Raw genomic sequence first — 126,096 nt, forward strand, 5'->3', positions numbered from 1 at the left:
AGCCATGGAGCCAATCAGATTCCAGGAGCCCACACAGGAAGAAGAAACTCAATAAAAGGCGCTGCAGAGAAAAACCCATGAATATTTAGTTTTTGAATGCTCTCTACTTGTGGAGTAGCTATCGTCTCTCTCTTCCCCCTTTTCTCTACCTTCAAATAAACTGATTTCTCTTAGTTTAAAATCTGCTTCTTTAATTTGTTTGTTTTGGTACCGGGGATCAAACTCAGGTCCTTGCGCTTTCAAGGCAGGCGGCGGAACCACTGAGCTAAATCCCGGCCCTGCTTCTTTAATTTTTTACTGACACTGGGTTGATGATCGCCAGGAGCTGCTTTTCCAGCAGAGCAACGGTTACAGTCTGATGTAACATAAATTATGCAAATGATCATAAACTCATGCTTCTAGCCTTAACTGACAAGTAGTTCTATCTCTAACCAGTTTTATGAATTTTTCGACAACGCTAAGCCTTCTTTAATCTCTTCAACTCTACCCACCATGTCCTTCATAATTCTTTCTCTTGAGTGACATGAAAAATATAAACCATCAATGAACTTCTCCAACTATAGCACCAAAATTGCAAACCTTCCTGTGTTTGCACCTATCCTACTCTGCTTTCCTCTTCTGAGGATGGAACCATAGGCTGTGTTATTGCTAAAGGCCAGTGATTCCCTGGACTCTCCTGTCATCCACACCCATAAACCCTCAAGCTCCCTTTCCACTGGCTCCTTCTCACCAATATTTAAACATAAATAGATCCCACCTTCAAAGATACCTCTGTATTACAGCTACTTTTTTGATTTTTTTTTTTTTTTTTTTTTTGGTATTAGGGATCGAACTGGGGTCCTTGTGCTTGCAAGGCAGACGGCGGAACCACTGAGCTAAATCCCCAGCCCTGTTGTTTGTTTTTGAGACAGACTGTAGCTACATGGTTTAGGCTGGCCCTGAACTCACAGTGTAACCCAGGCTGGCTTTGAACTCATGGTCATCCTCCTGCCTCAACTCCCCACCCCTTACAGGTGTGTGCTACAGCAGCCACCACCACTGGCTGTTTGTTTTCTGAGTCAGAATCTTGCTATGCAGTTGAGGTTGTCCTTGAACCATATAGCCCAGGCTGGCCTCCAACTCCCTGAAATCCTCCTGCCTCAGCCTCCCCTGTGCTGGGATTGCAGGCATGCACCACCACGGCCTGGCTCTCTATTCCTTTTTCTTGTAAGCAAGCATCCTCAGCTATTCTGAACTTATTCCTAGAACACATGCTTGCAGCCTCAGAGCTTTTCTCTCAGTTGAAATATACTTCTTCCTTCCTTTTCTAAGCAACTTCTCACTAAACCTTACAGTTAAACATAATTTCCAGGCAAGCACTGACACCCCTACAGGCATCTTTACTTATCTAGCAATTAAGAGCCCTTCTCTTTCTGCACTCTTGACCCTAGAGGGCAGAAACCAGAGGCTCTTAAGGTCTTCAACTCCAGAGCCTAAACTGAACGTCTCGTACACAAAATAGCTCAATCAACATTTGTTGGGTTGGGGATTTAGCACAGTGGTTCCGCCACCTACCTTGCAAATGCAAGGACCCGAGTTCGATCCCAGGTACCCCCCCCCCCAAAAAAACCCCCCACATTTGTTAAGTAACTACTTCTCTGGCCTGATGGTCAGGAGAATGTCAGAAAGGCTGAAAGGGTAGAGGGTGAAAACTGAGTAAAGAGTAGTAGGACAGACACAGGGCACGCAGACTTTCCCTATCAACTGTATGGCCAGGCCGGGGACAGCGTTCGGTCCGCAGCCCGAAGACCTGCTCGCGTTTCCGGTGGGGCTTAGTACCCCAACCAGGCCGAGGAAGCGAGGCCGAGACCTCGCCGTGGCCCCGCCCCGCGCCGCCTCGCCTCCCGCGCCGTGACCCCGCCCCGGAAGTGACACATCCCGGTCCGGAACCTCCGCGCCGGCCGCTGCAGCGTCACCAGCCCAGCCGGTGTAGGGCGGGCAAAGCGGCCGATCCGCCGCCAACGAACCGGGGGCCCAGCGGCGCGCCGGCCACGGGAGCTGACCGGGCAGTCGGGCCGAGTGGCGTCCCGGGCTCATGGAGCAGGCCGAGCGGGAGCGGGAGGAAGGCGGGGAGCCTTCGGGGCCGGGCGGGCGTCCGGGACTGGGCCCGCGGGGCTTCGTGCCGCAGAAAGAGATCGTGTACAACAAGCTGCTGCCCTACGCCGAGCAGCTGGACGCCGAGTCCGACGTACAGCTGGCCCAGATCAAAAGCAACCTGGGCCGGGCCGTGCAGCTCCAGGAGCTGTGGCCCGGGGGCCTCTTCTGGACCAGGAAGCTCTCCACGTGAGTGTCCGGCCGCTCCCCGCTGCCTCCGTCCGGGCCTCGCCGCCCCTCGGTCCCCCGCGGCTGCCTTTCCCCAGCCTCCCGCCTGGGCCCCGGGGGAAGGCACGAGCCTGCCCCGAAGGACCTTCGTGGATCTGCGCGGGGGAGAGCGGTGCCGGGAGGATTTGCCTGGGGAAGGCGCTCTCCCCCTTGCTGTCTCCCGCTCCTTCTCCCCCGAGGTCCCCGCCTCCTTCATCTCTCCTCCGGTTCGCGTCTCGTAACTTTGTGAATGGGAAGGAGGCCGGAGGGAGACTTCTGAATTGTGTGGAGGCCTGCTCTTTGTGGATTTGATTGAAAAAGACTGGTTTACAGTCAACCCTCCGAGCGTTCTTGGGCGGTGGAGCAGACGTTAATGCTGAGAGTGTTGTATTAGAATTCCAGGAAGGTGTCTGCTACTCCTCTTGTGACATTTCCTGGGGCGAGACCTGTATGATTCTAAGGAGAGGGGTGAGGAAAGCGCTATCAGGTTGTTCTGGGCTTTATTAGTATCGGGCTTATGTGAGTTTGAGTCCCTCAGATAAGCATTGATTACCTAAGTTTTAGGAGTTCTGTCCTTGTTCCTCTGTGTGAACGAGCCGCAAACTCTAACGGCACTGAAACTTTGGAAGATAAAAGGTTAGACTTTTTTGCTACGTGAGCATCTTCACTGTATCGGAACTTTTAGCAAAGAAATTTTGCTGCATCTTGTTTGGTTAACCGTACATTAAATCTGGTAACATTGTATGTTCGCGCAGGTGGTTACACATGGGTGAGCGTGCAGAACATAAGTCACTTATTCAGTGTTTACCCAAGTCGGCTGAGAGAACTGGGTGATGATGACTCAGGGTTTTGTAATGCAATAGTCCTCTGTATTTCCTCACGGGGTGATTCTTATCTGCCAATTATTAGGGAGTCTGACGAATTTCTCAGCTCCTCTTAAGGGATGGGAATAATTACCTTTGTAATTATAAAGAAGTAAGGCTAAGACCCCAGTTTGCCCTCTTCAAAGAGTGACAAGTGTCAAGGTTAACTGTCTCCCTCTTAAATAGATTATAAAGAAGTTTGGAGCCACAGGAGAATGGGGGGAGGGTGCGCAACAGAGAAAAGAACCGCTTTTAGGCAGTACAGAATGTCTTATAAGGGCCGGGGATTTAGCTCAGTGGTTCTGGCGCCTGCCTCGCAAGCGCAAGGTCCCGAGTTCGATCCCCGGTACCAAAAAAAAAAAAAAGTCAATGTTTTATAAATTATTAAAATTCAAACATTTTTTTATTTTTATTTTTTATTTTTCAAACATTTTTTTTAAATGATCCTCCTTAGGTGTTTGTGTTTCTTAGGCATAGTAATGATAAAGTTACTTTTTCAGTTCTGACAATTTCCTCTTTAAATCACTTGGATTAGATATGCCAGAGACCATTTTAGGGGACACAAACGGATCCTTTTAGACGCGCAGAGTATACAAGTGTGCCAATGTTTGAAGGCATCTCTGCTTTGGATTTATGAACCTAGAATCCACAAAGGCATAATTAAGTATTGTTTTCTGAAGCATTTATTGTTAATTAGTCCTGAGAGTTATGTTTATGTTTTGGATTATTAGGTAAAAGCAGTTCTTACCTAGGAAGGGCTAAACAGTGGAGACAGTGCTGTGTATTGAGAACAGATTGCAGTGATATTGCTTAATACCAGTGAACCCATAACAGTCATATGTAAATAACCAGCAAGAAGTACTACCAGGTAGAATTTTATTTTGGGATGATTGTTAAGTGATGGAAGCTGATTCTTGGGGTTACACTGTGTGACATTTTTGAACTTAATGGAACCTATTATCTTTGGGTATGACTTTAGAGATAAGTCATACTAAAAGTGATCTGATTATAGTTGTGCTTTTTTTTTTTAAACTTGTTTGTTGCATAAATTAACATCTAAAAAAAGTCAAAATGGTGACAATTTTTGAGCAGTGATCATGTTTAGAATGGAAAGAAAAATAAAATAAAATCTAATTTCCCCTATTACCTCTAGGACTGTGGGAAAGTTACTTCATTAAGTCTTTCACAATTCTCATGAGTCAGTTTAGGGGATTGGACTAAATAGTTCCTGGGAACCATTCCTACTTTGGTATTCTATGGTTTTATGATTATTATTTTTTATGCTTTTGAGTTTTATATAAGGTAGTGTGTATCTTTCTATGAATACCGTTAGAGTAGTTTGTGAAGGACTGGAAATAGTTAGAGATTAAGTACATCCCTAAAAATCAGCTCGTGAACGCCATTCAGAGACACTGGAGCTATATCCCCCGCAGAAGGGTGGCCCAGGTGTGTTTGAGGCCAAGTTCTGGCCTGACCTACTCCAGCCGTACTTTTGACCTTTTACTTCATTTATTTATTCGTTTATTTTTTTGGTACCAGGAATTAAATTTACTTCATTTTAGTAGTTTCAATCCATTCTGATACTTGGAAGTCTATTTAGCATCTGTGACAAAAAATTATTTCTGTGTCTTAAATTTTTGCAAAGCAAAGTGGTGGAACCACTGAGCTAAATTCCTAGCCCTGAATTTAATTTTTAAAAAATATTTATCTTTCATTCCTCTTTTTTCTCATATTTTTATTAGTGCATGTTGGTTACACTGATGGGTTTTGTTTTTGCCAGATTTGGACATGCAGGTATAATACTTCAATACTTTCCTCCTCATCCCTCCCTTTATACCACCTTACCCCATAGTTTCACATTTGGGGGGGGAGTTCAGTGTTTATAATGTATTTTGATCATATTCATCCCCACATTATACACCTTCCTCCTTCTTATTCCCTTCCTCTTGTCTTATAGTTCCCTTCTACTTGTCATGTCGATTCCACATATGAATCTGGCTTATTTCACTTAACATAATTTTCAGATCTGTCCAAATGACAAAATTTTGTTATTTTTCATGGCAGATAATAGTACTCCATTGTATATATACCACATTTTCTTTATGCACTCATCTACTGATAGGCACCTAGGCTGGTTCCATATCTTGACTTGTATACAATACTGAAGTATTTATTATTGCTTCAGTAAACATGGGTGTGCAAGAATCCCAGTGGTATGCTGACTTTCATTCCTTTGGATATATACCAAGGATCAGTATTGGTGGATCAAATGACACTTCTATTTTTTATTTTTTTGAGGAACCTCCATACTGATTTCCATAGTGGTTCTGCTAACTTACATTCCCACCAGAGGTGTAGAGGTGTCCCCTCCCCACAAGTTCTTGGTCATTTACTGTTTTTTGGTTTTTTTGGTACTGGGGATGGAATTCGGGACCTTGAGCTTTCAAGGCAGGTCCCAGAACCACTCAGCTAAATCCCTGGCCCATTTTTTGTATTCTTGGTGATAGCCATTCTGACTGGTGTGAGATGGAATTTCTTTCTTTTTTTTTGGTACCAGGGATCAAACTCAGGTTTGTGAGGCATGCGCGGTGTCACTTTGCCAAATCCCTGGCCATTAGTGGAATTTCAATGTAGATATTTTTTGGTTTTATTTTTAAAAATTTATTTATATATTTGTTGACATCAGAAATAGAACTCAGGACCTTGCACTTGCAAAGCAGTCGGCCAAACCACTGAACTAAATCCCCGGCCCCTATTTTTTTTTATTGTTTGGGTTTTTGAGACAAGGTCTCCCTAGGTAGTGCAGGCTGTCCTTGAACTCACCATGTAGCCCAGGCTGGTCTCTTGCAGCAGTCTTCCTGTCTCAGCCTCCTGAGTGCTGGGACTACAGGTGTGTGCCACCACACCCAGCATTGTCCATGATAATTTCTTGCCTCTCATATTTTTTGAAAAGAATTTTGCTTTTAGTGAAGTATGTGAAGCAAATCTAGATCCCTTGTTACAGTGACATTTTATTGTGTGTTGTCTCTTGATTAAATGACTGTGGTACTGTGGGATCATTCATTTTGCTAACCTGTGGCTCCCTTTACCGTGAAGGTGCAGCTGTTAATTATTATTAACATTATGTAGCCTTCCTAGATACATTCCAGTTAAGTCCATATAATGTGTTTAAGAAACAAGTTTGGTCAAGATATGAGCTATCAGATACACTGACCTCTTCTGAAAAGTAGTAAGTGACTACAGGAGCATCCAGATGTGAATAATCTGTTGAGAAGGCAGGAAATGCTAACCGCTGAATCTCTTGTCCATTAACATGAGTTAACTTAATATTTAATGAATATCTAATGTTTTTGTGTAGAAGTTCAAATATTGTACACCATAAATACAGGTACTTTTCATTTGTAAAAGAATCCTGAAATCTTGACAAATTACCACATTCATCAGAGATTTGTGTTGGCTGTTAAGTAATCATGGACAAAATGGGAACCAAAAGTTCTTTGTTGCGCTGGGTGTGGTGACCAGCGCTCACCTATACTCCCAGCACTGGGAGGCTGAGGCAGAAGGATCACAAGTTCAAGGCCAGCCTGACTACTTAGTGAGTTTAAGGCCAGCCTGGACTACATAGCTAGTCCCTCTCTCAAACAAAAGAATCAAGCTGTTGTATTAGGAGTTTATTAGAACAGTTTTAGGTTCACGGCAAAATTGAGTGGAAAAGTACAGAGGTCTCGTATGCCCTCTATTCCCTGCACATATATGATTTTCATACTATTACCAAACATAAACCAGGGTATGGTGGCACACACCTGTAATCCCAGTGCTGAGGAGGCTGAGGCAGAAGGATTGCCTTGAGTTCCCAGGTGGGCCTGGGCTACATAGTGAGTTTAAGGCCAGCCTGAACTACATAGTGAGACCCTGTCTCAAAAAAAACCAAAAACAAACCAAAACACACACACACACACACACACACACACTCTCACACATGTGTGCACACATACATACACTCATATACTTGAAGAAAGGTCTCCTAACCATTTTCCAGGGACCTCTCAATTTTTTTTTTTTTTTGAAATAGGGTCTCACTGTAGTTCTGGCTGGCCTTGAACTCACTGTGAAGCCCAGGCTGGTAATAGGCATGCACCACCACACCAGGCACCTCTCAGTTCTTTAAAAATACCTTGTTAAAAAACAAAATAAAGACACCTCATTAGTTGTGCCTAGTTGACTGTGTCAGAGCCTCATTTACCCCAGTAAGTTTGATTTTAATTTGAACAGTTTTCTCAGAACCAATTTTTTTGCTTTAAACATTTTTAATGGAAAATATCAGATATAAGCAGAAGACAGAATAAAGTAATGGATTTCACCCATCTTTTTTTTGCTTTGTTGTCCATGCTTGCCTCAAACTCCTAGAGACTCATACTTTTGAGGCTTATTTATTCATTTATAAACATTTCCATTATGTATCTCTAAGGAGAAAGGAATTTTTTACAAAAGTAGTGCCAAAAAAATTGTTTATGTTGATCAACTTCTGAAAGTTCTGTTTTTTGCAAAATTTGTGATTTTACTTCTGAGTTTCCACCCATTTGCATTGTTTTGTCCTAGATTTACTACAATCAGACCTCATTGATAGAAAATTTTTTAGGAGCTCATTAATAATAATTAGTTTTGCTTTCTGAGTCAGGGTCTTGCATTGTAGTTTAGGCTGGCCTTGAACCCATGGCAGTTCTCCTGCTCAGCTTCCCACGAGCTGGGATTACAGGTGAGTGCCACGCTGCCTGGCCAATAATTATTTTACCCTCTCTTAACTTTGGAGATTCAGACTCAGCCCTGGGTAGCAGGTGCCCTGTTGAGTTTCTTCCATTTTAAAAATGACCCTGAGGGGCCAGGGATTTAGCTCAGCGGTTCCTCTGCCTGCCTCGCAAGCGGAAGGTCCCGTGTTCAATCCCTGGTTCCAAAAAAAAAAAATGACCCTGAGACTCATAGGTTAATACATTGTTAATATAAGGTAGTACAGGCAGGATTCAGATGTATATATACTGTATGTGACAGAGCACGCCTTAAGTGGGTTGGGAACTATTTTGGTGTTTGGAAAGTCAGTGAAAGATTTCTGCCCTCAGTAAGTTTCAGTGTGTCTTTCTCTCTGGTGTGTTTTTTGAGATATGCTCTCTCTATGTAGTTCATGCTACCCTTGAACTTGCTGAGTTGCCCAGGCTGTCCTTGAACTTGTGATACTCCTGCCTCAGCCTCGGAGGGTGCTGGGAGCCATGGATGCATGGTACAGCCATGCATCATCACACCTGGCTTCCTATGTGTTCCTATTGCAGCATTGTAATGGAAATGCATGTTCTTAATTGAAATAGAATTTTAATTTTTTTCTAAAGGATTTTTGTTAGTAAATCTAACTTCAAAAAGTTTTTCTCTTGTGAAACCTGGAAATTAACTTTCTTTCTATTTTCTACTAACTTTTCTGTAAGTTTCTAAAAGTTTTCTATTAATTGAGATTCATTTCTAGCTCAAAATCCAAATCTGTGTTTATTTCTGACTTTTGTGGAAAATTAGCTCAAAGTCTCACTTTATGAATTGAGAGCATGGAAACAACAAGCAAAAAAAACAAAACAAAACAAAAACCAACCAGCAACAAAAAGAACTCCTAGCCTCTTTGTGACTTCTACTGGAATGTTAAAAGCAGTACTTAGTGTAAATATTCCCATTTGAAATCTTGAGGTTGTCCGCTTCCATATTTGACTTTTTTTTTGGAGACAGGGTTCTTCTCACAATGCGGTTCAGACTGGTCTTGAATTTCCAGGCCTGCACCACCACACCCAGCTGAGAGCACTCTTTAAATCCCTTGTTGCTGCTTTGTATTCTATTTGTGCATACATGTCTATCTTCCTTCTCTCCTGTGAGCTTTTTGAGTCCATACACCAGCCTTTTACTCTCAGCATTTAGTAGTATTGTATACATTCATAGGCATTTATTATTATCAGTTACATTTTTGTAACTTGTATACTAAAACATTAATGCAAGTCAAAGAAGCTAATTTCACATTGAAAATGGAGAAAGTCAGTATGGATAAGATGCTTTTATACTGGGCTCAAAAGACATTACAGTATATGTTTAACCACAGAATTGGAGAAAGTGAGGCTGTTGTTACAGTGTTTCATAACTCAAAACCTTGTACGGTTGCATCCAGAAGTTTGACCGAGAGTTTATTTCTAAATAAATCTATAATGATTGGTATGTTCAACTAAGTATTACAAAATCTAAATTATAATTATAGTTTTTGGGTAGGTGAACCATTGAATTTTGGTAGTCACCTTTTTATACTGATTTTGCTATTTTTCACAATACCTAAGCCCTAAATATGTGAGAGTAAATAGAAAACAAAGCCTTTTTCCTTTCTAAGAAAAAAAAAAAACTAAGACCTTCACAGCTGTGAAATGGATATGAGAATAGTATTACAGTGCAAGAAGGCCAGAGATTGTTTAAGAATTATTAAAAATACTTTATAATCTTCCATGGCAGATAGTCTAAATTGGACTGTGTTACTAATCTTTAGGCTGTTTTGAGTATCACATTTTCTGGTGATTTTTCTTTTTCTTTTCTTTTTGGTACTGGGGATTGAACTCTGGTCCTTGTGCTTCTGCAGCAGGCAGCGAAACCACTGAGCTAAATCCCCGGCCTTGGTGATTTTCTTTTTAAAGCCAGCAATAAAGTAGAAGTTTCTAGAGCAAGAAATTTTATTTTATTTATTTGTTTTTTGAGACAGGGTCTCACCATGTCGTTCAGGCTGGCCTTGGACTCACAATGTAACAGCCCAGGCTGGCCTTGAACGCAAGGCAATCCTCCTGCCTCAGCCTCTTGAGTACTGGGATTACAGGTGTGCACCACCACTCTCAGCACATAGAGCAAGAATTTTTATGAACTTACCCTTTTGCTTGTATTTTGGCAGATGTCTTTTTTTTCCCCTCTACTCAAATGGCTTTTGAATAAAGTGGGGAATTTTTGGCAGATTCCTAAAGAGTTGGGATAGTTTGTGTTCTAAGGGAAGATAGATTACTTCCAGAGACTCTAATACATAAAACATCAAATTTCTGTAAATTGTTTAGTAGATGGAGTTTCCTATTCTCTGTGTTGCAGGAGAAATAAAGTTGGCAGTATAGTTATCTATTCCCCTTTCTAGAGCTGTCCTTTTTGATTTCTCACCTCTCCATAAACACTCACATTGTCTTAACCTTTGGTTGCCTAATTCAGAGTATAAATAAGTGATGACAGCTTCCTAGTCTTTCAAGGTCAGTGAGTGCCTCATAGATGATGAAACTTTGATTTTAAAAAAATGAATCACAAAACTCTTTTAGTACTTCGTTTATCCTACTTCTGTATAGTTTTCCAGATGTCTGGATACTCATAACCTATCTGATTGTCTCCTCACATCTGACTTAGCTCCCTCACCCAAATTAGGAGCTATTTGAGTCATATTCTTGTCCTGAACATATCACTTCTCTATAAATGCCTTTTCAATAAATAGGTAATTGAAGAGAAGAGAGGTAGGTTTATGAGAAAACTTTCCTTTCACTTGTTCACTCATTGTTTCTAACAATGTGAAGCTGTATCTTTTTTTTGTTTTGATTTGTTTTTTGATTTCTAGTGCTGGGGCTTAAACCCATGGGCCCTGTGCTGTACCACTGAGCCTCATCCCGGGCCCTTTTTATTTATTTTTTATTTTGAGATGGGGTCTCATTAACTTTGCCCAACCTGGCCTCAAACTTGTGATTCTCCTGCCTAGGACTCTTGAATAGCTGGGTGTTATCTGTATCTTTAATATTATATGTTATATCAAGGGGCTTTTTCCTTGAAAAAAAATCAAAATAATTTATTCCTGTCTTCTAGTTTTCTATGTGTAGGTATGTCTGTGTCTCTGTCTCATAACCAGGGATTGAACCCAGGGCCTTTCCTTTGAGCTATATCCCAAGTCCCTTTTTAAAAATATTTTTGAGACCAGGTCTCACTGAATCACTGAATTGCTCAGGCTGGCCATGAGCTTGCAGTCCACAGTTTTGGTCCACAGTTTTGGATATTCCAGTGGTTAGGCAGACTCATTGCTTTAGGCCTGGGGTGGAAGCAACATATTGTGGTGGAGTGGAGTATGGCAGACTGTGAACCTGGTGGCTGGGGTTAAGAGAACAGGGAAGAGGACAAGACCAGATCCCACAACCCCCTGTGAGTGTGCATTCCCTGTGACCTAAAACTCACATTAGGTTCCACTCCTTACAATTTTCACCACCCTCCAGTAGTACCAAGCTCGAGAATAAGCCTTTAGAACACATAGACCATTGGGGACATAAATGCCTGTTACCACTTCATCCTCCCACTAGCAACATATGAAAGTTCAGGAGCTCCAGATTCTTAACCCAAACTGAATATTATTAGACTTTTAAAATTTAGTCTATCTGGTAAGTGTGAATTATTGTGGTTTAAGTGTGCTTTTAGTACTTAGTAATGATATTGAATATCTTTTCCTATGAGCAGTGATGCTGAGTAACTGCTTATTAGTTGTTGGGCTATTGTTTTTAGAGAAGAGCTTGCCATCTTTAAATTGGGTTGTTTAAATCTTATTGACTTGTAGGAGTTTTTCTATGTAATTTAAATGTGAATTCTCCAGGTATCTGATTGGACTTTTCACTTGTTTTTGAGACAGTCATGCTGTGTAGTCCAGGCTGGCGTTGAACTCATTATGTAGCCCAGACTGGCCTTGAATTTGGCAGTTCTCCTGGCTCTGCTTTTTTCAAAGTGATGGGATTATAGGTTTTCACCACTCACCTAGACTTTTTTTTCTTTTTTTAAAATTTTGTTGTTTTGTATTTTGAAACGGAGTCTCCTTATGCAGCCCAGGCAGGCCTCAAACTCAGGTGATCCTCCTGCCTCAGCCTCGCAAGTGCTAGATTACAGGTGTGCGCCACCAAGCCGGGCTCAAACTTTTCACTTTTAGTGATGTTCTGTTATGAATAGAAGTTCTTAATTTTGATTAAAACTCATTTATTGGCTTTCTTTTTTATAGTTAGTACTTTTTGTGTTCTTGAAAAAAAAGTCTCGGACTACATTCTGAGAAATGCTGAGAAAAGGATTAGGATTACTTGCTAGTTGGCAAGAAATTAGGGGATATAAAACATGTCTGAGGAACTCCCCTAAAATATTTAGCTTTTTCAACAGCTGTAGATATTCACGGGAAACTCCCTCCGAATTGATCTGTTAATAGTATTAGAATTTGGATTTGTGAATTTTTTGTCTCTAATGTTAAAAAAACCCAGTTGTCTGTCTCCTTCAATAAAAACAGTGGGGCTGTAGCTAAGTCACTTCAGTGGCTTAGTGCCATATTTTTCCAGTTTTTCCCAAATACCCTAACTGCTGGGGGAGCAGGTACATGATTTCAGAGGCATCTGGAGTCTTGGCAGGACCTGCAGAGCCACCGCAAGGAGAGGCTAAATTTTTTTTTTTTGTACTGGAGATCTAACTCGTGACCTTGCGCTTTCGAGGCAGCCGGCAGAACCACTGAGCTAAATCCCCAGCCTGACAGGCTAATATTTTTAACTCTCTTGTTTTGCCTTTATCTTAAAAATGGATGCTAGTTTTTAAGGATAGTTTACTTTCATTCAAAATAACATTTAAATGATTCTAGCTTTTACTCTTAAATATAGAGTGAAACTGAGGGGGATGTTTCAGAAAGCTGCAGCCTTGTTTATTCAGCTACTCCACATTACTGCATCTTTGGCAGTTTAGGGTATTCATATGTTGTCCTTGCTAGTTCATTTGCTTCCAGTCTGGGATGATTAAGAAACTTATACAGTGATCCAGGAAGAGCTAAAATGAGATCTCAGGTCTCCCTGGTCTCCAGCCTGTACTGTCTAGTCTTACGGAACTAGTCTGAAATCAGGAGATCACACCCTGAAATGACAGCAAAGAGCGGATTACATTCAGAACAGACTGAGAAAAAAGTTTTTAAATGCTCTTAATGGACCAAGAATTTTGAAAAATTCTCAGGTATCAGGTACTAACTTTAAAAGTTAAACACAGGGCGGGGGATTTAACTCAGTGGTTCCGCCACCTCCTCCACAAGCGCAAGCACCCGAATTCGATCCCTGGTACCAAAAAAAAAAAAAAAAGCATAAATTTAATTTGTGCCCAAGATCATAAAAGGAATGGTAGTGCTCTGTTTTATGTTAAGTTATGTATTTGTAAATTGACCCTTCTCAAATGATTTATGATTTAGGTATTCAATAATGTGTTCTAAATAAGTTTTGGGTTAGTTACTTCAGACGCAGATATGCTATGATTAAGCCAAGTGTGGTGGTGCCCACCTGTAATTGAAGCTACTCAGGAAGCTGAGACAGGAAAATCATAAGTTTGAGGCCAGCCTCGGCAATTTAGAAGACCCTTTCTCAAACGAGGTCTGGATATATCTCTATCTATATTTAGGATATATATCTATATCTAGGATATATCTATATGTATATCTACATCTACATATCGATATCTGTATGCCCTAGAGCACTTCCCTAGCATGTGTGAAGGTCTGTTCCATCTCCATTGCTAGGGGGAGAAGGCATTTGTTGTTACAATACTTGTTAATATCATGGCTAAAGTACAGCCTAATTCTTGTGATAAGAATAGATACTACTTAATATCAGAAATATTTGAAATTAAGATGTCACCACACCTGTTATTGTATATGTGTGCTTAGAAAAACACATAACAAAAATTTACCCTCTTTTAAATGCACAAGACACAGTATGTATTGTTAATTGCTTGCTGTGTAAAAAAGTCTCTAAAACTTTTTCATCTTGCATAACTGAATCTATACCAATTGAATAATAAGAACTCCCTGTTTCCCCCTCTTTTCAACCCTTGGCAACCACCATTCTGTTTTTTCTTTTTTTTTGAGAAAGGGTTTCACTATGTAATTCAGATTGGCTTTGAATTCGCTATATAGCCCAAGTTGGCCTTGAACTCATGGTGATCCTCCTGTCTCAGCCTCCTGAGTGCTGGGATTATAGGCTGCACCACACCTGTCCTACCATTCTACTTTGTGTTTCTGAGTTTGATTACTTTACATAATCCATAAATGGAACACACACTAGTGTGTGGGTGCACACACACAATTGGCTTATTTTCTTTGAGGTTTACCTATGGTGTAGCATATGATAGGATTTTCTTTTCTTTTCTTTTCTTTTTTTTGGTACTAGGGATCGAACTCAGGTCCTTAGCTTGTGGGGCAGGCGGTGGAACCACTGAGCTAAATCCCCAGCCCAGGATTTTCATATATTTTAACACTGTGAATAGTCCATTATATTACATATACCACTTTTTTTTTTGGTACTGGGGATCGAACTCCAGTCCTTACACTTGAGAGGTAGGCAGTGGATCCACTGAGCTAAATCTCCAGCCCTTTACCACATTTTTTTAATTCATTCTTTCCTCCATGGACATGAGGTTGTTCCTATATCTTGGCTACAGAAAGGAATATGAGTGTGTCACCATACCCATTTTTAAAGGGTTTATCTGTTTTTTTCTTGCAGATACATTCGACTTTATGGGAGAAAATTTAGCAAAGAAGATCATGTTCTTTTTATTAAGTTATTGTATGAGTTGGTGTCAATTCCAAAACTGGAAATCAGTATGATGCAGGGATTTGCCCGACTCTTGATCAACTTGTTAAAGTAAGTCCATTTTTTGTGATTTCTGCTAAGGTGTTTCTTCAGGTTTTAGAGAATTAGAGCCAAGTTGGGAAAAGATCACAAAAAGCACTATTGTAAGCTTAATTGTATATGTTAATTTACCTTTTGATTTAAAAATTCCGTATCTTCCATGAAGCTTTCTCTTTTTTTTTTGTTTTGTTTTGTTTTGGGTACCGGGGATCAAACTCAGGTCCTTGCGGTTGCGCAGTAGGCGATGAAACCACTGAGCTAAATCCCCAGCTCGAAGCTTTCTCTTTTATAGCATTCAACTAGATGTTTGATTTTTCACTTATGCTAATTATTTCCTCTATAGGTTATAACTTCCTTGAGAAGATAGGAATCATACATTCTTTTGCTTTTCCAAAGGATCTAGCACAATATTAAGAGACATTAAGTACTCCTTAAATAATGTGGGGAATTGTGAAATTCATGTACAGTCACGATGGAACAAATTTAACATCCATTTTAATCTAGTGCCCTTTGATGTTCAAGCAACAGCAAGAATCTGATGCATTGTTCTTGCTAAATACTGTGTTCTGCCACTGAGTGGCTGAGAGTGGGAAAAAGCAAATCCCACTGTGATTAAGTGTCCTGTGGTGTGTTTTATACACACACAGACGTGTGAACGCAAATACACAACTCCATATATATGTATGTATTTCCTTTTTTTTTTTTTTAAATCAGGAAAAAGGAACTTCTTTCAAGGGATGATTTGGAGTTACCTTGGAGACCACTTTATGATATGGTGGAAAGAATATTATATTCCAAGACAGAGCACCTGGGACTAAATTGGTTTCCTAAGTAAGTGTTTCTGTTAAAGTACTTCTTTCTTTTTTGCTTGGGCTTTCAGGGGACTGATCTTGACTGAAAAATATTTCTTTGAGCACCCACATCCTAAGAGATGCACAGCACACTCTCAACTAAGAAGCATCCGTTTCCGTGATTGACTGATTTTAGAGCACAGAATATTCCAGTGCTCAGGCTTGGTTTAGGTCATGGCCCGAAAATGTTTAAAACTATAAATGCCTACTGATTATTGGCTTCTTCCATATATATCCTGACCCTTCAAGGCCTAATTTTTGTAGCTTTGTATTTTATTTTGAATGCAGAATACAGTATAATTCAAGTTAATAGTGATTTCAGACATTTGTTGACAGTGGTTTTATCTATTTGTATGCTAGATCTTAATTTTCTCAGTCTTAGCATATTTGGCCTAAAATGCTCTTAAATATATTGAATCAATTTATTTTGAGTAAATTTTCTGTTCAGGCTGGCCTTGAACTCACTGTGTAGTCCTGGCTGGCCTCAAACTCGTGGCAATCCTCTTGCCTTGCCCTCCTGAGTGCTGGGATTATAGGCATACACCACCACACCTGGGTTTGACTAAGCCTTCTTTAAATATCTGGCATCAAAATTTCATAGATTTGAGGGGCCTTTGGACTCTGTTCAAACCAGTTATCTGAGGTCCGGCGATGTAGCTCAGTGGCACCGTGCCTGCCTGGCAAGTGCAAGGTCCTGCGTTTGATTCTCAGTACCAAAAAAAAATTTAATTTGGGCCTGGGATTTAGCTCAGCGGTGCCACACCTGCCTCGAAAGTGCAAGGTCCTAAGCTCGATCCCTGGTACCCTTGCCCCAAACAGAAACCAGTTATCAGAAAATTTTCTGGCTTGGTAGTGGGGCTGCCTCTGAAAGTCCTTGGTGAATAAAGAGAGAGGGAAGGCAATGGCTTGTTTTTCACTGTCTCCCCCCCCCCCCCAATTGGGCCTTCCCACTGAGCTACACCCTCAGCCTATGCTTTTTTTTTTTGCTTTCTTTTAAAATTTTATTTATTTATTTATTTTCTTGGTACTGGGGATTGAACTCAGGACCTTGCACTTGGCAAGCAAGCACAGTGCCTCTGAGATGCATCCTGGGTCCATATGCTTTTTTTTTTTTGGTATTGGGGATTGAACTCGGGACCTTGCACTTGTGAGGCAGGCACCGGAACCACTGAGCTAACTTCTTTTTTTTCTTTTGAGTCAGGGTCTTGCTAAGTTGCCTGGGCTGGTGTGAACTTGCAGTCTTCCTGCTTCAGCTTCCCAGAGCGCTAGAATTATAGGCCTTTGCCACCAGGTCCATCTTGGGTCCTTTTCTCACATCTTCGTAATTAAGCCTCATACAGGTTTACCTTTGCAAAGACAGCCACTTTGCATAAAGTCCTGTGTGGTCAGTGATGTATATCTTTTGCTTTTCTCTTCAATAATACCAGCTATTGGCCTGAAAATTTTTGGTTAATACTGATTGTGTTCTGGCCCTTAATTTTAATATCATGCTTACCATGTCACTTGCAGAAGCATCTCATCATCTTAACTCTTGGTTTAAATCAAGGACTCTGGACTCTGATTTAGCACTCCTTTTTGTATTTTGTAATTGTAAAATAAAATTCACAAATAATATAACTGGTTGGGAGGTGTAACTCAGTGTAGAGTACATGTTTAGCGTGTGTAAGTCCCTTTGTTCAATCTCTAGCATCAAATAATAATAATGATGATGATGATAGTATTAATAATATAACCTACCTGTACTCATTAGCTACGCTGGGTGACCAAAATAAATATAAATAATACCTTAACCTTGAAAGTGAATAGCAAGTTAATTTATTATAAAACAGTATGTTTCAGCTGGGTGTGGTGACCCATGACCACCTGTAATCCCAGCCCTCAGGAGGCTAAAGCAGGAGGATTGCAAGATTTCGAGGCCAGCCTAGACTACATAGCGAGCCTCTGTCCCAAAAAACAAAAACAAACAACAGCCTGTTTTGGGGGTGGGGGTACTGGGGATCGAACTCGGGACCTTGCACTTTCGAGGCAGGAGGCAGAACCACTGAGCTAAATCCCCAGCCCTACAACAGCCTAGTCTTAATACATGCAGAAGCAATAGAGGCAAGAGTTGAATAGGGAAAAGAAATAACATACGAAGTCATAGAGAATTTGTGCAGTAGATTTCTGGAGAGAGAATCAGTAAGATTGAAAACTAGCAAACAATTCCCAAATAAATAATATTCATAAATAATTTTTTGTTGTTGTTTTGATACCAGGGATCGAACTCAGAACCTTGCGCTTTTGAGGCAGGAGGCAGAACCACTGAGCTAAATCCCCAGCCATAAATAATTTTTATAGCCTAAAGTACTTTTTCTGCCTTAGCAACAAAGGATGGCAGTAATATGAAATATTTTAATAATTAACAAAATTCTGTGACATCCTCATGTTTGTGTCTCTGGTAATTGCCAATTTAATGATCCTCGATCCTAAGGCTGTTAACACTTTTCAGTTGTAGTTATGTATTCACACACAGCAAATACATATGCACAAGGATTGTACTGGCAAATGAAGTATAGCAATTTGAATTTTCTTTTTCTTTTTTTTTGGTACTGGGGATCGAACTCAGGACCTTGCACCTACAAGGCAGGCGGCAGAACCACTGAGCTAAATCCTCGGCTGTAACTGGTTTTTAACACTAATAGTCAATGGAGTTCTTCTCAATCGTGACACATAAATAAATAGTTAAATCCATGGGCCAGGGAGGTAGCACACAGGTAGAGTGCATGTTTATATGTGCAAGTCCTGGGTTTGATCCCCAGCACTGCCCCCAAAAAGGATACTTGAGTCATTTGTCAGGACTATGATTCTTTATTCATTTTCCCTAATGTTCTTCAGTTATCTTACAGTTATTTTATATATAGATAGATAGATAGATAGATAGATAGATAGATAGATAGTTTCCTTTTGAAAGGAATACTCCCTACTTTATTTCTATCCACTCTGTATATAAATCACAAAAATTCAGCTTTGAATGATTGTCAGATTTTTTGGTTCTTGAATGTTCTTCATTCCACTTGCTGTGAACTGAAGAATCTAGTAGTCTTGGTTCTTAGGCAGAAATGTTAGAAAAACCAGTTGGGGAGCCTTACAGCACTGCTTTGTTCCTCCCTCAGAGCAATTCTCTGTCCGCTGAATTTCTAAGAGGAAACAGTTTTCAAAGTTTTGGCTTTATTTATTTACTTACTTTTCTATTTAACATTCTATTTAGCACACTAATATAGCAGTGTTGTAAACTTTTACGGTCAGGAGATAAAATTACTACTTTTTAAAAACATTTTATTTCCAAAGCCACTTCACATTAAAGAGCCATTTAATATGGCATGTTTTTAGGATTGGTATTTTGTTTTGAGTGTTTTAATCTTAGATGTATTTTGACATATTTTGAAAGTTTTGTCAGCTGACTGCATGTGTCCATACTATTTTTAGGATACTATTTTTATAGTCAAAAGTATATGTGCTGCCGAAGCAAGCACTTTTATAGTCAAAGTGAAAGATTGCTTCATTTGTTAACTATTTGTCTTTAAAACTTTAAACTTATGTGTTTTTCCATAGTGAAACTTTTGCTCATTTTGTCTTGCATTTCATCATCATTTTGAAAGCTGCTTCTGTTGTTTGGAGCAAAGATTATCAACTTTCTTCTCTTTCCTTCCCTTGGTCCCTTCCTGTCCTCTATTCTTTTTGACTCTTCCTCTTTTTTTCCCCTTCTCCTTCCTCTGTTTTTCTGTATCAAGGGCAAAAGATCCCTTTCATTCTCATGTTTCTATTTTCTACTGGAGAAAAATTTATAGAGTTCTTAATTCAATAGGAAAAGCAAAATTGGAAATTGTGAACTTGACATTCACAGTTGTAAGAGTTAATTATGGTTTACTTCATGAGAATAGCATGTGACTCTTCCAGCATGGTTTTATGTCAGAGAATAATGTCTCATACATTTGGATTAGCATGTTGCAAGTCCCTAGTGCGGAGCACCCTACTAACAAAATGTGGACAATTGTGCCAGTATGAGCTTTTACAGACTGGCCTAGACAACTCATAACTGATTTGCTGAGTATAAATGCTCACTCTGTCACCACTAACTTAGTTTTTGTGGATTATTTGATGCTAAAGACTTATTTTTTGTGTGTGATACTGGGGATTAAACCCAGGGCAGCTACATTGTTTTGTTTTATTTATTTATTTATTTATTTATTTATTTATTTATTTAGGTACCAGGGATCGAACTCAGGACCTTGTGCTTTTGAGGCAGGCGCAGTGCCACTGAGCTAAATCCCCAGCCCTTTTTTTTTTTTTTAAGGTTTTGAGACAGAGCCTTGCTGTGTTGCCTAGGTTGGGTTTGAACTTGGGGTTTTCTTGCCTCGGCCTTCCATAATGTTGGGATTAAAGATGTGCACCACCATTCTCAGTTTAAGGTTTATTTTATTTATTTATTTTTTGGTACTGGGGATCGAACTCGGGTCCTTGTGCTTGCGCAGCGGGCAGCAAAACCACTGAGCTAAATCCCCAGCCCAGTTTAAGGTTTATATAAGTATTTTCATGAAGAGTGATTTGAACCCACATGCCATGTTTCCTTGAAAATATAACCTAGCTGGAAAATAATCAGCCTTGAAAACTAAGAGATCAGAAATGCCAGTCCTGGGCTGAGGATGTAGCTCTGCAGCGCAGTACCTGCCTGGCAAGCACGAAGCCCTGAGTTCAATTCCTGGTACCAAAAAAAAAAAGTGCCAGTCCCAGTCAGCCTATCCTTGCCTTACCACCCTTATGGAGTAGCCATGGAGCAAGAGAATAGTGATGGCAGGTAAGGCAAGGATGGGCTGATAGGGGCTGGGTTTTTGATCTCTAGTGTTCAAGTCTGATTATTTTTCTTGCTAGGTTTTATTTTCAGGGAAAGCGCGTAACTCTTACTGTTTGTTTACAAGACAAGGTCTCACTATGTAGTTCAGGCCAGCCTTTAACTCACTATGTAACCCAGGCTGGCCCTAAACTATGGATTACAGGCATGCACCATCATGTCTAGCTTTTAATTGATTTTTTTTTTGTTTTGTGTTTAATGAAATTGTAATTATATAAATATATTTATAAATAGTTATACAATTATATACTTACACATAAGCACTTACACAGACTTAGAAAAAAATGCAAGAACATTAATTCAAAAGAACTCACTGAATAACAGAATTTTCCATGATTTCCCTGAGGAGATACATAACTCATTCTTCAGGGAGGGTCCCTCAAAATCCAACCATTAAAAACCATGTTCTATAATTATGGACTAGCAACACACAGCATCATTTTTTAAAAATCCCCTGGTTGCCAAGAAAGCTATCTTCTTCAAGTCAACAGCATTCTAAAGGTCTCTGAGCAACAGCAATTTATGTTCCTCCCATGGAAGAATCAGCTAAAGTCCCCAATTGACAAAAAGTAGCGTAAGTTAATTTCTGATTGTTTTGTTTTTTGAGACAGAGTCTGACTGTGTAGCCCAGAGTAGCCTCGAATTTGTGGTGATCCTCCTGCCTTTGCCTACAGAGCACCCCATCACAGGCATGCGTTTCCACGCCCACCAGATTTTTTTTTCTTTTTGTGACAATGTCTCCCTGTGCAGTTTAGGCTGGCCTTGAACTTGTGGGAATCCTCCTGCCTCAACCTCCCAAGTGCTAGGATTACAGGTGTGTACCACCATGAACAGTTTTAATTTATTTTAAAAAATGTTTTTATGTGCATATTCTAAAGGTATTTCATAGGATTATGCTTTTTTATACTAATATTCCTCTAGAGGAATTTATTTTCCTTTTCTAGTCCTTTAAAAAATAGTTTAGTGTATTTTAGTAGTTCACAGAAGCAGCACAGAGGGTAGATAATATTAGAAACATGTACTTGTTAGCTGGGTGTGGTGGCATACACCTGTAATCCTAGCACTGTGGGAGCCTGAGGCAGGAGGATTACAAATCAAGCCCAACCTGTGGCAATTTAGCAATTTAGTGAGACCCTGTCTGTGAAGGCCTAAGGTTCAATCCCCAGGAACTTCCTCCCCACAGATGTGTACTTGCATGCAGGACAACACAGTTAGAAAAGTAGAGTAGATGCATGCAATGTAGTACGTGATTAAAATTCTGCAAATGCCATTTAATTGCCATCAATAAGAAACTGACTTGTTTCTAAACAAATCCAAATGCTAGCATTGTCCAAAAACTTCATCAGGTTTATTTATAATTGTTGCAGAATTGAACTGATGAAAGTTGTTCACTGAAACATTTTGACTTAACATTAATACTTTACATTCCCACATTTATATTAAATTATACACAAATGAAAATGGAAAAATTGCCAGTACCTGATTTCTATCAATTGTTTTTCCATTCACAATGATATGCTTACTTAGGTACTTTAGACCCCATGGAAAAACTATCCAATCCTCAGAAGTACCAGTAACAGGAAGAAAAAAATTGTTTGAGATTGAAATGTTCTTAAGCACATTCTCCACACCTGCTGCATGCTAGCTATTTCAGTATCTTTGGCATAATTGTTATGCACATGGCACAGATAACACATAGGTTTGTGTTTTCAAAAAGACTAACCAGCCGGGATTGGTGGTTTATGCCTGTAATCCCAGCACTCTGGAGGCTGAGGCAGGAAGGATCTCTATGAGTTTGAGGCCAGCCTGGACTACATAGTAGGCTTAAGACCAGCCTGAACTACATAGCAAGGCCCTATCTTTTTTTTTTTTTAAAGGTCAACAGATATGCTTTACTTGGCCCTTGCAGAGTACCAGTAGCTGATCTGGGAGCTCAAATGTGGTTTGAAGTTCTGAGCAATTTCTTACACCAGACGCTGGAAGAGGAGTTTGCAAATCACAATTTCAGTAGACTTCAAATAACATCTGATTTCAGAGTTCCACAGTACCAGGCCTGTAAGATGAGGTTTCTTCACCTCTCCTTTAAAGAGCACATTCTTAGGAGTGGTTTTTGCAGCCAGTGTTTCCTGGGTACTTTATCTCTGGTTGATTTTCGAGCAGTTAGCTTTCTATGAGCCTTGATATAGAGACTTCTTTACCTTACTCCCTTGTCCTCCACATGGAAATGACTCTGCTTTGAGTTTCTTGGTCCCATTTCTGAACTGAAGTTAACTACCAGCAACTCAGTGATTATTGGCTACAAAATGTAGTAGATTAAAAAGTGACTGCCGGGGATTTAGCTCAGCAATTTCACTGCCCTGCTGCGTAAGCACAAGGACCCAAGTTTGATCCCCGGTACCAAAAAAAAAGTGACTGGCAGGGGATTTAGCTCAGTTCCAATGCCTACAGATACAAGGTCTGGAGTTCGAGCCCCGGTTTAAAAAAAAAGTGATTAGTTTCTCTTTTTTTGTTTTTTTGGTACCAGGGATCGAACTCGGGTCCTTGCCGCTTGCAAGGCAAGCGATGGAACCACTGAGCTAAATCCCCAGCCCTAAAAAGTGATTAGTTTCTTCAAGGAATTTAACATTATTAATATGGCATTTTCAATTATTTTAATACAGTATTTGAGGAACATTCTGTTTGCATTTTAAAATACTCTACTTTTACTTAGAAATAGAGAATATTAATTTTTGTTGATGATTTTTTTAGTGTTTCTGCCAAATGTGTGCTATCTTTTAAAAAAATCTTTTTAAAAACTGATTTTTAAAGCAATTAAAAAATACTTAGTTCAGATTGATAAAATTTGTCATTATTTAATGCAGTTATGGGGCCAAGGATTTAGCTCTGGTTCTGGCACCTGCCTCAAAAGTGCAAGGTCCTGAGTTTGATCTCCAGTACCAAAAAAAAAAAGCAGTTACACATTCTTTTTATGGGTAGTCAGGATTTTTAAAGTTTTTTAACATTTGCTATAGTTTCTACCTTTTGGGGGGGGGCATCCTGAGGATTGAACCCAGGGTCTTTGCACTAAGCTGTGTCCCCTAACCCTTTTTTGTTTGAGGATAGTGTCTTACTGTGTTACCCAAGTTGAACTTGAACTTGTGATCCTCTTGCCGCAGTCTCCTAGAGTGCTAGAATTACAGGCGTGTACCACAACATTGAGTTTATTTTTGCTTTAATTTTAATGACATCCCAGTGCTAATGCTGCATTGATGATGTACTTTATTTATACTTTTTTTTTTTTACTATACCTGGGATTGAATCCAGGGATATGCTGTATCACTGAGCTACACCCCTAGCTCTTTTTATTTTTAAAAAAATTTGATACACACCAGCTAGCCAGACTGGCCTTGAACTTGCACTCCTGAGATCCTCCTGCCCTCGCCTCCCAATTTGTAGTAGGTGTGTGCCACCACTTCCAACTGTAGCCTTCTTTTTGGGAGCCCCAAACTCACAGCACCACAGGGATCCTCCTGCCTCAGCCCCCCAAGTACTGGGATTACAGGTGTGCTCCACCACGGCTCCCTGGAGCAATTATCTTGACCATAATTTTGAATGCAGTGGCCATGAAAGATGACTACTTGCTCATTTAACTGAACAATATTAGATTTTGAGAGATTCTAGTAGATCAAAAAAATTTTTTTAAGAGTAGGAAAATTTATTGTGGAATAGGAATGGGGAATAAGAATAGCTCCAGAGAGTCAGGAGGGGTCCCGAAGGGGTTACCAATGAGTCCACTTCTCAAAAGTTTTGGGTGTGGTGGTGCTCGCCTGTAATCCCAGCACTTGGCAGGAGGATGCCTTGAGTTTGAGGCCAGCCTGGGCTAGATAGTGAGTTCAGGGCCAGCCTGAACTACAAAGGGAGACCCTGTCTCAAAAAACCAAACCAAACAAACAAAGTAGGTTTTTCTTTTTTTGGTACAGGGGATCGAACTTGGGTCCTTGTACTTGCACAGCAGGCGAACTTGGGTCCTTGTACTTGCACAGCAGGCGGCAAAACCACTGAGCCAAATCCCCGGCCCACAAAGTAGTTTTATAGAGCAAAGTCATGAGGGGTGGTTACAATGTGGGTTAAAAACTATAATCAACCAATAAGATTACAAGTATAGTCAGTTAGGTAATATTGACCCAGTAGTAACAAGGGTATATGGATGACATCATTAACTTTGGTTGATAATCTGCAGTCTTAAGTTTTCTTAGTCTTAGTAGTAAGTGGGTGGAGGAGGATGGCCCACCCCCAATGAGATAATGGTCTGTATGGGAAAGCCCAGAAGGGTGGAGGCAAAAATCTCAAGCTCCTGTTCATCCCTTAGGGAAGTATGCAGATCTGGCCTTTGTGACTTTAATCTTCAGATGCACCTCCAGCCACAGCTTCCTTACTGTTTATATCATTCCTCCCTCTGGAGAAGTATCCCTAACTGCAGTTGGGAAAAGGGAAGAAGTTTCCATCTAACTGCTTGGAGCTGAGAAGGGCCAAATAGGGGAGACTACAGTCAGGGGTCCTCTCCAGAGAGCTAATCTAAGGGGCCTCAGATAGAAGTCATGTAGGTTAGCAGTTATGAATTTTCTTTACAAGGTCAATCTGGTGGAGTCTGGCACATTTGTCATTGGTTCCACCATCTGCATGATTACTTGGAATTTGGCAGCCTCTAGGACATGGAAATTTTTTGACGATGATAGACTTGTTTAGATTTAGAGAAAGAAGGTAAAATTGACTTCTATATAAAGTATTTGGCACATGCTTAAGGAAAAAATATTGTGTAACAGTCACCATTAAATTATGAGGAGATTACAGCAGGTAGATAACGTGCCATTGTTACAGTTTCCAAGGTCATTTATTAAAAAGCAAATAGGATTAATTGTTCTAAAATCAAATTGTAGTTCAAGTGAATCTACAAGTACTTCTGGCTATGAGTAACCCAGGTTATTCTCAGCTTGACTGTATCATTTACTGAACATTTCTGTGGTTTAGAAGTGAGAATATCATGCTGCTACTTATATAAAACCAAGGAGACTGGAGGCATAAACCCCCAAGCTTCTATGTGTCCACTCTGCCAGTAACTGGAGGCCAAGGCTATGCTGGCTTTAATCAGGTTTATCTGCTACATATGTGGTATTTACTGTATTAGTGTCAATGTAAGGAATGTCCTAAGGAAATGGGAGTTTAGAGAGGAAAGTTCTCACATGGAGTTATTGTTTCAAACTGGAACAAGATCTTAAGAACTGGGAGAACTCACGTAGGTAAAGTGGCAGTTAAAGAGGAACTTCCTATTTTAATGTGATTTCTTAAGTCAATAGTAGCTACTCAGTAGAATCAGTGTTAAAGCAAAAGGAGCACAAAATTTTAATTATTTTGTAAATTGAAAATACAACTTACTTTGGGTAAGTATTAAGTAATAATTGTTACCATTTTTTGTTCTTAATTCTGGGCACTTAATGACTTTCTTTCTTTGTTTTTCTTTCATTACTGGGGATCAATCTCAGGACTTTGTGCTTGCAAGGCAGGTGCGGTGCCACTGAGCTAAATCCCTAGCACTTAATGACTCTCTGTGTGTTATCCTGTTTAATTTTTGTAACAGCTTTATAAGAGGTAGGTATTACTGCTCATACTGATGAAAAAACTGAGCTATTACATTGCACTGCCAGAAGTAAGCAGAATCGGTGTTCAAATTCAGATGTTTGGCTCTAAGCCCAAACTGAAGCAATGTATGTTTTGCTGTTGCTTTCTTTTTTAACTTAGAGAGGAAGTGAGGTATGAGAAAATCTACCCAAAGCTTAGTCACTTAGTTTATCTTTTGTTTAAAAATTTTAAAGAAGTGTTTTGAGTAGTCAGATAACACTTCAGTGTTATAAATTCCTAGCAGTTGGAAGGTATATAATGGTTATTCATTCCCTCTAAAAATTAGTGAAATAGAAGCTGGGCATGATGGTGCATACCTGTAATCTTAGCACTTGGGAGGCTGAGGCAGGAAGATCACAAGTCCAAGGCTAGCCTGGACTGCATAGTGAAACCCTGTCTCAAAACACACACCAAAAAAAGAAAAAAAAAAGTTAGTGAAATATAGACTAGTAGCATCTAGCCTTAACCTTTTATTTTATTTTTAAACAGAAACATTATTCCTTTCATCTTGAGAGATTACAAGAGTCACAAAAGGTCACTATACAGATATCACAGGTTAGAGAGATTGTACCCTTTCCTCTATAAAGAACATAAATCCAGTGGTACAGGCCTTATGTAAAATAAGGGGTGGAAATTGCCTTTATGTAGATTAACTGATCGCATTTGCACATATGCTAGTCCTTGTCCTAAGTGAAATGACACTATCAAGTGTTACAGTTAACTTCTTTGTTTGAAGAAGAGTCAAGAAGAGAGAAAACATGCAGCTATACAGCCTTTTATAAATTGCTTTCTTGAATTGTTTTTGGCTTGATGTGAAAGTTTGTTGGTATAGGGAAGTTAGTAGAAACAGCAGGGTTTGGTGTTTTTTGTTTTTTGCAGTACCAGGGATCAAACTCAGGACCTTGCACTTGTGAGGCAGGCACAACTGAGCTAAATCTCTGGCCCAACAGCAGGTTTTTTGTGTAACACCGTCTCCCAAGTTGCATAAAACCAGTGAAATTAAAGTTAACATGAACAGAAGCTTTAAGAAGTAGTAGAATTATGTATTTTCTGTTCATTTCTTTGGAAAGATAGTTTACCATTTTAGAATAACCCTTTTAAATTGATCCCTTGCTTAGTTTAAAACTAGGTGGCTCTTTAAATTTTGCCTATTAATTCTGTAATTTGTTACCAGATGGTTCTTCAGTCTAAACTAAATGAAGACCCAAAACAGCACAGTGGCTCACACCTGTAATTCCTGTACTCTGGAAGGCTGAGGCTGGAGGATTGCGAGCCACTTAGCAAGACCCTGCCTCAAAATAAAACATTTAAAAAGAGCTGAGAATGTAGCTTAGTGTAAAGGTCCTGGATTCAATCCCCAGTAACCCCCTGCCAAAAGATGACCAAGGATCTGTGTTGTTTTCTTGTTAGAAAATATGTATTGAATATTTTATGTAATAGATTAGTATAAATATGTATAAATGAATGAACAGACAGCCCGATTGTAATATAAGCACTTTAGAAATACTTGAATTGAAAATCACAACCATAACCTTCAGGTTGCTTTAGATATAGATGGAGTTTTCCCTTTTTTCTGGGCAAACTTAGTTGTTCTCTAAACTGTGTTTCTGAATTTGCTTAGCTTTTTTGGGGCGGGGAGGGAACTTCTTTCATGGCCAGGTGTGGTGCACGCCTGTAATCCTAGCACTTGGAGGCTGAGGCAAGAGGATCTCAGCAAGTTCAAGGCCAGCCTGAACTACATGGCAAGACTCTGTCCCCCACCCCAAAGCCTTCATGTTAGCTCTGGCCATGTGACCCCCTCCCCTTTTTTTTAAAATTTAGAAATCATCTCATAAATTGCCTATGGTCCTCTTCAGTTAATTTTTCTCTGAAAATTTCAAATTAAAGATGATTCCTTCTCTTAAATAATGAAAGTATAGCTTTCTCCTTAGTATATATTGGTTACTTATGCTGGGTTTGCTTCAAGTTATTCCTTGGAATTTTTTATAGTTTAGTTCTTAAGCTTTCAGAGAAGCTGAATAGACCTCTGTACTTAAGAATTTCAAGAAGCTTCATGAGAAAGCTTTTAGGGTCAAAATTATGCCTGAAAATCAACCCTCCCCTCATTTTTGAGACTTGAAAACTTGTACATATCATACTGTAAGTAGTCACAATTTATTTTAAAATTTGAGCTCAGAATCACTCAGTGCCCTGTTATTTGTTTTGTTTGTTTGCAGTTGACTTTGTGGTCATTGCGGTCTACTTTGTGAATATCAAAAATGATTTGTCAGCCGGGGATTTAGCTCAGTGGTTCCACCGCCTGCCTCGCAAGTGCAAGGACCCGAGTTCGATCCCTGGTACCAAAACAAAAATGATTTGACCTTTTTTCCCCAGGGTAATGTTTTCTTCCCTTTTGTTCATGGTAGAGAATGAGGCACAATGAGGACAGAGGAAAAGTGGATTAAGGAGTTTAGGTTGTTAATCCTTGCAATTCCATCTCCATGAAAGAGAATGATTAGCTATTACATGTAAACAGATAATATCTGAATATATGAGCATATCCTAGAGATAGTAATAAAAGTAGATGTGCTCTTAAAATACCACAGTCTAATTTATCAAATGGCTCTTCCCCCCTCCAGTTCTGTAGAAAACGTTCTCAAAACACTCGTGAAAAGCTGCCGACCGTAAGTAGTTTCTCAGTTTATAAATACTTTGTTGTTTCTGTGGCCCTTCTCTCTTTATTACCCCTTCAAGAGGAAATTAAAGAAATAAATATTTTTCAACATCATGATGTTAGTCACTGACATTTCATTCTTAGCTCTTGAACTGGATTTTGATGTATCATTTATAAATTTAGAAAATTTTAAACCACACATTAAAAAATAAGAACATTATAATTTATATATAAACATTTTTATTTGAAAGGTTTTCCTGGAGTATTATTGGTTATTCAGATCAAAAGAGCATTGTAGATTGCATTAAAATGTGAGTACTGACAGAAAGGTGGCCTATTTTTCTTGCTGTGTTCTCTCAGTAGGATGTTTAACTGTAAATATTCCCTATGCTTAAGATTAAAAATTAACCTGAGTCAGGCATCGTGGTGCATGCCTGTAATCCCACCATTATGGTATGGTGAGGCAGGAGGATTGCAAGTTCGAGCTCAGCCTGGGTGACTTAGTGAGACCCTGTCTCAAAAAAAAGTAAAAGGAAAGCTGGGGCTGTAGTTCAGTCCAAGTACCCTGAGTTCAGTCTCCAATATAGATAGATTTTAATTCAAGTCTAATTTTATTTTATTTTATTTTTTTGGTACCGGAGATCGAACTCAGGTCCTTGCGCTTGCAAGGCAGGCGGCGAAACCACTGAGCTAAATCCCTGGCCCCCCTCAAGTCTAATTTTGGATACTTGAATTATTTTCTTTTTTTTATTATAGGCTAGTCTAAGTCTTTGAAAGGAAAGCCCTTTTCATCATAATTTTAATGAGTTTTATATATTCAGTATGTTGTGTTTTTTTATACAGTATGTTTTTTAATAAATCAGAGACTTAATTACTGATCCACTCTACTATTTAGTCTTGGAACAATGTGTTTTCAAGATATAAGATGCTCCCTACCAAGGAGCAGTGATCATTTTGCACTAGGCAATTAAATTCTTGGCCTGTTTGCTCCCTGGAAACTTATCACCAGGTACTTCCAGGATCTTAAGTAATCACAAAACTCCCAAGTTTTTGTTTTGGGTGACTAGGCTAACAGTTGATTCAGAAAAATTAGGAAGGGAATTTTGATGTATGAGATCCTTGAAGGTATAACAAAATTTACTGGGTTTTATTTTTAAAATTTTCTGTTTTTAAAATTTATTTTTTATTAGTACATATTTGCCATACATAATGATCACATTCATCAAAGGGAATCTATACCTGTATATATCTTTTTTTTTTTTTTTGGTACTGGGGATCGAATTTGGGTCCTTGCACTTGTGGGGCAGGTGGCTGAACCACTGAGCTAAATCCCCAGGCCACCTATATATATCTTAATTTGTCTTTTTTTCCTACTCCCTGTTTTTTTTTTCCCCTCTTGTTACACATGGAACTGGTACAATAGAAATATTACTAGTAATGTAATTTTATTTTTCACATAAAAGAGTGAATTATTTAAATTAACACGTCTTTAAAAATAAAATAACATTAATAAGATATCATAAAAGCCAAACCTATGAGTGGATTTGAAGGGGTTTCCCAACTTCTTTGGGAACAGTCTACATTTCTCAGATGCCACCGTTCCTTATTTTAAGTGTATTTAACCTGAATACATGTATCCTCTTCAGCCCTTTATCTTTATTTTGTGAGTGTGTACACACTTAACCTTTTAATTTTGTAACTTGCTCTCTACCCTAGGGACGCTCCTGGCTCTTTCCCAAGATTGCAGAGTATGACCCCATAGGGCCTGCCCTTGTCTCATCTGCAGGAGGACTCTGTGGTCCAGGAAGAGTAAATGGTGCCCAGAGAGTCCTGGGTTCATGCTCCCTTCCTCAATCACTGACTGTCCATTTCTTATACAGAATGGATTCTTCATTTTTTTTTTTTATTTTTTGGTACCAGGGATCGAACTCGGGACCTTGTACTTGCGAGGCAGGCAGCGGAACCACTGAGCTAAATCCCTGGCCCTCTTTGTTTATTTTTTTGTAGTATTGGCCGTGGAACCCAGGGCCTTGCACATGCTAGGCAAGTGCTCTAGCACTGATCTACATCCCAGTCCTTTTTACAATTTTATTTTGAGACTCTTACTAAGTTGCTTTGGCTGGCCTTGAACTTACTTACAGTCTTCATGCCTCACCCTCCTGGGACTGCAGCCATATCCCACCATGCCTGGCTGGCTGGATTTTTATGGTTTTTTTCTCTTTCAGTTTCTACTATGAAGCAGAAAGGAAGCAAAAACAACCACTGTATTTAACTTTGTAGGTGATTTAAGTGACTTTGTATTTTATCTTAGTTTTATCAACTTTACTTTCATATTGTAAAGTCTCTTAGGCAAGGAAACTGACTTTATCCCAAGTTTAACAAGTTTTTAGTTTTTTGAGGCACGGCCTTGTTAAGTAGTCCAGGCTGCTCTTGAACTTGTTATGAGGCCCAGGGTGGCCTCGAACTTGGGATTCTTCTGTCTCAGCCTGCTGAGTGCTGGGATTACAGGCATTGCTACCATATGTGGTCTATTTGTTTTATTTTTGTAAATGTGTTTATTATAGGTAGAGTTGATGTTTGTAGTATGTGCTATATCTTACAAAAAACTCCTGCCTTGTGGTGCAAGGATTTGAACCCTGGGCCTCATGCATGTTAGGCAAATAAGGGCCCTACCTTTTGAGGTAAGCTTATGGCCCACTTCTTCCCCCGTTGTCAGCCTTACGTTGGTGTCATAGAACTTTTATACTACAATCAGATACATGAAAATCCTTTTTTTTTTTTAAATTAGATACTTTCCAGCAGATGCAACAGCAGAAATGTTAGAAGAATGGCGGCCTTTAATGTGCCCTTTTGATGTAACAATGCAAAAGGCCATCACTTATTTTGAAATATTTCTTCCTACCTCCCTTCCTCCAGAACTTCATCATAAAGGTTTTAAGTAAGTACATATGTATATTGACAAATGCTAGACTGTAGCAGGAAATACAGCTATGATGACAACTGGTAAAGCAAGATTTTTTTTTTTTTTGTACCTGGGATCAAACTCGGGACCTTGCCCTTGCGAGGCAGGCGACGGAACCACTGAGCTAAATCCCCAGCCCTGTTTTTTTTTTTTTAATTTGCTAATTTACACTTATTATACTTGAAGTTATGAAGGCTGTAACAGTTGAACATAAGATTGTAAACAAAGAGAATAATGCTTGTATAACAAGCTAAATAAGAATGAGGGCTTTAGGAGAGAAAGGGAGACTATGAGGACAGGTAGTGACAGGAAAACATTCAAGATAAAAGAAAGGAGGGGACAGGAATGAAATTTTAAACAGGCATTAGATTGATGTGGACAGTAATAATTGAACAGTGCAATAGATGTTTACTAGGACACATTTTATAGCATAAATAATTGAAAAGGGGATATTCAGACAGGAAATACTTTTGTCCCACTAAGTTTGTAACTGTCAGTATTGTTTTTTCTAGGTTTGTGTAGTTATCAGTAAGAATGATAGATTAAAAAAGTGCAAAAGACACCTGGCTTTGAACCACTTTCTGTAGTCACTTGCTATTCATAACAACATTTCTCTTCTTCAGACTTTGGTTTGATGAATTAATTGGCCTTTGGGTTTCAGTGCAAAATCTCCCACAATGGGAGGGGGTGAGTATACCATTTTTTTCTCCTATACTTTTAAATTTGGAGATGAGTAGATCATTTGATAAGTAACCACAGTTACTCAGGATTGCTGTTGACAGTGCTACAGTTAATTCTTTTTCATTTTATTTACTGTTTTCTAACAGTAATATTTTGGTTTTATCAATGTCTGAATTCAGGCATGTATTGTGAAATGCATGAAATATAAGATATATTTGGTACCCAAGGCTACATAGTACAAGACATAACAGTTGTTTTTTACATATTTATTGGATTAAAATTTCCTTTTGTGTTTTGTGTCGTGGATGTCTTGTCATTCTCAGTTTTAGCAGCATTTCAGGTTTGATTCATTTTAAATTTGTAACATGAATCAGAAGTTTGGAGGGTCTTAAAAATCTAAGCCATAAATTATATATTAACATTAAATTGTGCTAATGAATCCTGAAAACAAATAAATAAAGGGCATGACCACGACATTGAAAAATAACAGACATATTGCTGGATGTGGTGGCACACACCTATCATCCCAGCACTCAGGAAGCTGAAGCAGGAGGATCTCCATGAGTTTGAGACCAGCCTGGACTACACAGTGAGTTCAAGGCCAGCCTGAACTACATAACGAGACCCTGTCTCAAAAACAGAAAAACAAAAAACCAAATATATCTACTTAACTTTGTCTCTCTTTTTTATTTTTTACTTTCAGCAACTTGTAAATCTCTTTGCTCGATTGGCTACAGATAATATAGGGTACATAGATTGGGATCCATATGTACCAAAGGTAATTTAAAACATTTGAACATGATATACAACAGTACTGACATCAACATCAACTTTATATCATATTGTTTTTTGTATGCTAATGCCAGGTGCCAGAAAAATTTTTTTGGTTATTAGTAAAAACATGTATAAATAATTTGTAGAGATGGATCAGTTAGTTTTAGAAGGTAAATGGACCCACAAAGTGTCATAAATATGATTTTTTTCTTATCTAGGACATACAATATAAGTTTAAGTATGTAAATTAAAGTACCAAGTATATCATTGTCTTGGTTACTTTTCTTTCTCTCATAGCTGAGACAAAATACCCAACACCCAAAGTTACAGGGAAGAGGTTTAATTTAGCTCACAGTTTGTAGAGGTTTCAGTTAGGCCCCAAGGCAGGGTAGCAGAGGGGCAACAGTTCATGGCAGCGGAAGACAGCAAAAGCAACAAGGGACTTCAGCAGTCTCTTTCTGCACCTTTTATCTACCTTTAATTCTAGTGCCTTCATGCTAGCCCAACCATGAATCAATCAAACACTGTAGATTCAGCCACCTCTGGAAAAGCATAAGGCTTTGGGAAGACATCTAAAAACAAGCCATACCGATCATTAAGGGTGGCATACATACATTCATACCTCTCAGTAAATTTTTGTGTATTATATTTATTTATTTATTTATTTATTTTGGTACCGGGGATCGAACTCTGGTCCTTCCGCTTGCGAAGCAGGTGGCGGAACCACTGAGCTAAATCCCCAGCCCTGTGTATTATATTTGATTGCTACTCTAGAGTGGCATCCACTTTTTATATCACAAAATGTATTTTTCCAGAGTAAATAAAGCCATATTGTTTTCAGTATTATTTCACCTGGAGTAGAATTACTCATGGAGCTTTACTAAGATGTGGAGACATCCGTCACTGACATTACAGCAGGGCTGGGAGCAGCCTGCTTGCCTTGCTTGTGCTGTGCTCCTCTGTTGTTGGCTATTAGAAACTAATTAAGGAGGAGAGTAGTTTTTTCACATTTTTGGACCTCTTGGTAATGATAAATAGAAAATAATTTAAGTACATTAAGTACAATTATGGACTGACTAAACAATGACACATTACGTAGGGGAAAAATGACATTGAGATGTTTGAGAGGGAAAGTAATGTAAAGATACTTCCATTTTGGCTGTTGTGCATCCTTGGCCTGGAATAAGAACACAGGAAAATCATTTATGTGGGTTTTTAAAGAATTAAGCAAATAGGTGACTTTTAAAGAATTGTAATTCTTATATATGTAATATAAAATTTTATATATGTAATATTTAAAGAATTAAGCAAATTACTAAACAGTGATAATTTTGCTGAAAATCTTCCATGATAAAATGAGAATGTATTAAAAATACTAATATATGACACTTAAAAGTGAATTTTTTTTTCCTTCTTTCTAAAGATATTTACGAGAATTCTGAGAAGTCTGAACCTCCCAGTGGGAAGCAGTCAAGTTTTAGTTCCAAGATTTTTAACAAATGCTTATGATATAGGGCATGCTGTAATATGGGTCACCGCCATGATGGTTTGTAATAAATTATATTTATTTTATATAGCTCATCTTTGTTTTGCCCTAACTGCACAAAAATCCAAGACTACCCTATTGGCTAGTTTAGTTACTTGATTCGTGGAGTTTTTCTTTCTTTGTACCCCCTTCCTCTTTTTTTGGTGCTAGAGATTGAACTCAGGGCCTCTCTCATGTTAAAATTCTTGGATATTTTCTGATATAGTATGTTCATGTTTATTGATTACAGAATGTAATTGTAATCTATCATTTATAAATCTTACTAACCAATGAACCTTAAAATACAGTTAAGTGTTTATAATTTTGAGCATGTTAGAATATCTGACATTTTTACAGACCAGAAACAAGACTGATAGATGAAAGAATTTTCCAAAGGTAGGATTGGGAGTCAGGTTTTGGATATGCTCAGAAGCTCCATAAAACATTGTACCAAACATAGTACTTCTCAGTGGAGTTATCTGCAATGAAGGAGGAAGTATGAAGGGTTGATTTATGTTATTGAAGGAAAGAAAAAAATGTGTAAGTTTAGATTTTGATATCTTTCAAGTGTAATATTAAAACTTTGTATTATAATTTTCTGGCTTATTTTTACATTGCTTCTTGGTTTTTGCCTTGAATTACTCTGATGTTGTTTCTATGGAAAAGGCTGAATGATTTTTATGTTTATGGCAAGAAATTCAAAGCTCCCTGTGTTTTTGCCATTTCGTTATTAAGTACCAGGGGCAATCCCATTTCTTTCTAATATCCAGTAAGAGTAAAAAAAAAATTAGGTATTTACTGTCTTGTATAGGCAATAAGTTAAAATTCATTTTTGGGGGCCATACAATTGAATAGTAACCAGCATAGTAGTTGAAAGCTAGCCTTTTTCCCCCCAGGATACATTGTTTGGTTGTTTTGTGTTTGTTTTGGCAATAGATTAAAAAATAAAAATTTTTTGAGTCAAAATATGGCTGAACATAACAAGATTTTTGTTGTTTTTGTTTTTGTTTTTGCTTTTTGAGACAGGATCTCACTGTGTAGTTCAGGCTGTCTTTGAACCCGCTATATAGCCCAGGCTGGCCTTGAATCTGTGGCAATCCTCCTGCCTCAGCCTCCCAAGTGCTGGGATTACAGGTGTGCACCACCATGCCCAGCAATATAACAAGTTTGATCATTTAAAACATTAAGAAATAATCACATACACAAATTTATTTATGTAAATTTCCATTTTCATGAAATAATAAATTTATTAAGTCATTTAAGGAATGCTTGTGTGCCTTATATTACCATTCTTGGTTATTTTAAGATAATAATCTTAGTGATAAATTTTAGTATCCATGATATTTGACTTCAGAGTAGTAAAATACTGTTGTCCTGAGTTGAAAGATAACTTTTTAATTTTATAATTTGACCCATGTAAGTTGCTCTTTTTTTTTTTTTTTTGGTACTGAGGAATCAAACTCGCGACCTTGCACTTGTGAGGCAGGTGCCGGAACCACTGAGCTAAATCCCCAACTAGTTGCTCTTTTTTTTTTTTTAGTTACTCTTATTTTTAATAGAATGTCTTAAATTGATTTGCATGAAGTTCATTGGAGAGTTATTTTTGACTCTTGGCGGTACAATCGAGTTGTCAGCAGGATGAAAGTAAAACATGTTAGAGGTTTATGTATAGGCATGGGTCTGTTGACCCCTTCATTTTTATAGTATAATCTAGGAACTGACATTTTTACTCTTTTATCTGGACAGGGTGGACCAAGTAAGCTAGTGCAAAAACATTTATCTGGTTTGTTTAACAGCATCACGTCATTTTACCATCCTTCAAATAATGGGCGCTGGCTGGTGAGTTATGTTCATTTTGCACTATGCTTGAAAATTTACAGATATGGTCGTGCTTAACTGTTGCCTATTGTGTAATGTGTAATAACACTTTCAGTGTATCAGAAGTTTTGGCTTTATGTAAGTGATTAAGTTGAAATTAAGTTACCATTTGTAGGACATATAGAAATAAGACAATGATGCTCTGGTAACTAGTGACAAAATGCTGCACTTGGCAACAAAACACTAACAGAAATGCCACATCACTGGCCATGGTGGGGCACACCTGTAATCCCAGCACTCTGGAGGCTGAGGCCAGAAGATCCCCAAGAGTTCAAGACCAGCCTTGGCTACATAATGAGTTCAAAGCCAGCCTGAACTACAGCGTGAGCTCCTATCTCAAAAAAATAAAAACAAAACCAAAAAAAAAGACCACAAAAACATAGGATAGTGTTTTCAATTTTATAATGTCAGTTCTTTTTCTTGTCAGTTAAAATTATTTTCATGTAATGGAAAATTTATGTGGTGCTAGAAACTTTTAAAACTGAAATTTGAAACTCATGTTCATGCATTATCATCAATAATTAATTGGTAGGGCCGGGGATTTAGCTCAGTGGTTCTGGCGCCTGCCTTGCAAGCGCAAGGTCCCGAGTTCGATCCCTGGTACCAAAAAATAAAACAAAAATTAATTGGTAAGAGCATTGTATTCTGTCTAGTGCTGTGTAGACTTTGTATGTAGAGTTCTTATTTTTTGAAAATCGTCTCATTTTATTTTATATTTTTTAAGAAAGGGTATTGCTCTCTAGTCCAGGCTGCCTTTTGAACTAGTCATGTGTCCCACATAGCAAGCTATATCCTCCTGCCTTAGCCTCGTAAGTGGTGGCATTATCGGCATGTGCCACTACACCCAAACTAATAATCATTCATTGAGTGGAGAGGAGTCATGAATATCGATATGGGAGTGCTGGAACTACCTAGAACTTTTTGTTTCTGTGTCCCCAGAGCAAGTTAATGAAACTTCTTCAGAGGTTGCCAAACAGTGTTATTAGAAGATTACATCGTGAAAGATATAAGAAGCCGTCTTGGTTAACTCCTGTGCCTGACAGCCATAAGCTTACTGATCAAGATGTTACAGACTTTGTACAATGCATTATTCAGCCTGTCCTCTTGGCTATGTTTAGCAAAACTGGTAGTCTAGAAGCAGCCCAGGCTCTGCAGAATCTTGCACTCATGAGGCCTGAGTTAGTAATACCTCCTGTACTTGAAAGGTAAGTGCAGCTTTATGTGTTCTATAGAAGGTTGTTCCTGTTATGTGTTCTCTCTCTCCTGCTCTGCGTGGTTCTTTTTTCTTCTCTGTGGCATCTGTTCTACCTTTTCAGTGCTTAAGCCTGTTTTTAGAGGAGAAGCAGCAAGACATTTTAACTTGATTGGGAACTTGATTAAGATTTATTAGAAAATAAAATATAGTGGATAACAAACGTTTTGGATTGTTTGGCTCTAACAATTACCCAAGATTTTGCTCATAAATTAAATTTTATGAGTATATGATAGTGAATTGGTGACACAAGAAAATTATGTATTGTATAATCTCAGTCTGTATTGTTTTTATAGTGTATATTTTATTGTACTTTGTATGTTGAAAGAATATCTAAAATCCCTCCTTACTGCTGAAGTCACTGTGCAAAGCATAGTGAATCCTGAGACAAAGACAATTTTTTTTTTTGGTACCGGGGATCGAACTCAGATCCTTTTGCTTGCGAGGCAGGTGGCGGAACCACTGAGGTAAATCCCCAGCCCAGGAGACAGTGTTTTGAGTATTCAGGAGCAGATTACTTCAACTTTCTGGTTTGCCTTTCTTTTTCTTTTGTTTTTCTGGTACTGGAAATTGAACTCAGGACCTCTGGTCCTAGTTTGCCTTTCTCGTGCTGCTGCCTGAATATGAATCTTAAACTTTCTGTCTAAATGTCATTGTCAAAGGGGCTGGTGATTTAGCCCAGTGGTTCTGGCATCTGCCTTGTAGGCGCAAAGTCCGGAGTTTGATCCCCAGTACTCAAAAAAAAAAAAATGTCATTGTCAAAAGTAGAAGGAAAGTGTTAGTAGTTTTTAAAGCGCAGAAGAATCTAGCAGTTGAGTTTTATTTGTGCAAGGTCGTTAGTAGAAGATTCCAGACCACAGCCTGTCTTCTGCCTCTCTGTTGAGAAAGGATAGGTATTACTCACATTCCCTTGGGGAAAGGGGGCACCCTTCTAATATGTAGAACATAAGTAGGAGATGCGATGGGGAAATTAGGAAGTTTGCCTTCTTTTTGTACCTCCCAGCATTCTTTGCTACTTGGCCACTGTTGAGTAGTAGAAGCTAATAATCAGTAGTCAGTTCCTTCGTGCTCCCTGGGGAGGGGGACTTCAGCTGTTTGTTTGCATAGCTAACATTTTGAAGTTTGGGATAGTTTTGATCTTTCTTTTACTTTCCCTTTATTTTACCTTATTTCTGTAATTTTCCAGCTGATTAATTATGAATAGTGAAACAAATATTTTTGTAGAAGGAACAATGCGTACAATCTCAATTGTATATATCCATCACATTTCCTTATTCAATTCTTGGACAAAATCATATCAGCATATTGAAATGTTACATGCTTGACCAATATGTAAGTTTTTTTTCCTTTTATAAAAGCAAAACTTTTTTTTTAAAGTAAAACTTAAAATGTATCCAGGTACAGTGGTGCACACTTGGCAGCCCAAGCTGCTCAGAAGACTGAGGCAGAAAGATTCTTTGAGCACAAGGCTTCAAGGCCAGGCAAAATAAAATAGCAAGACCCTGTCTAAAATTAAGAGAAATTTAAGAATTGAAAATGTAGAAAAGAAATTTTTATAGTTTTGCATCTACAAAAGATACTTAGTCTTATACATTTTCTTCATTTTTCAAAATTGGTTATTTTTTATCCTATTTTAAAATCTGTCCTTTTCTCAATATATGGTGAAATTTCCCTCATTTGTTTATCTTTTCTGCCTATGTGGATTTTATTCCAGCTATAAAATAGGTTCTTAGAAGTGAAATCATTGAATAAGAATGAATGTTACTAATTTAGTGATCAAAAACTGGTGTTTTATTCCCCACAGATTTTGTTCAGGATCAGTTTCACAAATATTCTTATATGCTTTATATAACTGATTTTCAATTTTAAATTACAAGTCTTTTTAAAAGTATAAAATGAGATAAACTTCAATTTGTTTTTTTCTGTAAAAAGGACAGGAGGAATACCTTTTGTTTTTATTTTGAGGAGTATTTGTAATTTGTTATTCCTGAATCTGAATAATCATTGAGCCGTTAGATTAATTTAATATGGATTAAAATGGCTGAAACAGCAAAGTGTCATGGGACACACCTATAATCTCAGCATTTGGGAGGATGAGGCAGGAGGATTGCTACGAGTTCAGGGCCAGCCTGGGCTACAAAATAAGTTCAAAGCCAGGCTGAACTATATAGCGAGACCTTGTCTCAAAAGAAAAAGGAAAAGAAAAAGATGGCTGAAACAAAGCAAAATCTACCAGTTTATGCTCATTTTCACTGTGGAATTTATAAAATGAAACAGGAATTGGGGAAACATGTAGCATTCTGTTCTTTATTGTGTAATTCTGTTAACTGATAGCAAATCTTCTGCTTTCATCCTTTAAGTCAAACTACAGTACATGGATTTAGTATATTTAACATTATAAAATTCTATTTTCAAACTATAGAACATATCCAGCATTAGAGACATTAACAGAACCTCACCAGCTCACAGCTACTCTAAGTTGTGTAATTGGAGTAGCCCGAAGTTTGGTATCAGGAGGCAGATGGTTTCCTGAAGGTCCAACACACATGCTACCTCTGTTGATGAGAGCATTGCCTGGGGTGGATCCAAATGACTTTAGTAAATGCATGGTGAGATATCGATGATTTTTTTCTGTACTTAAGGTGTAATCATATAAGTGGACATTTCTGAAATTTCTTTTAGACACCTTATAGAACATAGTTTAATGTAAAATCTGTTAATGGTAACATAGCAATACATGGATGCCTAAACTTACGTTTGTGGACAACTTATCTGTATAATGACTTTTAAAAAGTAATTTGCTATAACCTATATCTATTAAGTGGTCATAATTTTGTTGCTATGCCAGAATTGAACCTGGGGCCTTGCAAGTACTAGGCAGGCTCTCTAACACTGAGCTAGATCCCTAGTCCTAATCCTATGTTGTTTTAAATCTCATTATATATTTACTATTTTTCCTGCCAATAAGGGGATGTGATGAAAAATTACGGATATAAAATTCCAACTTCTACTTAGACACATCTCCCTGTGTACCACTTCATTTATCTTCCCTATTTTCTGCTTTCTAGCATCTGCTTTAGCACTTCCTACTTACTTAACTTTAGTTAATGTTACATGGTTTGGTGGGAGACAAAGTAACTTCTCATTAACAAAAGATTGGATAAGTTTTTTTTCCCTTAGCTTCATTACTAAAGTAACAGTTAATTTTCAGAGCCTTAAAATGTTATTTTCTAAGTTAAAAATACACACATTGTTAAGAGATTTTCTTCAACATAATTTGAGTAATTTAGATTGTTTTGAACTTGTAATTCATGTTGAAAATTGCATATTCCCACAGATCACATTCCAGTTTATAGCAACATTTTCTACTCTGGTGCCTTTAGTAGATTGTTCATCTGTATTACAAGAAAGAAACGACCTCACTGAAGTAAGGACGTTTTCTGGTTAGAAAGGGTTAACTGAAAGTTCTGATTCTTACTGTATATGCATAGTGGTATTTGATACTTTAAAACAACTGTGGATGGGTTCTGTAAAGTAAAATTACTGTTTTGTGGCTAGAGTGGTATAAATGGTGAGATAGTCTGCATAGCACTCACCATAGGAAGTGGTTTGAAAATAGGCGATTTCTGTTAATAGCTGTCACTGGAGGTGTTTTTCAATTTTCTGTCACTTTTCAATGTGTTTTGTTAGGCATGGGCAGTGGTGTCTTGTTTTTCCATCATCGTATTACAAATAAACTTTTCCAGGACATTGGCATCTAATGAGAGAGAGTTTCTTTATTACTGGGGTGTTTTTTTGGTTTTTTTTTGTACTGGGGATTGAACTCTCAGGTCCCAGCACTTGTACAGCAGGCGGCGAAACCACTGAGCTAAATCCCTGGCCCTAAAATCTTTTTTTTTTTTTGGATACCAGGGATCAAACTCGGGACCTTGTGCTTTTGAGGCAGGCATCAGAACCACTGAGCTAAATCCCTGGCAATTACTGGGTTTTTTAAAAATGAATATTTATTGTAAGCATGTTATTACTTGTGTCATCTGGATATCAAGTAGTGAGACAACCCCCCACCCCCCATCAAACTCAGGACCTTGCCCTTGACAGGTAGGCGCAGTGCTGTGCTGCTGAGCTACATCCCTGGTCCTTAGACATTGTTCTTTATGCTAGTGGTTTTTAAATGGTTGGCTGCTTGACTTCTGTTTTTTGCCCTTGTAAGATATATTCATTACCTGTTTGATTCCTAGGAAGTACTAGATTAACTTGTTTTAAATCAACATGTGATTATGGTCTTTTTTCTTATATTATCCACTGTACTCATTTATTGTTAAATCTCTTTGGTAGGCATAATTGAGTGTTGTTAGTTTAGAGAAAAAAATCAAAAGCTATTTCTAACTTTTCTTTATTCTGGGATGTTGTAGGTGGAACGAGAACTTTGCTCGGCCACAGCTGAATTTGAGGATTTCGTCTTACAGTTTATGGATAGGTGAGCTGGAGGCCCAGATCTGTCCTTTCTCTGATATTCAAGGAAAGGACCAAAGTAAAATAAAATAAAATAAACTATCCCATCCTAAAAATTTTAGTTTCTCTCTGCATTTTAAGCCTTATTTAGTTCCTTGTAAAGTTAAAAATTATAAGACATGTGCAAATTAAGTAGCTACTACTTGAGCAGGCATGATAATAGAGGCTTATTTGATCATTATCAAAAATGTTAAAGCAGTTTTTAGTGGCTTAGTGGCTAAAATTATACTTTGTTTGGATTATTTAGATGCTTTGGACTTATAGAAAGTAGCACATTGGAGCAAACAAGAGAAGAGACAGAAACTGAGAAAATGACTCACTTGGAGAGTTTGGTGGAATTAGGTCTGTCCTCTACGTTTAGTACAATCCTTACACAATGTTCCAAAGAAATATTTATGGTAAGAAAACATTGCTGCAAAAAATTAATCTCTGACCTTTTAGTTTTATTTGATGTTTTAAAATTTAACTTCAGTTACTTTGTATTCATACCATGCTTAAGTAAGGTCTAATGTTCATAAGCATTAGAGTTGTACTGTGTTGAATGGAAAAATACATATGTTAAGTTTCAACAGTAATGAGTTAATATAGCTATTGACTGTGAGTTCAGTGTTATCAAACCAACACTATGTATTAATATAAGTGTCCGTAAACAAAAAACATACTTAAAACAGAATTATGTATTGATTGGTTGTTGAAAATGTGACCAGATGCTCACAGTGATTTAATCCTGTATTTCTCTTAGAAGCAGTGGTTCAGTATTTTCTAGTTCAGCATTCACAGCAGCTTTTTAGACCATTCCTACCATAAATAACAAGAAATGGACTTCTCAAGAAAGAAGTTTTAGAAATTTTTTATGCAGTCGTGTAACAAATTAAATACTAAATGTAATGATCTAGCTATGATAGATTAGAAAAAGCTGTCCTCATAAGGCATTTGATAAACATTCCCTTATTTTGATACTGCTTGGTACCTGTATGTACAGTGAGTCCTTAAAACTGCTTTATTTTCAGTTCTTTTCCTTCTCCCTTCCTCTGAGACTATCACCATTTAACAGTGTTCATCTTGGTTGAAGACTATGCTGTCTTTCAGCTGTATAAGATAGGGTAGTTACTAAGATTATGTTTTTTTTAAATAAGTGAACATAAATCATCTCTTGTTCAACAGAAAGGAGTTGTTTATAGTTTTTCAGCATGGTTAATGCAAATTTAGAACTCATTTCTTCATTTAGCAAGCAAGTTAAAATTCTGTGATGATTAGAAAATTAGACTGCTTCAAGTCTTTTAAAAGTAGGGATAAATTTTTACAAGGGTTGTAGTTGCCAGAATGACAAATTATATTTGGTTGGTTTTGGTTTTTTTTTTGGTACCAGGGATCGAACTTGGGTCTTTGAGCTTGCAAGGCAGGCAGCAGAACCACTGAGCTAAATCCCCGGCCCCAGAATGACAAATTATAAACATTAAATATTCTAAAAAATTTTCTTTGTTATTTTGGATTAATTATCAAGGTAATTAAATTGCATTTTCTGCAAGCAGTTGTAATTTTATATGGGAGATTTCTGTAGAAAGTGAAAGCTTATTCCTCATGTGCTCAAGTTGGGATCATCTGCAAAGGTTGTTCTTCTATCTGAATGTAACATCATTAAGCAAATCCTCATAAAGTTAGCTAGTCAAAAATTGCCTACTTAGCTATTGTTGATATGAGTATATTTATCATTTTTTTATGTTCCTTGTTTAATTTTCTAAATATGCTGATCAGAGACTTTCTTTTATGACTTAACAGGTGGCCCTTCAGAAGGTTTTTAATTTTTCTATTTCACATATATTTGAAACAAGAGTAGCAGGCCGCATGGTGGCAGATATGTGTCGTGCTGCTGTAAAGGTGAGTTTAAGTTTTGGAACTGATGAATTAATGACTCAGCAAACCAGCAGGTTTATAGAGTTAATTGTTTCAGAAGTGCTTGTTTTATTTAAAATACATCAGTGTTTACTTAAAATACATCATTGTTTCTATAGCTGGTTGCAGCTTATTTGCTACTAAAAACATTGCTGCTATATTTTTGTGACTAAAAATATTTGCCTTTCCACACTTATTTATACAAATATGTTTTAGTGCTGCCCAGAAGAGTCTTTGAAGCTGTTTGTTCCCCACTGCTGCAGTGTTATAACTCAGCTTACAATGAGTAAGTCATAAATAAGATCATTCTTCTATCTTTACAATTTTAGAGTTTCTTTGAGCTATGTAGTATTTTATTATTTTGGGGAAGGAATCTCTCCTGCCCCTCATTCTCCTGAAACACACCAATAGGCAGATAGCTTAGAAATTTTTACTTAATATTTTCATGCAATAGTTATTAGAAGTTACTTTAAAATTAACAATTATTTTGTGAGTCTTGATTGGTTTATTTTTTTTTGAAAATTGTTTTACTTCCTTTTGGAACAAGTTCATTGTCATGTAGAAGAAATGAAAAGTATTTCTGAAGCAGATTTCCTCAATTATTATAAATATTAAGTAGATATATTTTTAAACGATGTATGTAGTTGGGTACATGGATTTTTTTCTCCCTGATACTATTTTGGCATTTTTAGATGATGATGTATTGAATGATGAAGAGCTAGACAAGGAGTTACTATGGAATCTTCAACTTTTGTCTGAGGTATTGTAAATCTTTGGAAGAAAATATTACTATGAAAATGTAACTTGTTTTTGGAATTTAGCCCTTTCTAGCAACTACTTCTCTATTTAAAATATGGCCATCAATCAAACTTGAGATTCCTTTATGAAACAGTTCAGAAATTTAAGTAAATTTTGTCTCTAAGGAGATAGATCATTTTCAAAGGATGAAACCTTGGCACGTGGAAGCTTAAACTCAAAGTTAGATTTTTTTTGTTTTGTTTTTTCTACTTTAGTGGCCAAACATTGAACATTGTGTTAATTATTGATTCTTAATCTTTTAACCAAAAGACCTTGAACTGTGTTTTTATCCTGTTTAGATTACTCGAGTGGATGGAAAGAAGTTGCTTCTTTATAGGGAGCAGCTGGTAAAGATTCTCCAAAGAACCCTCCATTTAACCTGTAAGCAGGGTTACACTCTGTCTTGTAACCTTTTGCATCATCTTCTTCGTTCTACTACACTTATCTACCCTACAGAATACTGCAGTGTGCCAGGTGGCTTTGATAAGCCTCCTTCTGAATACTTTCCTATCAAGGCAAGCATTTTATATAATTTAGGATTCAAGAATATATTGGGTTCTTTTTCTAAGGGATTCAGAGTATTTGGTTGTGTGTGTGAGTGTGTATGTGTAAAGATGTTAGTTTTTAAAAAATAGATTATTAGGGCCTGGGATTTAGCTCAGTAGTATCATGCTTGCCTCTCAAGCGCAAGGTCCTGAGTTCGATCCCCGATACCAAAAAAAAAATTATTAAAACCATTATTGGAATGTCTTAAGCTTGGGCTGTCTCACTTTACATGGAGCTAATACTCCAGTTTTCTTTTTATACATGAAAATTTTGCCATATCTAACCTCTGTGGTTTCATGGAATTTTATTGTGCAGTTAGTTAGCCACACGTAAACTTAGGTGCATTCTTACAGTAGACTCATAGTAAGTGACTCTTCAGTGAGAATTTTTTTAGGAATGATAATGAAAGGGAAATTGGTTTTTATGCCACTCCTTTGTATGTTATTTGCTTAGCTTTGAATTATTTCTGCACTTCCTTTTAATCCTGTTAAATTGTGTGTACATGTGTGTTTGGTTTTTTTGTTTGTGATTTGTTTTTTCAACTTCTCAACTTAGTGAACAAATGCTCCTCTTTTCTAGGACTGGGGTAAACCTGGGGACTTATGGAATCTGGGAATCCAGTGGCATGTTCCTTCTTCAGAGGAAGTGTCTTTTGCCTTCTATCTCTTGGACTCCTTTCTTCAACCTGAGCTCATCAAACTGCAGCATTGTGGAGATGGAGAACTTGAAATGTCTAGGTTAGTTTTCTTCTGTAATCGGTATTATTCAGGTGCAAATGCAGACTAAAAAAGTACTTGTGATTTTTCTCTCTTTGTATGACATATCTGAAATACTCATTTTTAATGTATGCTTTGAAAATCTTGGAAAATGTACTTTTAAAACATTTAACGTAGTAGGACATAAATTTAGCAAAATTTAAACATTTTAAAAAGAAAAACTTGGTAGTGTTTTTGTGGTTTTTTGGTAGAAACCTTTCTACTTAGCAGTTTCACTTTTTTCTTTTGGAAATGTGTGTAGGTATGCGACCTTTGAAAGGAAATGCCCTTTAACCTATGCATTGATTTTATTGGTTTTATCTTTTTAGTAACTGACATTCTGTTTCCTAGAAAAATATCTCCATGAGGCCATTTTTTTTCCCTTCCATAAGTATTTAACAAGAAACTTATTTTGAGATCAATAGGCTTTTAGTTTTAATATTTGAAAAATCCTAAAATAATAGTAAGAAAATTATGTGTCAAACTCCAAAAGTCTTTCATATGCATACTCAGTAGGAGTTGACTTGGATGAAGAAATCTGATTGACTAATGTTGACTATATACTATACTACATTAAACTGAATTTTGGAAGCAAATGTTTAGCTAGGTTCATTTTTAAAGTTGAAATAAGCCTGAAGCTTTTTCTGTAGTACCATTTCCCCTTATTATAAGCAGAGGTGATCTATGATAGAGATGACTAAGAGTAGCTTCACAGAGGGTACTTTTACTTGTGATTATTTGGAACCTGTTTAAATGCAAGCAGGTCTAATATTAGCAAGAAATGTGTTTTAATTATACTATTCTTTATTTTTTTTCCCTTTTTGCAGTGCTGGGGATTGAACCCAGGGCCTTGTTCATGTTAGGCAAGCGCTCTACTACTGAGCTATATCCTCACCCCTAATTATATGCTATTAAGTTGGTAAACTATTAATTGAGTTGGTAAACTGAAGATAAAATTTTGTGTATTCCCATTTGATTGTATTTCATTCTAGTTTTTGCATTTCACCCTAGACTTTAAAAGTCTTGGTAAATAGGGATTTAAGAATCTTTTATAATGTTATTTTTTATCTTGTCTAGAGATGATATTCTGCAGAGTCTGACTATAGTGCACAACTGTTTAATTGGCTCAGGGAATCTCCTACCTCCATTGAAAGGAGAGCCAGTTACTAACTTGTAAGTAAAAATAACTACTTTACATTTTTTACTGTTTTGACATTTGGCAAACATTTTAAATTTTACCACTTGATGAGTTACTGGTATTGGTATTGCTGTCATTTTCTGCATCACTTTTAACCTTTTTTATTTGAAATTGTTAGGTAAAAAATACTTAAGGTGGCCTGGGGATTCAGCTCAGTGGCACTGCGCCTGCCTCGTAAGTGCAAGGTCCTGAGTTCAATCCCTGGTACCAAAAGCAAACAAAACAAAACAAAAAATACTTAAGGCACGATTAACTTTTTAAAGGGATTTTTCAGATTTTTATTATTACTGAGAATAACTTCAGATGTTAATCAATACAAAAATATCACTGTGGAGATACTAAATTATCTGCTAGTTTATTGGATTCTTAGCACTCTTCTCTAAAAAATAAAAAATAATTTCTTTTGCCTGGACGGTTTATTAAAAAAAGAATTGTGGTTTTTAGTAAAAATTTCTTCAGTATTATCCATTATGAACTTTTTAGGTCTATCAAGTTGCTTTTATGATTTTAATTGCTTTTCCGTGTATTAGTTTGAATGAATGTATCATTTTGATCCATTGTTAGTAACTACCATTTAAGCTGAGCAAATTGGGATACAATGAAATCAGCAGTATGTAATGCTAGCTTAATTATTAAATGGATAGATATTAGTTGGAATTTTTTCTCCCAACATTTCTTCACTGAGCAAATTAATGAACACCAAATAAAAATGAGTAAATAACTGCTAGCGCCTTGGAAATGCACAAGTAGAGATTTATTTGCTGATTGTGTAACAAAAGTCTTTAACAGCTTCAAACAGTAGTTTTTAAATATGGCTTGATTTTGGATAGCCATTGTTTAGGGCCGTAATTCTTAATTCCATAATTATTTCCTCTTCCACAATACCACTTATTTCACACTAAAAACTGCTCCTACACATTGAACTTTTTAAGATTTATTAATTAGGTATAAGAAGGAGAAGTAAGGTCGTTGTAGGTAAGGAAATCTGTTTTAGAAGTTTGCCTAGGAATTTACTGAATTGTTTTTGTTATTGTTGTTGTTGTTGGTACTGGGGATCGAACTCGGGACCTTGCGCTTGTGAGGCAGGCGGCGGAACCACTGGGCTAAATCCCCAGCCCTGAATTGTTTTAAAGGCAGTATGTTTTTTGGGGTTTTTTTGGGTTTTTTTGGTACCAGGGATCGAACTCGGGTCCTTGCGCTTACGCAGCAGGTGGCGAAACCACTGAACTAAATCTCTGGCCCCCTGAATTGTTTTAAAAGAACATTTGTCTCATCAGTTTTATAGTTGGATGTAAAAGCAATTTTACCAAAAATTTATTTTTGTTAAGAGAGATTGATTTTTCACAATATTTTAAAAGGTGAAGACTACAGAATTTTTTCTGATTCTTTTTTTGCCCCCATGATCTTTTACTTAGTGTCATTTAGTAAGAATTTATCGTTTTATGGCATGCATTGAGCTATTTCATACTTAAGAAATTTAGATTATCAGTAAATTGTCTTCTACTTGAAAATGTTGACATTGAAAATTGTGTTCATTTAATCTGTTTAAGAGCAAAAGCATATATCTTCTGTTAGAAAATCTTAACCATTGAGTGATTAGGAGGCTCACAGGTTTCCCTGGCAGTCCATGTGCAGTGTAATAATGAATTGAAAAAAATATTTATCTATTGAAGTAAATATTCATCATGACAAAAGTTTATAATTTGGTTATTATAAACCAATTATTTTTATATGATGAAATGCATTTCCATAAGGAAAAGAATAAAAAAATTTGAATGGTATGTAATAAAATGGTCTAGCTTGTAATAAATTATAAGCTGTAAAATTGGTAATAAGTATTTCTTTCAGGGTTTTCCTGGAAAAATTGAAAAGGAAAGATAAGTTTAAGCTAAAAAGTTTTGTGTTCTAGAATTTTCACATTTAGAGTGAAAACAGTGTAATAAAGCATATTGAAGTTATATAAAATATATTCAATAACCGGTTTATGTATAGAATAAAAGGAAAAATTCTGTTTAAGAATAAATACAGAAAAAAAAATAAATACAGAAAAGTTAACTTCAGTTTTTAAAAAATCAGTCTTATTTTTAAGGTTCTTCTTAGATCTATGCAGGATAGTAATTACATAACGTAGAGTTAAAAATAAAATGGTATTTTCACAGAAAGTAAATTCTCAACAAAATATCAAAATAGTAGAACAGCTTTTATGTTTCATTTCATTTTATTTTTTGATGTGGTACTTGTTATTGAACCCAGGAGGACCTTTGTGCTCAACTATTTCCTCAGCCCTTTTAAAAAAAATTTATTTGAGTCTGTTTTGCCAAGTTGCCTGGGCCAGGCTTTGACAGTCTCCTATCTCAGCCTCCCAGAGTACTCCCAGATTACAAGCAAGCACCACCATGTCTGGCTGCCTTCAAGATTTCTAAAATGCTTAATAGAATATATTTCAGTACTTGTTAAAGTCTTCTAAATTTAAATTGATGGCTCTGTTGTTCTGTGATATGAAGTCACACTGCTTACTGTGAAGAAAGAATATCTGTAGCACCTAATTCACAGAGATTCTCAGCAGGTCACTTTGAAACTGGTGTAGGAAAAGAAAACTCTGACTAAAGACATTAGTTACTCCATAGGAAATAGAGGAAAACTTAGTAGATGGGAGGAAAAGAATGTGTAATTGTGATGAGTTGTGATGCTGCTTTAGTGGAACGCTTATTATACCTGTGGAATACCTCCTGGTTAGTAACAGTTTGGCTGTGGAATTATGAGACATTATTCATTTCTGAAATATCAGACCAGTTTGGGAAAGTACCTAGCAACTCAATTTTTTAAAAAATGTCTTAATTACATAAACTGTTCTAGCTTCTATAATTATTTTTAGCCAGATTGCTCAATGTAGAGTTTGCCTTCTGTATGTATTGGTAGTGTAGTATTTGTCTTCTGGAAAATTGTAGTGATGAAAAACTAGAAGCTTAGTTTATGTATGGGTTTTCCCATAAGAATCTAGAGTATGTGGGATGATCTTTGTAAGGCAAATGGCTATTAAATGTGAAAACCTATTTTATGTGCTGTGTGATTAGAGATTGAGAAAAAATAAAAAGCTAAATCCTAAGTTTAAAACTGAATGATGTAATTATCCTCGTACTTTTGGGCCTTTAGCAGTATAGACTTACTAAGTACTTGGACTTACTGTAAACTTTGGTGTCAAACTATGGGTCCTTGAGGATAATTAAGGGTAAAATATTTTTAGTTCAGGACAATTTAAAATGATTTGACTATTTTTTAAACAATTTTGTTAAATACAGAATTGAATCTTAAAATGGAATCTCCCTATCTTGCTCTTGGAGCCTTTAATGTTTTAAGAGAAACATTGGTGGTGTAGTTTATTCTTACAGTTCTACCTTTATAGATGTAGATACAGAAGCTGGATTACGTCTTTCCAGGGTCACATGACAATTTTGGACTCTTGCCATTAATCCTGAAATTGTCGATTTTTCCTTTTTCACTCTATTATAATCTATTAGGTCTAACTATCAGAAGATGCAAAAACAAAACAAAACAACTAACATCTTAAAAACAGGGTTACTCAAGGTAGAGGAGTCACCATTTTTCATCTCAGAATACTTCTTTGTGCCCCCTTTTCTCTGATAGATCTATTAAATCATTCTTAGGATCTCAGCTTTTACTAACTTTACACTCAAAAAAATTCTTCAGGTCTAAGAGTGAGACCATTTCATTGATATGTGAAAGGATGTGTTGCTTATGCTATGAGGGGCAGGGCTAGCTAACCTCTCTTGGCACCTCCAGGAAACTACCCAGCTCTGCTGGGGAAGCTGCACACAGAAAAGGAAACAGTTACTACTCCACGGTGAGTAACCCTGTTTTCTCCTTATTTCATCTTCTGTTTTCATTTATTTTTTTAAAAGCTTTGTGTGTCAGATATGAAAATAGTTTCTAGTCTGAGTTCATTTTAATTCTAGTACAGTATATGTAAAGTTTCTCTTTTTTAAGCAACCCATTGTTCCATGGCAGAGTAAGAGCCAGCTTTTCAGTTGTGTTTATAGCTGTTACTGATGCCTGGGGTTGAATTGACTGATAGATCACAGAAGTAGGCCAGCTGTCTTTCGTATGTTCAACTGGGAGAGGGGAAGTCTATCACTTACTTGGTATTATGTCTTTTGTGTATGTTTTCATTTGAGAAGAGAGAGATTATTAAGAAAGATAGGATGAATACACAGGAAGGATTTTATATTACTGTTTGTAATTGTTTCATGAAAATTCACCTCTTCGTTTACATATTTTACTTATATTGTATAGTTTGCTTTTGTTATTAGTCATTTTTTTTCTTTCCTACCAGTGCTTATTTTATAGTTCTACTCTAATCAGACCTCAAGAAGATTGCCGTCTAGTGGCACAAGTAACCTAGTGTTGGAAAATTCATGTCTTTCTATTGACAAATATTTTAACACATTTTGTTGTAAATTAGGCCTGGCACTATCTGGGAGTTATGAAGCTCATTATTATTGTGCAGATGGTAATAATTTACAATATGCTGTATTGGGATTATTTTTCAAAATTGTAATATTTAGTTCTTGGGGTTAAGGGACTAATGAATGATTAGAATTGAATTTGAGAGCAGAATATTTGTGTGAGTGCTGGTATTTGCTTTAAATTACAGGTATTGCTCTATAGAATTTTTTTTTTTTTTTTTTGGTGCTGGGGATCAAACTCCGGTCCTTGTACCTGCAAGGCAGGTGGCAGAACCACTGAGCTAAATCCCTGGCCCAGCTCTATAGATTTTAATCAGAAATAGATCTGTATGTGTTGATAACACCTTAAGTCTACTCAGCTAAGATTATGTACATAACTAAAATTTATAAGAGCTATTTTAATTTTGTCATAGTTTGTGGGTTTTTTTGCAATGCTGGTGATTGAATCCAGAGTCTTGCACATGCTAGGCAAGCACACTACAGCTGAACTACCTCCCCAGCCCAAGAGCAATTTTTAATATAAGTGACTGCAGTCTAGGCACACATTAGACCTATAGGGTTCCTACAGAGAGGTACTCTCATAAAGACTTCTTTGATAATGAAGAGATTTCTCTTAGAAAATTATCCACCTAAAAATCAGAAATATTTATACTTGCTAATAGAAATTTTGTATAAAACATGTCAATCCAATTGGAGTATAATTAGTGGTAAATAAAAGATTAACCTGGGCTGGGGATTTAGCTCAGCGATTCTGGTACCTGCCTTGCAAGCTCAAGGTCCTGAGTTCAATCCCCGGTACCAAAAAAAAAAAAAATTTTAACGATTAATTCACCTGTGGCTATTAGGTAAATATGGATAAAAGGAACTTGTAAGTAATAAAATTAAAGCTAAATTATATATCCCAGATACTTTCTACACATACAGAGATGTGGAAGACATATTTTAATTCAGATGTTCAGATTGTAAAAGGACACACCATTTTAATTTGAATATATTACTATTTTTAAATTCATACAAGTTGATATTTTTTAAAAATAGAATAAATGATAATAGTTGCTTAAGTTTTCTGATAAAGCTATTAAGAGTTACACATGGATTTAGGAAATGAACATTGAGCCTCTTAAGATGAAACTTGTTTTTAAATGTGATTATATCATGTTGATGTTAGTAGAACCAGAAATGCATACAACAGAAACACTTTTTTGATATAGTGAAAATTGTGAGGAGTAGTTTATTTATAGGGAGATTGCTTTTAAATCTTATTTGTAAGAGTTAACGTGACTAAAATTCATATTTGATTGAATATTGCAGTGGTACCAGGTATGGACTGGGTATGCTACATTTGTATTTCTGCTTTAGAAAACTGCTTACAGCAGCAGTGAAGAGACATTTATTTTCATGTGGAGGCTCATGACAAACACTTGCCATGCTCTACCAGGGAAGGGGGTCAGTGTATTCTCTCGTGATTTATCCATGTTAGGCTGAGCACAGATTTTTTTCTTTTGGTAGTGAAATCTAATTTCATTAGAGACTTGAAGTTCATTGTAAAGGTATCTGATTTTGTTTTTTATTATGATCTTACACAGAGTTCCAAGATGCTTGCATTTGCAAACTGTTGTCAAAGGTTAAAGCTTTCTAGAATGAAAACCAAATTTTAAGGAATTTGAACTTGAAAGACTTGAAAACCAAAATAACATTTTATACATTGAAGTATTAGTGAGCTTTGAAGGAAAGTAGAGAAAAAGAAACCATTCTTTGTTATTCTCTGTAGGTTTGGTTTTGAAATTTCCAAGTACTGGCTTATGTTGAAGAACACAAATAACTGGCATTTTAGTAATCATAATGTCATTACCCTTTTTTTAAAACTAAATACTAGAATTCATAACTGACAGTTAATTCAACTTCTTTTGGGGGTATATTGATTTTTAAACAATGTTTTCCTCATTGTAAGTACCATGTAGTATATCAATGTTAAATAACAACAACGTTTTCTCTTTATTCTCTCTGTTTTGGATCTGTTTACCCTCATGTTTCCTTGGCATTAATACCTATATTCCTCCTCTTGCAAAGTATCAGCTCTTGGTTTAAAACAGATACTGAACTGAATCTCATATTTTGAAAAAAAAAAGTTGAAAAATTACACTTTCTATTGATGAAAATTTATATTTGAAATATATAGATTCTCCTATGTAATGTTTTTATATACCTAAAAGTAGATTTTTAACTTTTCAATGAATTTAACTAGTTAGGTCTGGTTGTGGTAATATATTTCTTTGTGGGAGATCTTTAATTAGAAAATGAAATATCTTTACGTGTGAATTTCTGTTTTTTGTTTTTTGGCTTTTTTGGGTTTTTTGGTACCAGGGATCGAACTTGGGTCCTTGCGCTTGCGAGGCAGGCGGCAGAACCACTGAGCTAAATCCCTGGCCCTACAAGTGAATTTCTTAAGAAGTGGCATTTTATTACAGATGTTAGGCGGTGTTTTTTGTTGGGTTTTTTTTTAAAGTCAGGGTTTCACTGTAGTTTAGGCTGGCCTTGAACTTAACTTGTAGCCCATGCTGGCCTCAAACTCAAAACGATCCTCCTGCCTCAGCCTCTCAAGTGCTGGTATTACAGGCATGGGTCACCACACACCCGGCGGGAGAAATCACTTTTGCAGGTTACAGGAGAAAGGGTAATGCTTATCTTTTTGGTTTTTTGAGACAAGGTCTCAGTGTGTAATTCAGACTGGTCTTGAATTCACTACACTTAATGTGTATCCCAGCCTGTCCTGAAACTTGTGGTGATCCTTCTGGCTCAGCCTCCTAAGTGCTGGGATTACAGGTGTGTGCCACCATACCTTGCTAGGGTAATGATTATCCTAAAGAAGCTTCTTCTATGTTTGCGTTAGTAAAGTTTGTTTTTAACTATAATTATACACTTGTGAAGTTGAATCTTTGTATGAATGGATAAAGGCTTATCATTGATATAAGCCCTTATATTTAAATATTGAAATGTTAATATGTTCTTTTGGAAGGTAAATTTTCCCTTTGAAGACACAAAATTAACATTTTCTTCAAGGTAATTGATTCTTACTGCAGCACATAATATTAATGTTCAGAAGTATAAAGAATTGAAGTATTGACGATTGGAAATGTGTTAAAAGAGTATTATCTTTTTTTAGTTGAAACAGTCTAACAATGAAACTTTTCCCTTCAATCTCCTGAATTGGTATTATTAATAAATGCAAGTATTTTTGTTTTTATACAGGGTACCAAGCATGGTGTCCTTAGAGGAGACAAAGTTGTATACTGGACTTGAATATGGTATGTGAATTCTAATCTAAGTAAATCTGTATTAATCCCTCCCCCCCAATTATCTGTAAGGATTAAAATGGAGTAGTTTTTTGTTTTTAAGATTTTGGTACATAAAATTAATTGATTACACAGTTAATCAGTTCTGTTTCTGAAGAAACTAGGAAATTGTTATATTAAGAATGAACAGTAAAAGAGCCAGGCATCTCGGCATACACCTGTAATCCCACACTTGAGAGGCTGAAGCAGGAAGATCACCATGAGTTCAAGGCCAGCCTGTCTCAAAAAAAAAAAGATAGTAAAAGATAAAAATTGGGTCACTAAGTTCAAATGCTTTCTATATACCTAGGCAGGCTTTCCTATATCATAATGTTCATTTATGTTTAAATTTTGTTTAGAACTGATACATTACATTTGATGGGAATGAGACTATTGTAGCCTTTATATTCACGTAATCTTTGTATATATCATAGTGAATTAAATTTTTGAAAAAGATTAATTGATTTTTTTGTCTTGGCACTGGGGATTGAACTCGGGGCCTTGTGCGCTTGTGAGGCAGGCGGTGGAACCACTGAACTAAATCCCTGGCCCCAAGACTAATTGATTTTTGTGATATTGTGGGTTGAACCCAAGGCCTTCACACTGGGCTACATCCCTAGTTCTTTTTTCATTTTTTATTTTTACACTAAATTGCTAAATTGTCCAAGCTGGGCTTGAACGTGCAGTTCTCATGCCTCAGCCTCCCAGAGTGCCAGGTGTGTGCCACCACAACCAACTTGATTATGTTTTTTGAGACAGGGTCTGAGGATGTAATCTAGGCTAGCCTTGAGCTCATGATCCTTCTGTCTGAGCCTCTAGAGTGCTGGGATTACAGGCATGCACTGCTATGCTTCCTTTTTCTTTGTTTTGTAGTGGGAATTGAACTCTACTCCATATATGTTAGGCAGGCGCTCTGCTATTTAGCTATACACCCCATCCCTTAAATTTTATATTAATATTTATGGAAAATAGTACAGGCAATGTAGTTCAGTGTAAGGGCACATGGCCCAAGTTTCAGTCTCCAGCACATCCTCTTTTTTTTTTTTTTTTTTTTTTTGGTACTGGGGATCGAACTCAGGACCTTGCGCTTTCAAGGCAGGTGGTGGAACCACTGAGCTAAATCCCAAGCCTCCAGCACATCCTAAAAAAAGTTTTTTGTAAAACATTTTATTGGTTAATGTTCTGAATTTAACATTAATAGAAATATAGCACACTTTTTTACCAGTGTTCTACATTCATTAACTATTAAATTACAGTTATTTGCTTGGTTTGAATTTGTGGTCTCTAATATTATTAACAAGTAGAGCCTTTGAAATATTGGCAAAGGTGGTTTTTCTCTCCCTCTTTTTTTTTTTGGTACCGGGAATCAAACTCAGGACCTTGCGATTGTGAGGCAGCACCATTGAGCTACATCCCCAGCCTCTTTCTCTCCTTTTTGCCTCTCCCACTTTCTAGCCCATTGTTTTATCAGCTAATTTTTTTTTTTCTTTTTGGCCCTGTAGTTCAGGCTAGCCTTGAACTCACTATATACAGCTCAGGCTGGTCTGGAACTCACAGCGATCCTCCTACCTCAGCCTCCCAAGTGCTGGGATTATAGGCGTGCACCACCATGCCTGGTCAGCTAGTTATTTTAAATGTCAAAGTTTTGAAAGTTATTCTATATCATGTCTGGCCCCTAAGCCAACTATGTTAAAGGTATACTCATTGTGGTATTTTGTTTTTTAAACCCATTGTTTTTTTCCTGAGTACTTTATCACTCCTAACACAAATTGATAAAAACTTCAATATCCTGAGGAATATTCAGTGTCTAAAATGCCTTGTCTTGTTTTTTAAAAAACAGATCTATCCAGAGAGAATCACCGGGAAGCAATTGCTAGGGTCATAAGAAAACTTCTTAGTAAGTATTACTATCTGTAGAGAAATTTACGTATAGAAATATATATTTAGAAATTCTTACTGTGTAGCATATATGCTTTCATACAACATTTTGTGTCACAAATGGTGAAAAAATATTTGGATAATTTTTTTTTTTTTAATTTAACTGATAGGTTGGGGTTCTTACAGTAATTCAAAATATTTTAGTATATGTGCTGCCGAAGCGAGCACATAATTCAAAATATTTTAACCAAATTGTTTTTTCTTCTCCTACTGTAGACCACATACTTGATAATTCAGAGGATGATACAAAGTCATTGTTTCTTATCATAAAGGTACAATTGTCATTCTATAGTACCCTAATTATTAATCTGGTTAGGATTGACTTGATGACATACTACAATGTGAAATTCTTCTTTGTCACAGATTATTGGAGACCTTTTGCAGTTCCAAGGCTCTCACAAGCATGAATTTGACTCCAGATGGAAAAGTTTTAATTTAGTAAAGAAATCAATGGAAAATCGGGTCAGTATTTCACCAAAAAGTCTGAATTAATGTTTTTTAAAAGACAAAATAGCCTTAATTTGGGGACTAGGATTACAGAATTAAGTTTACCCATAAAAAAAGTAGTAGATTTTAAAATTGGTATGAGGGCTAAAAATATGTGTTTTACTTATAAATGCAAAATTGTCACTTTACTTGATCATCTCTGAACTCTCAGTGGGAATTTGAGCAGCAGCATTCAGAATGTCTTAAAAGAACTTGAAGAAATGAAAAATAGGAAGACTTATCTATGGGCATGCACTTTATGTGAACTGGAGAAAAATGGGTGTTACATTTATGCTGTGGTAGAAATGAGTATAGGCTTCTCCGAGAGCATGGAAAGAAAAGTGCCTGAGTGAGTGAGGAGCTCTTCAGAGCAGTGCTCTTCTGCAGGGAATGTTAGCATAGTAGAGGCCCTAAAGGTGGCTGCTAATTATGCTATGTATTTGGACAGCAGGAATGGCTTAGAAAAGGACAGGGAGATGGCATTGCCTGCTTTATTAAAAGGAGGGAAACCAGGTTGTTCACAGTTTTGTTGTGAGAGTGTGCTTTGGTTTTATATTCAGCCAGTAGGGTTTCTCTTGTGCTAAGGAACAAAGCCAGGACTGTGCACATGTTAGGCAAGTGCTTTATCACTGAGTAATATCCCTAGCTCTAAAGGTTCTTAAAGTAGATCTGACTTGGATATGTAAGAGATCAGTATTTAGTTTGCTGAATATTGGAAATCTCCGTCACCACTGTGAAAAATAGATATTAAAAATTGGGTTAAAATTATGGTCCAGGTGAAGAAATCACAGACTGAATCAAGTCACTGTCATTTAGGATTATCATTTAGATGTTATTTTGAAATAGGTGAATTTGTGGGAACATTGACTAATGTGATAAAGGTGTGAAAGGGAAGAAATCTTTCAGTCCCAAGTGCCTACCTGCCTTTGATGACTCACTAGATTATGTGGATAAAATCTTAAATGATCAGTTTTAGAAATATGCAAGGTACTGTATGTAGAACAAACATATGTAGTTACCACGAAAGGCTCTTGTGCAATTATCTTAGAAGGCTGTTTTTGTACTTTGAATGTTTAGCTAAATAAGAATCAACTCATTCTCCCATAAATGGATCTATTAATAAATTAACAGGAGAAAAGCAGGTGTTAGATGGTCCATTTTAAAGGCAAATGTTTCTGCTATTAGTCATAAAATTAATTAAGATAGTATATTAAAAAAATATAAGCCTGGCGACTTTAGAATGAATGACATATCACCATCTTTCACCAGCCCACTGTAGAACTTCTAGGAACTAAAGTTTTTATTAAGGAATCAGAGGAATCCATTGTTGAGGTCACTTAGGGTAAATGTTGAAGTGTGTGCTGCCTTGTCTTCCAGCTCCATGGGAAAAAACAACACATAAGAGCACTGTTGATTGACAGAGTAATGTTGCAGCATGAGGTAAATAGCTTTTTCATGTATGGTAATCTTTTAAAATGTCAGTTTTCAAGTGGATCTTAATGTAGGTTTTTAATAATCAAACTTTCAGTAAACACTTTCAGCTTTGATTTTCATTGTTTTCTTAGCTACGAACACTAACCGTTGAGGGTTGTGAGTACAAAAAGATACATCAAGATATGATCAGAGATCTTCTTCGACTGTCTACAAGTTCATACAGTCAGGTAAGCTTATGCAAACATTCTTCCCTCCCCCACAGTCTCATTTATTTTAATATATGCAATCTAAATTAAATATCCCTACTCTATCTAACATTGCAGTTTAAATATTTCTCCACTGGGTCACACCGCTAGGAAGTAAGAAAACCTGAGCTTAAATCTAGCTCCTCCTGAACTCAAATTGGCTTCAAATTATAAGTATATTCAACTTTTTTAAAAAACGAAAATAAGGGCCAGGGATTTAGCTCAGTGATGCCACTGCCTGCCTTGAAAACACAAGGTCCTGAGTTCCATCCCCGGTACCAAAAAAAAAAAAAGAAAGAAAAGAAGCCAGGGGTTTAGTTCATTGGCTCCATGCCTGCCTCGCAAGCACAAGGTCCTGAGTTCAATCCCTGGTACTGGGGAACAAAAAGACGAAGAAAATATTCAATTTTCCTGTCTGTAATTGCTTCTTTTATTTGAGGGGGAGAGTTGTTTTGTTTTTTTCCTTGAGAGTTCTGATAAGTCAATTTGTTTGGGTTTTTTTTGGTACTGGGGATCAAACTTGGGACCTTGCCCTTCCGAGGCAGGCACTGGAACCACTGAGATAAATCCCCAGCCCGTCACATTTTTTTTTTTTAAAAAAACAAGGTCTCACTATGTAGTTCTGGCTGGCCATGAACACACTATGTAGCCTAGGCTGGCCTCAAACTTGGCGGTGATTCACCCTACTTAGCCTCCCAAGTGCTGGGATCACAGGCGTGTGCCACAATGCCTGGCATTAAGTCCGATTTTGCAGGCCACTCTAGAAAGGCCATTTCATTCCTCCTGATCATTATGCTTGGGTTTCAGGGAGCTGTTACCATGTGACTTGTGGGGGGGTCCATCTTTCAAGGTAGCATAGGACCAAGAGATGATCTCCACAAAGAACTGGGAAAACAAAGTCATGTACAACCAGTTGTTCTATCTTTGTAAAGTACTGTAGATTCTGATTCTTTTTTAGAGTAATGTTAAAAGTTTAAAATATACCTAATATATTGCTTTCACTGTAATAAATTATCCATTACTATTTAACTAGTTGGTAGGTAATAAATTTATACCGCATCTTTTTGTTTGCATTTGAAATGTGTTAGCCTGTATTTAAGGCTTACATCAAAAAGGGTTAGTTTTGTTTCTTTTGCTTAAGCTCCTTCTAGAAAGTTTAATTATTCTTGTGTGAACAGAAGAGAAAATCTGATTATTCTTAATAAGAGTAGCCAAGAAGGGCTGGGGATTTAGCTCAGTGGTTCTGCCGCTTGCCTCGCAAGCACAAGGACCCGAGTTTGATCCCCGGTACCAAAAGAAAAAAAAAAAAGAGTAGCCAAGAATACTATGTTTGATGGTTGCTGCTTACTTTTAGCTGTTACTTAAAAAGTGCTTATCAATTCCATTCAATCTCCTTTTTATCAAAAATATTTGAACCAATGTAACCTAAAGCATGGATAAGGTTGGTGGTAATGTGCTTTTTTTCTGATAATCATTTGCTCATTTTTTTTGAGTACATGCTTTGATATTTTTTTTTCTGTTAAATAGAAAAAAATTTAAGTTATTATCACTTTGTTTTTGGTAGTTCATTTATAAATCTTTTGTAGTTTGTTTACTATATAATAATCCTTTGCTTTTAATATTTCTCCAGGTCAGAAATAAGGCACAGCAAACATTTTTTGCAGCTTTAGGAGCATATAACTTCTGTTGCAGAGATATTATTCCCTTGGTTTTGGAGTTCTTACAGCCTGGTAGACAAGGTGTCACACAACAGCAGTTCAAGGTACAGGTTTTTGTTTCTGTTTTACTACAAAACATTTTAAACCTACAGAAAGTTGGAAGAATTCTGCAGTAAACATCCACGTAGCCACTATTCAGATTCTGTATTTAAATTTTGTTATATTTGCTTTATCATATATCTGTTTACCCATCTTAATTTTAAAATCTATTGCAAAGTAAGTTGAAGGCATCAGCACAGTTTATCTGTAAGCAGGTAGAGTTTTTTTTTTCTCCCTATTTACTTACCTATGTTTTTAGTCAGTGTTATGAAGAAGATAAGAGTGCAGACCTCTCAGCAGAAAAGAGTTCAGTTGAACACCAGGGGCTGAATAGCTTGGCTGACCCTTGAGACAGGGGGGATCAAAGACAGAAAAGCTTGGCATAGCATTATCTGCATGAAGGAAGGGCCTGAGACAGGAAGTATGGTAAGTTTTAGCATCTGAGTAAAAAAAACTTAAGTAATTAGAGCAGAAAAGAAAGGCAATAACACAAGATAAGACAAGTATTACATCTCACAAAACTGCAGTAGAGTCGAACTAATGTAAATTGGTATTTATATAATCAAGAGAAATGGATTGATTGAGAGTTATTCAGGAGAGAGACTAGATAGGACCTAGTCAGAGAAAATTAGATTGATTGAGAGTTATTTAAGGGAGACTAGATAAGATCAGGTGAGTGAAAATGAGGAGCCTGATAAAAGAATGTATCAATTAGTAGGTGTCTGCTAATGTCCATTGACAGATGAATGGATAAGGAAAATGTAGTATTTATACACAATGGAGTACTATGCTACCATAGAGAAAGATAAATGAGGCATTTGTAGGTAAAAGGATACAACTTGAGAACATAATATTTAGTGAACTTAGGCACTCAAGTTCAAATATCACATCGTTGCTCTTATATGAGAAACACTATATATACACATATATACATACACATTTGTCAATATACTTACACTTATACACACACACACACACACACACACCAAGAGCAAAATAGAAGAGAGAAATAGTAAGTAGGGAGACATTCAAATACTTGCCCAAATCACATATTACATTGTTTTAAAAAATATTTCAATATATGTAATAATTTGTTTCATTTATACTATTAGTGTATCTTAGTTCATTTTTTTTAAAGTTTGTTATTATCTGTTTCTTTTTTGTGGAATCATTTTGGTTTATGTTTTGTTCTGAGTACTTTGAAAATAACAATACACAGTGTAATAACTATTATTATTCTTAGTATTTGTTCATAAAGTAAAAAATAACGAACTAATCAGTAGGCTTCTAGATTGTATAACCGATTACTGGACCCCCAGGGAGAATGAGGGGAATTAATGAATTAATAATGAATTAATTTAACTGGGCATATGGATCTGTTGGCACACACCTGCAATTGCAGCTACATAGGAGGTTGAGGCAGGAGGAACACAAGTTCAGGGCCAGCCTGGACAACTTAGACCCTGTCTTAGAAATAAAATGGGAAAATTATAAAAAGGACTAGAGATGTAGATCAGTGGTAGAGTGCTTGTCTAGCATGCACGAGGGCCTTGGTTCAATCCCTAGCACTGCAAAACAAAAAAACCATTTCAGGGCTGGGAATTTAGCTCAGTGGTTTCGCCCCCTGCTGCGCAAGTGCAAGGACCCGAGTTCGATCCCCAGTACCAAAACAAAACAAAACCATTTCAGCCGAGTGTGGTGGTGCACACCTGTAATCCCAGCACTCAGGCTGAGGCAGGAGTAGTGCTACTTCAAGTCTAGCCTGAACTACGTAGTGAGACCCTGTCTCCAAAAAAAGAAAAAAAAAATTTCTATGTATGTTGGCATTGGTAATTGATTGGAGAGGGAAGTAAAGAGTATACAGGGTAGGTAAAAATAAAACATGGTACTAATTGCTCTTCTCAATGAAAAGGGGGTACATTAGAAAAGGGTGTGTGCTAGGTTGGGTGTGGTGTAACATAACTGTAGACTCAGTTATTCACGAGGCTGAGGCAGTAGGATCCCTTGAGTCCATGAATGAAAGAATAGCCTGCGCAACAGTGAGACAACATTTACAGGGAGAGGGAGAGGGAAGGAGGAAGAGAGAGAGGAAACCTTCTGCCATCAGAATTATTCTGATTAGTTGGACTTTTATGGGTAAAAAGTACATGGTATAATTAACCCAGTTTTCATATACTTAGTAAAACATGTGGCAACCACGTGTTAACTGCTATTTAATAAATTATATTAAGCCTCATGCCCAGAAGTACTGAGAGGCACAATACATGGCCCTTATGATACAGTAGAAGAGAATTAAAATGGAATCTGTGTTCTTGGGAAAACTGTTGTTTCTCTTTCTCTTGAGCCATTCTTTGAGCAGACCCTTTATTAAATGACTTAGAGAGTGTTAGTGGATGGTACTTAAGTAAATATCCAGTTTGTTTCTAAAAGTAATTTGTTAAATATGTGAACCTATTTTATTAACTAGCATCAAACAGTAAAGTAATTAATATAAATTTATTTATTTATTTTGGTTTTTTGAGACGAGGTCTCGCTATGTGTTCAAGTTGGCCCTGAACTCACTATGTAGCCCAGGCTGCTCGAACTCACAGTGATCTTCCTGCCCTAGCCTCCCGAGTGCTAGGATTACAAGCATGCACCACCACACCGGGCCACAATCAGTGTAAATTTAAAAACAACATATAAGTGAATTAGCTACAACTAAACATTGCGTCTTTGTATTCCATGTAACTTTATTTTTCCTACAGGGCGCATTGTATTGTCTCCTTGGAAATCATAGTGGTGTGTGCTTGGCAAACCTTCATGATTGGGACTGTATTGTACAGACTTGGCCAGCGATCATCTCTTCAGGGCTTAGCCAAGCAATGTCGCTAGAAAAGCCATCCATAGTGAGACTATTTGATGATCTTGCAGAAAAGATTCACAGGCAGTATGAAACAATTGGTCTGGACTTCATGGTAAGCAAACCCATTTTTTCACTCATATTTTAGTGGAAAGACTGCCTTGTTGTAATACCTTTTGTTTTTCATGTATTCTTTTCAGTAATTACATTTCTTGGCTTTTTATTATAACCTTTTTTTAAAGCATTTGTTTTCTCTTTCCATATTGTGCTTTTGATAAAAAAATTAGTTGCTAACAGGATGAAATAATAAGTTAGTACAAGTCTAGGAGAAAGCCAGATCATTTTCTACCAAGAGATCACAATAGGTTATTACATTGTTGAATTTACTGTTATCCTATGTGTGTTCATGACTTCATTTTTCAGAAGCATTAGTTACATTTCTCGTAGCTGAAACAAAATACCTGATACCCCAAAATTAAGGAGGAAAAGTTTGGGGTGTCGGGTATTTTGTTATTTTGGCTCACAGTTTGTAGAAGTTTCAGTTCATAATTGGCTGGCTTCAAGGCAGGGTGCCATGGCAGAAGGGATATCACAGAGGAGTAACAGTCCATGCCAAGCAAGCAGGAGACAGCAAAGTAGCAAGTGATGACAGCAGCCTTCTTTCTGTCCCTTAATATCTTATCCAGTCCAACCACCCTTAGGGCGGACCCTAGGTCCAGCCACCTCCAAAAAGCCCCACCTGTGACTGCATGAGGCGTTGAGGGGGAAATCTAGACACAATACATGACAATTATCTTTTAGGGTGTCAGACATCCTTGTGACAAGCTAGTCACAAATGATTGACTGCTAGAGTCATAGTTTAAAGTATAGAATGTTAGAAATGGGTGATTTGACAAAGGAAAGAGATAAGAATATAAGGTTCAATGGTGCTCAAATGAACAGATGTGGCAGATCAGGTCTTCGGATGTTCACAGATACGTTCACAACAGTCTAGAAAGTGAGAATGGATAAAAGAAGGGTGAGAGTAATTGAATTCTCCTCTTCCCTAAAATGTCTGTGGTATGCATTCCTCCCATGATTTAAAAACCACTGCTCTAAAAAAAAAAAAAAAAACGAAACAAACCACAGCTCTAAATGTATTCCTTTTTATTTATTTATTTATTTACTTATTTATTTATTTTTTGGTACTGAGGATCGAACTGGGATCCTTGCGCTTGGGAGGCAGGCAGAGCTAAATCCCCGGCCCAATGTATTCCTTTTTAATAAAACAGTCTTGCTGTTTGCGACTTTATCATTACATTGTGGGTGTTTTTAATAATTTAAATTAAGAATAATTCACATACTGTAAAATCTACCTTTTTAACTTGCATAGTTATATAACTGTATGTTCACAGTGTGAATTCACATAGTTGTGTATTACCACTCTTAATTCCAAAAGATTTTCATCACCTAAAAAGAAACTTTGTACCCACAGCAGTGGCTTGCCATTTCCCCACACAATAACCAGGGGAAACCACTAATCTGATTTCTCCTAATGAATTTGCCAGGTAATGGGTATTTCATCTAAATGGAATCATAAAATATGTGGCAGATATTTGCCTTCTCTTACTTAGCATAACATTTTCAAGGTTTATCCATATAGGAGTATGTGTCAGAAATCTTTTTTTCCCTTTTTTTGGAAAATAAGATTCCAGAGTCATGTGTTGGAATAGCAGAATTACTTCAACAGTCAAAAAATCCTTCAATCAACCAAACATTACCTAGCCCAGAAGAAATTAAAGGAGGATTTAAACGACAACAAGAAAGGAATGCTGATGCCCTGAGGTAACTGATGGTCTGTCTACAAACGTAGATGATATTATAGAGAGTAGGTTTTAAATAACATACAGATGTAGCTGACTACTTAATGATTTTTTTTTTGTATTAAATTCTTTTATTGGTACATTGTAGGTATACAACAAAATTACATTTCTCATTGGAAATTGTACCTTTACATAATGCCTCTTGGTTCTTATTTTTTCCCCATTCCTAGCCCTCCCTTCACGCCCTCCACCCTTCCCTATTTGCAAAGACTTTATTTCCATTTTTCCATTTCTCATCATTTTTCCTTTCCCTTCTTTCCTTTCCCCTGCCCCTCCCACTACCCCTACCCCTTTGGACCTTTTCTTCCTATTTTACATTATCGATTATTCATTCTAATCATTGGTACATTTTAGGTATACAGTATAATGACATTCATCATTGGAAATTTGCACCTTTACATAGTCTCTCTTGGTTCTTATTTTTCACCCTTGCCCAGCCCTCCCTTCAACCCCTCCAGTCCTCCCTATTTACAAAGGTTTTGTTCCTATTTGTCCATTTTCTCATATTAATCCCATTCCCTTCTATCCTTTCCCCTAGCCCTCCCACTTCCTTCCCCTTTGCCCCTCTTCTTCCTATTTCACATTACCTATTATACATTTAGTCCTTATTTACACTTTCAGTTTCTGACACCAGAGAAACTATTCAGTATTTACACGTGTGTGTCCTATTTATTTCGCTTAAGAGTATCGCCTCAGTGTGCATCCACTTAGCTATAAATGTCTCTAATTTCTCATTTTTTATGGCTGAGTAGTACTCCATTTTATAAAAAAATCACATTTTCTTTATCCAGTCTCCAGTTGATGGGCATTTGGGCTGTTTCCAAGTTTTAGCTATTACAAACTGCGCTGCTATGAACATGGGCACACATAAATCACTGTGGTATGATTCTTTTAATTCTTTGGGGAAGATCCCCAGCAGTGGAATAGCGGGATCAAATGGGACTTCCCGTCCTAGTTCTTTGAGTTATCTCCATACTGATTTCCACAGTGGTTGCACCAGTCTACACTCCCACCAGCAGTGGAGCAGGGTTCCTCTTTCCTCACAGCCCCGCCAGCATTTGTTATTGGTTGATTTCATGATAGCAGCCATTCTTTCTGGAGTGAAGTAGAATCTCAGCATTGTTTTCATTTGCATCTCTCAAATGACCAGTGATGTTGAACATTTTTTCATGTATTTATTTGCTATTTCTACTTCTTTATCTGAGAAATGTCTGTTCATTTCAGATGCCCATTTTTGGATTGGGTCTTTAAATTTGGGAGGTCTGATCTTTTGAAGTTCTTTATAGATTCGAGGTAGTAGACCTTTGTCTGAGGAAGAGCAGGTGAAGATTTTTTCCCGCATTGTGGGTTGTCTCTTCACACTGTTGGTGGTTTCTCTTGCTGTGCAGAAGCCTTTTAATAAGAAGAGATCCCACTTGTTGATTGTTTGTGCTAGTTCATGGGCAACTGAGGTTTTGTTCATAAAATGTTTTCCTACACTGATGTCTTCAAGGGTTCTACCTAACCTCTGTTCCAACTGGTTCAGAGTTTCTATTTTAATATTTAGATCTTGAATCCATTTTGATTTTAGTTTAGTGCATGGTGAGAGATACAGGTCTAGTTTTAATCTTTGGCAAGTTGAAGCACAATTTTTCCAGCACCGTTTATTAAAGAGGCTGTCCTTCCTCCAGTGAGGATGTTTGGCTCCTTTGTCAAAGGTGAGATGGCTGAGTGTGTCTGGCATTGTTTCTGCATCTTCTAATCTGCTCCACTGGTCCTCAAGTCTGTTTCTTTGCCAGTACCATGCTGTTTTTATCACAGTAGCTTTGTAGTAGAGTTGCAGGTTGGGGATTGTGATACCCCCTGCCATGTCTTTGTTCCCTAGAATTGCTTTTGCTATTCTGCGTCACTGCTTGTTCCAAATGAATTTTTGGGTTGTTTTGTTTTTTGATTGTTTTCTCGAGGTCTATGAAGTATGCTGCTGGGATCTCAATTGGAATTGCATTAAATCTATATAGCAGTTTTGGAAGTATGGCCATTTTCACTATATTAATCCTTCCTACCCAGGAGCAGGGGATGTCTGTCCATCTTCAATCTCTCTTTTCAGAGTGCCATAGTTTTCAGAGAAGAGGTCTTTAATTTCTTTCGTTAGGATGATTCCTAGGTATTTCAGTTTTTTGGATGCTATTGTGAAAGGAATTATTTGCCCTATTTCTCTCAGTGAGTCTGTCATTGGTGTAGAGGAAAGCTATTGATTTTTGTGTGTTGACCTTGTGACCAGCTACTTGACTGAATTTGGTTATTGAGTCTAGAAGACTTTTGGTGGAGTTCTTGGGGTCTTCTATATAGAGTATCATGTCATCTGCAAATAATGACAATGTGACTTCTTCATTACCTATCTTTATTCCTTTTATTTCTTTCTCTTGTCTAATTGCCATGGCTAATGTTTCCAGAACTATATTGAACAAGAGTGGTGATAGTGGACATCCTTATCTTGTTCCTGATTTGAGTGTGAAAGATTTCAGTTTTTGAACATTTAATATGATATTGGCTGTTTGTTTTTCATAGATGGCTTCTATCAGTTTGAGGTAGAGACCATCTATTCCAATTTTTTGTAGGGTTTTTATCATACATGCATGTTGGATTTTGTCAAATGCTTTTTCTGTGTCTATGGAGATAATCATATGGTTTTTGTCCTTGGCTCTATTGATATAGTGTATTACATTGATTGATTTTCATATATTGAACCATCCCTGCATCCCTGGGATGAATCCCACTTGATCAGGATGTATGATCTTCTTGATGATCTTCTGCATTCTGTTTGCCATTATCTTATTAAGGATTTTAGCATCTATGTTCATTAGTGAGATTGGCCTATAGTTCTCTTTTTCAGTTGGGTCTTTCTCTGGTTTGGGGATCAAGGTGTTGCTTGCTTCCAGGAATGAATTTGGGAGTATTACTTCCCTTTCAATTTCATTGAAGAGTTTAAACAGTAGTGGCAGTAGTTCCTCTCTAAATGTCTTGTAGAATTCAGCAGTGAAGCCATCAGGGCCCAGGCTTTTCTTGCTTGATAAGTTTTTAATTACATTTTCAATTTCATTGGTTGATATTGGGTTGTTCAGAATTTTTAGGTCTTCTTCGTTCAACTTTGGTAATTCATATGTATCTAGGAATCTGTCCATTTCTTCTGTGTTGCATGGATTTGGGCCTTTTCTTTCCTTTTTCTGACAAGGTTGGCTAAAGGTTTGTCAATTTTGTTGATTCTTTCGAAGAACCAACTCTTGGCTTCATTGATTTTTTTTGTATTGTTCTCTTAGTCTCCATTGCATTGATTTCTCCTCTGATCTTTATAATTTCCTCCCTTGTATGAGCTTTGGGGTTGTCCTGTTCTTTTTCTAGAAGCTTGAGGTTCAGCATCAGGTTGTTTAATTGGGCTCGTTCTGTTTTCCTAATATGCATATTCACTGCTATTAATTTCCCTCATAAGACTGCTTTCATTGTGTCCCATAGATTCCGATATGTTGTATTGTCATTGTCATTTAATTGAAGGAACTGTCTGATTTCTTCTTTAATTTCCTCTGTGACCCATTGGTTATTCAGAAGTGTGTTGTTCAATTTCCACGTGTTTATGAAATTTTTTGAGTTTCTTTTGCTATGGATCTCCAATTTCATTGCACTATTGTCTGATAATATACAGAGGATAACTTCAGTTCCTTTGCACTTACGTAAACATTTTCTGTTTGTGAGTATGTGGTCTATTTTGGAGAATGACCCATGTGCATCTGAGAAGAATGTGTATTCTGATTTTGTGGGGTGGAAGACTCTGTAAACATCTGTTAAGTTCATTTGTTCAGGAGTTCGATTGAGTTCTAGTATTTCATTACTTATTTTTAGTCTAGTTGATCTATCTATTTGTGACAGTGGGGTGTTGAGGTCCCACATTACAATTGTATTAGTGCATATATGACTTTTCATGTCTGTTAGTATTTGTTTTATATAGTTGGGTGCACCAGTGTTTGGTGCATAGATATTTATGATTGCCGTCTCTTCCTCTTGGATTGTTCCCTTTACAAGGATGTAGTGTCCTTCTTCATCTCTCTTCATCAGTGTTGGTTTGAAATCTACTTGATCTGCAAAGAGGATAGCTACTCCTGCTTTTTTTCGGGTTCCTGTCACATGGAGTATTGTTTTCCACCCTTTAACTTTCAGTCTATGAGTTTCCTTTTGAATGAAGTGTGTTTCTTGTATGCAGCATATTGTTGGATTTTGCTTCTTGACCCATTCTGCCAGCCTATTTCTTTTGATTGGTGAATTGAGACCATTAATGTTGATGGTTATAACTGAAACATATTGACTTGTCATTGCTATGACTTTTCCTTTTTGTTGGGTTCTCCCCCTTTACATTTAATTTCTTGTCATGCCAGATGGGTTCATTTTGCTTTGCTTCCTGGGGTTGTGATCCTCAATGTCTGTTCCTAGGATATTGTGTAAAATTCTTTGGAGTGCTGGTTTGCTATTCACAAAGTTCCTAAGGTGCTCTTTGTCATGAAAGTATCTTATTTCTCCATCCATTTTGAAAGATAGTTTTGCAGGGTACATCCATCTGGGTTGGAGGCTGTTTTCTTTTAGGGCTTGGAATATGTCATTCCAAGATCTTCTTGCCTTGATGGTTTGTGTTGAGAAGTCTGCTGTGATTCTGATGGGCTTTCCTTTTGTATGCGATTCATTTCTCTTCTCTGACTGCTTGTAGAACTTTGTTCTTCTGTTGAGTTTCTGGAATCTTAACAATTATATGCCTATGTGTAGATTTCTTTTGATCAAGGCTATTTGGAGTCCTATATGCCTCACTTATCTGTATGTCAAGCTCTTTTCCCCTGCTTGGGCAGTTTTCTGCCATTAGAAATGTGAAGAGATTTTTTATGTCATCGTCACTCTCTCCTGTTTCTTCATTGAGCCCAATCAGTCTTATGTTATTCTTCTTTGCATCATCTAGCAGCTGCTGGACTGATTTCTCATGTTCCCTTATAATTTTGAAACAATTTTTCTTTTCCTGGTCACTAATTGCAATCTTATCTTCTATATCTGAAATTCTGTCCTCACATTGGCTCATTCTGCTGTGTAGACTTTCAGTGGAGTTTTTCATGTCCTGGAAATCTATTTGCATCTGTTTTATGGATTCCATTTGTTTCCTATGTTGGGATTCCATCATGTTCCTGAGCTCCTCTCTAGATTTATTAATCATGTCTTTCACTCGGGCACAATTTCTCCTGTTATGTGAGAAATTATTTCTGATTTCTTTTTTTCCAGGTCCCCTTTTGTTGCCAGTTCAGTGGGTCCAGGTGGTTATCAGAGTGTTGCATCTCATTTCCCTTTGGGGTTGCTGTAGGTGATCTGGAAGTCTGGTTATGAGACTTATTTACGTGTTTTCTCATTTCATCTGGGGGGTGGGGGTGCTGTTAGCGCCTGCACGGATTACCTCCTCTGAGGTGGGAGAGGTGGGACGGGGCCGGGGCAGTGCTCGGGATGGTGACCCAAAAACCCTTTCCTGTGGTCTGGGAGCAGCGGGAGGGATGGTGGCCTGGAACCCCCCCTTCGTCTGGGCCGGGAACAGTGGGACAAAAGGTGGCCCAAAGGCTCTTTCCTCTGGGCTGGGAGCAGCAGGAGGGATGGTGGCTGGGAAGCCCCTTCCTCTGGACCAGGAGCAGTGGGACGACAGCTCAGAAGCCCCTACCTCTGGGCCGGGAACAGCAGGACTCAGTACCTTGGTCTGGTGGTCTGGTGACCTCTACGTCTTTGTAGTGTGGAACCAAGTGGCTGCCTGTCTGCAGCGGAGTGATTCGGTGTCTTCCGGGGGACTTAGAACCTCAGTAGGGCGTGCACAGACCTTCCTGTGTGCAGCAGGCTGATTCGGCATGTTCTGTGTGGCTCAGGACCTCGGTAGGGTTTGGGCAGACCTGCCTGTCTGTAGAGGCCTGATTTGGCGTCTTCTGGGAGCGACTCAGGACCTTGGTAGGCCGTGCACAGACCTGCCTGTCTATAGCGGGCTGATACAGTGTGTTCTGTGCGATTCAGGACCTAGGTGGGGGATGGGCAGACCTGCCTGTCTGCAGAGGGCTGATTCGGCGTCTTCGCGTGACCCAGGACCTCGGTAGGGCGTGCACAGACCTGCCTGTCTGCTGCGGGCTCTAGGGAATGATTTTAACGCATTGTCTTCTGAGAACATACAAAAAAGTTTGAAGATAATTATTGCAAAAAGTCCTAATTTTCACCTTTAGCTATGAAAATGGGCAACAATCATCTTTAAAAGGTTACTTTAATATATCTTTCTTCAATATGCATTCTCTTTGTTTTTTTTATATAATATATGAGATACAACTTAACTGGTACAGATCAGTCATTAAATCCTAAATTCAACACTTGAGTTGCTTTATAACTTTTATAATAATGATTTGTTTTGTTTTGTTTTCTCGGGTGTTTTTGAGACAAGGTCTCACTATATGCCCGAACTTGCAGCAATCCTCCAGCCTCAGCCTCTGGAGTGTTGGGATTGCAGGCATACATCACCATGCCTGGCTTGTAATGAATTTTATGATGACGTTTGGTGTCAGGATATTAGTAAGCTGTTTTTGGAGTTTTGGAGCCAAAGAAATTCAGCCAAGTAGGAGCCTTCCTAACTTGATTTTTACTTTGCCCTGTACTTAGTATATGATTATTCCTACTTAAAAATTACTTACTTACATGAGATAGGGTTTCCCTGTGTTGTCCAGTCTGCTTCAAAGTCCTTGGGCTCAGATGATCCTCCTCCCTTAGCCTACTGAGTAGCTGGGACATGAGCATGCCACATGTCCAACTTCATTTTTTTTTGTTTTTAATTTTTTTGGTTTTTTGAGACAGGATCTTGCTCTGTAGCACAGGCTGGCCTCAAATTCACAGCAATCCTCCTGCCTCAGCTTCCCAAGTGCTGGGATCACAGGCATGCAACACCATGCCTGTCCTCCACCTTGTTTTCTAAAGTGTCTTTATAAATAATGAACTCTCATACCCTACCTAATGTATTTCAGGTAGTCAGCATACCACTTGCAATTAATTAATTACTACTTAGAAATTTACTTTTACTTTTGAATGCCTACTCAAAGACAGGTGAGTTCTTCACTGTACCCTTCTTGTTCTTTTCCCAGTGTCTCTGTTCATTCATCTCCTTTAACTCTTGTCAGATTTCTTAACAAGGCCTTCTAAAATCTGGTGATGAGAATAGAGGAACGATAAATTTGTCTAGAATTTGAATTTATCTTACGTTATTTTACATTTATCTCAGTAATGTAATGAAGCGATTTATCACTTGATTTTGTTTATGTTTATTTTAAGGAACTATGAAAATTTGGTAAATGCTTTGCTAGATGGTGTGGAGCAAAGAAATTTGTGAGTACAAAAAATTCTTTTTCTTCCTTAGCTAACCTACCCACCTTCCTTCCTTCCCTCCTTCCCTCTTACCAAACTCCCTCCCTCCTGTATGGTGTTGTGAATCAAACAGTGGGCCTCATACATGCTACGTAAGTCCTCTACCCCTGAGCTATATCACCAACCATACAAAAAATTATTTTATCCACCACACATTTGTCTTACATATGAAAGCTATGAATGACTATGTCTTAAAAGATTAAACTCTGATTTGTATGTTTAGAAGACTAAGAAGGAAAGGGAAGGAGATGTTTGGGGTTAATGAGAGCTGTGTGCTTAAGTTAGACCTGTGTTAATTCTTGAGAAGCATAAAATTATGTTTCAAATACTTTTCTTTTTTTTAAAGAAGTAGCTTTATGATGAATAATGTGATATGTGACTTTTTCCCCCACCTCCTTTAAGGCCCTGGAAATTTGAACATATAGGAATTGGGCTTCTGTCTCTACTCTTGAGAGATGACCGAGTGTTGCCTCTTCGTGCCATACAGTTTTTTGTGGAGAATCTCAACCATGATGCAATTGTAGTTCGAAAGGTAGATACTTTATTTTAGCTACGGGATTTGAGAATGTTTACCTCACTTAGTCTTTAATTTCTTTACAAACTATGCATACCATAATAAATATGTTGAAAATATATATATGAGGGCTGTTCAGGCACTGCACATTTCAACACTGGAAATATAACAAGAAATTTTTTCTTTAAGAAATTTTTTCTTTTTGAGACAGAGTCTCACTGTCTAGTTCCTATTGGCCTTGGACTGTGTAGCCCAGGCTGGCCTCAAACTCACAGCAATCCTGCCTCAACCTCCCAAGTGCTGGGATTACACCATGCACCACCATGGCGGGCAACAAAGAGTATGTTATAGACTAATGACAGAAATTGACTTCAAAAATGTAGATTATTAGGCTCACAGTGTTTCAAGAGGGAAAAACATCTGGAGGTACAACTTTTAGGTTTTACTGTCAAAGTATTACCACTGAGGTATAGGATAGGTGCTAGCCTAGTCTATTACATTGAAGAAAAACCCTTGAAAAGACCTCTAAGCTGAGATGTGAAGAATGAGCAGGTATTGATTTGCTAAAAAAAGGGTCAAAGTTCTTCAGGTAGAGACTGCCATGCTAACGTTCATTCAGCGTACTAAATCTTTAATACTCCGATGGCTGTCCACCAGCTGTCAGGGGTGCTGTGAAGCTTGCGAGATGTGTGTGGTTTAATCCATCTTCTTCTTTGGTTAAAGTATTCGACTACTTAAGAGATTTTTAACTTTTTAAATCCCTTGTACTAGGGATTGAACACATAGCCTTTGCATTGACCTACATCCTCCCAGTCCCTATGTGCCTTACCAAGTTGCTCAGGTTAGGCTTGAATTTGTGAAATGCCTCATTCTCCTAGAGTGCTGGGATCATAGGCGTGTGCCACCACACTTGGCTGATTTTTTTTTTTTTGGTACGGGAGATCGAACTCGGGACCTTGTGCTTTCAAGGCAGGTGGCAGAACCACTGAGCTAAATCCCTGGCCCCTTGGCTGATTTTTTTCTTTAACTTTTGACACATGTACCTTGCTTTTTTCCAGATGGCTATCTCAGCTGTTGCTGGTATTCTCAAACAGCTAAAAAGAACACACAAAAAGCTGACCATTGACCCTTATGAAATCAGTAAGTATTACAAAAAGTAGTTACTAGTGCTTTTCAGGAAAACTTAGAAAATTTCCTTAAAAGGTATGAATTACTGTTCTTGACCTCAATTTTTTTTATGGGTGTAAATACAAAATGTAAAAAATAATGTTATGAAGGAAATAGTTGGCTTATTAAAAACTAGGGATTAAAAATTCACAAAAAAAAATACTGAATCTTTAGGAGTTTGAACCCAGGACCTGTGCATGCTAGGCAAGTGCTCTAACCAGTGAGCTTTCCTCCAACCAACCCTATGTGATATTTTTTGAGAATTTTAATAGCTTATTTCCCGTTATTTCTTATACTAGTTCTGTTGGTTGAAAGTTGAGAATTATTGTTGAATGAGTGTTTTTAATCAAATGTGGTTGTCTTTTCCTTACATAGGTGGATATCCTAAACCCACCCAAATTCTTGCTGGTGATAGGCCTGATAATCATTGGCTGCATTATGATAGCAAAAGTATACCAAGAACTAAAAAAGAATGGGAGTTAAGTTGCTTTGTTGAAAAAACTCACTGGGGGTACTACACCTGGCCAAAGTAAGTTATAAATTACTGTGCACCTTATTAAATGGTCCTTGATGTTTTGTCGTGTTTGGATTTCTGAGGAAGTTCGGAGGTGCTTGAAGGGTTTTTTCCTGCCCTCTTTCTGCTTCCTCTCTTTCTTTTGCTCCTGCCAATGCTGTGCCTCATTCCTGCCTCTTGTAAAATCTTTAGCCTTTCTTAACACTGTTATATGGCTAAGGAGGTTGTTAATAGCTGTTCTAAATTATATTCTTATCTGTTAATGATACAAATGCCTAAACCAACCCAGAGAAATACTTATGTCTCTTTGCTGACTGCAATAATCTGTCATCAGGACACAGTAATCTGATATATTTTTGAGGCTGAGAATATTATACATCTCCAAACTTAGCATCTAGAGTTTATTAAACATGCATTGTAATGCTTTCTATCCATGATGCTCTAACTTTTTTCTGTGCATATTACAAATATAAACTCTTACTATGTAGGAATATGGTTGTTTATGCTGGTGTGGAAGAGCAGCCTAAGCTTGGCAGAAGCAGGGAGGATATGACAGAGGTAAGCATTTATTTCACCATGGTTTCAAATGCCTCTTATGTTTGGCCACTGATTTATTTCAGTCTTAGTCCAGATCTTTTTTTGAACTTGACCAATTCAGTGTAGTACAGAATAAATACAGTTGAATGTTTACTACTCACCTAACACCTACTAGTTCCAGTTGACGGCAGTCTCAGTATATCTAAGGTTACTTTCAGGTTACTACTCCACTTAGCCCTCCTTGGTTATTGCATGATACAGTTAGCTGTTAGTTTCTTGTATCAGTTCTATACAAACCTCTCGAAAGAAAAGATGATTTATTTTTAGATTTTGTTTTTGCTTGTAAATGATATGATACTTGGTAAATAGGTGTTTATAGATTTAAGTCCAAACTTCTTTGTCTTCATTGAACTTATTGCTTTATCACTGCAAAAAGATGAGGACTTTTATGTAGATTTTATCTATCTATCTATTTATTTATACTGGGGATCGAACTCAGGACCCACCTTGGGCTTGCAAGGCAGGCGTGATGCCACTGAGCTAAATCTCTGGCCCTATATATAGATTTTAAGTTAATGGTTGTGTAACTTTCTTGATTCTGAACAGTTTGCCTTTTAACTTTAGATATTACAGAAATACGAAAATGGCTTGAGTTGGGTTTATAGTCGGGGAATTTTTATATATTGCATAAGTAGTTTGAAAGCAATAAACCATTTCCCAACCAGAATATCTGTTGGTATTAATTTACAGTATGAGAAATTGGATTCACACTTGAAGGATGTGAAGGAAAAAGTCTTAGCTATTTTTATGTACTTAACATTTTGGGGGAGATATATTATTTTGGGTCTATAAAGCATTGTTTTTTGAGAACTAAAAATTCTTTAGAAGAAAATGACAGCTGCTGTTGAATCAAAATCTTACTTTAACCTTTATAGTTATGTTCTTAAATAGATTTTTAAACCCTGAATATTCTTTTTTTTTAACTTTATAGGCAGAACAGATTATATTTGATCATTTTTCTGATCCTAAATTTGTTGAACAGTTAATTACTTTTCTATCTTTAGAAGACAGAAAAGGAAAAGATAAATTTAATCCCCGACGTTTTTGCCTCTTTAAGGTAACTATATTATTTATATACTGTCTTCATAAAGTTTAGTGATTCTTTAGTTTGTAAGTCGTAAGTTTGTTTTAAATATGTGATTGGAGTTTGACTTTAACCGTCTGTTTTCATTGAAAATGACATTGAAATTTGTATCAGTCACTGATCTTGGCTTAAGGTCATGACTTTAAAAAGGCAAGCTTAGTTTATGTTTAATGTTTATCTTTAATGTCGTTAGCACTAGAAGCAAAAAAAATACATGTTGTGCTTGCCTTTTTGACATTTTTAAGTTGAAAAGATTATTAAAGTCTACTTAGTTACATTTTCATATGATAAATAAAATGGCAGTATTCTTACCTTTTGAACTTGAATAGTTAAACTACTTAAGTGCTAAAGGGAGGATCACTCGGAATCCTTAAGTACCATAATGTCAAATAATTGCAAGCATATTATAATTGAAATGATACTCAGTTGAATAATGAATTTCTTCGTTTTTATAGGGACTATTTAGAAATTTTGATGATTCCTTTCTGCCAGTTCTGAAGCCTCATTTAGAACAATTGGTTGCAGATTCTCATGAAAGCACCCAGCGATGTGTTGCAGAAATTATAGCTGGCTTAATCAGAGGTTCAAAGCATTGGACATTTGAAAAGGTGATATAGCACATTCTTTGTTAAAGATACATTGTCTATTTAATTAGCAATTCCCATATCCTTTGTTATTGATATTTAAAATATGAAATGGGGGCGGGGAGACCCGCTTGCGGGAGCAGGCTTGGGGACCCGGCGCGGCGCGGGCCAGGCCGGGCCATGGACGCGCGCGCGTGCTTCTGCCGGTGAGGGGACCCGCGATCAGAGCAGTCCGCGCGCCGCGTGGTCTCCCGGCCCCGAGCCCGCCATGGGCCAGACCTCGGTGTCCACGCCGTCCCCACAGCCCTCCAGCATTGATGGACTGGACAGAGCTTCTATAGCAGACTCAGATGGCCCTCCAGCAGGCTCCCAGACTCCACCCTTCAAGAGAAAGGGGAAACTATCCACCATCGGTAAGATTTTCAAGCCTTGGAAATGGAGGAAAAAGAAGACCAGTGACAAATTTCGAGAAACCTCAGCAGTATTAGGAAGATATCCACCAGGCAAAGTAGAGAGGAGTTGGTGAGAAGAGGCGTGATTAAGGAACTGCCTGATCAAGACGGAGATGTAACAGTTAACTTTGAAAATTCAAACAGGTGCATGATACCCATTGGAGAGGAATCTACCCGAGAGGAGAATGTAGGGAAGTCTGAAGAAGGTAATGGCTCTGTATCAGAGAAAACACCACCTCGGGAGGAAAAGGCAGAAGATAAAGAATTTAAAAGCTTGAGCAAAAACTAGAAAGGTCCCCCTGTAACATGTCATAAAGGGGAAAGATGAGACTCAAAGGGCTTTCAGTATGGAAAAGAAATTAAGATGCTAACTGCCACAAACCACTTTGCTCTCCCGTGGACAATATCACTGGGCTGGGTCTCCATGCAAGGTAATGCACTAGAGGCTAACATTACAAAGACATAGTAGTATTTAAGGATAAGCTTCCCTTCTATGCAAAAAGACCGGCAAGTCAATGTATGTTTTATATTTTATGTTAAAATTTAATGTTCTATCTGTGTGTCAGTTAGCATCATTCTCAATCCTAATGGACTTTGGTGATAACTTGCCTCTGGTTCACATCAAGTAGGTTAGGAGGATACTACTGTAATATAAACTCTGAGCAGCTTAGTGGAGGTGAGAAGATGCATAAACAGGCAGAAGTACAACGTGGCCCCTGTTGAGTGTTGAAAGAGTGTCTCATGCACTAAGGCTGAATAAGGATGGAAGGGAAAGAGGTCAATCTGGAATACAGGGACTGGGGAGGGTTTCATGGCTGCAGAACTTTACAAGTTTTATTGATTAGCTTCTGTAACTTAAACCATTAGTATGGCAAATACCATTAGTATGTAGTTTGATTAGCAGATGAGTTAGAAAAAGGGAAGTCCTCAATTCACACTCACTAGGATAACAAACAAAAAAAGTGACAATAAAATATGATACTTGCCAATGTTAAACCCTTTGATCATTTAAACATGGGAAGATGTATCCAATAAAGGCTAAGTCTGGTCCTAAAATAATAAAATAAAATAAATAAATAAATATGAAATGCCTAGTTCCATAAACAGCAGTATGTGTATACTGCTTTTGAGTACATGCCACAAACTTGTGGTTGTTAGGCAACATTTGATATCTTTAAATTTTTGAATTATTTGCCAGTATTGTGGGATGGGAAGTCAAGATATATTATGTTCACGAAGAACAACAGGAATGGACAGGAGAAGAGGAATAATTATTTTAGTTTCTCCTAAAAGGAGGAAGATTCTGGAATACTGTCCCAGGTCATTCCACCACATCCATTGACTGGTGCTATGTGAAGCCTTTCTCAGCCTCCTTGATCATATATATCCTACTTTTCTAGTCTTGTAGGCAGTTTGAGTTGGAACTCCCTCTTTAGAATGTCATTGTATTTAAGATTTGGTTTCAGACTTGTGCCCCGATGTTAGCAAAAGGCACTAGATTGAAAATAACCAGGTCAAATGTCAGGAATGGCCAATGGTAGGTAGCCTGCTATTTTCTTAAAGAGAAGAGACAAGTACAGATTTTGGCCAATTTTTAGGAGGCCTCTGCACACTTACACTTAAAAGAAACAATTTCAGGCTGGGCGTGGTGGCAAGTGCTGTAATCCCAGCACTTAGGAGACTGAGGCAGGAGGATTGCCATGAGTTGGAGGCCAGCCGGAACTACATAGTGAGAGTCTCTAGGGCCGGGGATCTAGCTCAGTGGTTTTGCCGCCTGCCTCGAAAGCGGAAGGACCCGAGTTTGATCCCCGGTACCAAAAAAAAAAAGAGAGAGAGTCTCTCAAAAAAAAAAAAAGAAAAAAAAATTTCTTTTTTGGGGGTACCTGGGATCAAACTCGGGACCTTGCACTTGCAAGGCAGGCAGCAGAACCACTGAGCTAAATCTCCAGCCCCCCACCCCCCCCAAATTTTCTTTTTTCTTTTTTTTTTTTGGTACTGGGGATCGAACTTGGGTCCTTGTGCTTGCGAGGCAGGCGGCGGAACCACTGAGCTAAATCCCTGGGCCCTCCCAATTTTTTTTTTTAAAAACATATCATGTAGGGCTGGGGATTTAGCTCAGTGGTTCCACCGCCTGCCTCAAAAGCAGAAGGACCTGAGTTCAATCCCCGGTACCAAAAAAAAGAAAAACATATCATTCATATCTTTGTTATCCTGTGATTACTATAGTCAATTTTTTTTTTTTTGGTATCAGGGATCGAACTCAGGACCTTGCACAGGCAACAGAACCACTGAGCTAAATCCCGGCCCACTATTGTCGATTTTGAGTTACCTGTTTTCCAAAACACTTACTGATTTTTTAAAATTCGTGCTTGGTGCTTTCAGTAGAAATTTTATCCCAGGCAATCCTTTCCTGTTTGTTCTTTTTTTTTCCTTTCTAGAAGATTAAATACATTTATTAGACAATGAAACATTTGTTCAAGCTAAGTCAATAGCTGGTTAGCCAAAGATAATCCGTGCAAAACAAATCAATATCAAAAAAAATCCAGGATGTTGCAGACAATTAGAATAAATTAAAATATGCCATTTTCAAATTTAAAATGTAGTAGGACAACACATGGTTCAACAGGAATATTGTTGAAGGATGAAACCAGGTAGTGCTGGCCAGGCGACTGGGTCATAAAGCACACAGAAAGACCCGGAAAGGTCCAAGTGAAGAGGTGCCAGCAGAGGGCTCCCCTGGCCTGAGAATGCTTCTTTCTACCCACAGAACCCAAATACCATACACAGGTATTTGACATGACTGCCTTTGTGTAATTAACAGATCTTTTGTGAAAATCCAAGGGAGATAGGTAAAAATTAACAAAGCAGAAGTATGGAAGCAGAAGCAATCTTGACACATTAAGAAGACATCATCTAGGGCCCGGGATTTTGCTCAGTGGTGCCACCGCCTGCCTCGCAAGCGTAAGGTCCTGAGTTCAATCCCTGGTGCCAATAAAAAGAAAGAAAAAAGAAAAAGAAGACATCTAAGTATGGTGCATTCTAGAAGAAAGCTTGCTGGGAGATCAGGGAAACCATCCATACAGGACAAGCTTATGAAAGCCCATGAGGCTGATAATGAAGAGCAAAGCCTGAGTCATTTGCAAGAACTCATTACTGGAGGAAATACTAGGGAAATTGTGAAAAAAACAGTCCTTATCCAAAAGTTTTAATAATATGGGGCTGAACTACAGAATACAGAATATGCTGGAAAAATTTGGAGCCAACAAAAAGAAGGTTCTCCCTGCCAAGAGAAAAGGACTGAAATGTATACCAAGGCTTCTTGTAAAACCAAGAATCATAAAACTAAATCTGTTTGGAAAACATGGGGCAAAAGGCAGGAACTGAAATAGATTCACAGCACTTCCTCACATTTTTCCATAGTGGAATATAAAATACTGAGGAAGAAGTGGAAAAACTGTTTGTTCTTTTTTAACTAATGTCCGCCGACCTGCAACATGGGTGTCACTTGGGAGCTTGTTAGAGAAGAAAGATTTCAGGTCCCCCCGAAATTAATTGGAATCCCATTTTGTCAAGATCTAAAGGTGATTTTTATGCTCATTAACCTCTGAGAAGCATGCACACAAATATTCGTAGTCTCTGTTCAGTGAAACAGTTTTTAAAAGGCTATTTGTAATCTAAGTTTTGGAATTTGGATTATACCTCAGGCTAATTTTTGTATTAAAATGTCATTGCCTTCTATTGTAAAATTTAATCAAATGACTTTGATAAGCATATAAAACTTAAAATTGAGGGATTTGTTTTAGCCCACTGTACTGTAGAACTGCACAGTAGTAGGGAAGATTTTATAAGGAACCATACAAAGGTTTTTCCTCTTTTCACAATCATTTTGGGAGAAGAAAATTGACCTATACCTAGTGTGTAATGACAACATAGTGATATACTTTCTTGGATTTCAGTATTATGTACTAGTTTAGTTTGTGTGTAAATATGTATATTTCCAGGAAAAGAGATATTTTAGGAAAAATGTTCTGAGTATCATTGACTTTTACCCATGTGCTTCATTTTGAGTAGGTGGAGAAACTTTGGGAGCTTCTGTGCCCTCTGCTTAGAACAGCCTTGTCCAACATAACAGTGGAAACTTACAATGACTGGGGAACGTGTATAGCCACATCTTGTGTAAGTTCTCCTGCTTTCTTCTGTGTCTCACTTCTCTGTTCAAATTGTTTGATACCTTGTCTCAGAATGTAAGGAACCTCACCTTGAAATTTTGTTCTTATCTTTGTCATCGTATATCTGAGGACAATACTTTTTAGCCCTTCAAATAAGCCTTCAGGATAATTCTTTTTTTTGGTACCAAGGATCGAACTCAGGGATCGAACTCGGGTCCTTGCACTTGCGCAGCAGGCGGCGAAACCACTGAGCTAAATCTCCAGCCCCCTTCAGGATAATTCTTAAGTGATTTTTATGTCTTCTTTGCTGTAGCAATAGTTTTTTTTTTTTTTTTCAGTATTGGGGATCAAACTCAGGACCTTGTGCTTGCATGGCAGGTGCAGGCAGTGCCACTGAGCTAAATCCCTGGCCCAATAGATTTTTTAATTGATAAGTCAAATCATGTAGTTGAAAATGTAGTTTACACAGAGTAGAAGCTACACAGTATGAAGTTTATAGGTATTATTTACAACACCAAATATGTCTATAGCTCATATACTTCAATTTAAGGATAACCCATTTATCTAACAGTTTTCTCACTGTTAATGGGAGCTATTATAATTACATTTGGATTTGACTCACAAATTTTAGGGGGTTTTTTTTTCCTGTATACTGAATAGATTTTTAATATTTCTAAATTTATTTCAGTTTTATTTATAGAATTGTAAGCCCTCTAATTATTACTTTATATCCGACACAGGAAAGCAGAGATCCTCGGAAACTTCATTGGCTTTTTGAGCTGCTATTAGAATCACCATTGAGTGGCGAAGGAGGATCCTTTGTAGATGCATGGTAAAAACCCGTGAGATTAACACAAAATATTAACTTTACAGAAGCTTAAATTAATATGAGGTATAAATGGAAATTAATAAATCTGTACATTTATATACTAATTACTTCCTGGAAAACACTGTGATCCATTTCAGTGTACTGTATAATACTTAGCTATTTCTCAATTGGGAACAAGTAGGAGAAATGAAGGCCATGTGAGCAATTCCTGTGTAAGCTACATCCTGCTTTCTCTGCTATCACTTCCTTTATTAGGATTGCTTATGTACCTTGACAGTATTTGCTTCTTTATTCCATCTCATTTTTCATTCTTTGCTGTAAAGAAAGAAGAGGGGACTGAGCATACTTCCCTAATGTGCTCAAATTCAGTCCCCAGCACCACAAAAAGAAAAAATTGTAAGGAAGAAAATAATCATTTTAAGGAAAACTTCACTGGTTGGGAACTTATGGAGCTAGAGAAGTAGTGGGCAAAGAAAGAAATCTGGTTAATACTGTTAAGACCAAGAATAGGTACTTTGTTAATTAGTGAGAAAACTTGAATTCTGATTCTTAAAGATTAACTCAATAATAATTCTTAATTCTATGTGGTTTTTTTCCCCCAACTGTGTAGTGGAGAATAAATGTATATGTAGAAAAAATGATGTAGGAAAAAAGTCTCCATAAAAATGCTTTTATGAGAAAATGGAAAAAATTTCAGATGCAATGCAGGCATTGTTTTATATCAGTATATAAAGACAGGAAGGGGCTTGAACATAATGCTTCTGTCCTTTAATTTTAGTCGACTTTATGTACTACAAGGTGGACTTGCCCAACAAGAATGGAGAGTGCCTGAGCTGTTGCACAGACTACTGAAGTACTTGGAACCCAAACTCACCCAGGTTTACAAAAATGTCAGGGAAAGAATAGGGAGGTAGGTACTGTTTGCTCTGTGGTATGTTTTACCTCTTAAGTTCTTTTTATTAATATCTCACGGTAAATCCTGTTGCCAATTAGTGTCATTGTGTCCTCTTTCTCAAATTTTGTTTACCATTGTAAGAAATAAGACTGGCAACCCTGAATGTAAACCAAAAAAGAATTGTGTTCAGAAGTCAGAATTGAGCAATCACCACACCCCAGGTTGAGTAGCTCAGAATTAGAGAGCTACTTTTATGTACAGGGAAATTTGAGAACTGTCCAGGAATTGACTTGGAAAAATTTACTTTGCTTGTGTTATAACTTTTAAACCTTGGGCCGGGGATTTAGCTCAGTGGTTTTGCCACCTGCTGCGCAAGCGCAAAGACCCAAGTTCAATCCCCGGTACCAACAAAAAACAAAAAAAACTTTTAAACCTCACTTTTAATGATAACATGGAACCTTTTCTTAATGTTTTGATCTTTTTTTAACAGTGTGCTCACCTACATATTCATGATAGATGTTTCTTTGCCAAATACTGCACCAACAACATCCCCTTGTATCCCTGAGTTTACTGCTCGTATCCTAGAGAAATTAAAACCTCTCATGGATGTGGATGAAGAAATTCAGAACCATGTTATGGAGGAAAATGGGATTGGTGAAGAAGATGAACGAACTCAGGGCATTAAACTCTTAAAAACCAGTGAGTGGCTAAAATTATCTGAAAACAGTTATTTTTATTCTCCCCTAAAATTTTTCCCCCAGTCTTTTTTTATGGTGATAAAATATACATCATGCAAAATTTACCATTTCAACCATTTTAAGTGTTTAATTCATGGACATTAAGTACATTCACACTATTGTACAGTCATAACCACCATCTGTCTCCAGAATTCTCTTCATTGTGCAAAACTGGAACTCTTCCCATTAAATAACTTCTCGTTCTGTCCTTATCCTAGCCCTAAACAGCCACCATTCTACTTTGTCTCTATGAGTTTGCCTGTTCCACATAGCTAGTATCTGTTAAACCATACCACATTGCTCCTTTTATGTCTAGTATGTTTCACTTTGCATAGTATTTCATGGTTGATCTAGTTTGTTGCATGAATAAGAAATTCATGCCTACTATGTTTTCTTTATCCATTTATCTGTTAATGGACGTTTGGGTTGTTTGCACCTTGTGACTGTTACAAATAATGCCACTGTAAACATTGATATGTAAGTACCAGTTTGATTCACTGCTTTTATATTTTTTGAGTGTATACCTAAAAGTGGGATTGGCTGGACCATATAGTATCTGTGTTTCACATTTTGAAGTGCTACCAAACTTCTCTACAGCAGGCACACCATTTTACATTCCAATTATCAAATATACAAGGGCTTGAGTTTCTCTACATCTTTGCAAACACTTACTGTTTTCTGTTTTGTTATTTTTTTCCCCCCGATTATATCGATCCTAATATGTATAAAGAGCCATCTTGGTGAGATTTTGATTTGTATCTGTCCATTCATAAGTGATAGTGAACATTTTTGCATACATTTTGGCCATTTGTATATTTTCTTTAGATTTCAAGTCCTTTGCTCAATTTTGAATTAAGTTGTGTTGTTGCTGTGGACTTGTAGTTTTTTGTATATTCTGGGTATCAGTACTTAGCAGGTAGATGGTTTATAAATGTTTTCTATTATGTGGGTTTTCTTTTTGCTCTCTCATCAGTTTTCTTTGATGACTGGAAGTTCAGTTTTGATGAACTTAAATTTATTTATTTATTCATTTATTTCTCCTTAAAAATGATTGCCAGATGGAATGTCAGGAAATTTTCCTTTTAAGTTTTTTTCAAAGATATTTTTATAGTTTTGGCTCTTACATTTAGGTCCATAGTCCACTCTGAGTTAATTTTGTATAAGTGTAAACTTCTTTTACATATGGACATCCAGTTTTCCCAGTACCATTTGTACTTTTTCCATTGAATAGTCTTGGTGCAGTTTTTAAAAATTGGTTGGCTCTCATGTTGAGAGGGTTTATTTATGAATTTTCTGTTCTAGTCCATTGGTTTATAGGCCGGTCCTTAATGCCAGTGTCCTACTGTTGGTTACTGTAACTTTCAGTAAGCTGTAAAGCAGTAAGTATGAGTCCTCCAGATTTCTCAAGGTTATTTTGGCTATTCTGGGTTTCCTGTTTTTGTATCTGAAAAGTTTTCAAGGATTCTAAGTATAGCCCACTTGGTCATTATTTTAGCTACCATAGAGTTGTTGAAGACTAGTTTTAACATAAAACTTGATTTAGGTACTGGATAGGCTGTTTTAATAATTTGTAGATGCTTCATTGGGAAGTAACCTCTGTTGTGCTGAATTAGTGGGTCTTGTTACACTGCTGATCAACCAGTGTCTAACGAAATATCGTAAGTGATCTCATTTAGCTGTTAGAGTAATTATCTGACACTAGCTTTATAATATAATTCTACTTTGTGGTCTCTAACTTGATAGCATTGACTGATTCTACATGTTTATTTCCAAATAGTATTGAAATGGCTGATGGCAAGTGCAGGAAGGTCCTTCTCTACAGCAGTCACAGAGCAACTTCAACTTTTGCCTTTGTTTTTTAAGGTAAGGTTACAGTTGAAACGAGGATGATATCCCCTTCTAACCTGCACAGGATATTTGTCATTATCTCTAATGGTTACAGGTTTTTAGACAGTGTATGAATTTTCATTGGATCTCTGAGAATTACAATAGTTACAGGAAAACTGTTAGTGGTTTAACATTTGTTTTTTTGTTTTTGTGATGGTTGGTTTATGTTTTTTGGTTCTTCAGACAGGATCTTGCTATGTATATAGCTCAGGCTGGCCTCAAACTCACTGCAATCCTGCAACCCTCCTACCTCCCACCTATGCTGGGATTGCATAGGTGTGCACCACCACACCCAGCTTGTTGAAATAATATTTTAATGTTAAGTGTGAGATCAGAGTCTTGACAGATGCATGAAAGCTTTACAGCTAGAACTTCGTTTCATTGAGGTTCATAGAACTTCGTCAATTTCTGAGTAATAGCAATTTAGAGAAAATATTAATAGTTAAAAGAAATCTACAAGACTGTTTCTTATATGGCCACTTCCTTAATGTACAATAAACCTAAAGATTAAAATGTTCTGTATGTTGTTTATTTTACAGTGTTAAAAGGCTCTACAGCAGTTTCCAACTAATATCTGCAGAAAGTCATTTTATTAATGAAAGACATAATCTGAAGTGGTTTTAATTACTCATCTATTCAGAGGATGAAGCTAATAGAACTGAAGTCACAGGGTTGGGGATATAACTTGGTGATAGAGCACTTGCCTAAAATGTATAAGGCCATAACAAGGTTAAAAAAAAAAAACAATAAAATTAAGATTATAGGCTGACTCATTATTAGTTTCCCAAATCATAATTTGCAATCATGATGTTTTGCTGTTTGCCTCTGGGTAAGAAAACAGTCTCATTTTGCATTTGAAAGGTTTGGCACAAATATCACCACTACTTGACAGTCAGTGTATTATTTAAGGCGAGCCCTTAATAATCACAAATGACACGCTAAACTGTTTTTTTGAGGGGTGGCAGTTCGTCTTTAGGAAATTTGAAAAGACAATGCTAACAGCAATTTTCAAAGGCTTTACTACTAAAATACTTTCAGGAATGTTTTATAGGGGCTGATATTTAAGAAAATCTCTGGGTTCTTTTGGAGTGTAAAAGTGGACAGAAGGTGCTAGTGTACAGGTCCTCCTTACGTGTAGGTCTTAGTATAGTTTGAGAGTGTCTTTAGAACAGTAGTACTTGAATGTTTTTCTTCTATCATATACCCCAGTGGATATGGAACATAACTGCATATGTTAATAAATTAGTAATATTCAGTGATTGTTACAATAGCTGGAGTTACATTCCTTTCACTAAAAAGATGGAGGGGAGGGAGTAAGGCTACAAGAAAGATGATTAGGAAGTTTTCCTGTATAAGTTGCTAGTACATGTCTCACAGCTGACCTGGGTATTACTAATAATGAGGTTGAGAATCTGCTTTAGTCCATCATGTTAAATGGGATTTGAGCCACAAAGCCATCATAACAGTTATTTTCCTGACGAATTAGATGTGTCAAGTTTGAAGATAAACTTGTTTACTAAACTAGGGGGAGCAGAGAGGTAGTTCAAGATGAGATTAGAAATTCTATTTGGAATATATTTGAGATACTTAAAATGTGATGTTACTTATAGTGATGATAATGAAGTTCAGGGCAGTAGTCTCAATTTGTGGTTCAAAGTTGAGTGTCATCAACATGCACAGTAGATGAGATTGAAATCTATAAGATTGAATGAGATCATCAAGGGCTTTGGATGTAGGTGGAAAAAAACTCAAGGTTGAAGACAACGTTGTAGGTTGGAGAGATGAGGGACACAATAAACAAGGAAAAAAATTCAGTTAAAATACGCCCCATATGTAGCTGGATATAAAGTCAACACTCAAAAGTCCGTAGCCTTATGGTACACGAATAGCAGATTCACAGAGAGAGAAATTTGAGAAATAATCCCTTTCACAATAGCATCCAAAAAAATGAAATACATAAGAATCAATCTAACAAAGGAAGTAAAAGACCTCTACATTGGAAACTACAGTACTCTGAAAAAGGAGATTGAAAAGGATATCAGAAAATGGAAAGATACCCCTCATTCTTGGATAGGAAGAACCAGTACAGTGAAAATGGCCATACTTCCAAAATTGTTATACAGATTCGATGCAATTCCAATCAAAATCCCAACAGCATATCTCACAGAATTAGAAAAAATGATCCTAAAATTCATTTGAACCTGAAGAGACCTAAAATAACAAAGGTAATTCTGGGCAACAAAGGCAAGGAAGAGGGTATCACAATCCCTGACTTGAAATTATAATACAAAGCTACGGTGATGAAAACAGCATAGTACTGGCAAAAGAGCAGACCTGAGGATCAGTTGAAGCAGAAACAACCCCAGACATATTCAACCACCTTATCTTTGACAAAGGAGCCAAAGACCTTCACTGGAAGAAAGCCTAAGCCTCTGTAATAAATGGTGCTGGAAAAACTGGCTTTCCACATGCTGAAGGTTGAAACTAGACCCATATCTTTCACTACACCCTAACCTAAAATCAAAAAGAATCAAAGATCTAAATATTAAAACAAACACTAAATGTGCTAGAAGAGAGAATAGGTAGAACACTTGAGGACATAGGAGTAGGCAAAGACTTCATGAACAAAACCCAGACTGCATGGGAAATACTACAAAGAATCAACAACTGGGATCTCATCTTATTAAAAAGCTTTTGTGCTGGGTATTTAGCTTAGTGGTTCCAGTGCCTGCCTCACAAGCACAAGACCCTGAGTTCAATTCCTGGCACAAAAATAAATAAAAAGCTTTTGCACAGTAAGAGAAACCACTAACATAGTGAAGAGACAACCCACAGAATGGGAAAAAATCTTTACCAGCTATTCAAATAAAAGACTATTATCTAGAATATATAAAGAACTTAAAAAAAAAAAAAGACTCCCCCCAATTTAAACACCCAGTGCAAAAATGGACATCTGAAATAAAAAGATACTTCTCAGATGAAGTATTAGAAACAGCAAATAAATACATGAAAAAATGTTCAGTATCACTAGTCATTTGTGAAATGCAAATCAAAACAAGGCTGAGATTCCATATCAGCCCAGAAAGAATGGTTGCTATCAAGAAATCAACCAATAATAAATGCTGGAGGGGATGTGGGTAAAAAGGAGTCCTTCTCTCACTGTTGGTGGGAGTGTAGACTGGTACAACCACTGTGGAAATCAGTGTGGAGATCTCTCAAGAAACTAAAATTAGAGGTTCCATTTGACCCAGCTATACCTCTTCTTGGTGTCTTTCTGAAAGAGTTTAAAGCATCATACCACAGTGTTATATGCACATCCATCTTTATAGCAGCACAGTTTGTAATAGCTACATCTTGGAAATAGCCCAAATGCCCATCAACAGACGATCGGTTAAAGAAGATGTGGGGTTTTTTATACAATGGAGTACTACTCTGCCACAAAGTAGGTTGAGCTTCCGACACTTATAGTTCAATGGATGCACCTTGAGACCATACTCTTAAGGGAAATAAATCAGACACACATGTTTAAATACCACATTGTTTCTCTGGTATGAGAAACCAAAAGTGGAAATAAGGACCAAAATGTATAATAGATATTGGGAAATGGGAAGAAAATGTTCAAATGGGAAGGGGAACAAGGCAGGAGGGAGGGAGGAAGGAAGGAAGGGACAAGAAAAAAAGTGAAAATAGAAGGAAAACGTGGAAACAGCTTCTGTACATAGGGATGGGAGGGGGATTGAGGGGAGAAATGGGATAAAATAAAATTTAAAATATATCCCATAATTTACTATATTTGAAATAAATTAGATTTAAGAAAACTAGATTACTGTCACCTGTCTTAAGTTTAAAAATCAGTTACCCATCTGATTATTGGCGGTCAACATGTACAATCATGGTACTCAAGGCATTTTGATGCCTTTTTTTTTTTTTTTGGTCATTTGGTTCTTGATATGCAAGCTAGAAGTTCTTAGTATCATGGTCTTGTGACTTGCTACCCTCTCTAGCCAAAATCATTTGTTTGTTTGGTGCTCCTCTTTGGTTCTCATCACATCCTGCAGAACCTATTAATTTTTTTTTGTTTGTGTGGGTTTTTTTCCCTCCAGTGCTTTATTTATTAAGACAAACACTGGGGGGGGGGGGGGCTCGGGAGCCCAGGCCCAGGTTCTGCAGCCGCCAGCCTGTTTGCTGCGCTGCAGGGCAGGTGAGCACTGGGAGCCAGGGAGAGCTGGCCAAGCTGGGATGGGATCAGGCTGGGTCTGCCACTTTCCTCACAGTGTTTTGTTTGTTTTGTGAGACAGAGTCTCACTATGTAGTTCCAGCTGGCCTTCAGCTTATGCTGATCCTCCTGCCTCAGCCTCCTGAGTGCTGGGATTATAGGCATGTGCCACCACGCCCAGCCAGAACTAATTAATGACAGGTACCATGGTACTACCGTATTTCAGAGGAGAGACCAGTGACTGGTATTTACATACTGTTCTTACTTCATTGTAAAACAGACTTAAATCTTTTATTTAAATCTTCTATTTTGTGGAAATTTTTCAGTACCTATATTAACTTATTTTTTCTCCTTTTATAAAATAAAAAAATGCTATTAAGAGGAAATTTGGAGGCCCAGGGATCTAGCTCAGTGATGCCACTGCCTACCTTACAAGTGCAAGGTCCTGAGTTTGATCCCCAGTGCCCCCCCAAAAATTCAGTGAAATCCAAGCCCTACAACACAGGGATGTAGTCAAGGAGGTCACATGGAAGAAATTACCAAACAGGACCCAAGTTTCCCCCTCTGAATAAAAAAAGTAGGTACAAGGAATTTTAAGAGTCCTAAGAAATACACTCGCTAAATGTTTTATCATGTTGAATGATTACAGAAAACCAATTGTAATAACACAAAAATACTATAGAGAAGTTTGCACACTACCGAGTATTTCATATTGTAACTAATGCCAAATGTATGATGATATCATTACAGGTATTTTTTAAGATACCTATCAGAGATAACATACTTACAGGTGAAATATGTCTAGGGTTTTTGTCACATAATTTAGTTGGGGGAAAGGGGAAGCAGAGGAAATAAGATTATCTGTGAGTTTGTTGTTGAATGATTACCTTGTAGAGGATTCATTACACTTTCTCTAGTTTTGCATATGTTTGAAATCTCCATATAAGTTGTTTAAAGTAAAAATGTGATAATTATTTTGTTATTATTTTCTAGATTGCCCCAGTGGAAAATGACAACGGCTATGATGAACTGAAAAGAGATGCGAAGCTATGTTTATCACTGTTGTCTCAGGGGTTGCTTTATCCTCATCAAGTGCCTTTAGTACTTAAGGTGCTAAACCAAGTAAGAGTGTTTAACTACATTATTTACATCTTTTCATTAGGATTATGGTTTACCATTTTAAGAATTTCAGTCAACTCCAATACACACAGTACCAGATTTTGGTTTTTGTTTTGAATTTTTGTTTAGTATAATAAGCTATACATGTTGACCAACAAAACAAACTTAGATTCTGTACCTAACTCTGTCACCAACTTTCTGTTACTTGGGCAAGTCACCCACATAAAAATATTATCTACTAGGGCTGGGGATTTAACTCAGTGGTTATGGCGCCTGCCTCACAAGTGCAAGGTCCTAGGTTTGATCCCTGGTACCAAAAAAAAATTACCTACTATACATGCAAAGATCTAATTGTTGAAGCACCTTGGATCCATGTCATACACATGTTGTATAAAAAGGGGCGTATTCTCATTTTTCTAAGATTTTCAGTTTGATTACAAAAAATTTTTGCATTGGAATTTACTAGTTCTTAATTTTGTTTGCTTTCAAGACCCTACCTCCCAACACTGAAAATAAAAACATTGTGCAATCCTTGGAAGAGAAAAGGAGTTAATAGTCATGAATCATGAATGGTGCTTTCTGTTAGAAGTGACTTCTACCTATATGTTTCTTTCCTACTACTGTCCTCATACATTCTGAATAACTACCTGGATTAGCTTGTTCAGCTTTTTATTTAGAAGGCAATATAAGATAACCATGCCTCAGTTACACCTGTGAAAGTGGAATTAGAGGATTATATTACGTATTCGTTTGTAATGCCATCATCGGTCATTTCATCTTCCTTTTAGTACTTTTATCATTCTTTCATTCACAGACAGCAAGAAGCAGTTCTTGGCATGCAAGATACACAGTACTGACCTACCTCCAGACCATGGTATTTTATAACCTCTTTATTTTCCTGAACAATGAAGATGCAGTTAGAGACATCAGGTGGCTTGTTATAACCCTTTTGGAGGATGAACAACTAGAGGTAAAATTTAAGTTATAACAAATCAAACTTCATTCCATTTAAAGAAGCCATCATGATCTCCCTTTAAAAGAAGTATTTGTATATTCAGAAGATGTGTTTTATTAAAACAAATGAATAAACTTAAATTTTAATATAGCCCTAAGTAAGTAGTGTTGATACCCTAATCATGGTTTCCTGTAGTACAAATGGACAAAAGAAATGGACACATTCTTGATACGTTTTCTCTTTGCAATTGGGAAAATAACATTTAGGAACCTTAGCTCTCTTATCTGTGAAATTGGGATCAATAATTACCCCACTTACTGATTTTTAAGTGACTGATGGGAGTGTGTGTGAAGATTTTCAAGAGAATAGAATTCTACACACACATACTGTTTTCCAGTCGACCTAAGATAGGATTACTATCCTTTTTTTCCCCTTTGGTAAATAAATTGAAGGGCAGCTTTCATAGTAAGCTCATACTAATATTTTGTACAAAAAGATAACCTTTTAGTTCAGATAACCTAGTGTAAGAAAAGCAAGTTAGGGCCGGGGATTTAGCTCAGTGGTTTCGTCGCCTGCTACGCAAGTGCAAGGACCTGAGTTCGATCCCCAGTACCAAAAAAAAAAGAAAAGCAGGTTAACAGTAAACATGGAATGAAATATAGTAGTAGTAGAGTACTTTATTGTTGTGGTACTGGGGTTGAACTCGTGGTCTTTTGCTTTGAGCCACAACCCAAGCCTTTCTTATTTTTTATTTTTTATCTTGAGATAGAGTGTCATTAAGTGCCCAGGATGGGCTTGAATTTGCAGCCCTCCTGTTTCAGCCTCCCAGAGTGCTGAGATTACAGCCATGTACCACCACATCCTACTGTTTATTTTTTGCTGTCCTGGAGATCTAACCCAGTCTCTACCACTGAGTTACTTTTTTCCTGAGACAAGATCTCATTAAGTTGCTCAGGCTGGTCTCTAACTTGTGATCCTCCTGCCTTAGCCTCCTTAGTAGTTGAGATTATAGGCACGTGCCTCTGCACTCTGCTATGTACTTCATATATTTATTTGTGAGCACTGAAAATACATTTTTTCCCCTGGTACCGGGATCAAACTCAGGACCTGCACTTGGGAGAAAAGTGTGGTGCCACTGAGCTAAATCCCCAGTCCTGAAAATACATTTTATCCATAGAGTCTATGATAGTCACTTTTCCATTATTACAACACAAGTATCTGAGATAATGAATTTACCAAGAGAACAGATTTGTTTTGGCTTAGAGTTTTAGAAATTTTAGTCCATGTTGGTTGACCCTGTTGCTTTTAGGCAAGGCAGCAGAGCCAAAACACTTACCTTTTGGCAGGGAAGTAAAAGAAAAAGGGCCTGAGGCCTGCCGTCCCCTCTAAAAGCTCAGCCACCAATGACCTAAACACCTCCCCCAGCTTCCCTCTTCAAGTTTCCACCACCTCTTAGTAGTGCCGGCCTATACACCAAGCCTTTCACACATTGGGTACAATTTAAGATGCAAATTATAACAGACCACTTGAATTAAAATTTGTTGTTTTCTGGTGCTTCAGTTAGAATACTTTCATAGGTTATATGTTCTTTATGCTTGGCTTATGTAACATAGCTTTTAAATAAACATAACCCTGGCATTTATTAAAACCATCATATGTTTGAGGGAACATGTGACACTAAATAGCTCTAATAATTTATTGAATTGTTTTACTATAATATGAGGGGGCTCTTTTGTTATCTGAATGAGAACTATCTTAAAAACTGATCTGAGGTTTAGAAGACGGACACTGGACAGACCTGCTAGAGACTGATCCTCATTGTCCCAACTCTGACCACTATTTCTTTTGTATTCCCCTTTTTCCTCAGATCTATGCTGTTTTTACTTGAGTACAATGAAAAGTCTGAGTTAAGAATTAAAAAAAAAAACTAACTTTAGCCTGTAATCCCAGCACTCGGGAGACTGAGACGGGAGGATCACCAGCCTAGACTACAAAGAGAGTTCAAGGCCAGCCTGAACTACATAGCATGGCCCTGTCTCAAAAAATAAACTGATTTTGAAGGAAAGTTTTTGAAGTGGGGGCATTAGCATGTTTATGGTTAAGAAAGCTAAATAAAATTAAGTATAGACATGTACATGTTTACCCCTAGAGCAAAATATCTCAGAAATAGACTCTACTACTGAGAAAGACAATAATTCTGTTGGAAATTTGGGGCTAATTCATTAGCATGTTGGAGAAAAGAAAAAATAAATTAGAATATTTCACTATAATATATTGTAGATATAATAAACACACACTCAGTTTTTAAATTCAAGAACCTGAGAAAATGGATTTGGATATTTATAGAAACTCTGAGCATATATGACTTCCTCAGCCTTTGAGTTAAAAGATGTCACAAGAATATTAGAAATTCATCAGTTGAAATAAGGTTCTGGCCTGGGGATTTAGCTCAGTGGTGCTGCTGCCTGCCTTGCAAGCGCAGGGTCTGAGGTCGATCCCTGGTACCCAAAAAAATAAATAAAATCAAGGTTCAGACTACTGAAAAAATTGGTACAAGAAAATATTGAAGTTTGTGAAGTAATGGTAATAGTAAAAAAGTTATTATAAAGACAACATAATCTGTAAAAGCCAGAGAAATACAAACTTAAAACATTTTCATCTATTATTAGTGTTTTCTCCTAACCCATAAAACAAAAATATGTAATATTGATAGCCATTGTTGGTAAGCTGTAACTAATGGTCCATATTCAAGTTTTGTGTCATATAGTATGTTAGTGCTAACTTTTTTAAAAGTAGCTGATAGCTGTAAAATTAACAGTAAAATTGTTCATACTTTTAAATTTAGTAATCCCAATTCTTATAGTCTATCCTAAGAAAATACACAGCAGAAAAAAAAAATACTGCAATGTGAAAAAAGTTACATGAATTAATAACTGGGATCAGGGCTGGGGATTTAGCTCAGTGGTTCCGCCGCCTGCTTCGCAAGCACAAGGGCCCGAGTTCGATCTCCGGCACCAAAAAATAAAAAAAAAAAAGAATAACTGGGATTGAGGTTGTAACTCAGATTGAGTACTTGTCCTGGGTTTGGTCCCAGGGCTACAACAATAAACAGAAAAATAATATTTCATAGTATAGTAGTGAGAAGTTGAAAACATTCTAATCAGTGGGTGAGGTATAGAAACATTAGTAAAGAATGAAACCAAAACCAGATGATTTAAACCTTTCGTGATGTGTGCCAACTGAAGAAACTGGGTTGTCTTTCCTGTTTGTTGCCAGTGGAAACAACCACAGCAGTTGCTTTAAGACACGTAGCATTTAGGGAAATCTTAACTTTCATGTAAGACTCTAGCACTCCTTTTATAGTTAGAGCCATAATGAAGAATAACTGTCAGTAGGGAAGATAATTAAGGGAGAAATTTCATTTTTGTGTAAAAGTTAAATATTCACCTCTCTAATCCTGAATGTAGTAGCTTTTATCCATTTTGAGGTCACAGACCCTTTGAGAATCTGATGAAATCTCTGTCAGTAAACTTCCAAAGAGCATATGTGAAATTTGCATACAATTCCAGGGAGGGTCCCCACCCCAGTTCTGATAGTATCCCTCATTTTTTATTCCCTCAGACTTAGGATCTCAGTTCTAATAGAATTGATTGTATCCACAGGTTCGAGAAATGGCTGCTACCACCCTAAGTGGTCTCTTACAGTGTAACTTTCTTACCATGGACAGTCCTATGCAGATTCATTTTGAGCAACTTTGCAAAACAAAACTACCTAAGAAAAGAAAGCGAGACCCTGGTTCTGTAGGAGATACCATTCCTTCTGCAGGTAACGTTTCTGATAGAAAACACCTGTATCCTTTTGGAAATTAAGCAGGCTTACTCAATGAATATTTAGAGTTCTTGTATATGCCTAGGTCTTCTCTAAGTACTGTACTAGGAATAGTTAATCCTACTTTTACTATAAATAACCAAGAGAAGCCTGCTTTTATTTGAAAAGGGGACTGTTAGGCAGTCATGTTGTTGCTTAATGACAAGGCTAAGGTCTGAGGAACGCATTGTTGGACAGTATCCTTGTGTGAACAGCAAAGAGTTACCTGAAGCACACTAAAATGGCTGTGACACCACTAGGAGATATAATTTTGAGTTCTTGATTATACTTGACTAGTCATTTAATGAGAATGAGAGTAATCATTATAGCAGCTTGCAGTAGAATTGAACATAACCCAGAGAATAAGATTTGACTACCCTGTCAAAAGAGAAATTTAAATGTGACTGCAAAAAAGCATGTAATCTTCCCACTGCTAAATACAGTCATAAAAATAATTTTTAAAATACATGGGAGGCTGGGTGTAGTGGCACGTGTCTATAATCCAGCACTTTAGGTGCTGAGGCAGGAGAATCACGAGTTCCAGGGCAGTCTGGGCTACGTAGTGAGTTCATGGCCACCTGAACTACATAGCAAGCCCCTATCTCAATCAATCAGTGGAAAATTAGTAAGTAGAAAATTTATTGAGTTTGTTCAAATTGAAATATGCAGCTATGGAGTTGCAGTTATGTCATGTTGCTATTTAGTAGCAGTTTCAAGAAAGTACCAATATTGTGGTTTCATTAAATTATATTTTTTATAATTACTATAAGGGCCAAAGTATTTTTAGTTTTTTGTTGTATCCAATGGTATTGTGTATGTATATAGATATAAATATAGATATAGATACATAATTTTGGTACAGAGGGTCAAACTCAGGACCTTGTGCTTGCCAGGCAGGTGCACTGCCACTGACCTAAATCCCTGGCCCCATTTTTATAATTTTAACTACCTCAAAGTTTCTTTTACTTACCTTCAACTGTTTATCTTCTGTTTAATATATGCACATATAATAGATCTGCAAGCACTTGTACACATATGGCTTTATTAAGAAACAAGGGCCTGGAATTTAGCTAAGTCGTGCTGGTGCTTGCCTGGCAAGTGCAAGGTCCTAAGTTCAATCCCCGGTACAAAAAAAGAAAATGACAATTTAGGACTGGAGGTTTAACTCAGTGGTAGGGCGTTTTCCTAGTATATATGGCGACCTGAATTTGCTCCCCAGCACCACCCCCAAAAAAGAAGAAAGATGAGAATTTGAAAGCACTTTAACTTACACCTTTCTTTAGTGAACAGGAACAGAGACTCTTAGGGTACAGACCTGTTAGAGTTCTGTGTCTTGACCAGTAGCGACACTGTTCATACATGGTACATTCACCTAATGAATTAATGCATTCTGTGTGGGGATAATCACATTCAGAAAAACACTAACTCTGGAGATTGTTTAGGGTCAGAGCTTGCACTTTAGAATATGAGTGAATTGATCAGGAAGTTCATAGGAGAGCTTTCTGGCTTGGTATAATCACCACTGTCACTGAGAGACACCTGTATAGCATGTCTTGAAAATTCTTAAATACAGGTTTAGTTTTAGTGCAGCCTCAAAAACCATGTTTTTTCTGTATGTACTTGTAGATTCATTTTAAGTGCAGAAATTCACATGTTGAAAATAACTAGCATAATTGAAAACTTTTATTTCACTGTAATAAGCACATTAGAGACCATAAATATTTACATATATATTGCTGTTTTCTGCACAGAGTTGGTGAAGCGCCATGCTGGGGTGCTAGGTCTTGGTGCATGTGTTCTTTCTAGCCCTTACGATGTTCCCACCTGGATGCCCCAGCTCCTTATGAATCTCAGTGCACATCTGAATGATCCTCAGCCTATTGAGGTACAGTTCTTCCTTACAATCTTTTTTTTTTTATATTAGGGGATCGAATTCAGGACCTTGCACTTCCAAGGCAGGTGACAGCACCACTGAGCTAAATCCCTGGCACCCTTATTAGCTTTTTTGCATGTATAATATCAGTAATGTTTTATAAGAAATTATTTATATTACTAATTTCCTACACACATGAAATTTATTGCTTTGATAAATCTTGTGATTCTGCCAGGGCCAAGTCTAATTCTCCAATAATTATTAACACTTTGTTGTCGTGTCATTGCCCCCCACCCCAACTGCCAGTGGTACAAACACAACTGACCCATCAGGTGGCGTGTACTACTTGGGGTACAAATAGATCTCATCACTTTTATCAGCCTGTTTACTAATAAAATTTAGAAGTCTATAAATGGACCAAATCTAGTTAGTTATATGAATTTGAATGATTACTGCCCAAATATATATATTAATACAATTCATACCAGTTAAAATTATTACAATAATTAACAAACTTATTTCATTAAATTAAAAAATTTATATTTGTGAATTTTCAAAAAACATTTTATACATAAAGGCACTGATTTGTGCCGAATGTGCAAAATGTTACGACACATTTGATTTTTTTTTGTGGCCACAATAGCACCTATTTTTTCAGATAATTTTCATTACAGTTTTCTTCATTGCTTGTGTTTCTTGCAGATCCTAAATAAGGTTTTATAAAGTGAATTTTTTTTGCGTGCCTCTAGCATTTTTTCACGGGTTAATAGTTTATGAACTAATTCTCTAAATTTTAATATGAAAATCTTACGAGTACCTCATTAATTGTATATAATATGCATTTATGATTGCTATAGCACAAATTATCTGAATTACAATTTGTAATATTTTAATGTTTTCCTTAAGGAAATATGATGACATGTGGTCTGCTAAATCAGTGCCTTTCTTTGCATTATTGTAATCAGAGACCCCCTGAGAAGCAGTACAAGCTTCCTGATGGGACCGTCGTGCATGTACCACTGTGGTTCAAGCTGCCCAGTGGGGCAGTCCATTCAAATTAAGACATAGGAATTACAGCCCCATGATGAATGTTTCAAAATCTTGCCAGAGACCTTGCTCTCATATATGTAGCTTCTGTCCCTCCCAGACCAGTGGAAATAAAGGATTATTAACACTGCCTGGATAGTTAAATTTTATGCTTTTGTTTTTCTAGCATTTTGTATCTGAAAGATAATATTTAATATTAATATTAAGTAGGAAATACTAATAATACTAATTTAATAGTGAACATCTATATTCTGAGTTAATTCAGAAGACCAGTTGATTCAGTAATTTTCACCTTTATAAATAGATGTAAAACTGGTCTAATAATGTGGTTTTAAGTCCTAGTAGTTGGTCCTAAAGTAAAGCTGATATTCCTACAGAAGCTTGGAGATGGAAAATATGATGGACTTGTTGGTTTTGTAGCATTGTAGCACTTACGTGTGATCTGAACTGTAGATGAATTATTAATTAGCTAAAGGTACCCTGATTATTCAGAGAGATTTAAATGTATGTGGGTTGCCTATTCCACAGATGACTGTAAAAAAGACATTGTCCAATTTCCGAAGGACACACCATGACAACTGGCAGGAACACAAACAGCAATTCACTGATGACCAACTGCTTGTCCTCACTGATCTCCTTGTGTCACCATGCTATTATGCATAGGAGGGTAAGTCGCCAAAGTTGTAGATTTAAAGATGTGACACCCTCAAGTAGATCTCATTCATTTGGTGACTGAAAAGTGGGTGTTTTTAAAGTTATGCTGACATTCTCAGCTATGACTGCTTACATAAAGTTGGGGGTGGTATTTGCTTTTTAACATGGCTTTTGAAGCTGGTGATGCAACTCAGTGGTAGAGTATGTGCATCACTTGTATGAGGCCCCTGGGTTCAATCCCAGGACCAAAACAAACATGACCTTGGCCAGGGCCAGTGGAAATAAATTCCCACAGAATTTTTTCATGCCTCGTTTGTTTTACATATTAAGTAGACAGTTTATGTGACAGCTTTGGGATCTTTAAAAATGAGTAGTGTTAGTAACCTGGGAATAGTTGTCTGCTGGGGTGTCTGGACATTTGGGGTTGCCCTGGGACTCATAGTTATAAGAACATTTATCTGGTTCCTTAAGTACTTATTACCTGTTCTTTAAAAAGGTCCAGAATTATTTTTACTGGGATAGGAAGAATAAAGAAAACCTCATTTCTTAGGTTTTTAGAGTTGAGTGTCTTGTTACCGAATAGAAATGTTTTCTTCCCTGATACAGATGGCTCGTTCTCAGTTCGGGCTCTTCTCATCAACAATTCCAGCTCCTCAGGTACCATCTGTGCTGGCTCTCTACAGGTTTTACAACTTTGCCTCTTCTGAGCTCTCATCGTTTGGTGGTTTCTGTGTCTCATTGGTCTGCGTTCCACAGGTTCTCAGCTGCCATTTAATTTCCTGACTTGTCCAAAAGTGTTTTCAGATTATTGATGACTTTTTCTTTGAAGCATCTGACAAAGTCTCAGACTAGAAATAAATTTCCCAGTATGATCATGACATCCAAGACCACAAGAATCTAGGAATTCATTAAGAAGCAGTTTTCTTGGAATGGAGAATACAGTCATACAGGATCCTGTCATTTCATTCATCTCACTTTATTTTGATTTCTTCCTAAATGACTGTTGTGTTTAAAAGGTAGTAGGGCAGTAGGCCATAAATCTGAACCCTGGAGAGCCATGAAGAGAAGGGGAAAGGAGGAGGGCAAATCTCAAATCTACGCAGTGACCTGATGGATTGCTCGGCCAACTCAGCATGAAATCTGTGCTCCCCACAAACTGGAGTTTCTGGTGCTCCATGGAGCCAGTTGCTGAAAAACCGGGGGGTTCGTGAATTAATTTTTGATTGTTGTGTGTGTATATGTGTGATTTTTGAGAATAAATGGCAACAATAAACAACCTGACTGATTGGTTTTTACCTGTATTCTTTACAAATATTGTTTGAGCCTCTTTGACAATGTTATACTTCACCAAAATGAAAAACTGCTGTATTTGTGGAAATCTTGTAATTATTTTCTTTTTCTTTGTTTTATTCTCTTCTTTAATTTTTGCCTGCAGAATTGTTGAGAAACTAATAAGGCTTGGTATTTAATTGACTTGTTTAATATATGTTACATAGATGTAAAAGATTGTATAAACTGTAGCGATAGCATTGGCAAGACTTTGTACAGATGCAGTCTTTTACATAACACCATTGTGTAATTAATTTGTAAAGATTCATATGTAGCTCTTTATTGTAGTGATTTGGGGCTTTTATACCCATTGAATGCCATTTTTGTGTTTTTAAATTATTTTCCTTATCATTCATGTTATAAAAGCTAAAATGTGGGATATCATTTATCGTTAGAATGTCTGAATTTTTATGTAACTTGTTGTGTGCATCTCTAAATGCTAACACAACATGTTTGCCTATGACAGATTTATAGAGTGCAAGGTTATCTGCTAGGTTGAAATAATTTACAAGTTGGCAAATAACATCCTGCAGCACACCCTGTACAGTCTTCCTTAAAGGAACACTAGTGTATCTTTTAGCATCTACCTGCTGAATGACTCCGTCTAAGCACAGTGGCCCCAGGACAGTATTTTAAGTGTCAGCATACACAGGCGGAATTCCTGTATAGAGTAGTGCCAAACTGATTATTTCAATTGTGTAACTAGTTTAAAACCCAATAAATGGATTGTTTTTAACACCTGGCTTTTGTCTTCATTAAGAGAAGACAGTTCTGTAGGCAGAGACTCTTGTGGATTCTTTATGCAGTCATATGTTTAAATGTATAAATTCATTCTCTGAACAAAATGAGTTATCTAGATCTGCCCTGTTCAGTATAGTAGCTACCAGCCACATGTGACTGTTTTCTGTTTGGTGATGTTTTGTTTTGTTTTTTTGAGACAGGGTCTCAGTAGTGCAGGTTGGCCTTGAACTTAACTATGTAGCCTAGGCTGGCCTCAAACTCAAGGTGATCTTTCTGCCTCAGCCTCCTGAGTGCTGGGAGTACAGGTGTGTGCCACCACGCCTAGTGTTACTTTATATTTAGTTAAATTACTTTGTTATTCTAACTGGGCACTTTTAAAGTGCTCACTCATTAGCCACATGAGGTTAGTGGTTGCCACATTGGTAGCACACATGAACTTCCATCATCACAGAAAGTTCTTTTGGATAGCACTTACCTAGACTGTTGATTTTCAAGTTGATATACTAAAGAGAGTTTGTTAAAATGTTGGTTCTTGGGCCAGGGATCTAGCTCAGTGGCACCACCCCTGCCTTACATATGCAAGGTCCTGAGTTCGGTCCCTGGTACCACACGCACACAAATGTCCTTATTGTTTCCAGCTGATGGTGTCAGTGGTTCTAAGACCACACTTGAATGGCAAGGTCTTACATACATAGGACCTCTTCAGCTTTTTCTTAGCTATATGAAACCCCCTTAGCAGTGGTGCTTAGTAGGAACCTTAAAATATGTAAGATACTGGGCGCCCTCCCATGTTTCTCAATTTAAAAATTCTCAGGATGGAGCTCAGGCGTCAGTATCTTTCATTAAAGTTTTGTGACGTTTACTTATACATCCAAGCTTGAGAACTACTGGTGGAGACTTGTAATCCCACTGTAGACCTAAAGACACGTCACTTTGTATGAATACTGAACATGCTTCCCATTGACTCTTGATACCAGGTTTGGACAGGACGTGGCTTACCTTGATATTTGCCCAAATTACATTCCCAATTGTGTAATGAAAATTTCCAACAGTGGCCTCAGGAATGAAAGGAGAGGAAAGACTTGGGTTGTAATCTTTCATAAGGCCAGATGATTGGAATGAGCTGGCATTAAAGCAATAATTTATATTGAGTCATAATTTTGATCAGAATTTTCACTCTAAATGTTAGTTCCACTTTGTGTTAATAGGTCTTTTTTCTGGTGATTGTTTTTAGGACCTGCAGTCATCATTAATAAAAACACATTAGAATAGCTGTATTCCAAGTGTTGGAGAAGTGGTGTTTGATTTATGTGGAAATTAGTTGAATTATTTCTAAACAGTTCTGATACCATAGTCAACCCTTGTACTAAATACCTGCTTTACAAATTATCCAGCCATTCTGTTCGTTGACAGAAGTAACTGGGAACTGGTGAAGAGAAAGTTTATGCATAAATTAAACTACTTGGTACTTGTTGGCTGTTTTTATAAAGAAAGACTCAGCTAAGGTAGAGTGTGCAGTAACAACATTCCCACTAAGTATTTCACCTGAATGGAATCAGCTTCCCCTTTTGAAAGTGAAGGAAAGGACATTCACATAACATCTCTGAGGATTCAGAAAAGTAGGCTCCTAACTAGCCTGGTTGGCATGCTTATGAGGTGAGAGTTTGGCGTTATTTTACACCCATAATAACAAATATACTTAGGCATGTTACTCAGACCAAAATTTAACCCAGTTTTTGAATTTACTTTGGACTCGTGTAGGTAGACTTGAGAAGAATGAGAGAGAATGGTCGTTTTTGTTTTGTGTCTTGCTTACTAAAATAAGCCTAGCTGGATACATATCACTATTGCTTTTCAAGATTTCCTTGTATTCACAGTATTAAAATTAGTACCTATGATTCCTTGGCTCCGTTATTTTATTGTCACGGTTTTTCTTTGCATTTTCCCCTAGGAGTTACTATTCTGCTGAAAGCTTCCTCAGTAAATTCACTGATACATTTTATGACACTCAGGCATATTAGTTCAAATTCTGTTTTAATGGCTTGATTTTTAAATTCTGTGTCAGGAAGCTCCAAACTGGACGATGACGCCGATTTAATCCAGGAGAAAAGTGTCATCTGCACTAAAGTGAGGAGCGAGGCAGCCGGCTTGAAAGCCCGGGAGGCCGCGACATGGTCCTGGCGCTGCGGCTCCCTCCTCTCCGCCGCTGCGCGCGCCCCTCTGCCTGTGTCTCCGCCTCTGCCCATCGCGGGGGTGAGAGTCGGTCCCAGGGCCCGCCGAGAGCAGAGCCCGCAGCAACAGCGTCTGCCCCGGGCCTGGGGGTGTGGGGGCCGGGGCCTGGCGGGGGCGGCCCGCTGTCTCCGCCAGCCGCCCCACCCGCTCCGCGCCTCGCCCTGGCCCCGGGATGCGTGCAGGCGGCGGCGATGGCCAGGCCTCCAGCCCCACACCTTCCGGGAAGATGGGGAACCGGGATCCCGGCTGCGCGATGGAGGAGGAGGGGCGCTGCGGCCCCCGGCAGGTGAGAGTCTGGGAACCCGGAGAGAGACACCGCGGGGACGGGAGGAGACCTGGAGGAGTGCTACCCCGCAGGCCGAGGACCCGGAGAACCACCCTGCGTCCACCCCGAGGGAAGACGGCCCCGCGGGGACGGGAGGAGGGGACCCCACGGCAGCGGTGCCCTAACGGGCCCCTCCTCCCCCACCAGCCCTCTGCCTCCCTGTCCTCCCTGGCCCTCCTCACCCTCAGCTTCGCCCTACTCCGCAGGCCACACTTCACTATCTCCAGGCTGGCGTGCTCCGTAGCACTCCATCCTTCCCAGCAAGTGACCTGGCCTCTGCTGGGTAGAGAGCAAGAGATTTGACATCTTTGTGACCTTGGGCAAGTTATCTAACCTCCCTGAGGTTTTCTGATTAAACAAAGACAATTGGAATAGTAATAGGGTTCTGTGGATGCGGAAAATGCCTGCCTTGAGGGAGCTAAGACAGTATGAGAGAAAAAAAAAAGTTGGAAGAATCCAGGTCATGAATTGACTGGTAAAGGTTCAGATAAAATGTTTTAATATTTACTAAAAAATTAACACTATCAAGGGCCCTTCACATGGGACATAATCACTAGGATGCAGTATATTATGGGTTCCTGTTTCTTCCTGCTAGTTACTTCAGAATCACTCCTCCAAAATAACTGGATGATGTGAATTCATTCCATCTTATTGTGGCTAATATGATCCTACGTAAAGTCTTTCTGGTTCTATGGCTTTATTTCCTACTCTTTTTTTTTGTTGTTTTTTTTGGTACCAGGGATCGAACTTGGGTCCTTGCACTTTCGAGGCAGGCGCTGGAACCACTGAGCTAAATCCCCAGCCTTTCTATGGCTTTAATTACATCCTTTGGGACTTGTTTATGGCCTCAGAGAAAAAGACTTTCACTCCATTTCCTTTATTGCTTCTAAAGTTTCTGCCAAAATCTTTTCTATTTTGTCCTGTGCTTTTCTCTTCCACCCTGTTCTCTTCCAAGCTCCCCAATTCCTTCCTTTTCCTCCCTAATTATCTCAGTAGGAGTGATTTATAATTACTTCTTAATGAAACTATAATCAGGCTTGCCAAAAAGGTAGTGCAATGTGTGTGGCTAGATACATGGCTAAGTCCATCCATAGATATATGGATAGATAGATACATAGGTGTGTATCTATATAAATAGCTTAGAATTTTGTACTCTAGGGACTTTCACTGAGAAGGGATTGCAGCCAGGGATTTAGCTCAGTGGTTCTGCCGCCTGCCTCGCAAGCGCAAGGTCCTGAGTTCGTGTCCCCAGTACCAAAAAAAGAGAGAAGGGATTGCAATACCTATTTGGTAGATTATTGTGAGAATGAAATAAAATTTGATGACTTACATAAAGCTTTCTAGTAGAAGGGCCTAGCATGGAATAACCAGCTAGGAAGTTATAGCTACTGTAATTAGCCTCTGACCTGGGTATCCTTCCTTTGATCTCTTTGCTGTATTATTTAGCGTGATGGTGAAGAATGGGGGCTTCAGAGAGAAACTGCTTAGGTTCAGATCCAAGCTCTACCACTTTATTAAGCGATCTCTCTGACTCAGTTTCCTCATCTGCAAATGGAGATGTTATACTTATTCTCCTCTGAAGATTTAATACATTAATAGTGTAGAGCCATGAGAACAGTGCTAATAATAATACTAATGAGTATATTGCCATTATTTTTGACCTAGAATTCTTTACTTTTTGGCGTTTTTTGAAACAGGGTCTCTCTGTAGTTCAGGCTGGCTTTGAACTCACTCTGTAGCCCAAGCTGGACTCAAACTCATGGGGATCCTCCTGCCTTGTCCTCCAGAGTGCTGAGATTACAGGTGTACACCACCATGCCTGGTTTAAAATTCTTCACTTTTTAAATGTATTTAAAAATTTAAAGTTTATTGAAACAAATATATTGTACATAAAGGGAAAGTTGCCCCTTGATACCTCCAAATTCTTTATTCTTCCTTTCTCTCATTGTTGACTAATGTTGGTGCCCCATCTCATTATTCCCTTAACAGCTTCTTTCCAATTACCTCTAGGCCTTGGATCTTGCTAATTTTCGTCATTCTACTTCTTCACTATTTCCCATTCACTTCTTATTTCTCTTAGTGTCCTGATTCCAGGCTTCTCATCCTCCTCATTTCACCAGACCAATTTCCTCTTTGTTCCTTTCTGCTTCCTGAGGAAATCCTTGATTAGCGGGCAGAGGGGTTGCTGTAAGACTCGAATATCTCTCTTCTCTTCCTGCCTCCTCAAATGGGGTTTTCCTTTTACTTTTCATAAATTAACCCCAATCCTCCAGTTAACATTTTTTTATAAACAGTAAAAAGTTTTCTTTTTCACTACAAAGATATCAAAAGGGTTCAGAAATAAATATACAGTCTTTATTTGGAAATCATAAGAGCTACTCATTATTATTCTAATCATCAAGAAACAGAAGTTCAAGATTTGTTTTTCTCTCCCAGAGAACATTTTTAAAGGAAAGTGCAAAATAGCCTCATTTTCCAAGGGAGAAATTCACCATGTTGTAATGATCTGTGCTGTGTGACCATTTAAATAGTAGTGGAGGCTGTCTTCTTCCTTAGTGAAAGATACCAGTTAGCTGTATGGATCTCTGTCTCAGGACTGATACTTGTCTGACACCCGCTGGCATGGCCAGGCCAGTTGTTAATTGCTGAGAGACTTCTGTTCCAGATAGTCCACTCACAACTATTGCCTGGAGCCCCCAGAACCCTTTACTGACTTGGGTTATTCTGTGCTTCCTTGATTCAGCAACTAAAGGGTGAAAGCCACGGGCCTGTGGGATCTGGCTTGACCTAGTGGTTAAATATTCTGAATGTCAGCCATGGACCTCCCTAATGCCATTGGTTGCTCCTAAAATGTTGGATTAAAGCAAATGCTTCTCAGTTGTCAAGAGCATAGCACTGAATAAATTGGTCTGTCCTGCTGGAAGCATTTTTTAGGAGCAGGACGGACAGCGAGCCATACAGGTCTTTGGGATTTGGGACAGGGTAGAAGATTGATAAGAGTGCAAATTAAATTTCATTGCATAATATAGGAAAAAAGGGTTGAGGAAAACAAGAAAGAGGAGGAATTTTGTTCTTTTAAAGTAGAGGTGTTTTTTTTTTTTTTTTTTTTTTATTACTGGTGATCAAACTCAGGACCTTGCACTTGCCAGGCATGCAGCAGCACCACTGAGCTAAATCCTGGCCCTAAAGTAGAGGTTGTTTCTTAATCACCTTTGTGCTTTGAGCATATAGCATAGTACTGGCCGGTGGTGTGCATATAACTAATGTAAGTTGAGGGAATGAATGCAGGAATGAGTATATACCTCTTGGTTCCTCATGCAGATATTCCTGTTGGAATAATTAATGGAAGCTCACATTTACTTACTTTAATGTTTACAGAGTGGTTCTTTCCTTTTTGTGTCCCCTTTCCCCAACCCCGCTTTCCCCAGGGATTGAACCTAGGGCCACAGGCATGCTAGGCAACCCTCTACCACTGAACTACACTCTTAGTCCCTAAAGTAGTGCTTTGCACCTTGTGAATTTCAAATACAATTGCAAACATCCTTTATTACTTTTATTTTTACCTTCACAAATGTAGTCCTACAGTTTTCTTCCAAAGGGAGATACACAATTAGCCAAGAAATCTCAAGCTGGAAGAAGAAAGAAATACTAGGAAATAAAAATTTTTCCCAGGTGTCATGGCCTGTGTCTAGATGTCCCTCATGCGGTCATAGGTGGGGCTTTACAGAGGTGGTGGGTCTAGAGTGTTTGATGCTGGGATTAAGGGTGTGATATTGGTATCAAGGGTGTGTGAAAACTATATTCCCTCTTCTTTTTTTTTTCTTCGTACTGGGGATGGAACTCAGGACCTTGTGAGGCAGGCAAGGTGCCACTAAGCTAATGCCCCGGCAAGGGTGTATAATAACTAAATTAGTTCACTGATTGGTTTGAGTGTGGATAATGGGAAGGCCCACCTGGGTGTGAGTGTTATCTGCCCTAAGGGCATGTAGCCTGGATATTATATAAGGGACAGAAAGAGGGGTACTTGTTGCTTGCTGCTTTTGCTGCCTTCTGCCTGCCATGAACTGTTTCTCCTCTGTGATGCCCCTCTGCTATGCCACCCTGCCTTGGAGTTAGTCAACTATGAACTGAAACCTCTACAAACTATGAGCAAAAATAAACCTTTCCTCCTTAAGTATCTGGTATTTTGTCTCAGCAATGAGAAAAGACACCAGGGAAAGAGATAGAGATATTGGCACTTTATAGGCACTCAGTGAAGGGCCTCATTTACATCAACAATACTCAACTGCTTAGACTGATCCACCTGCTGCTTCTTGCCTCAGTGCCTCTCCTGCAGAGATCTCCTCCCTCCTCCCAGCCAGCCCATCCTGCACCATCCCCTCCCCAGCCACCCACCTAGTTCCTCTCCCAGCTCCTGCCTAGTTGAATCTGGTTCACCTCTTCCTACTTTCATAGCACCTAGCAGCTGTACATTAGACTGCAAATACACAAATTCATTTTCTCCACTAGATTGTGATCTCTGATTTCCAGTGCCTGTCACAGAAGTGTGCCTAAAAGAAATATCTACACACCCTCAATAAAAATCTCCAGGGGTGAAGCCCAGAACTCTGCCCTCCTGGTGGTATTTAAACTTTTTAACATGACTTTTCAGATGATAACATGAACTTGTTTGAAACCATTGTCATAAGTCTAAAGTTAGTTGGATGAACAGATTGTCAAGTGTTAGTATATTTTTTTGTGTTAAACTTTGTGAAGGGATGCTTTCCATACACCCAGACAGGGCTGAAAAATTCTAATGCTTTTGTAAAAAAATAATGAGCTCACTATATTTGTTTCTTTGTGTTTTGAAATTAATCCCTTTCTGTTGCTGGGTGTGCATTTCTGTGTGCAGGCTTATCTGCCTTGGGCCTCACTCGTCACATGTCGCTCGTCTGTGAGTTGAGGCACTGACTCCCTTCCCACTGGGTATTTTTGGAGAACAGCAGGAAGAGACATTTCTCTCTGAAGATGAACTCAACAGACCCCCTTCAGGATGCTCCCAATGCCACTTCCTCACAGGCCCCTCACTCACAGGGAGGCAACAGCACAGCTGTCCAGGAAGAGCTCCAGGACCTCATCCACATGGCCACCTTGGGAACCTGCACTTTCCTGCTCGCCATCATCTTCTGCCTGGGCTCTTACGGCAACTTCATTGTCTTCTTGTCCTTCTTTGATCCAGCTTTCAGAAAATTCAGAACCAACTTTGACTTCTTGATCCTGAACCTGTCCTTCTGTGACCTCTTCATTTGTGGGGTGACAGCCCCGATGTTCACCTTTGTGTTGTTCGTCCGTTCAGCCAGGGGCATCCCAGATGCTTTCTGCTTCACCTTCCACCTCACCAGCTCGGGCTTCATCATCATGTCCCTCAAGACGGTGGCAGTGATTGCCCTGCACCGGCTCCGGATGGTGTTAGGGAGGCAGCCTAACCGCACAGCCTCCTTTCCCTGCACCTTGCTCCTCACTCTGCTGCTCTGGGCCACCAGTTTCACCCTTGCCACCCTGGCTACCCTGAAAACTAGTAAGTCTCACCTCTGCTTGCCCATGTCCAGTCTGATGGCAAGAGAAGGGAAAGCCATCTTGTCACTCTACGTGGTCGACTTCACCTTCTGTGTGGCTGTGGTGTCTGTGTCTTACATCATGATTGCTCAGACCCTGCGGAAGAATGCACAAGTTAGAAAGTGTCCCCCTGTCATCACCATGGATGCTTCCAGACCACAGCCTTTCATGGGGGCCCCTGTGAAGGTGGGTGGAGATCCCATCCAGTGTACCATGCCAGCTCTATACAGGAACCAAACTTACAACAAACTGCAGCATGGATACACCAGGAGTCCCAAGCAGCTCCCAACCCCTGCAGCCAGCCGACTCCAGCTGGTCTCAGCCATCAACCTCTCCACTGCCAAGGATTCCAAAGCCGTGGTCACCTGTGTGATCATTGTGCTGTCGGTCCTGGTGTGCTGTCTTCCACTAGGGATTGCCTTGGTGCAGGTGGTTCTGTCCAACAATGGGAGTTTCATCCTCTACCAATTTGAACTGTTTGGATTTACCCTTATATTTTTAAAGTCAGGATTAAACCCTTTTATATATTCTCGGAACAGTGCAGGGCTGAGAAGGAAAGTACTCTGGTGCCTGCAGTACATTGGCTTGGCTCTTTTCTGCTGCAAACAGAAGACTCGACTACGAGCCATGGGTAAAGGCAACCTTGAAATCAACAGAAATAAATCTTCCCATCATGAAACAAACTCTGCCTACATGCTGTCTCCAAAGCCACAGAAGAAATTTGTAGACCAGGCTTGTGGCCCAAGTCATTCAAAGGAAAGTGTGGTAAGTCCCAAGATCTCAGCTGGACATCAACACTGTGGTCAGAGCAGCTCAACTCCCATCAATACTCGGATCGAACCATACTACAGCATCTATAACAGTAGCCCTTCCCAGGAGGAGAGCAGCCCACAAACCTTACAGCCAGTCAACTCTTTTGCATTTGCCAGTTCGTACATCGCCATGCATTATCACACCACCAATGATCTAATGCAAGAGTATGACAGCACTTCAGCCAAGCAGATTCCCGTCCCCTCTGTCTGAAGTCATGGAAGCTGGAGAGGCTTGCATAAATGGTTTTGTTTCTAATATGGATTGAATTTTAGAAAGTTTTTGAGGTCAATGGCAGATCAAAGCTTAAAAATTCAGCTAAAGATTTGGCAGATCAAGATTTTCTTTTGCCTAAAATATTGGTGTCTTGATTTGCTTTATATTTTCTTGACCTTTTTTAAGATTTGGTGTAAAAGTTTATTTAAATTTTCACCCTGACCTGTACCCCAATCTTTCATATTGAACCTTTAAATAGATGCTAGGAATGAGGATACTGTGTCAAAGCAGAAAATCAATTGATTGTAATCTTTTGAATCAGTGTTATAGGTCTTCAAAGTACATATTGGCTGGATTCTTAGTTTGAGTAGTTTTTTTGTGTGTGGTTTGGTTGGTTTTGTTTGGTGCTTGGGATTGAACCTCGAGCCTCATGCATGCTATGCATGCACTCTACCACTGAGCTACACCCTCAGCTCTGGCCAGATTTTTTAAAAAAGAATTTTAAGGCATGATTTTTGCTGGGGTGTTATTTTTATAAAAATATAAAATTTGATTATTTGAAGTGCTGAAATAAAGAATAATACCCTCTTTTGGTAGCAGATTGATTTGAATAAATAACATATTGTTAATTAGAAAACCAGAAATATATTTCCTATACTTCTATCCTTATCCAAAATACTCAAATGGGAGCTAGGTGTTTTCCTTTTATAAAGATAGGCAACTAAGTATATGGTAGTACAGTATAATTATTGTGTGCCACCTTTCCTTTCCTTTCCTTTTCTTTTCCTTCTTTTTGCAGTACTGGGAATCAAACCCAGGCCCTTATGCATGGTGGGTAAGTGTTCTACAATTGAGCTACATCCCCAGCCCTGCCATTTCTTATTATAGACATTTTTATTTGGGGTCAGTTGAATAGCTGTATAGTTCTTTTATTAAAAGGAAGATGTTTTTGCTTGTTACAAGTGAATTATTCTATTTTGGAATGACCTTATCCAGACTCCTAGCATAGAGGACTGCCTCTATAGCAGAGGGGCATTATTCCAGAGAGCAGGTGCTATATGGTTGTTTTAGGAAAGAGTGTTTATAGGGTAGTCCATGGGGACTTCTGTCATGCATTTAGAAATCTTTAGGCATAGAGATGTAATTGGGAGGGTTTTATATTTCCTTCTGTATGAGAAAAGTTTATTAACCACTTGACAGTATTTAAGTAACTCTTCAGAAATGACTCACTTTTGTGTTTATATATTATAATGGTAGAAAATTGTCAAAGTGATCTATAATCAAACTCTTTTCTTTCTCTCCTACTAATCTTAAACTGGAAATGGGCAAAAAGATTAAGTATGTCTATACCCGAAACTAATTTTATTATATTCTCTGTGATTCCTAGGGTAACAACTGTGAACTCATATTTTTAATCTAGAAGTATTTTCATTACACAGGATTTGAACTCACTAGAATTTTGGAACTATAACTGTTAGGCTCAAGCATCAAGATACAAAACTTGTCTTTATAAAATGTGATATCCAAGAATTACTACTACACATCAGAAAGTACTTTGTTCCTTTGAATGAAAGATACTCATTTCACAGAGTCCTCCCTCGGGTTGTCCCCAACTGTAGAGGTCCCGAAAGGTGTGAGGAAGACAACAGACTTTCACCTCGACCTCTGCTTAGCCTCATCTGGCAACTGTTACCTTCCAGTCTTCATCAGTCATTTCTATTTCTGAGATTTAAGTGTGACGTATAAGTTTTATTTTGTTATTAAATTCACCTTGTAAGACTATCTACTCCCTCTCTCCCGCCCTTCATTCTCTCCCTTGTTTTATTTTTGCTATTAAATTTTGTAACAGAAGAGAACATAATCACTCTCTCACTTTTTTTGTAATTGAAAGCTATTTTTGGAAGTCACTACTACCTGTTTCAATTATGGTTTTGTATTTTTAATATAACACTGTTCTCATTTATTAAGACACCCTTGAGATAGGTTAGTATATTACTTCTCTTTAACAAAGAATCCAGAAGTATAATATCCTGTCCCAAGATTATTCAAAGAATTGTGGCAAATTAAGAATTAGACTTTTGTCTTAATTCAAAACCTAGTACTCTGGTAAGCTGAACAACTTTATAATTATTAAGATTATTAAGATTAATCACTTTTTAAGATGTATATATATATAGATAGATATTTTTGGACAGGCATTTCAAATGTAACTTAATAAAATGTTACAACAAAAGTAATTTCTACTTGTAAAATTTTAAATGCCATATTTCTTGTGTGACCTTTGAGATGATTTGATCAGCATGGGGCCCATTTTGGGAAGTACAAATTAGAGCATAAAGAAAACTAAGTGTGTACATATACAATATTCAGTTTCTTTATGCTCATCAAGAAATTATTGATTTAACTTGCATGAAACACATAGTGGGCTATGTTCTTAGCTCCCCTCCATAGCTATATCTATACAGATATAACTCATCTGTTCACGAGTTATATGTTTATCTATACCTATAACCATATAAGTATAGATAAACATATGTAACTTGTTTCTTCATAAGGGCTAAAATGAGAACTAAAATTAATGAGAATTTAATTGAATATGATTAATTTGCAGGGTATAATAATTAGTTCTCTTGATGCTTTACTGTGATGCAAAAGTATGTGATGTCTTTAAAATATTTTATAATTGTTCTTATGTTAACCCTTAGGCCAGATTTGTATTTCTGATGCTTTTAGTGTACTTTTAAAATAAAGTTTGGAAAATAAAATATTGAAAACTCTAACATCTTAAACATCAGAGTTCAATGTAATGAATTTCCTGTCCAGTTATTTAACAAACATCAGACCCTGGCCATGGTAATTTTTGTGCAATAGATATGTTGAACCTGGAGTGGAGAGGGAGTTATTTTCCTTACAAATAAAATAACTGCTTTCTTCTTTGTGTGTGTGTGCCGGGGATTGAACTTGGTACCTTTTGCCTGTGAAGCAGGCAGCGGAACCACTGAGCTAAATCCCCGGCCAATAACTTCATTTTTAGTGCTCTGAGAAGCTGAGGCAAGAGGATTGCAAGTTCAAGCCCAGCCCAGGCAACTTAGTCACTTAGACCATGTCTCAAAATAAAAGGGGTTGGGATGGGAACGTAGCTCAATGCAAGAGCTCTGGGTTCAATAAATAAAATGTAAGACTAGAATAACTTGTTTGACCACATTTTGTAGCATATGCAGAGACTAACCAAGGATACTTTGAAGGATTTATTACTAGACTTTTTTTCTCCGGTGGGCAGAATCCTAAATGACATTTCAATAACTTATTTAAAATAAGGTTAACCTGCAAAAATATAGAAAACTTGGGAATTTTTAGTTTAATCAAAAAACATTAATACGAACAGGAAAGGACAGTATAGAAGATTAGATGTCATCATAATCATTGGATGGTAAGGGTTCTGTGAACAAGAGTACCCAGGAAAGATTCCACAATAAACACCCCCAGCCTTCCAGCCAGAAACGCCACTACTGGGGCCACAGCCAGGAATGCAGGGAATCAGAAAGCCTTTCTTGGACTTTGGGCTTTAAGCACACATAATTTAAGTTGTCATCCATCTGCTATTACTGCCACTGCCTCTACAACAAACCCTCCTGACACCTACAAAGCAAGTGGCTGACACCAAAACACTGCTGCAGACAAATATGGTGCCATGCATTTTATTGGGAGAACCCAATTTGCATCTAGAACCTTTGGGGGAATCTGGAAAGTGTGGTTACATTAAAAAGGTATACTACAATGGGGCTGGGGATTTAGCTCAGTGGTTCCACTGCCTGCCTTGCAAGCACAAGTTCCCAAGTTCGATCCCCAGTACCAAAAAATAAATAAAAAGGTATACTACAAGAAGGTTGAGAATGGATACTGAGTTTCAATCCACTGTGTCCACAATGGCACCTCTTACTACTCCACATTTATATAGACATCTCTAGCCATACTTATAAACCATAGCAATTATAACACCACCATTGTCCCACTTGAAATAATGCAGCCTCTCTCATTCAAACAAAAACACACTTACTCTGCTTTAGAGGCAAGATGGAAACTCAGATCAATCACTATGTTATAGCGATGTTCATTGCTCTTCTAGTTCAGTCAAACAAATGCCAAGTTGGGCTGGGGATTTAGCTCAGTGTTTCCGGTGCCTGCCTTGCAAGCGCAAGGTCCCAAGTTCGATCCCCGGTACCAAAAACAAAACAAAACAAATGCCAAGTAGATATTCTGTAACCTAAGAACTAAATTATGAAGTTTGCCCCAACAAATATATCTTATATAGGACAGCAGGGAAAAACAGAGGGTTTTTATTGAAGTATTTCATAGATACACATGAATACACATGTATGATAAGATAAAGAAAAAAACATGGAAGCTGCTTGGTTCTATAACTGTTCAGGAGGCTGTGGTTGGTGTTTTGTGCCTTACCTACTCTGCTCCTTAGTTCCTCTTCTTTTTCCCTAAGCTGCCACATCATATAATCTGAGAAAAGTTCTATAAAGCAGTGAACAAAGTGAAATATGAGAAAACAAATAGGAAATATTGAGGAGGATTACAAAAGTAAAAACTGTAAAAAAAAAAGAAAATGTTTAATTCATTTATAAAAGACAAAAATCCTTGAAATAACCACATGTGGGACTGCAAATATAGCTCAGGGATAGAGTGCTTGGCTAGCACTGGTAAGGCCCTGGGTTCATTACACAGGAGCACGAAACAAAACAAGTAATATGCAAAAATCATGCAAATTTTGCGGCTTGGAAGAAACAACAAAATAAACTGATAGTGAACATCAAAAGACAGGTAAAAGTAGACAATCCTCCATGAACAAAATAATGGCAATGACAATATTAATATCAGAGTAAAACTGAAAGCAAAATCCATATTATAAAAGATAACTAGTATTAATAATAAGAGGAATGGTCAGATAATAAAGTGATAACAGTGTTCATTCATTCAACAGATATATGTTGAATGCTGTGTGCCGGGAACTAGAGATATATTGGTGAACATGAGATGAAGCCCTCCTCCCACAACACATGGCACTAGGAAGACAAAGAGAATTTTCAAATAAACAATAATGTAGTTTTCAAGTAGTGATGTTCCTTGAAGAAAAAGAACAATAAAAACTAAGATGTTCCTTTACAGAGGGAAATCAGAGACAGTCTCTCTTAGTAAATAGCTGAGCAGCATAGTAAAGGAAGTAAGGGGCTGAGTCCTACTAATGTTTGGAATGGGTGTGTTCAGGCTCAGGGAGTCGCCAGTAAAGGCCCAAGACAGGTACATGTTTGTCTAAGGAAATCAGCAAAGAGAAGTGTGAGCTAGGTGGAGGGTGGTGAGAAATGAGGTGGCTACGAGCCAGTTCACATAGGCCTTCGTGGTGCCCGAAAAGTGTTATGGATTTTTCTTCTACAGAGGATGGGATATCACTGGAAGATTGGGAGCAGAGGCTTAACAAAATAAGATATGTCAAAAACAACAGAATGAAAAAACAGCAACAACAACAGAATGCATAAAGCACAATTTGTTAGTAATAAAGAAAAACACAATCAAGATCAGACTGTAATATCCTCTAAGTCTAGGATGGATCAAGAAGACAGAAATGAGACCGGTGTCATGGTGCATGCTTGCAATCCTAGAACTTTGGAGGTGGAGGCAGGAAAATCATTTTGAGTTTGAGGCCAGATTAGACAGCCTGAACAAAAAAATATGACCCTGTCTCAAAAAACAGATCAACAAAAACAAACAAAATGACAACATAGAACATTTAAAGAAGATAGAAAACAAATGGTTAGGTGTATATACTTAATTTTTTTTTTTTGGCACTGGGGATCGAACTCGGGTCCTTGCACTTGCACAGCAGGCAATGAAACCACTGAGCTAAATCCCCAGCCCCAGGTGTATATACTTAATTTTATACTAACAGCAAATAAGATTTTATATTTTAGAAAGACTACAGAAAAAGAATTGATCAGACTAGACCTCAAAAAAACTCTTAATGAAATAGAAATGCTAACGCACCCTCATTCCAGTTTAATAAAAATCAACACTGTTGCACACATACATACACATCCCAAGGTCATTGGATTTAAAACACCTCTACTAAGTATCACTGTTAAGAATGAAACTAAAGGGTGGGTGTGGTGGTACACACTTATAATCCAGCACTCAGGAGGCCGAGGCAGGAGGATCACTTTGAGTTTGAGGATTGCCTAGGCTACATAGTGAGTTCAAGGCCATTCTGAACTACATAGTGAGACCCTATCAAAAACAAAAACAGAGGGCCAGGGGTTTAGCTTAGTGGTACCATGCCTTCCTGGCAAGCGCAAGGTCCTGAGTCCAATCCCCAGTGTGATTACTCAGTGAACTTAAATTTTTTTTGTTTGTTTTTGTTGATACAATTTAGATATATAATGATAACATTCATCATAGAGAATTTGCACCTGTGCATGACGTATCGTGTTTCTTCTTTTTTTTCCCATTCCCCTTGCCTCCTTTCAACCCCGCTTCCCCTCCTTAGTTACAAAAGCTTTCTTTCCTTTTTTTTTCTTCTATTCTATTTTTTTCTTGATCCTTCCTTCCTCCCCCCCTCACCTTCTCCTTCTGCTTTGAACATTTCCTTGCCATTTCTCAATATCTATTAAACATTTTGTTCCTTATTTACACTATTAGTTTCTCATACAATGCAGTATTTAAACATGTGTTTCTTAAACATTTAAGAGTATGGTCTCAAGCATTAAGCTAGAAAAATGTCTCAAGCTTATCCTTCTTTATGACAGAGTAGTACTCCATTGTGTAAAAAACCCCACATATTTATCCATTTGTCAGTTGATAGGCACTTGGGCTGTTTCCAAGATCTAGCTATTACAAACTGTGCTGCTATAAACATGAGTATGCATATATCGCTGTGGTATGATGGTTTTAATTCTTTTGGGAAGGTAGCAAGAAGGGGAATAGCTGGGTTATATGGAACCTCTAGTTTCAGTTGTTTTTTTTTTTTTGATACCAGGGATTGAACTTGAGACCTTGCACTTGTAAGGCAGGTGGTAGAACCACTGAGCTAAATCCCCAGCCCTAGTTTCAGTTTTTTGAGGAATCTCCACACTGATTTCCACAGTGGTTGGACCAGTCTATACTCCCACCAACAGTGGAGAAGGGTTCATTCTTCCCCACAGCCCCACGAACATTAGTTACTGATTGATTTCTTGATAACTTTCTGGATAGAATCTCAGCATTGTTTTAATTTTCTTATCTCAAATGATTGGTGATGTTGAATGTTTTTTCACATATTTATTTCCTGTTTATACTTCATCTGAGAAATGTCTATTTATTTCAGATGCCCACTTTTGGGTTGGCTCTTTAAATTTGGAGGGTCTGATTTTTTTTGAGTTCTTTATATATTCTAGGTAGTAGTCCTTTGTCTGATGAATAGCTGATAAAAATTTTTTGCCACACTGTGGATTATCTCACTTTGTTGGTGGTTTCTCTTGCTGTGCAAAAGCTTTTTAATAAGATGAGGTCCCAGTTGTCGATTCCTTGTAGAATTTCCCACATAGTCTGGGTTTTGTTCTTGAAGTCTTTGCCTACTCCTGTGTTCTCAAGTGTTCTACCTATTCTCTCTTCCAGCACATTTAGTGTTTCTGTTTCAATATTTAGATCTTTTATCCTTTTTGATTTTAGCTGTAGATAAAGCGATTGAGTATGTCTGGGGTTGTTTCTACTTCCACTGATTCTTAGGTCTGTTCTTTTGCCAGTACCATGCTGTTTTTATCATATTATCTTTGTAGTATAATTTCAAGTCAGGGATTGTGATACTCCCTGCCTTGCCTTTGTTGCCGAGAATTACCTTTGCTCTTCTAGGTCTCTTCTGATTCAAATGAATTTTAGGATTGCTTTTTCTAATTCTCTGTTTAATTTCTTGCCTTGTCTGGTGGATTCATTTTGTTGGGGTTCATGGAGTTGTAATCTTTGTTATCTCTTTCTAGAATATCCTTCAGAACATTTTGGAGTGCTGGCTTGGTGTTCATGAATTTCCTCAGGTGTTGTCATGGAAGTATCTTATTTCTCCATCAATTTTGAAAGATAGTTTTTTGGGATACATCAATCTGGGTTGGAGGTTGTTTTCTTTTAAGGCTTGACATATTTCACTCCAAGCTCTCTTTGACTTGAGGGTTTGTGTTGAGAAATTTACCGTGAGTCTGATGGACTTTCCTTTATAGGTGATGTGTTTCTTTTCTCTAACAGCTTTCAGTATTCAGTTCTTGTGTTGGATTTCTGGAATCTTGACTATTATATCCCTTGGTGTAGATTTATTTTTTATCATGGCTAATTGGAGTTCTATATGCCTCACTTATCTGTATGTCAAAGTCTTTTTCCATGCTTAGGAAAAGTCATTTCTGCCATTTCTTCAGTTAACAGGTTTTTTAAATGCCATTTGTGCTACCTCCTGCTTTTTCATTGACTCTGAACAATATTATGTTATTCTTCTTTGCATCATCTAGTAGCTGTTGAATTGATTTTTTCATGGTCCCTTGCTATTTTAAATCCTTCTTTTCATGGTCAGTAACCACAATCCTGTTTTCTCTATCTGATATTCTGACCTCACATGGGCTCATTCTGCTGAGCATACTTTCAATGGAATTTTTAATCTCCTAAATATTTGTTTGAAGCTGTTTCATGGATTCCATTTCTTTCCTATGTGGGGTGTTCATGGTTTCTACCATTTTCCTAAGGTCCTCTATTTTTTTTTTTTTTTTTGGTACCGGGAATCAAACTCGGGTTCTTGTGCTTGCGCAGCAGGCAGTGAAACCACTGAGCTAAATCCCTGGCCCAAGTCCTCTATTTTTTTAAATGTATATCTGCTCAATAATCATTTCTTTCATTACAGTCACCATCTCTGTAGTTATCTGAGAAATTATTTCTGATTTGATTTTTTTCTAGAGCCTCATTCATTTGTTTTGTTACTTCTTCTATTTCCACTTCCAATAGTCCAGGAGGGTGGCTTTTGAATTGTTTCACCTCATTACCCCCTGGGTTTACCTTTGGTGAGCCAGAATTCTGGGATTGCATCTTGTTTAAATGTCTTCTCATTTTCTATTTGCTTTTTTTCAGTGTAATTCCTGGCTTGATGCTTGTAAATTGCTTATGGCAGGTAGCTTTATTGCTAGTACTGAGAACACTTAGGAAATGAGTACTTCTCAGAGATGTCTTACAGGTGTAGCTGGCTTTTGGGTTTTGAGTCTGCTGCAAGATTCTACCTCTTCAATTTATTGGGGATGAGAAGTAGCTACCCATTTTCCCTAGTCACTGGTTCTTTGTCTTGGCCTATAATATTGTATATGACCCTTAGGCAATCTCAGTCTTGTCATACCAGGAAGAACAACTGATTAGAACAAGTATTTCACTTGGCCACAGTAGTACAATCAGCAATAACAATAGCATCAAACACAGCCTAGACAACGATAAACTATGGTAACAATTAATTTACCACCGTTAACCCTATGAACTAGATTTGTGGTTATATAGCAAAATCTAAAACAACCCAGAAAATTATATACAGTAAATATGCCCTCAATGTGATGATTTTACCCTCAGAGGAGAAAATTTAAAAGGGGATTGGGGAAAAAAGGAGAAACAGAAGAGGAGGAAGAAATTAGTAGCAAGGCTGGAGGACAAAGGAAGATTATGTGAACTTTGGAAAACTAGTGAAGAAAACAGAAGGGAAAGAGAGAAGAAATAAAAACCGAAACAAAACAGAACACAAATAACAAAAAAAATTAGAAATAATATTCACACTCATATAGAAATAAGGACAAATTATACTACAATGAAATCAAGGGGAAATAAAGGATGAGGAATCATACATTTAAAAAAAAGAACAAATAATCAAGTAAAGAAGAAATCAAAACAAAGCAAAATGAAAACAAAAGCAAGGGGCAAAAAAGGAGAAAAGAAGAAAAAAGTGTCCAATTCAAGGCATATCTCTGTTGTCATTGGTAGACAATCCATGTTGATTAATCCCAGCAAACCAGCTGTAGATTTATGGTGGGCAGTGGATAATCCCAGCAAGCCTGCACCTTTAGTTCCACTCAAGTTTAGGATAGTTTTTGGCTGTGAGGCTGGAACCTGATTTGTTTTGCCCGCAACACTCTGTGTGCCTCCTGCCAGCTTGAACTTGGCTCCTTGACCTCCTGCTGACATGAACTTGGTTCTGCCTCACCCTGACACTGTTAGATGGAGCCAGCCTGCAGCTGCTGAGTTCCAAGCTCAGTTGGCCCTTCTCCAAGATGGCTACTGGCCAATCACCCTTTCCTGGGGATGTCTGAACCTGAATAAGTCACTGCAGTCTGCTGGTCCACTCCTCCAGTCCACTGGTGCATTTCTCTGAGGAGGCCTCTGGGGTCACCAATACTCACTGTGTGTTTGCACGTTTGAACTGTTCCTCTTCATACAACGAGTCAGGGCTCAGGGAGAAAGTGCCACTTGTCACCTCCTTCTTCTGTGTTGAGGCCTCTTTCTTCTTTTTCCCTGTGGATTTCAATTCTCTCTTCAGATCCTTGCTGGGTCCTGGAGCCCCACTTCCCTACTTCTTCTCTTCCTCATGTAGCTATATTCTAGTATCCAGACACCAAATCTCAAAGAGGCTATTTCTGAACTTAAATTTTAGTTTACAAATTACAATTGTATATATTTATGGTGCAGAACATGATGTTTTGATATACAAGCCAAATGAGCAAGTATGGTGTCACTGTGGAATGGCTATAACCAGCCAATTAATGTATTCATTACCTCACATCCTTATCTTTCTTTGTGGTAAGAACACTTGAAATGTGTTTTTTAGCAATTTTTAAGTATATAACACATGGGGTTTTTTTGGGGGGGTATTAAATTCTTTTATTGGTACATTGTAGGTATACAACACAATTACATTTCTCATTGGGAATTGTACCTTTACATAATGCATCTTGGTTCTTATTTTTTCCCCATTCCTAGCCCTCCCTTCACCCCCTCCACCTTTCCCTATTTACAAAGACTTTATTTCCATTTTTCCATTTCTCATCATTTTTCCTTTCCCTTCTTTCCTTTCCCCTGCCCCTCCCACTACCCCTACCCCTTTGGACCTTTTCTTCCTATTTTACATTATCGATTATTCATTCTAATTATTGGTACATTTTACGTATACAATATAATGACATTCATCATTGGAAATTTGCACCTTTACATAGTCTCTCTTGGTTCTTATTTTTCACCCTTGCCCAGCCCTCCCTTCAACCCCTCCAGTCCTCCCTATTTACAAAGATTCTGTTCCTATTTTTCCATTTTCTCATATTAATCCCATTCCCTTCTATACTTTCCCCTAGCCCTCCCACTTCCTTCCCCTTTGCCCCTTTTCTTCCTATTTCACATTGCCTATTATACATTTAGTCCTTATTTACACTTTCAGTTTCTGACACCAGAGAAACTTTTCAGTATTTACACACATGTGTCCTATTTATCTCGCTTAAGAGTATTGCCTCAATGTGCATCCACTTAGCTATAAATGTCTCTAATTTCTCATTTTTTATGGCTGAGTAGTACTCCATTTTATTAAAAAAAACACATTTTCTTTATCCAGTCTCCAGTCAATGGGCATTTGGGCTGTTTCCAAGTTTTACTATCACAAACTGCGCTGCTATGAACATGGATGCACATATATCACTGTGGTATGATTCTTTTAATTCTTTGGGGAAGATCTCTAGCAGTGGAATAGCAGGCTCAAATGGGACTTCCAGTCCTAGTTCTTTGAGGTATCTCCATACTGATTTCCACAGTGGTTGCACCAGTCTACACTCCCACCAGCAGTGGAGCAGAGTTCCTCTTTCCCCACAGCCCCGCCAGCATTTGTTATTGGTTGATTTCATGATAGAGCCATTCTTTCTGGAGTGAAGTGGAATCTCAGCATTGTTTTCATTTGCATCTCTCGAATGACCAGTGATGTTGAACATTTTTTCATGTATTTATTTGCTATTTCTACTTCTTTATCTGAGAAATGTCTGTTCATTTCAGATGCCCATTTTTGGATTGGGTCTTTAAATTTGGGAGGTCTGATCTTTTGAAGTTCTTTATAGATTCGAGATAGTAGACCTTTGTCTGAGGAAGAGCAGGTGAAGATTTTTTCCCACATTGTGGGTTGTCTCTTCACACTGCTGGTGGTTTCTCTTGCTGTGCAGAAGCCTTTTAATAAGAAGAGATCCCATTTGTTGATTGTGCTAGTTCACAGGCAACTGAGGTTTTGTTCATAAAATCTTTACCTACACCAATGTCTTCAAGGGTTCTACCTAACCTCTGTTCCAACTGCTTCAGAGTTTCTATTTTAATATTTAGATCTTTAATCCATTTTGATTTTAGTTTAGTGCATGGCAAGAGATACAGGTCTAGTTTTAATCTTTGGCAAGTTGAAGCCCAATTTTTCCAGCACCATTTATTAAAGAGGCTGTCTTTTCTCCAGTGAGGGTGTTTGGCTCCTTTGTCAAAGATGAGATGGCTGAGTGTGTCTGGCCTTGTTTCTGCATCTTCTAATCTGTTCCACTGGTCCTCAAGTCTGTTTCTTTGCCAGTACCATGCTGTTTTTATCACAGTAGCTTTGTAGTAGAGTTGCAGGTTGGGGATTGTGATACCCCCTGCCATGTCTCTGTTCCCTAGAATTGCTTTTGCTATGCTGGGTCTCTTCTGGTTCCAAATGAATTTTTGGATTGTTTTCTCGAGGTCTATGAAGTATGCTGCTGGGATCTCAATTGGAATTGCATTAAATGTATATAGCAGTTTTAGAAGTATGGCCATTTTCACTATATTAATCCTTCCTACCCAGGAGCAGGGGATGTCTGTCCATTTTGTGATATCATCTTCAATCTCTCTTTTCAGAGTGCCATAGTTTTCAGAGAAGAGGTCTTTGATTTCTTTCTTTAGGTTGATTCCTAGGTATTTCAGTCTTTTGGATGGTATTGTGAAAGGAATTATTTGCCCTATTTCTCTCTCAGTGAGTCTGTCATTGGTGTAGAGGAAAGCTATTGATTTTTGTGTGTTGACCTTGTAACCAGCTACTTGACTGAATTTGGTTATTAAATCTAGAAGACTTTGGGTGGAGTTCTTGGGGTCTTCTATATAGAGTATCATGTCATCTGCAAATAATGACAATTTGACTTCTTCATTACCTATCTTTATTCATTTTATTTCTTTCTCTTGTCTAATTGCCGTGGCTAATGTTTCCAGAACTATATTGAACAAGAGTGGTGATACTGGATATCCTTGTCTTGTTCCTGATTTGAGTGTGAAGGATTTCAGTTTTTGACCATTTAGTATGATATTGGTTGTTGGTTTTTCATAGATGGCTTCTATCAGTTTGAGGTAGAGACCATCTATTCCAATTTTTTGTAGGGTTTTTATCATAAATGCATGTTGGATTTTGTCAAATGCTTTTTCTGCGTCTATGGAGATAATCATATGGTTTTTGTCCTTGGGTCTATTGATATAGTGTATTACATTGATTGATTTTCATATATTGAACCATCCCTGCATCCCTGGGATGAATCTCACTTGATCAGGGTGTATGATCTTCTTGAACACATGGTTATTAACTGTAGTCACGATGTTGGAAAATGAATCACTTGAACTTTCTCCTGATTGAAATTTTGTGTCTGTTAGCCAATATTCTTCAGTAGCTTCCTAGCTCCCTAACTCCTGCTAGCCACTGTTTCACTCTATCTATGAGTTCATCTTTTTATTATTTCACATATAAACAAGATCATGTGGTATTTTTCTTTCTATGCCTGGCCTCTTTCAATGCAATATCCTCCAGGTTTATCCATTTTGTTTCAAATGACAGGATTCCCTTTTTCTTAAAAGCTGAATAGTATCCCACTGTGTGTGTGTGTGTGTATATATATATATATATATATATATATATATATATATATATATCATATTTTTTTTAGTCATCCATCCATGGACACTTGCTTGACTCTGTATCTTGGCTATTGTGAATGATAGTGCAATAAACATGGAGATGCAGATATCTTTTTTATATATATATTAATTGGTACATTTTAGGTATGCAATACATTTACATTTATCATTGGGTGTTTG

At 37.7% G+C, this 126,096-nt stretch overlaps 2 protein-coding genes across 4 annotated transcripts; both read left to right on the forward strand.

Annotated features, from left to right (window-relative positions):
- The first annotated feature begins 1,927 nt into the window (after nt 1–1,927).
- Psme4 (proteasome activator subunit 4) lies at nt 1,928–102,765 on the forward strand. Of its 3 annotated transcripts, XM_087216389.1 has the most exons (48): nt 1,951–2,322; nt 14,774–14,914; nt 15,617–15,733; nt 26,786–26,851; nt 28,915–28,959; nt 31,738–31,887; nt 32,535–32,598; nt 33,296–33,370; nt 34,790–34,912; nt 36,638–36,730; nt 37,709–37,974; nt 40,444–40,630; nt 41,359–41,448; nt 42,434–42,498; nt 42,781–42,931; nt 44,313–44,411; nt 44,643–44,712; nt 45,119–45,186; nt 45,524–45,739; nt 46,350–46,507; nt 47,603–47,698; nt 55,457–55,512; nt 57,380–57,436; nt 57,694–57,749; nt 57,841–57,939; nt 59,341–59,403; nt 59,529–59,624; nt 61,273–61,404; nt 64,147–64,356; nt 65,929–66,065; nt 73,448–73,501; nt 73,943–74,072; nt 75,113–75,194; nt 75,597–75,750; nt 76,224–76,293; nt 77,264–77,389; nt 77,872–78,024; nt 82,524–82,628; nt 83,362–83,453; nt 84,229–84,360; nt 84,836–85,044; nt 86,860–86,945; nt 92,179–92,307; nt 93,119–93,274; nt 96,922–97,084; nt 98,878–99,011; nt 100,575–100,713; nt 101,307–102,413. In XM_087216389.1, the coding sequence occupies exons 1-47, from the start codon at nt 2,075–2,077 to the stop codon at nt 100,707–100,709; spliced, it is 5,604 nt and encodes a 1,867-aa protein (XP_087072515.1). In that variant the 5' UTR covers nt 1,951–2,074; the 3' UTR covers nt 100,710–100,713; nt 101,307–102,413. The 3 variants fall into 3 exon arrangements, with proteins under 3 accessions (XP_004867352.1, XP_087072515.1, XP_012921904.1); XM_004867295.4 differs by lacking the exon at nt 26,786–26,851 and having other exon boundaries at nt 1,928–2,322; nt 101,307–102,765; XM_013066450.3 differs by lacking the exons at nt 26,786–26,851; nt 28,915–28,959 and having other exon boundaries at nt 101,307–102,765.
- A 2,391-nt stretch (nt 102,766–105,156) lies between these two features.
- Nucleotides 105,157–114,715, forward strand: Gpr75 (G protein-coupled receptor 75). The gene is made up of 2 exons (XM_004867294.4): nt 105,157–105,288; nt 110,219–114,715. The coding sequence occupies exon 2, from the start codon at nt 110,335–110,337 to the stop codon at nt 111,943–111,945; it is 1,611 nt and encodes a 536-aa protein (XP_004867351.1). The 5' UTR covers nt 105,157–105,288; nt 110,219–110,334; the 3' UTR covers nt 111,946–114,715.
- Nucleotides 114,716–126,096: the final 11,381 nt, after the last annotated feature.

Source organism: Heterocephalus glaber, unplaced genomic scaffold (assembly GCF_053883595.1).
Source record: "Heterocephalus glaber isolate CG9 unplaced genomic scaffold, H.glaber_assembly_v1.0 deba00001457, whole genome shotgun sequence".
Classification (NCBI taxonomy): domain Eukaryota; kingdom Metazoa; phylum Chordata; class Mammalia; order Rodentia; family Bathyergidae; genus Heterocephalus; species Heterocephalus glaber.

Bases quoted from the DNA above. Each gene is read 5' to 3' on its own strand.
- Psme4 (XM_087216389.1), top strand. From the start codon at position 2,075: ATGGAGCAGGCCGAGCGGGAGCGGGAGGAAGGCGGGGAGCCTTCGGGG. The intron at 47,699-55,456 runs GTAAGTAAAAAT...GTTTTTATACAG, and splicing joins GGAGAGCCAGTTACTAACTT to GGTACCAAGCATGGTGTCCT. The intron at 85,045-86,859 runs GTGAGTGGCTAA...ATTTCCAAATAG, and splicing joins CATTAAACTCTTAAAAACCA to TATTGAAATGGCTGATGGCA.
- Gpr75 (XM_004867294.4), top strand. From the start codon at position 110,335: ATGAACTCAACAGACCCCCTTCAGGATGCTCCCAATGCCACTTCCTCA.